The sequence below is a fragment of the Lissotriton vulgaris genome, chromosome 8 (assembly GCF_964263255.1).
Source record: "Lissotriton vulgaris chromosome 8, aLisVul1.2, whole genome shotgun sequence".
NCBI lineage: Eukaryota > Metazoa > Chordata > Amphibia > Caudata > Salamandridae > Lissotriton > Lissotriton vulgaris.
In genome coordinates, this window is record NC_141696.1 from 1,220,043,549 (window position 1) to 1,220,187,727 (window position 144,179).

Genomic DNA, 144,179 nt, shown 5'->3' on the forward strand with positions numbered 1-144,179 from the left:
TCTTGTACAGAGTTTGGTTGCTTTTAGGCTGACTGCATTATACCAGTAATCATGCATGTACTTATTCATGGAATGCTCTCAATTATACACCCCGCACCCCGCGATTTTTCGATTTCTTTTTTTTTTTGGCCTTGGGGGTCCCTGTGGGACCCCCTGAGCAGGCCTAGGGGGTCAGGGTGCTTCTACCCTGCCTCCTTTTTGAGTTCTACACGTTTGTTTTTCTGCTTTCTTGTGCCTCAGTCTACTGAGGCACTAGATGGCTGCCATCAATTTCTGTTTTGGAGTGTTGACAGCGAATCAGCATAAAGCTCGTGCACGGCAAGGTGCGCGCTATAGATATATAATTTCATTGATTTCAACTTTAATTTGGTGTAATTCCGTTCAGCGGTTCGGGCTGTAGACGTGTCTAATCGTCCTATGGAAATTAACATGGGGAAATCACGTTTTGGGACCCCCCTTTTTTCTAGGCCCCCACTTGACGAATCTTCTCTAGACTTTCAGGGAAGGAGCGGAGCGGAGCGGGCCATTTTCTTTGAGAAATACGCAGAGATTCATCAACCGGCGCCAAAGTTATTCTCAATAGAATGTTGCAGATTTCCTATGGAAACTAGGTCCTAACTAGTAATATATATATATGTATGTATGTATGTATGTATGTATGTATGTATATATATATATATATATATATTCACTGAAAAAACCATAGGTTTTAGCCCATATATAGTTAGGGATTAGCATTTACAAAACCTTAATTTACTCGCACAAAACCATAGAAATTCGCATATATAGTTAGATGCAATAACTATATATTGCGCAACCGCAACCCACTGCTGATGATGTCACATATTACATCATTCATGACATGGTCAGTGACATCACTGATGACATCACTGATGACATCTCAAATGACATCACTGATGACATCACTGATGACAACATCCAGTGACTATGTTTCTGTAAAGTTAAAATATGTCTTACATATTAAAGAATGAGTGTATGTATAAGTGTCTGGATGAAGCATTTAGTAGGTGCATGACTGACTGTATGAGAGAGTGATTAAATGAGTCTCACTGAGTGCATGGGTTAGTGACTAAACTGTCTTAATTTGTGCATCATTATATCTGTTGTTCTGTAAACTGCTGCATGTGTTGATCGGTAGCTATATGAGTAACTATATGGGTTATTGATTGGTTGCCCAAGTATTTGTATGGGAGAGTGTGTGTGTGTGTGGGTGGCTGGGAGGTGTGTGACTCTGTGCATAGATGTGTCAACAGTTGATTCACTAGATGTATGGATTCAAAACTGCATGTGGAAACAACTGTATGGGTTGTTGACTGTGTTCATGGGTGTATTGGTGAGTGAATGTATATCTCAGTGCTACATGTCAAAGTAAGTACATATGTAAAACACAGTACATGTGACAGTTGTCATATATAAATTACTGTGCATATGAGCCAGTGAATGTGTGAGTGGCTGTATGGATCATTGTAAACTTGTATCAGGGATTGTATAAGAGAGTAAATATGTGTTAGTATATGTTTGAATAAGTAAGGTGTGTATAACTGTATAGTTGAAGAAATGGAGGTGTGATTGATTTTCTACATGAGTGACTAGGTGTGTGAGTAACTCCATGGATGAGTGACAGTCTGTGAGTGTCTGTTTACACTGATTGTATCTAAGGTTATATTAGAATCTGAAGAGGTTCATCGTATTATCACATGAATGATATCATCAGTGATGTGATGAGTAATGTCAAATGAGATGTCATCAGTGATGTCATTTAAGATGTCATTTGAGATGTCATCAGTGATGTCATAAGTGATGTCATTTGAGGTGTCATCAGTGATGTCATCAGTGATGTCATTTGAGATGTCATCAGTGATGTCATCAGTGATGTCACTGACCATGTCATGAATGATGTAATATGTGACATCATCAGCAGTGGGTTGCGGTTGCGCGATATATAGTTATTGCATCTAACTATATATGCGAATTTCTATGGTTTTGTGCGAGTAAATTAAGGTTTTGTAAATGCTAATCCCTAACTATATATGGGCTAAAACCTATGGTTTTTTCAGTGAATTTCAATGGTTTTTTAATAGCAAATATCAAAAGCTGTCAAATGTCAAGTACGTGATAGGTAAAAACTTTTTCGTGTTTATGCACGCTGATGTGCTTTGAACGCTGCCCCCCCCCCCTCTTTTCTCTTAGTAGTACTCTCTCTTTGCAGATAGCGAAGAGTAGTTAACGCAGGCCTTTGCCCCCATTGTAATCCATCGTGCCTGCTTGTCTCTCCATTTGATTGATTGTTATCCAAGCATTTACTGTTTTAGAATTGATTCTCTTTGGTTCATTCTCTATTTACAAAGAAGCACAAAGTCGCAATACTCTGTTTAGTCTTTGTAGATAGTGAAAAATCGTGTAAAAAAACAAAAGTAATCGAGCAAAATCAGTAGGCCACTAATGAGATCTCTTTTTGACCTCGCTAAAATAGAAACATTAGGAACAACCCTTCATGAGAAATACGAAAATAGTGAGATGAACTGAGCTCCACACCATGATGGCTGCAAGACACCTCGGCTCCGCCACCCACCCCGCCCAAAATAACGATAAACTCTATGCAAATATTATAAATATATACAACACACCAGCAAAGTAACAGGGTAAAACATTTTATTAAATAACTATTTACATAACTATTTTATACTTTTTGTTGCCTGATCCGGCTAGCTCAATCGATCGAGCATGAAACTCATGCACTCCGATAGCAAGCGTTGCTGCTGATGCTATGCAGACAAAAACTGGTTTTCAGTTTGTACATTCTTCAAGATTTTTCCATCCAAGGCTGGTTGAGAGTTTGTAGAACGATGGCTTCAGATTTTCAACATACGGTGTGGTGGCGCGGACTGGGAGGGGGCGCTTGGCTCCTGCCCCCTCCCCAAGTCGTGTTGCCCTGGTGTGGCCCAAGATCGCCCCCGACATAGGCGGCCGGCTCCCGGGGTCTGGCGGAACTTTTTGCCTTTTGATGACTCTTCTATTCTGGACCTTGTCCCACAATCCGTTTGACCCGAAGACACGCTGTAGTGGGGCGCCCCTTTACCGTTTCAGTTGCCATTCCGCCCGCTTTTGCTACACTGTGCCTCTTCCGCCATTCAGCTGTTTACCGCCCGCTCTCGCGACTACAGCGTCTCGCTCACCATGTAGTTGAGTTGCTCCCACTCTTGCGATGCAGCGATAGGCGCCTGCCACAAGACTCTCAAAATGGCGGCCGGCTCTTCAGATTTGGGCGTGATCCACTAAAATGGCCCTGGGACACCTTGGAACTCGGACGCTTGTCTGCTAGGGCTTGGGCCCCATTCTCGAAAGCGTCCCCTGAGCCTTGAAGATTCTACAAAAGTCTTGGGGGCCCCCGACTCCCGCAGGCTTCTGGTGGGGAGCGGCTGCCATGATTGCTCGTGGAATGGCCACGACTGAGCTACGAGATGGTGGTGCTCTCATGCTGACGCCAGCTTCAGTCTGAAACATCCAGAAACACTGTAGGCTACCAATTCGATCAGTTCCGGTAGCGCCCCAACGTGACCCGGTAGGGAAGAACTTGCCCTCCCCTCTTTGACTGATGGTTCTTGTTGCCTGTCCCTTCTGTTGTCATTTAACAGAACTTTTTAGACTGCTGAAAGGGGTTGTGTTCCGACCGCTGGTTGGTGGAGACATTTTGAGTATATTCTGGACCTACGTTGTCGCGTAATGCGTTATATGACACGCCGCGTTAGCGCACCCAGAAGTGCTCCGGTGCGCGAAGCGCAGCTTCCCGGAAGCGATCCGGGGCGCGGCGCGTAACGTAAGCATAACAGGTCATGTGACTTGTTTCTAAAACTTTTCATTGGTTCATTTTACTTTTGTTATTCTAATGATGAAAGGCTTGGTCATATGACCTAAAAATTACGCTTTTTATTGCTTTCGAACATTATTTTTTCTTAAACATATATGTTATAATGTTCCAGGCTAATGTACTTTCCCGGAAAATTTACAACTGTCCTGCAAGTAAAATATATTCCTTTTTCTAGCAAAAGGGCGTTTCTTCGTCCCATGACGGAGCCGTTGAGCAAAAGATGCTCGGCCTGCTGTCTTAGTCGCCAATACGCCTGAATATCAGATTCTTATCGATCACTTTATGTTGCAGGAGTAAAAAACACAACAGCCCTTGACCATTTATCTTTACTGCGTTCCTGCGTATTATACCTTTTATCCGTCATGTAATTGGACTGCTTTATTTCACTTGCCTTTTACTGATTCGAAAACAGTGACTAAAATTAAAAACTTTACCAATGTAAATACTACTACCATGTTTTGTTTTAAAAACCTTTATTGTGAAAATGTCAGTATACAAATACGGGCCTATAACCACGTGGGCCGGCCACGGAGCAAACTGGAATTGTATATGATGAGGAGACATTTACACTGTAGAGGAACGTAACGAGCGGGCCATTAGGTTGCAAGAACTAAGGTGTCTAACAGTTGCGGAATCGGTGGACGTACATTTTGTAATTAAAATACGACAGGGCCACTTACAATAAAATTTTCTAGATATACATTTGCGGGCAAGTACCATGGGTGACGTTAATTCGAACTTTCAATAGTACAGTAATCAATAACACATCAGAACTTAATATCAATAAGGATGTCGAAATATTCAATCAATTCTCGTCCCCGCCCGCCATGTGCTTCAAAACTGAATACGTATCTCGTGATATCAAGGTTGTACAACCAGTACACAACAAGGAGTTACGAGTCCCATTTATACCGGCGCCATTTTGGGCGAGGCCGGGCAGGTCCAGGATATAGTCAAAATGTCTCCACCAACCAGCGGTCGGACCAGAACCCCTTTCGGCAGTCAAAAAAGGTTCAGTTAAATGACAACAGAAGAGATAGGCAACAAAAACCAACAGTCAAAAGAGGGGAGGGCAAGATCTGAAGCCATTGTTCTACAAACTCTCAACCAGCATTGGATGGAAAAATCCTGAAGAATGTACAAACTGAAAACCAGTTTTTGTCTGTATAGCATCACCAGCAACGCTTGAGTCAGCTTTGTGTGAAGCCGCCATTTTGATTCAATCAATAGCATCCCCCTGAACACATTCAGGGACCTGGTCGTGTCTTCAGGTCAAACGGATTGTGGGACAAGATGCAGAAAGGAAAAGGAAAAAAGTTCCGCCGGACCTCGGGAGCCGGCCGCCTATGTCATTGGCGATCTTTGGCCACACCAGGGCAATAGTGAAGCTGCAGCAGGTGCAAATAAGCTTCAGACAGTGTTACAAGCACTGCTCAGAACTCTCAACTATGGCACCCAACATCCAGGACTTGCCATCCGGATCTTGGCGCCTTGTGCTGGTTCCGACCTATTCACACATCAGTCCGCTACTGACACCACCTCATAAGCCAACGGGGCACCCCACGCCGACTTTCGGCGCAGCATTGTAGGATGGCCACACCAGTGCGGCAACTTGCTAGACACCACCTCGGTGCCATCCAGATCTCGGCGCGTTGTGCTGCCTTCGGCCTACTGTAGCCGCAAGTGCGGACGCAACTCAGCTGGATAGCGAGTGAAACACCAAGGGGCGCCCCACTGCAGCCGAGGAGCCTCCATCTTGGGGGCGACGCACAGCATCACATTGCTTTCCAATGCAGTCAGATCCTCAAACAGCCCCCACTGACTGACGCGACCTCACAGGCCAACGGGGCGCCCCACGCCGACTTTCGGCGCAGCATTGTAGGATGGCCACACCAGTGCGACAACTTGCTCAACACCACCTCTGTGCCATCCAGATCTTGGCGCGTTGTGCTGCCTTCGGCCTATTCGCACATCGGTCCGCTACTGACGCCGCCTCACGTGCCAAGCTCTGTGTCTTGTCTTCTCCTGTCAGATTCCTTCTGACAGTGGTGGGTTTTTGGATACCGAGGCAGTTGCCTCATTACTCCATATTCATTTAGAATTTTTTAGTCGCTGTTTAGGTTGCCTTATTGATGTGTGACCCTTTGTCACAGTTGAGGTTGTATCACATGGTCAGCTCAGTGATGGGTAGCGGTCAGTTGGGTTTGCAAAATTGTCAGCATGTTTCCTCAGAGAGTATCGTCTTTGTCTATCAAGTACCTTCGGATAGTTTTGATTTTCGGGTGCCTGCCGCGGCGATTATGCCATCTGACAGTGATCGGGTTTTGGTTGCTTGCCGAGGCGATTATGCCATCAGGCCAGCAGTGAGGTTTTGCATATCTGCCGGCGTTTGCCTTCAGGCAGTGATGAGTTTTTGGATGCTGCGTTGCCGTTTCAGTTTTGCAAGGTTAGCGCTTCAATGGGACGCGGGTAGCGGTCAAATGGGTTTGTAGAGATATCTGCAAGTTTCCGGATCAGTGGGTTTTCTTTTTGATCCAGTCCTTTGTAGAATGTCCTGTTGAGTTTGAGGAGATGGTCGTCCAACATCTCGACGCCTAGGTCTCTGTGGAGGTCTGCTATTCGTGTGAACATGGGAGCACCTGCTGCAATCCGTAAGGCCTTGCTCTGTAGTATTTGTAGGTCCTTCCGAAGCTGTGGACGGCAGCCACTCCAAACTGGTGAAGCGTATGTCATAGTTGGTCGAAATATTGCGGTGATTACTCGCACCTTGCTCTGCATGGGCATCGACTTAGACTTCAGGAGTGGGTATAATGCAGCCAGTTTGGATGCTGCTTTCTGGCAGGTCTTCTCTATGTGGTTTCTCCAGCTGAGTTTAGAGTCCAGAGTCACCCCCAGGTAGGAGCTGCTGTTTTCCCATTTGACCTCATCCCCATTGAGGAGGATCTGTGGGTGTTTCCTGTTCTGCTTCCTGGTAAATAAGGTTGCTGTGGTTTTGCTTGAGTTCAGGGTGATCTGCCAGTCGCTGTACCATTCGGAGAGTCTGCAAAGCGATGTCTCCAGGTTTTTCGCCACTTCTTTGTCGCTGAAGGATTGAGAGATGACTGCAACATCATATGCGTAAAGGGCAAGATCAGTCTTCTTTAGGTCAGTGGGTATGTCGTTTGTGAATATGTTGAAGAGGAATGGTCCTAGGATTGACCCCTGAGGCACTCCAGCTAGAATTGGGCGTGGAGATGAGCATTCTTCTCGCACTGCCACGTGAAAGGTCCGTTTTGTCAGGTAGCTGGTCAGCAACTTGACCAGGTAGCTGGGAAACTTGAGCTTGATAAGTTTGTAGAGCAGACCCTCATGCCATACTCGGTCAAATGCTTTGGCTACATCCAGAAAGACTATTCCAGTAGACTTGTTGATGTTGAATCCGTGGCTGATGATGTCCACCACTCTGAGGAGTTGGTGATTGGTTGAGTGGTCTTTCCGGAACCCAAACTGTTCTTTGGCAAGTAGGTTGTTGCTTGCCGCGAAGTCAACGAGACAGGCAAGGATAACTTTTTCGAAGAGTTTTGATAGGCCAGATAGCAGACTTATGGGGCGGTAGTTTGCAGGGTCTCGCAGTGGTTTCCCAGCCTTGGGGAATATGACGACTCTTGCTTCTTTCCAGGCGTTTGGGAAATACTGGTGCTGCATGCACGCGTTAAATATCTCAGCAAGGTGGTCTACTGCGGTATCTGGGAGCATCTTGATGGCTTGGTTGACTATTTCGTCCTTCCCTGGCACCTTGCCGTTTTTTAGTGTTTTTGCCAGGGCCAGTAATTCGCCCATTGAGCATTCCTCAATGTGTGCAGTTTCCGTTTCTGGTGGGTGCTCCTGGTGATGCTTGGCGACCTCTTGCTCGACTTCTGTTGTCAGCTTGCTTGCCTGGTTAGGCCTGAAGGATGCCTCCAGCGTGTCAGCGAAGACCTCAGCCTTGTCCCTGCTGCTGCATGCCAGGTGAGTCGTCCCCTGTATCGGTGGGTTGGCTTCCTTCTTTCCAGTTAGGCGTCGGGTCATTCTCCAGAGAGAGTTGTCTGAGTCCTTTAGGTTAGCTGTAGCTGCTTCCCATTTTTCACCTCTGTGCTGGCTTATTTGTATCTTCAGCTGCCTTGTCAGCTCATTATACTTCTTCAGCAGGTCGGGGGTGCGATTCCTTTGCCACTCTCTGCGAGCTCTGTTCTTTTCAGCTATTGACTGCTTGATGCCCTTTGGGAGATCGTAGATAGAGCATCGTTGGAGTTTCTGTTCTGGTGTGCTGCGCGCAATAGCTGTGTGGATTGAGGCTGTGAGGTGGTGGACTGCCTGGTCAATGTCTTCAATGCTGCGTAGGGGACCAGGGACCAGTGTCTCCTCCAGGCATCTCTTGTATAGGCACCAGTCCGCCTTCTTGAAGTTGTGCCTGGTGCCCTGTTGCTGGTCTTCAAGTACGTCTCCAACTGTGATCAACACTGGGTTGTGGTCGGATGTCAGCGCTGTTAGGGTTTCAAGCTCCATAGACTGGGAGAGATTCTTCAAGACCACAATATCCAGAACATCCGGTTTATGCAGTGCAGAGCCTGGATAGTGTGTTGGTTGAGTCGGGCCGGCCACTACGAAGTCCTCCTTCTTTGAGTGGGCAAGTAGGGCGTGTCCTTTGCTGTTTCCCGTCCGAGAGTTCCAGCATTTGTGCTTAGCGTTAAGGTCGCCTCCAATTAGTGTTGGGATGCTGGGGTCCAATAAAGCATCCAAGTCCTTGGGGGGCGTGGCTACGCGCGCAGCGAGACTGGCTGCTCCCTAACAGAGCTCCGGCGAGAGCCCGCACTTAGGGGGTCATTTATCCGTACAAAACATCACCTGGCCGGCCCAAACTCGCAGCGAGTGACCAGAGGGCACTGCCAAAGCATCGGACCGAAACTCAAGGTCCATCGAGCCCCGGGACCGCACCGGCACCAACGCGGCCACCATAGCCGGAGGAGTGAACAAGAGCTCGGCGAGACCCGGCAGGCGAGCCCGGCGTCGAAACCGGAAGTGAGGGCCGCGCGGAAGGGGCGCCCGGGAGAAGCGGACTGAGGCGGCGGCGCTGGGTCACACCACAGCGAATCGACCCTCGGCGGACCACGGAGGGCAGAGACGACCCGACTGCCCATGCCCAGAGAACAGTGAGGAGGCGCAGCGCTGGGGGACTGAGGCCGCCCGCTGGACTGCTGAGGCCGAGTTAGACACGAGGAGGTGCCCATCCCCCTCCCGGCCTGCAGCGGAGGGACGGAGCAGCACTGGGGGGAGCGGACCTGGGATCGGACCCCCGACGGCGCCTGCTGCGACCCTGGGCGGTAAGTGCTGCGAAGCGAGGAGCACAGGGTGCAACACCTGCCCGGCTCACCCGGCGCCGCGAACAACCAGGCAGCCAAGAGACACCTCCCAGGCGCCCAGTAGGCCACATCCAGAGACACAGGGTGGCAGAGGGGCAACGCCGGTGGGAGCCACTGCCCAGCTAAAAGTCCCGCTGCTGACCACGTGCGCAGGCCTGAGGTGATTGCCGGTTGGGGGGAGCGCCGAGGGGAAACACTGCCTGATACTCACGCCGCCAATGCCCACAGCTGGATACTGACGGACCCCGGCACCCTAGAGACCACGGCTTAGCCGGAAACCCGGCTCATCAGGAAGCACGAAACCCAGATCAAGTCCGACTGCTCAGGTCACCTGCCGCAGCCACGGAGGGCCACACGCACAGAACCATAGAGACTGCTGGGAGTGTAGGACACCGTGGGGTGACACTGCCAGCCACACGCAGCCCATAACTCGGGAGCCCTTGGAACCACGGTGCAACTGAACACCCGACGGAGCAGGGGGTAAACGAGGAGCCCAGAACACGACCAACAGCGGGAGGGGTACAGCATAACCCACTGCCAGAGTCCTGAACGGGATAACGGCTGCCACCGACGCATGCGGCGCTTTGGACGGCACGACCACACAGGAGGCTCTAAGGTGACAGTAACCTGCCCTGGAAACGCCGCAAGACCACGGACCACCACCCCACCCGGATGTCTGGAGGTGCCGGGAAGCGCACAGGAACGGGGAACACGTCCCAAAAGGGCAAAATGGACAAGTCGCAGAAGCAAACGGACGCAGATCCGGTAACGGCCAGACTGGACTCGGTGCTGGCGGCCATGGAGCGCCTGGAAAGTTCCATCCAATCCACCCGGACATCCCTGGAGGCGAAAATAGACGGAGTCGCCATAGATCTCACGCACTTGAAAGAGGACCATAAGAAACTGGCCGAGCGCACCAAAACACTGGAAACCGCAGTGACAGGCATAGACCCTCGTGTCGCCCAATCGGACAAACATATTAAGGACCTCCTCAACAGAGTGGAATTCCTAGAGGACAGGGCAGAAGATGCAGAAGGGAGGGCGAGACGCAACAACGTCCGGATAGTAGGTTTGCCAGAAAAATGGGAAGGCAAAGATCCGACCGCCCACGTAGAGGACTGGCTACGCACCCTGTTACCCGAAGGCACCCTCTCGCCATATTTTGTGGTGGAACGGGCGCACAGAGTCCCGACCAGGCCGCTCCACACTGGCTCAAACCCACGCCCTTTTCTGATCCGAATCCTGAACTATAGGGACCGGGACACTGTACTACGAGAAACCCGAAAACTGGGCACCATTCAAGTTGAAAACGCGAACATAATGTTTTTCCCAGACTATACAATCCAGGTGCAGCGCCAGAGGCAATCATTCCTGATGGTAAAACGGAGGCTACGCCAAATGGGGCTTACATATTCCCTCCTTTTCCCAGCGAAACTCAGGGTGATAGCGAATGAGAAGACACACTTCTTTGACTCCTCGGAAGACGTGGAGGCCTGGCTGGACAACGGGACGGACAAGAGCACGGGGAGGTCAGGAAATCCGGACAGGCCCAGGAGACACAGAAGACCCAAGAGGAGACGTGGCGCCAGGTCACCCTCCCCCGCGGCCAGCGGCACCCAACATAGCGCGAGCCCACCGGAAGAGGACATACGCAGAGAACAACAGGAAGCCCTGCGGATGGTCTCGGAGCTCAGCGGCTCCCCGACACGGCGTTCCCCGCCTGCCACCAGCCCTAGAACATCACCGAGTGACGATGAGGCGATATATGGTCTCCCGGATTCGCAACTCTCAGGTGGGCTGCCAGACATCACCCCACAAACGTCGGATCTGTACGGCTGAAGAAGTGCCGTAACACGGGGCTCTCAGCGAGGGAAGCATTGACAAGGCGCTGCCCGATGGCAACGGACACCGAACCCGCAGTAAGTCATGACGATGTCACACTTGCAATTATCCACTGCGGGGCAGACGCCCCAAGGAACCCACACCACGGGGGCCACCACCACTTTGCAGGGTCCCCATGGGAGGGCGAAGATTACCAACTACAAGCTTGACCAGAGCAGTGGCCCCGTGTCTTTACGAATACACTGTTCGATAGCCGGTGGGCCGGCCGGTTGGCCACTCAGACTAACGAACACACCCCCCTGGGAGGGCGCTCACGCCTTCATGCTCAACAGATGCACACTGGCTGCTTGGACTGCGTGATGTATAGCAACCCCCCAGAATGGATTGTTCGCACTTTTCGCAGAATGTTTGGACGGCTGCCCGTTTGGCAACCGACCCGATGGAGTTACCCCCAGTTAATGTTTACCCCCATTCTCCCTATTGTGAAACGCTGCATGCATGGCTCGCAGGGGTGCTCGCTGGACTATTCCAAGGGCTGCTCGGACAAAGGAGGAGATACTCTGACACTGAAAGCCGGAGGGCCTATTGGGAGGGTGCTTGGAGCGAGGGAGGGAACGGGTGTGACTGCCTTGCTGAATGCTGATGGCTGAAGTCAAAATGTGTACCTGGAATGTGCGCGGAATACACACACCCGCACGCAGGTACATGATTTATTCATATCTGAAGAGACACAAGGTGCAGATAGCACTCCTACAGGAGACGCACCTGACAACCCCAGAGGTACACACCCTGCGCACGCGATGGCGAGGTCAGATCTATGCGACTGGGTTCTCCTCTTACGCCAGGGGGGCACTGATATGGGTGCGACCAGGGCTCCCGTTTGAAGTTGAGGACTCACACATAGACAAGGAAGGGAGGCTGGTGGCAGTGAAGGGACGCCTGGATGGACGACCGCTGGTGGTGGCGTCGCTATATGCCCCTAACACAGACCAACAGAGGTTCCTGGAAATGGTGTCCACAACCCTGGCGCACTGGCACGGGATCCCCTGGGTATTGGGGGGGGATTACAATAGCGTATTGGATACCACACTGGACCGCTCATTCCCACCTCTACCCAACGCACCAGTGGTGGGTGCCATGAAAGCTCTTATAGCCTGGGCCTCACACTGGAACTTACATGATGTGTGGCGCCACCGGAACCCAACGACCAGGATATATTCGTACTACTCAGGAGCTCATACCCTGCACACCCGGTTAGACAGATTCATGCTCACAGATGATCTACTCCCACTGGCGACGGAGGCGCTATACATGGGTAGGACACACTCCGACCATAACCCACATATGTTGACGATCTCATGGGCACACACACGCCCCCCTGTCCCCAACTGGAGGCTGCAGCCGGACCTCCTGCTAGACGCACCCTTCCGGGACTCACTGTTCGCACACATTGTGCACTACTTCGAGGATAGTGCAGGTACAGCCACCTCTCTGCAGATGGAATGGGAGGCGTTCAAGGTGGTCATTAGGGGACAATGCTTGGGCACGCAGGGGAACCTCAAACGGCAGGTGGAGAGGGACTTACACAGGGTGGAGGAGGAATTGAGTCGACATGAGCGGGACTCGGTGGGAGGACACACCACTGGGCTTCACAAAGCGCAGGCGGCCCACGAAAAACTGCTGGAGAGGCTCAGATGTCTGAACTTCGCGGCTCACGCGGCGCGCACACACGACAGGGGGGACAAACCCGGCAAGCTGCTGTCGTGGCTCATCGCTAGAGAAGATCGGACACAGCCAGTCACAAAAGTACTAGGCGCGAATGAGGTGCCCTTACACACACAGTTCACCGCGCACTACAAAGCACTGTATCGCTCTTGCCTACCCACGCCCGCCCCGGACACGGAGGAGTATCTTAATCAGATACTGCTGCCGACACTCACCGATGCCCAACGTACCGTCCTAGCGGCACCCATAGCTCCCGAGGAGCTCCGGGAAGTTATAGCGGCGCTCTCCAACGGAAAGTCCCCCGGCCCAGACGGACTCCCAGCGGAGTTTTATAAAGCATACCAAGACCTCCTGATCCCTGAACTCGTAAAACTGTATGAGACAGCTCTGGACGACTCCTCCCTGCCCCCATCTCTGAGTGAGGCTACACTGGTCTCCCTCCTGAAACCGGGTAAGGACGGGGCACTTATGGGCTCATATAGGCCCCTTGCCCTCTTAAACACAGACTACAAAATACTAGCTTCTATGCTAGCGAGGAGACTGGCCCAATACACACCTACCCTGGTCCACCCTGACCAGAACGGGTTCGTACCCACACGCAGCACATCGCATAACATCCGCCGGCTATTTAGAGTGCAGGAGTACGCGAGAGGCCCTTGGCCACTATCAGGTTGCATAGTATTGGACCTGGAAAAGGCATTTGACTCGGTGGAGTGGCCGTTTCTTAGGGCGGTTATGCAAAAGTTTGGCCTGGGAGACGCTTTTCTGGACATGGTGGGTCTCCTATATCAAACGCCAACAGTTCGGGTCCGGATAGGGGGCCTGCTATCGGAGGCCATACAGGTGAGGCGGGGCACACGGCAAGGCTGCCCGTTATCACCTCTACTCTTCTCGTTGGCCATGGAACCGCTGGCGGAGATACTGCGGATGCAGGGCGCCGAGTGGGGCATCCCGTTGATAGATGGGGTACACGCAGTTTCCCTGTATGCCGACGACCTACTCCTCTACGTCAGGGACCTAACACGGATACCACCGGGACTAACCGGCGCCCTCCGCGACTTCACAACACACTCGGGACTGAGGGTCAACTGGGGTAAATCTGGGGTCTTCCCCTTTCACCCGGATATGCAGGAATACGCAGTGCAACTAGGGGACACGACACTGACATGGTATGCCGGCACTTTTAAGTATCTGGGCATCCACATATATAGAAATGCAGCAGATATACTGGATGGCAACCTGATTCGAGCCATAAATTCCTTGCGGGCCCAGATCCAATTCTGGGGCACGCTCCCGCTCAATGTCCCGGCCAGAATCACCCTGACTAAAATGATAGTCCTACCTAGACTCCTGTACTATTTTTCGAACATACCGGTGTATGTCCCGGCTCGGGTCTTTAGAGACTTGGAGACCCTAACACGAACACTGATCTGGAATGTGGGGGGACCAAGGGTGGCCCTGAAGAAATTGTATGCCCCGACGGCCTCGGGGGGACTTGCGGTCCCGAATCAAGAGCACTACTACCTTGCCGCGCAGCTCCAGTGGGTGGTGGCCTGGCTTGCGGGTAGGAACCTAAACGACACGGCCTCGACAGTCCCGGCCCTGACCCATGCAGGAGCCCTCGCACTATTCCACCCACTCAGAGGAGCGACACGCGAGACGCAGCTACACCTAGCAGTGGCACTGAGATGCTACAGGCGTGCACTGCGATTGACCAGGGAAATTGCCCCCTACGCACCAGCCCTGCCGCTAGAGGGACTGCCAAGGCCTGGGGGAGTGGTGACTGCAGCACACCTACAAGACTGGGCGCAGGTGGGGCTTGAGACACTGGCGGACTTGTATGACGACGGGGCCATGGTACGGTTCGAGGGGCTGGTGGAGAATCCGGGACTGCCAGCGGGACAATTCCTGATGCATGCATCAATGATGCGGGTCCTAATGGAACACTGGGGCGATATGTCCGTGGAACCCGAGACCCACCTCTTAATACAATACCTACACGTAATGGGGGCAGGGTCGCACGTTGTGCACTGGCTAACGCAGGCGCTGAGGTCCCACACAACGGCCTCCCTTCAGTCGCTCAGGGACAGATGGACCACTGACAGGGGGAGGGACTGGTCGGACAAAGAATGGGAAAGGATCCTAGAGGGGCCGCAACACGTTCCCCGCAACTCGAGATTCAGAATCATACAGTACTATATCATGCATAGAGCATACTTGTCCCCAGACAAGGTTAACCGCTACTTTGGTTTGAATACCTCCAAATGCCCGCGATGCGCGCTCCTAGATGCGGATCTCCTGCATATGCTGTGGGCATGTCCCAAGCTCCGGACGTACTGGCATGATGTTACCGCGCTGTTGACAAAAGGGACTGCGCTGGGCCAACGTCACGACTGGGACACCTGTGTACTGGGCCTCCTAACCAGGACCAAACATAACAAAGCACATATGAGGTTCTGGGATCTGGGGCTGATAACCGCCAAGAGACTCATAACCCACCACTGGAAAGCCGCGGAACCGCCCCTGACGAAACATTGGAGCGCCTCCCTCATCTATTGGGCGACCGCAGAAGGCACGGTGCTATGTAGGGAGGAGACGGCGGGGCGGAGGGCCATACCGATAGCTCAGGCATGGGAGGGCTTCCTGAGAGCATTCACCAGAGCCTGCCACGATAAAGGGATATTGTAAGGAGATGGTTCCTCCCCAGTGGACAGGGGGGGGGTCAGGTCCAAACCACAGACTGAGTGGTGAGAGAGGGGAGTATCGGGAGCCACACATATATGGACATGAAATACCACCCCAGCGATCCACCGCCCACCCACATGACCTACCCCCCCCCACCTCCCCCCCCCCCACTGATCAGCGGAGCCCACATATACCGTCGGCCCCGCAGGTGCGCCCACACCCAAGACCCAGAGCTACTGCACACCACCGATACCTCCTCCCCCGAACACACTCAGGGCCAGCACCCCGCAAGTCTACTACACCCGAAAATGCCTAGGCAGAACCAATACTGCAGCACCCCCCCCCCTCCCCCCCTTACTCCGAGATCGGACTCTTCACACCCTCACCTACTTTCCTGTTTTCCCCAGTTTGAATTGGTGGCGTTTACGGCACAGGACACCCCCCAGTTGTCCACGCCGGATCTACCTTTCCCACCTACACCTTTCACTTTCGACACACGGCGACGACACACAGGAGTGCAGCACACATGCAAACCACGGCCGCAACCTTCAGCCTCACGGAGGCGGACTACTGAACCTCCTAGCCGGCCACAGTACATATGCAGGTTGTCTGGAACCGGGCCCGGCTGGTTATTCACACTACCGAGAGACACCTTGCTACATCACCAACCAGTGGGTCGCGAGTACCGGGGGCGCGGCTGGCCATCAAGCTGCCCGCCCTGACGGGTGAGGTCTGGCACCATAGTAAGGCGAACAGAGCGCATTACACTGTATAGAAGCAATGAAGCGAATGATTTGGTGAATGCAGGGACCGCCCCAAGATAACGGATGGTACTTATTAACAGTGAATGCATTTATTGGCTTTCTATAGTCGCCAACGTTCGCATTGATTATGTAAGAACTATTCCAATTGTTGTTTCCCCTTTGAATTAAGCACACAAGAAATGTAATTGTATGCCACGTGTACCAATAAAACAGATTAAAAAAAAAAAAAAAAATAAAGCATCCAAGTCCTTTGGGCTTAGTTTGCCTGGGGGTGAGTAGGCGGCGATCAGCCGCAGCGGGCCTGCAGATGTCTGGATCTGTATGCCAGTTGCTTCAATGCTCCCAACTGGTGGTAGTACAATCTCGTGGTGCTTCACTTTTGTGTTGACAATGACGGCTGTTCCTCCGCCCCTGGCTCCATTGGGGCGATCTGTGCGGTACACCCTGTGGTTGGCTAGGTTAAGCTTCTGGCTTCCTTGGAGATGAGTCTCAGAGATAAGCGCAACGCTCACATCCTTAGTTTCCATCAGGTGTAGGAGTTCATCTGTTTTCTTCTGAATGCTGTTAGCATTCCACATCACGAAGAGAGAGTTTCTTTTAGTCTTTGCTGCCATGGGAGTTGCTTTCTTCACCTGGGAAAAGTCCGGCGATGATATTCGCCACCATTGTCACCATGGGGTGGATGTCCATGTCTGTGACGACTTTCGCAACCTTCACAATGAGTTCCTGCCAGTTGATGGTTGAGCCTAATCCACAGGATGGTCCCGGTGTGGCTGTTGGAGGTGGGCTGGCTTGTTTAGGTACCGTGACGTCCGCGTATGTCCTTCCATCCACGTGTGCATCACTACTGCTGTTGGTTGTAGTGGGGGTTGGGATCCTGTGGTCCAATGCAGGTCGGCGGTTGTAGGTCTTCCTTTGGTGCTGGTCTGTTGCCGTTGATTGTTGGGAAGACCTTTGTGGTTGTGGGGGTGGCTTGCGTTGTTCTACCTTCTTTGCATTCTGTAGGTAGGGACAGCCGCGATAGCTCGCTGGGTGGGGTCCTGCGCAGTTGGCGCATTTTGCTGGTTCAGTTTCCCGGTTCCTTGTGCATTGGTTAGAGGTGTGTTCTCCTCCACAGCGTACGCACTTTGGCTTCTGTTTGCAGAAGGCAGAGGTGTGCCCCAAGCGCTGGCAGTTGTAGCACATGACCGGTCCTCGTTTCCCTCTAGGTGCTTCTGTGGTTACGATGCAGCTGCAGAGACATGTGACTTCTGAGAGGTCTGCTGGCTTCCCATTCTGGCTTGGGGACAGGGTAACAACAAAGAGGGGAAATTCTTTGTTCTTGTCTGCTGGAGAGGCAATCTGTGCGACATTTTTGACTGGGAGACCAAGGTCAGCTAAGTCCCCTGCGATGTGCTCACGTGAAGCATTTGCTGGGAGCCCCCGTATTACAAATCGCTGGGCTTTTGCCGTGGTCATAGAGAAGGTATGGTACTCCATTTTCTGTTCCGTAAGCATGGTGGTCACGCTCCTGTAGTCATCTGGGGTGGTGAGCATAATCTTGGCTTGGTCTTGCCTGGGCTTGATTGTGTAGTCTGAGTTACAATGTTCATCCAGAAGTTCCACGAGGTCCTTGTGTGTGGCTAAATTCTTCAGGATGATGGGGGGGATCCGTGCTCTTTTTGTGGGACCTGAAGAGGTCCCTGGTTCGGCTGCCCCGTGATCCTGGGGGCTGGCGTCGCAGTCCTGGGCCTGTTGGAGAACCTGGTAGCGGTTTGAAGTCGCAACTGTGGGGCTAGTGAGAGGTGCGCGGGCAAGCTTTGCTTGTTTTTCTGGTGAGTTTGGAATGGAGTTGCGCCCTTTTCTCTTTGTCTGTATGCGCCATTCCATGTCGTCTTCGGTGTTGCTGGGTTGGACGCTGGCGTCTGCATCCATGGTTGATGCTGCTTGGTGGGGGGGCTGTGGATCTCCTTGGGCAGACATGGTGTAGCAGCTAGAGGGCTGTAGCAGGAGCTCACTGTTTATGTAGACCCCCGGTAATCCAGCGGCGACTCACAGGAAGGCTGCACCGGGCCACAGCAGGAGCAGTCAGTCCAGGAGGACGGGTCTGGGGGAGGGTCTGGGGAAGCCATTGGGATACTCAGGCAGCCAGCCTGCCCCCCTCTCTGGTGCGCAGCCTGGCCCCGGTCAAGCCAGGGAGACGCAGGCCCAGCACCCAAGAGGAGTTAGCTGGTTAGTGGGGATAGCCCTTCTCCTTCCCCTCCTTGGAGCGCAGCCTGGCCCCGGTCAAGCCAGGGAACGCAGGCCCAGCACCTCAGAGGAGTGGAGAGAGAGGGTGGAGCGAGGGAGGGAGAGAGAGCACTAATTCGGTGCTGCCATCCGCTGTAGCTTCCCCTCCTTAGCGCGCAGCCTGGCCCCGGTCAAGCCAGGGAACGCAGGCCCAGCACCTCAGAGGAATGAGCAGAGAGCGTGGAGCGAGGGCGGGAGGGAGAGCCCTAATTCGGTGCTGCCATCAGCTGTAGCTTCCCCTCCTTAGCGTGCAGCCTGGCCCCGGTCAAGCCAGGGAACGCAGGCCCAGCACCTCAGAGGAGTGAGCAGAGAGCGAGGAGCGAGGGCGGGAGGGAGAGCCCTAATCAGCTGCTCCCGTCGTCACAGCTATCTGACCTCACGTGCCAACGGATTTTCTACGCTTTTTATAGCAGCGCGTAACGTAAGCATAACAGGTCATGTGACTTGTTTATAAAACTTTTCATTGGTTCATTTTACTTTTGGTTTCCTAATGATAGAAGGCTTGATCATATGACCTAAAAATAACACTTTTCATTGGATTAAAACATTTTTTTTTTCCCAAACGATGAAAGCCCCACCTTGTTTCTGGATGTTTCAGACTGAAGCTGGCGTCAGCATGAGAGCACCACCATCTCGTGGCTCCGTCGTGGTCATTCCACGAGCAATCATGGCAGCCGCTCCCCACCGGAAGCCTGCAGGAGTCGGGGGCCCCCAAGACTTTTGTAAAATCTTCAAGGCTCAGGGGACATCCGAGTTCCAAGGTGTCCCAGGGCCATTTTAGTGGACCAGGCCCAAATCCGAAGAGCCGTCCGTCATTTTAAGAGTCCTGTGGCAGCCGCCTATCGCTGCACCGCAAGAGTGGGCGCAACTCAACTACATGGTGAGCGAGACGCTGTAGCCGCAAGAGCGGGCGATAAACAGCTGAATGGAGAATGAGGCACAGTGTAGCAAAAGCGAGCAGAATGGCAACTGAAACGGTAAAGGGGCGCCCCAGTACAGCAGACGAGCCTCCACCTGGGGAGGCCGGTTCACGCCGCCTCCCCCCCCCCCCCCCGGGGCGCCCCACGCCGTTTTTCGGAGCAGCATTGTAGGATGCCAAAACCAGTGCGGCAACTTACTGGACATCACCTGGTTGCCATCCACATCTCAGCGCGTTCTGCTGCCTTGGGACAGTTCGCACAACAGACCGCTACTGACGAGGCCTCCCCCCGCACCACCCGGGACGCCCCACGCCGTTTTTCGGAGCTGCATTGTAGGATACCAAAAACCAGTGCGGCACCCAGGTAACATCACCTGGGTGCCGTCCAGAACTCAGCACGTTGTGCTGCCTTGGGACTATTCGCACAAAACACAGCTACTGACCATTGTTGCTTCTTTTTTAAAAAAATGTTTAAATGTATTTACTGTTTTTGTTGCGTTGTATATATTTATAAGTTATTAAAATGTTATAATCCTACAACTTTGTTGGAGTGCTATATATTTATAATGTGACACATAATTGTAAAAACTTTGATGTACAAAGAGGCATTCCTGGAATCTTCCGCTTCAGGCTCGGACCCACACACCCTCACAGTGAGAATCCCCTCCCCAAGCACAATACAGGATGGTTATCAGATAGTAGGAACGCGTGTGGTGTGACGGATCTCATCGGGTGGGGGCCTTGATCAACTGTAACTCCTTTGAAGAGGGGTGATTCTCTACAGCTGGGGCCATAAACTACATCTGCAGGGCTAGGTGATAGCCTGGGACCGGCCTGGACAATCGAACACAGAGGAAGAGGAGTGTCAGAGGGTGCGGTAGTGAATAGGGTGAAAGGGAGGTGTCGGGCGGGCACAGGGTGTGATTCTCAGAGAAGAACAGCGCAGATGGGAGGAGGTTTCTGGCCCATGCATGAGAGAGAGAGCGGAGGTGACCAGTGCGTGGGGGAGATGCTTGCGAGGGTGGGGAGCCATGCTGAGGATCAGCGGCGTGCAGAGAGTGGGTCTGGTCAAGGCATCTAAAATGGCTGCCGTGCTCAACAAAAGTGTGGCATTGCAAAAATGGCAAGATGGCGCAGACAATGTTTATCAATAAGGATTAATTTATAACAATTATTTTTAACAAAATATTTAATCGCAGTGACAAAATGGCGGTCAACAGTTCCTGATTTCCATCGAATCGAACGTTAACAGACGTCACACAGCAAAAAAAAAAAAAGCTCACGAACAGCGCAGATGGGAGGAGGTTTCTGGCCCATGCATGAGAGAGAGAGCGGGGGTGACCAGTGCGTGGGGGAGATGCTTGCGAGGGTGGGGGGCCATGCTGAGAATCGGCGGCGTGCAGAGAGTGGGTCTGGTCAAGGCATCTAAAATGGCTGCCGTGCTCGACAAAAGTGTGGCATTGCAAAAAAGGCAAGATGGCGCAGACAATGTTTATCAATAAGGATTAATTTATAACAATTATTTTTAACAAAATATTTACTCGCAGTGACAAAATGGCGGTCAACAGTTCCTGATTTCCATCGAATCGAACGTTAACAGACGTCGCGCAGCAAAAAAAAAAAAACGCTCACGCACATCCGCTGGAAGACATGTATCAACATATATGAGCCTCCTCAGCCACCCTCAGAAAACATAAGGGGTCAGGATACGTCTCCCGTACCCCCTTATACCTAGTAATTTAATTAAATCAAAACACAAAATGGCGAATTCACATTTCGCTACCAGTTTGCGACCCGGTTCGCGAACCGAGAAGCGCTTCTACCGCGAAAAATCAAATTTTTATTATTTGCCCCACGGGACCCTTTAATAACCCCAACATCATTCCTAGGGGGTCAAGAAGGATCTACCTTGCCCCCTTTCATTAAATTCCCCCTTCGTTTTTCTCCTCCTCTTGTCTCTCGATCCTACCGAGAGACAAGATGGCGGCCGCACCGGACTGTTTAGAATGTTGACAGACACCGGAGAGCCAATCAGCTTCGCTACGCAAAGCTCCGTTACGCGAAAAGTATGCGATCTGGTGCGCTATCTGGGACGCTGTCACAGATATATCTGTTTTTTTAAACGTTAATTTCTCAAAATCCACCGGAGCACATACATTGAGACCCAGCAAAGGCACATCGGGCAAACAGTCCCTACAATTTTGCCAAGTTTCGTGTAAATCCATTCAGCCGTTCGAGCTAAAAGTGAGGCCAAAGGCCCTAGGGAAAAATGAATGGGAAAAACGCGTTTTGGGACCCCCCTTTTTTCTCGGCCCCCCCTTGACGGAACCCCCCCAAATTTTCAGGGGCTGCTCAGAAACAAAATGTGCCATTTTCCTGAAAATTTCACCCGATTCCGTCCACAAACGCCAAAGTTATTAGACATAGAAATTTCCAAAGTTCCATAGAGAAAAAATCCTAACTATATATACCTACTGGCGACCTCCAGTAGGTAATATATATATATATATATATATATATATATATATATATATATATATATATATATATATATATATATATATATATATATATATATATATATATATATCCAACCCACAGTTCAATCCGCGAACTGTTCCGCAAATAAGGACACTCCAGCCGGATTTATCGGTCTCTGCGCTTAGTTTATTTTCAGCGCATACACTTCAGTCAACAAACAAACGCGTTTCGGCGTTGCCGCCTATACAATGAGGTAATGCTAGAATTGAAATAAGAGTTTGAAAAAGCCGATTTTGAACACTCTAAGATGGCTGCCAAAAGTGAATGAACTTATGTGCCTCTTTTATGTTTATTTTTAACATGTGATGTTTTGATTGAAACTTTATTTAAATGCAAAAAATGTCTCTGTTAGCCAGCACTGACGAAGGCGGCAACGCCGAAACGTGTTTGTTTGTTGACTGAAGTGTATGCGCTGAAAATAAACTAAGCGCAGAGACCGATAAATCCGGCTGGAGTGTCCTTATTTGCGGAACAGTTCGCGGATTGAACTGTGGGTTGGAGAAATGTTACGCGCTCCACCGTGCGTTAAGGAGGCACCCGGGGTAAAGGTTATATATATATATATATATATATATATATATATATATATATATATATATATATATATATATATATGTCATGTGATTCCAGAATTGACAGATTTGAAGTGTATGCCAATGCATTAATGGCAAATGGGAGGGAGGATGCAGAATTTGAAGCTGCTGGAATGGAATCAGAGACACCAGCGACATGTTCAATTAATTGGTTTGTTTGCTGATCAAACCCCTCCCAGGTGGCGAGTTACCTCCCCCTGCCCTAGCCCTTTCCCAACTGCACCCTTTTGATCTTTGAACACGTCATGGCCAACTTTCTTGGTGCCAAAAATGGTTGCAGTTTAATAAACTGAATTGTAATGGGGCGAATGGATGTCAGCAGCAGCCATTCTATAATGTTACTAGGTCGCCCGTACTCAAAGCACCTCAGTAGATAAGATGTTGTGGTGTTATCGCCCCATTAGAATTCACGGCACCTAAGAGGGCGACACCACGTACAATTAAGGCGGGACTTGGTTGTATTTTAAATAGGTCACGGGAGATTGAACCGGGTGTTTGACTACGATACCGGAGGTTGATTGACGTTCGACTCTATGGAGGTGAGCAGCAAGCGTAATAGCGTTTTTTAATGTTAGAATTGCTAGGTATTTGTAAACTAACTATGACTCAGGGTGGTTGGTGGCGTGCAGTTTAATAGCAATACTGCTGTCACGCCTTTGAGACGCTATGAAGAGAGGATGATATGTACGCCTGGGCTTGTTTATACTTACGGTCTCGTTTTCTTTCATTTCTACTGTTCTACAGGCTTATTAAGGTCTCCTTGCTCGTACGCTTTAATACTAAGAGGGACCCTTACCCAGCAGAGACGTATTATACATTAAGTGAGTTGATCGAGATTTTACTGTTTGCCTAGAGGGACTTTGTTTTGTGAGGAATGATTTGTATAAATATCTTAATACATACTTTTTCACTTATAGAATGGACGTATCTTTCCCTACTGTTCGCTGTGGATAGGTGTCCCTATATTCGGATAAAAGCGTTTTTAGCCTTGGTAAGTGTGATAGGGGTATGCATTTATATCCGTATACTTACCGGTTGGTGTATCTGTAAAATGTACCCAGCCATTGTAGTGTGTTGAGATGAAGTCATAATAGGACTTACGATATAAAGTTGGTGAACGTATAATATGGACATTAGTGAGACATTTATTAACAAGATTACCGTCATGCTGCTTTATTAAATATGGAAACAGAGCTGCTGTTCAACCCCTTTTTCGTCACTGTGTTCTTTCTCATTGATGGATACTGAGAGTTTTCTTTGAAGTAATTTTATATGCCCTCCTATCGCTGGTAGGGTATAATTGTATATATTTTTAACAATTATGAGTTACACGTTTTCTTGGGGGGTGTTTTCATTATGTTTGCGTATTGTCATTTATCCTCAGACATTATTGACCTGTCAATCGCGAATTACAACGAACAATAGAAGACTCTCTTCACATCTTTATTCGTGAGGGGAGGTGAGTGTAGTGCCCTTTATAGGATTTGGGCCTTGTGCTATTACGGAATACACCTTATTGTAGCCAATAAGTGATCAGAGATATAGGTCTGTATGGATATAAGGACAGAGATCTAACTATACCATTTTCACGCCCTAACATAATACAAGGTTACTTAGTTTTGGAATGTTTCTTTCTGTTTATCTACAGTAAGTACGGACATTTATCACTTGTCTATATCTCTATTGAGGATCCTCATGGGTGTACATATCTTGGCCTACTAATAACGGACCGTGGACAGCATTTCTGCTGGTATACCTTTATTCTTTGGTAGGTCTTATTTATATATATATGGCCAGTTTACCCCTGTACTACGTGTTATCTCACTTTTGAGTCCACATAAGCATTGTTATGTCTATACACACTAGATGGTACTTCTCCCAGTATCAGGTTCCTTTAACTATACTGCATTGTTTGCATTGTGTATGGACATGACTCAGGTATTAGTGTTTGATGAACTGTTTTAGGCGTGTTCCACTGGGGACACCTTCAATAATAGGGGCATATATAGAATCATCAACTGTTAAATAATGTTTCTTTGTACATATATTTAAGTGTCTATATGGATAATTGTTGTTTTTGGTGTGTGGTTTTTCCTTAAAAATGTATATATAATGTGTTGAATTTCTTTTTTTTTTAAAGTGTAAATATGAGATGATTAATTGAATAGGTTTTATATAGTATATTTATTGTGTTTTTGTTTAAATTGCTTCCAGCCTTGAAAAAGTCTCTGTGAGACGAAACACGTGTCGTCGGTGTGAGCTGTGAAGTTGTTATATAAATATAGATTTACATTAAAAAAAATTGGAAGAATACGACTTGGATTGGATCTTTGAACTTGGAGTATTGTGGAAATTTAATGGACATTACAGACTTATGAACTTGGAGCTTTGTGGAAAATCTATGGACATTACATACCTATGATTGTGGACCAACATATGACTGATTAATTGGTTTTGAAAGAATCTGAATACATATCTAGGACTTCCTAGAATAGATATATTAATTTAACAGTAGGTGGAGTGCTGTGTGACCTGCTCTCATTTTCTTTTATATACATATATATATATATATATGTCCAAACAAAGAAACTCCTTCTGGACCCCTCACGACCCTCGAAGAGTGGAGTACACGTCTGCGGAGTCAACCGGCAATCCAATATCCACAAATACTACAGTAAAGCACGCTCTCAGGAAATAGAGACACAGCAGCCCAATATGAGTTGCGTTGTTTAATTCACAACGCGTTTAGCCATAACGATGGCTTGATCACGTGAAAGTGCAACGTACCAATCACTGGGCCCGATTCACAGAATGAACTTAAGACTCAATCCTAAACTTACTACTATTTGGGTATTCACAGAATGCACTTACTACTTTTGGCATTCACAGAATGAACTTAAGACTCAATCCTAAACTTACTACTATTTTGGTATTCACAGAATGCACTTACTACTTTTGGTATTCACAGAAGTTAGGATTTTGTCTTAAGTTTGTCTTAAGACAAACTTAAGACAGACTTAAGACAGACTTAAGTTAGGATTTAGTCTTAAGTCTGTCTTAAGTCTGTCTTTAGTTTGTCTTAAGTCTGTCTTAAGTCTGTCTTAAGTCTGTCTTAAGTCTGTCTTAAGACAAACTTAAGACAAAATCCTAACTTCTGTGAATACCAAAAGTAGTAAGTTCATTCTGTGAATGCCAAAAGTAGTAAGTGCATTCTGTGAATACCAAAATAGTAGTAAGTTTAGGATTGAGTCTTAAGTTCATTCTGTGAATCGGGCCCACAGTCTTAATCTTCCAGGGAAATCATGAACACAAACATAGGACTTCACACATGTGCGTCTAGTAAGTACTACAAACTTAGTATATACCCGATTGATTGAAATTAAATCACAATAAAATGCATGTAATAATTATCTGATGAAATAATCCAAAAAGCAATATTTTGAAACTATAAAATATATATACATGCTGCAAGTACATTCTGCTTCCCCACATCACTTTGCACAATAACGCTACCCATAGACAAGAATGACAGTGTCAGTACTCAATGCCAAAGCATGGGGCAAGCGTAAATTAGTAATGAATAAGTCCCCCCTGTGAGTGTCAATCACGGCTGCGCAATAAAGATAGATTGAGACAGTACGATCACTCCCCAAATGCACACTGAAAAGTGACGCCCTGGCGTGAATGTCGATCGCGGTACCTCAATAAAGTTACATTGAGGCCGCAGGATCACCCGCATTGCACAATGGAAAATAAGACTCGAACTGTGCATACACGTGCAGTAAATAAATAAATAACAACCTTCAATCGGCAGTGCCCAATAATAACTTGCAATAGCAATTAATGTATACTCAAATAATAAGCAATTGCTATGCCTTTAATATACAAAGACATTGCATATATGCAATAATATCAACGGTATCGGCAAGTGCCCGACCGTGCCGATTGGCACAAAAAGGTTGAACAAAAGTATGGGGGAGGAGGGGGGTGGGAAAAATGGGGGGGTTGCATGAAAAGGGGGGAAAAAGGAGGAAAAGGGGGAAGCAGAATGGAAAACATCTAGTAATAATAATAATGGCATATGTCAGTCCAAATGAAAGTGTTACCCCTGGCGAGAAAAAGATCAGTAGGTACAAGAACGTTCTGGTGCTCGTGAAAAAGAAGAAAAAGAAGGGGAGAGATCATGTGCACAGTGAGTGTTAATGACGTGGGGTCCATCTCGTCCTCCTAAAAAAGTAAAAAAAGACATAAGATTTAAAAACAGAATGCAAATGATCTGTCACTCAAAGATGACGATACATTATAAACAGTACAATTACTAGAACACAGAACTAGAAATACAAAGGCATAGAGGATCCTAAAGAACGTGTATGGACAGGAAAAAACTAATATGGGTTATTGATTGGTTGCCTGAGTATTTGTATGGGAGACTGAGTGTGTGTGTGGGTGGGTGGGTGGGAAGTGTGTGACTGTGCAAAGATGTGTGAGTGATTGATTCACTGGGTGTATGGGTTCAAGAGTGCATGTGGAAACAGCTGTATGGGGGGGTGAGTGTGTTTATGGGTGTGTTGGTGAGAGATTGGATGTCTCAGTGATACATGTCCAAGTAACTACATATGTAAAAGGCAGTGTATGTGAGACTTGGAGTATATAAATGACTATACATGAGAGTCAGTGTTTGTGAGTGTGGCTGTATGGATAAGTGGGTACTTGTATCAGTGATTGTATAAGAGAGTAAGTATGTGTTAGTATATGTTTGAATAAGTGAGGTGGTGTGTGTATAACTGTATAGGTGAGGAAATGGGAGTCTGATTGATTCTTTGCATGACTGACTAGGTGTGTGAGTAACTCCATGGAGGAGTGGCGGTGTGTGAGTGTCTGTATAGGTGTATGAGTGCGTATAATAGTGTTGTATTGATGAGTGACTGTATGAATGAGTGATTTTATGGGTGAATGAGTGTGTGTAGACCTAGGAATCAGTGAGTGTGTATGTAGTAACTGGTATTGGTGTGTTGATGGTTTCGAAAATGGTAGTCTGTATTTTACAGTGGGTGTATCAAAGATTATATTAGAGTGTGAGGAGGTGCATCAGATTTTGACGTGGATGATGTCATCAGTGACATCATTTGTGATGTCATCATTGAAGTCATCAGTGATGTCACTGACCATGTCATGAATGATGTAATATGTGACATTATCAGCAGTGCATTGGGGAGGCACGAGTTATAGTTAGCTGAACTAACTATAACTGGGGAATTTCTATGGTTTTGTACGAGTGAAATGTCCAACTAACTATAACGTCCATGAAACCTATGGTTTTTTCAGTGACTTTCTAAGGTTTTTTAAATGCTAATTTCTAACTATAACTTTCATGAAACCTATGTTTTTTCAGTGAATTTCAATGGTTTTTAAAATGCTAATTTCTAACTATAACGTGCCTGAAACCTATGTTTTTGTCAGTGAATTTCAATGTTTTTTGACATGCAAATTTTAACTATGCCTACAAAGTTAGGACATGTGAAGAAAGAGGAAGAAAAGTGGAAGAAGAAGCAAGAGATGTGCAGAAAGAACCAACAGAGTAGCAGAAAGTCCTCCTGTGCCCCCAACTTTTTACTGACGGTTACTGGTGGTAAATGACTCTGACTAACCAGGACCGGAGTGAGTGTTATGCTAAAAGACACTTAGAATACAGTGAAAACACCTACATACACTAGGGAGCACTTTGCGTTGGGGTACCCCTGTGATTACCATGACCTCCTCTGTATTTGCCATGAGTTAGTGCCTGGGTAATTGCATGAGCACATGGGTAGTGACTGGATGATTAGAGTGCTGCAAGGACAGTGCATGGTGATTTTATAACTGCGTGGGTTTTAGCAGAGTGATTGGATAAGTACATGATGCTGGATGGGTGATTTGAGGAGTGCATGGGTAGTGACAGAGGGATTTCTGGAGTGCATTGGTACAACCTGGGTAATTGGAGGAGTGAATCAGTACTGTGTAGGTGGTTAGAGGTCTGCATGGGTAGTGCACAGGGGATTGTAGCAATGCATGTGTTAGTGCCTGGGTCATTCCATGAGAACATGGGTACTGACTGGAAGATTAAAGTACTGCAAGGAGAGTACATGGTGAATTTACAGGTGCTTGGGTTTTGGTGGGGTGATTGGATAAGTACATGGTGCTGGCTGGGTGATTGAAAGAGTGCATGGGTACTGACAGGGCGCTGGCTGGACTGCATGGTTAGTGCTCAGAGGATTGTAGCAGTGCATGTGTTAGTACCCGGGTCATTGCATAAGTACATGGGTACTGATTGGATGATTAGAGTACTGCAAGGACAGTGCATGGTGAATTTATAAGTGCTTGGGTTTTTGCGGAGTGATTGGATAAGTACATGGTGCTCACTGGGTGATTGGAGGAGTGCATGGGTAGTGACAGGGCAATGGCTGGACTGCATGGCTACTGCTCATGTTATTGTAGCAGTGCACAAGTTAGTGCATGGGTCATTACATGAGTGCATGGGTAGTGACTGGATGATTAGAGTGTTGCAAGGAAAGGTGCATGGTGAATTTATAAGTGCTTGGGTTTTAGCGGAGTGATTGCATAAGTACACACATGTGACATCAGGCCCCACCCCCTCTCTTCACCACTGTGCAAACGCACCCCCTCATGGGTTTTAATGTGGGGGATCAATTCCCCTTGAATCCTGAGGGTCCTTGGGGGCCAACTAGCCCACCAGGTACTTTCAGTAAGAGCCACAGAGCTGTGTTGCAATGAGGTGGTTCAAGGCCACGCCCCTTTTTACACCTCTCTGCAACACAGCTCTGTGGCGCTCACTGGAGGTAGCTGGTGGGCTAGTTGGCCCAAAGGGACCCTACGGACTCAAGGGGACTTTATTTCGCAACTTAAAACGAGCCACAGGGCGCGTTTGTAGACTTGTCACATAAGGCCATGCCTCTTCCCTGCACCACTGTGCAAACGCACCCCCTGGTGCATTGTAAATGGGGGGATTAAGTCCCCTTGAGTCCTGGGTGTCCCTGGGGCCAACTAGCCCACCAGCTACCTCCAGTAAGCGCCACAGAGCTGCGTTGCAGAGTGGTGTAAAAACAGGGCATGGCCTTGGACCACTTCTCTGCAACGCAGCTTCCTGCCGCTTACTGGAGGTACCTGGTGGGCTAGTTGACTCCCAGGGACCCTCAGGATTTAAAGGTACTTAATTCCCCAACTTAAAACGCACCACAGGGTGCATTTGCACACTTGTCACATCAGGCCATGCCCCCTCCCTGCACTACTGTGCAAATGCGCCCCCTGGAGCAATGTAAATTGGGGGATTAAATCCCCTTGAGTCCTAAAGGTACCTGGGGGCCAACTAGCCCACCAGCTTCCTCCAGTAAGCTCCACAGCTCTGCGTTGCAGAGAGGTTTACAATGGTATGTGCCCTCGAACACCTCTGCAATGCAGCTCCCTGGCGCATACTGGAGGTACCTGGTGGGCTAGTTCACCCCAGGGACCCTCAGTATTGAAGGGGACCTAATTCCCCAATTTGCAATGTGCCAGGAGGTGCATTTGCACACTTGCCACCTCCCTGCACCACTGTACGAACGCACCACCTGGTGCGTTGTAAATCATGGGCTTAATTCCCCTTGAGTCCTGAGAGTGCCTCTGGGCCAACTAGCCCACCAGGTACTTCTAGTAAGTGTCACAGAGCTGCGTTGCAGAGAGGTGTAAAGAGGGGCATGGCCTCTGAACACCGCTCTGCAATGCAGCTCCCTGCCGCATACTGGAGGTACCTGGTGGGTTAGATGGCCCCCAGGAACCCTCAGCATTCAAGAGAAATCAATTCCCCAACTTACAACGCGCCAGGGGGCCCGTTTGCTGAGTGCTGTAGGGAGCGGCGGGGCCTCGCTGCGATGCCGGCCATTTAAAAAAAAAAGACATTTTAAGAAGGGGAGCTGTTTGGCCCACCTTCTCTTTCCTTTTTTTGGGCCCTGGGGACCACATCCCGTAGGGCCTGACCCCTTTTTAAAAAAAGAATGTAAACGAGAAGGGGGCCGCGTGGTCCCCCTGCTGAGGCCAATTTTGGCCCCTGGGACCCCATCCCCCGGGGCAAGGCCATACATATGTGAAAAATGTAGGAGGGGGGGCTTCATGGCCCCCCTCCTGAGGCCTCTATTAGACCTGGGGACCCCATCCCCCGGGGCTGTGTCTCTTTTTTTTCTCTTTTTTCTTTTAATTGAGGGAGGGGGGGCGCGTGGCCCCCTCCTAGGCCACTCATGGCCCCGGGGACCCTCTCCCCCAGGGCCTGGCCTTTCCGTTGGGGACCATGGGGTAACCCCAATTCCCCCACGGTCCCGCCGGCTCCCCGCCTCCTGCGGGAGCCGGCATTGCTTTTCCACGTGGGGAGCTGCTGACATGCAGCTCCCCTTGTGGATATGCAATCTGGTTTGGATTTTGTAAGTGAGAGCAGGAAACCTGCTCTCGCTTACAAAATCCAAAGCAGTGTTTGCTGTGACGGGGAGGGAGACGCACGGCTCCCGCCCTGCCATAGCAAACAGCAGTGTCCCAGGGGTGGGCACACCGGGACACTGCAGGAGCCGAACCTGGGGGGTGGCGGTCCCCAGGGCCATTAAGGGCTCTATGAGCCACGCGGCCCCCTCCCTAGAAATGCAAAGCCCCGGGGAGGTGGTGTTCCCCGGGGCTTGGGGGCCGGTAACGGACCCCTAAATTTACATTTACAGTACTCTGGGGAGGTGGTGAACCCCGGGGCATGTGGGGAGGCTCGTGCCCTCCCCAAACATTTTTTTAATATTTAAACTAAGCCCCGGGAGGTAGCAGTCCCCGGGGCAGCGTTAAAATCTTTTTTTTATATTGAAACTTTGTACTGATGATATAGTGTGTTGAGGCAGGGACACTAGTTATAGAGCATTGCGTTCGATTATAGATTCCGAATGAATTTCCTGATTCATGCCCTTACATAGGTATAATTCACATTGCCCTTATATAGGCATAGAAATCCAGTCCTTATTTAGGCATAGCCCATGCTACCCAAATACAGGCATGGCTACTTCCCTCCCTTCATCTACGTCACAATGAGTTCTTGGAAAACCAGACTCTTAAGCCATTAGGAACTTCCCCTTGCCTGGATATTGATTTCTCCAAGAAGCTCATTATTATGCATGAACAACTATTCCCTAGGGGTTCATTCATGACGTTTGTATGCCCGACTTTTACGTCAATACTGGCATTCCTAAACACCTTCAAGGTATAAATATAACTTCACTTGCTATGGCAAAGCACAGTGTGGTTCGGTGCAGTTCGACTACCTACTTGCACAATGCAGCTTGCTACAGCAAGTGCCGAAGGAAGCCAACTCTCCAGCTGACGCACTGATCAGACGCTGACATCCTCCTGCCGAGAATCCAGCTCCAGTGCTGCTTCTGACTCCCCTTGCGGGGTGTTGTGAAATCAAGTCCCATGAAAGAGATGCCAACCTCTCTCATTCTAAGGTATGGAGCTGATTAGAACCTAGAGAAACCTTTGGCAATTCTTGGCAAAACTAAACCTATGGTAAAGACAGCACCTACTTCTTCCCTGGTATTAGACCTAGGTTAGGTACATTGGGGTCGGCATATTTTAGAAGCACCAGTAGAGTATTTTAGCCTGTGTTATTTATGTATGTATTTTTATATGTCATAGCAACAGACAATGCTATTGCAGTATTATTTTATATTACTGTTCACGCTGTACGCATTATACTTCACAATCTGTCTAACGATTGTAGCAGTTCATATCTTTTGCATGAGAAATAAGACTGTTCAATAAACCTTTTTATTGAAACGCCCGTCTCTCTATTTCTCTGCAACTCTGTAGAAACGAAGCATGCATGATTGAGTGAAATAGTTATCTATTGTTTCCACGACTGTGAAGATATTGTTCCGGTTCTAGGGGAAACAAAGTTGTCATGTTTATGCGGTTGTCAGAGACTAATCCCTTCTTGTTTATTCGAGAAAGTTTCTAGTGACCTCTGAGTTAGCTGGCACACACACAATTAAGTTTAGTGTACTCGATAGAGACATACTGACCTCAGTCCTATGTCAAATCTATAGTGTATATTATTCCAATGCGCAGAGCTTATTGGGAATATAGGAACTACACTACATGGCGCCCAAAATATGGTAAGGCACTAATTTAACGCTAGATACTGAAGTAACTCAGTTGTGCTTTTCTCAGAGACCCTTTACTCATAATACTCCAATAGACGTCTGGAGTGGGTAAAGGATAATATCCGCTTTAGCTGAGTAGGATGAAAAATACTTTGTATTAGTGTTTGGTTTGTTCAACGATGAAGGATACAGTGTTCCAAAATATTGTGCACCTTATCTTTATTCCCTTGAAACTTGCTCTGCAACTTTCACTAAACAATGACCGAAAACAGCAACAACACTGAAACCGGTGGAGCTGCGGCTAATCCAGCCGATGCAGCTTTTAACTATACGGGTTTCCTAGAAACCGATGAGAATGCTATAATCATTCCTCCTAATTTTAGGAAAGCCATCACTATAAAACTTATAAAACATGGCCTAACATCGAGAGTAGGGCAGGGCGTAGTGTACGAAGTAGCGCTACGCGAAGCTACGCAAAGTGCACTTCGCACTACGCGAGCTATGCATAGCACTACGTGAATTGCGTAGTACCCTGTTCGCACTGTGCAAGATGCCATTTTCAATGATTGCACAGTGCGGACAAGCATCTGGCACTGTACAATCATTGAAAACGGCATCTTGCACAGTGCGAGCTGTAGTTTTCTGCTGCTCGAGTAGATTTTTCCTCGAGCGACAGCTTTCTCAAGTCGGACTGGTAGTTTCTCATTGCGAGCGGCCGTGAGTATACGCGACCACTCGCAATGAGAAACCTGACCTCCGCGCGCTAAGAATCTCGCCAGGAGGTTTATTTTCCACGCTCGCGATCGGCAACTTGATGTTGCTGATCGCGAACGATGAAAACGTTTTGCCGGGATATCATTTTGCTTGCTCGCGGTTGGCAACTTGACATTGCAAGCAAGAAAAAAATTACCGCTGCACTATGCTACGCGTGTTTGCTCTGTGCTACGTGCAGTTCGCATAGTTCGAAGTAACGCAAACTTTGCAAACTTCACGTCTAAAATTGCCCATCTCAATGTCCTATTTCTGGGTTATGAGTTATCAAGTGAAGGCAAGAGCCAGGCAGCCAACTTTCTAGAGAAATGTGCCCTGCTCCATCCTCCAAAAACGCTGAAAAACTTACAGTCGATTTTAGGATTCTTAAATTTCGGAAGAACTTACATTCAAAACTACGCAGAAAGGGTTAAACCTCTCTACAAATTAATCAGACTTGTTTTTGAAACAGTAAATTGGACACAAAAACACACAGAAATTTTGCGTTTATTGCAAACAGACATGTTAGCAACTAAACATTTACAAACCCACGTAAACATAGGCAACTTAGTGATCCGAATCATTCCGAATCAATGCGGATTCAACTACTTAACTTTTAACGAAGGTGAAAAAGTACCAATAGCTTACATATCACATTTGTATACACAAGCAGAAATGAAATTCACTTCAACAGAAAACATTCTGACAGCTGTTCAGACTGCTGTAGAAAAAGAAAGAGCCCTGGCACAGAGGAAACGCATTATGGTCGTAACTCCTGTACCTAACTTAGAGGCAGTGACAAAAGCGAGCATAACAAATGCCAAAGCTTTACATCCGAGATGGATACATTGGGTTAATTCTCTTACTGAAACAGATGTTAAATACATTTTAGATCGATATTTAAAGACACCAGAATTTCTACAGTACGTACATGAATGTCCTATGCCTACTGAAATTCTGCCTCTAGACCAGTATGAATGTATAATTTATACTGACGGATCAGCTCAACCCGCTACGGGGGGTAAACAAGCCTATAGTGCAGCCTGCATGATCGTTAAAGGTCGCTGGCGCGATGGCAAATTTAGACCAATGATCACTAAAACGCAATCTCTAGGAGATTGTACAGCTCAGCGAGCTGAACTAGGAGCATTCAAGATGGCACTTGAAAAACGGATTGCGAATTCCCCACACTCATAGTGTGCGATTCATTTTATTGTGTTCAATCTTACAATGAATACTTGCAAAATTGGCTTCAAAATGGTTTCAAAGATACAAAAGGTGGCACAATTAAGCATAAAACGCTTTGGGAACAAGTAGTTCAATTACGAGAAGGACTACAAAACACTCACGTGATACATACGCTGAGTCATCAACGTGATGGCGTTCACGTTGAAGGGAATTCATTGGCTGATGAAGCCGCGAAGGCAACTTTGCAAACGGCTTCCGTAGCTGCAATCACTCATTCAAAAATGAAAACAGACAGTGAAATAATGCTGACTGTCGATGCAACATGCAAAGGCAGTGGTGCAGCGTTACCTCAAAACTTTCAACTCAAATACTCATATATAATTGATGCAAACAGTGTTCCTTTTGCTCGAATCCCTGGAGTGGGGAATGAGTAATTCCAAACAGAAAAGGCATGGTAGCTTTGATTCCCGAAGCACATTTGGGAGAGGGTCTGATACATCAGGGATCTCTAAGACTATATTAGAATTAAAGGAGATGTACTGGTGGCCAGGAATGAATGCACACATTCACACATTTGCAATTAACTGCAATGACCGCAATAGAGATCACAGCACCGAACGCCGCCATATTACTGACTCAATCAGAATCAATCAGAGGACTTGTATAGCGCGCTACTTACCCGTGAGGGTCTCAAGGCGCTGGGGGGGGGGGGGGGTGGCACCGTTACTGCTCGACTATACCTGGCTACCTGGCTGACTGCTCGACTGTACTGAACGACTGTACCTGGCTGACTATAGCATAGCCAGCCAGGTACAGACACCATTGTTAGACAGCGTTAGACTTTCTACTGACAGACGTCCCTATGGACAAATGCGGACCCACAAATGTTAAAAAAGGTTCCTTTGGATGTGGCCTTAGTGCTCGGCTGACGCTCGAACTGTTATAAAAGATTTGCGAGTCTTTATCTGTACATACGCAATTGACACGCTAGATTCTGACCAGGGTTCTGCGTTTAGCTCTCGAGCTTACAAAGAAGCCATTGCCAGTTTGGGAATTGCATTGCGGTATTCTAGTCCATTCAATCCGGAGGGAAATTCGGTTGTGGAGAGAAAAAAACGGGACGTAAAGCAATCTATAACAACTAGGATATTAGGTTTGGGTGACGGGTGGGTAAAACATCTAATAAGTGTTCAACGTAGTCTTAACAACTTGCCAAGAAGTTCTCTAGAAGGTTTCCCTCCATATGAGGTCGTTTTTGGGACACGAATGTTGGTCGCGGACCTTGATTGTCAGACATCAGTGGTGGAACAAAAGCATTTTGATATTAAAGATCGTTTCGAAACAAAGCAACGTGCTCCTTAAGCCAACTAACACTGAAGAAAAACCAACCATCCCAGCAAGGCCTGTCTGGATCCCAAAGCTTGGGGATCTAGTCAGAGAAGAAGATTGCGGACAAGAAGGAATTTGGGCCTTCTTACAGACAACCAGTACCTGTCCTAGCAATCCACAGATCATGAACAGTTTACTATCCAAGAGGATCAAACTGAGAGTCTCATCACCTTTGAGAAATCTGCAGTGCGAAAAGAAGGACTATGCAACAAAGCCATGGAACTTGAACCACTTGAGCCCAAATAACAGTTCTTCAAGAAACACCTGTCTACAACAAAGTAACAAGTGATCAAGTGGTTCCAGCGATTTCAATGAATCCTGATGCAATCCCAACAATTAACAGAACTGCCTCTGGCTATTTCATTAACTTTGATACATTTTCTGAGAATCCCAGCGAATCTGAAACGACGCTAGCAAAAAGAACTTTCAAAGAACAAGCAAATTACTTTTTTCATCACCTGGAAAATACTTATCTGGTTTCACCATGGATTGAACTTTGGATTGTGTTGGGAATATTTCTTCTTCTACTTTGGTTAGCTCTGGTGATAACTCTGGGTATGGTCATAAATGGAAGATATGTCAAAATGGACACAGCAAGTAAGAACATCAACTTACTAAGAGACTTGTCAGCAGTGAACATCGCAGCCGTTCCTGTACCTGATGGTATAGCTTGGGACCAAACACAATATTACATTTTTGGCCCGTCGGAGTTGTTGAAGATTCCACACCAGTTCAGGATTTCACTAAATGACTTTGTTTCATCTAGTACCTTTTCTGTTGATTGGGACTTCGAGACTGTTAATAATATGATGTCAAACTTAGAAATGTCTGCAGTGTTCACTAATCATGAATATTTAGAAGGTTCTTCAGACTATGAACAAATGTATTGTTATAACCAATATGGTCATCATTTCTTGCACAAATCAACAATGCCTAGAAATGTATATATGTATAACCAGTAGGAACATTGTCCTACGCCACCAAAGGGTAGCTCAAAAACTTTCGCCAATAAGTTTCCATACTTTTCAGGGTTCAATGTATCCAATCCAGAATCGTTTTACTTTAGAAATGTAAACAAAACGGGACTGAAAACTATGTTAACAGACACAAAACAGATTTACTCTGCAGCCTTTTATGAACAACTGTCTGGACTAGGTTTTGACTTTTGGAAAGACAACATTGAGACAAAAACTGTCTGTGGTACAAATGATTGGCAAGTGCTGGGGATAGAAGCTTTATTTAGAGCCTGTAAAATACCTGAGCAAATTATGTTTTTGAATGACACTCCCAACAGACATCTTACCTTGGCTTAACCAGGATTAAAGACATGAACAATCCGTCTATACCTACAACTGATAGTGAGGACACTTTATAGAAGGAGGTCGACGTACATACTATTTTGCATCACAACAGATTAGATCCAGATTGGAAAAAAATGGTTGATCTGGCCCACAGACACAAACAACTGTCAAGATAGATTCCTGAACAAAACACAGGGTTTGACATTCAATAGGCCAGACCCAAGATATGTTTAAAGACAGCATCCTGGAATAGTAACAACATACAGTGTAGGGAAGTTATGCCTTTAATAATAATATGGAAACTTATAAAGCGCCTGGTTACGCTCTCCGGCGTGTCCCCACGCTGTGGTAAGTGGAAATAGCATGCCCTCAACTGTGCTCACTGTGCCTCAGCCACCACACAAACAGATGAGTCTTGAGTTTTCCCCTAAACCTTGCCTCTGATGGTTCCAGGCGAAGCTCCAGTGGGAGTTTATTCCAGCTCCTTGCAGCAAGGAGCCGGAAAGACCTGCCCCCCATACGGGCCTTTTCAATTTTATGAATCACTAACAGGCAAGTACCTGTGGATCTAAGGGACCGAGCCGGTCTGTACTGTGTAATAAGACTCTGTAGAGGCCCCGGTGCCCTGCCCCGAATAATACGGTGACACATGCACAGGGCCTTAAACTCAATTCTTCTCCTGACTGGGAGCCAGTGCAGAGCCTGCAGCGCGGCCTTCGAGGCAGCTCTCCTTGGGAGCCTCAGGACCAACCGGGCTGCGGCATTTTGCCTAGACCTGCATACGGTCTAGGCTCCTAACCGTTGCACCCAGATAAAGGAGGTTGCCATAGTCCAGTCGTGAGGTGACAAGGGCGTGCACCAGCGTCCGTCTAGCATCCGTCGGGAGGAGGCCCAAAACGTTCCATAGACCTTTCATGACCCCAAAGCACACCCCCACCACACAACTAATCTGTGGTGCAAATGACTGCCTGACTGACTGAATGACTGAAATATTTATAAAGCGCTCGAATGCCGCAGCGTCTTGGCGTCTTGGTGAAATGACAGATCAGAGTCGAACCATACGCCCAGATTCTTAGCTTGCTGGCACGGCGTGGGAGCTGGACCCAAACAAGAGGGCCACCATGCCGAGGACCACACAGACAGACCGCCCCCCACCACGAGCACCTCAGTCTTGCTACCATTCAACTTCAGGCAGTTGGTAGACATCCATGAGGCCAGCTCTTGCATGTATGCTCTGAAGTTAGGTGCAGCCAGGTCGGGTGCCCGCGACAGGAAGATGACCAGCTGCGTGTCATCGGCATAGGACACAATACGCATACCGTAGCCCTCAACCATAGTTGCTACAGGAGAGACATAAAGATTAAATTGAGTTGGGCTCAGGGCCGAACCCTGCGGTACACCCTGATCCAGGTTGATCACTCTAGAATAGTGATCACCCTGCCTAACCTGGTATCCCCGATTAGTCAGGAAGGACTGAATCCATTTCAGCGCTGCCCCTGAGATCCCACCCTTATTCAGACACTGTAGCAAGGTGAAGTGTGCTACAGTGTCAAAGGCTGCACTCAGCTCTAGGAGGATAAGGGCCATGGTCTGACCCTCATCCACCCCCTGTCTGATGGTCTCGACAGCCATTAGCAGAGCTGAATCCGTTGAAAGGCGGGGTCTAAACCCAAATTGCGTCGAGTGGATCAGATTAACTTCCTCCACGTAAGTCATAAGTTGGGAATTCACGACCTTCTGTGCCACTTTGGCCAGATAGGGTAGCAGCGAGATTGGGCGGAGGTTCTCTATTTTCTCATAGCTAATATTGGGCTTTTTCTGGAGGGGAAGAACTACTGCCTGGTTCCACCCTTCAGGCACAGTATGCGTCCTGAAAGATAAATCTAACAGATGTCTAATATAGGGCTCCAGGACCTCAAGGCTTTCTGTGAGCAGTTTCGGTGAGGCAGGATCCCTGGGGGAACCCGACTTGATCGAGCCACAGATCTGTCGTAGTGCCTCGGGGGAGGGGTGGTAAAATTCTCCAGCATGTACGATCCCCCATCCTCTCGCTCAGCCTCAACGAACTCTGATCCCTTTTTTATTTCTCCCGAAAAGGAGGAGTAGATTGTGGACACTTTCTCAGAGAAGAATCCTGCAATACGATTGCAGGATTCCGCTGAGCTTTCCATGTGCATAGCAGATGGTTTAGTCGAGGAAATTTCCCTATAGATCTTAAACAGTTCCTTCGTAGAATTTTCTGCATCGCCAATTCTCCCTGCATAGTAAGCTGTCTTGGCCCTTCTAATTAGTCCATGGTAGACCCTCCGCTTAGCTTTGTATTCAGCTTGGCTTGATTCAGAAAGGCTATCCTCCACTGCCTCTCAAGATGTTTACATTCTGCCTTTGCCCGATGCAAATCATCATTGTACCACGGAGCCGATTTCTGTGACCTCTTCCGTGTGTTGTTCAGGCATAGCGGGGCTGTGCTATCCAGGGCCTCTGTTATATGTCTATCTAAATTGCTGCGCGCAGATTCTACATCCATACCGCCTGGCCTCCCTCCTTTAGCCAATGCTACATTGAACTTGGCCTGTGAGAATTTGGCCCATTTACGACTGGGGTAATTTGAGAGAGGCTGTTCCTGAACTCTAACTTCAGGAGTGCTCATCACAAAGGGAACAAAAAAGTGGTCCAACCACGGGATGGGTATAGGGGAGTTAACTTCCACTTCCCTCCAATTGGGTCCAGTAAATGAACCTGCTGATGGGTGGGGACCTTAACTTTTAGGTTGAGCTGGAGTGACTGCAATTCCTGACAAAAGCCTGCCACCCCCTTGTCGAGTGAGTTCTCTAAATGTATGTTAAAATCTGCTAACACAAGGAATTTATCTCTCCGAAGAGCAACCTCCGTAATTCCTTCCACCAGACTGTCAACGAATCTGGTGTAGGGGCCCGGAGGTCTGTAGATCAGGAGTCCTTTTACGGTATTGCATGGGTTCACTTTGATAGTAAAGGCGCCCGTCTCACTATCAGCTACAGTTAGCTGCTCCAATTGACAGCATAGCGGTTGTTTAAAAACAATTGCTATTCCCCCCCTCTACCCGAGGCCCGGTCCAACCTGACCATCATATACCCCATAGGGAGCGCCTCACTATTGTCTGGCTCTGAGTCAGCATCCAGCCACGTTTCTGTGAGGAACAGGAGGTCAAGATTGTTATCAGTGAGTAGGTCGAATATATCCAGCATGTGCTTACGCATAGATCTGACATTTAATAGCCCACATGCCAGCCTAGTCCCCTCCAACTTTCCCTCATCTGCCACACAGAGCGTGTACTGGCAGTTTTTGCAGCACACATCCTCCTGCACCTTCATGCTATGATAGCATAGGTTAGGGATTTTAGGACGAAGTTCCCAGGGTTGCTCGGCACTCCATTGTGTTCTTGTCACATTTTGTCCAGGGGTTGTGGCACCGGTCCCCGCACGGCCGCGGACGGGCGCAGACGGGCTTGCCTTTGGCTTTCCTTCAGCATGTCCGCTGCGCGGCCGAGTGAGCATCCGGCTTTTATCTGTCTCAGCGTCTAGGTCAGAGGAACACTAGACCGCTACCCGGCCCCCCGCGCACCGGAAGTGCTGTCTCTACCTTCCTCGCCCTCCGCGCAACGGTGCTAGTCACCGCGTCGGACCGGGGCGGAAAGGAGGTAGGACAAGAACAGCCCCCGGTAAATGCCCTTACATCAAGTGAGCCCGCAACAATGTTTTAAAACTCTATCAAGTTAAGTTAAAAGGGAAGCCTGAATCGCTATCCCGCAAATCACTACACAGAGGAATAAAAACTCAGCAGGTAAAAGTGTAACAGCGCCGAACACACAGTGGCTGAAGGCACTGCCACTGCCTCACTCACCACAGCGTGGCCCAGACTCTCAGTGGCTTTTATCTGTCTCAGCGTCTAGGTCAGAGGAACACTAGACCGCTATCTGGCCCCCCGCGCCTCGGAAGTGCTGTCTCTACCTTCCTCGCCCTCCGCGCAACAGTGCTAGTAACCACGTTGGACCAGGGCGGGAAGGAGGTAGGACGAGACCTTTATTGGCTTTATTGGCTACAAAGATCTACACTTAAGGATGTAAAACAACACTTATCTTTACTTAAAGATGGCTCAGATTTTAGGGAATTATTGCTAGGACCAAGGAAAACGCGTCATAAACGTTTTATATATGCCGGTATATATGCTGCTTATAATGAAGCATGGAAGATAACGCAAGCAGAGACTGCTGAAAGAATACGATAAATTGATCGTATTAATTTAGAGAAAACTCTTTCTGTAGTTGACAATGGGTTAACGACTCTGTCGTCCAGGATACATTCATTGGACAGCATAGTGTCTTCTGCCAAAGACATCATGGAACTGGACTTGGTCATGTTGCAACATGGTCAGTCGTAATTACTTTCTATCATGCTATTAGGCTGGACGTCGCAAAACCTTCATTCAGGCTATGTGCCGTGGCGTTTAATCAATACCACATCACTGGTTTCAGAATTCAATCTCACTGATAAACAGATCAAACTGGCACAAAGAAGAGCAGACCATACGGTGCTGAGCATTGAAAAACTAGAAAGATTGCCATTTACGGTAGCAGAGAAACCAGCTACTGAATGGATTATATATGGAACAACCACTCTGCTTGTTACAATTTTCCATTTTCAGTATTGCCTAAAACACATACGAGCAGGCACATATGAAAGTTTGGGTAAAGAATACATCAAGACATTCTGGGACTTACCATACACACACAGATGTTGGAGTAGGGGAAGGGAAGTGTTTCTTAGTGGTGTTTCTTAGTGGTGAAAACCTTAAAAACGCACTAAGCGGTTCTCTCCTTTGTCAGGGTATAAACTTACACGGGGCCTGCAATGGATTCTCTAACAATTTATCCTGCCACCAGCAAGGTTCACCAGCTGCAGTGATTGATCCAATATTTGGACAACTTTCAAATGGGAGTTACCTCATGTTGAACAATCACAGCTGCTGTGGCATGTTTGCCAGGCATACCATATCTAGTAACTGTGTCAGTCAGGGTCACTTGCTGTATGCAAATATTGTTTCCTAAAACCAAGACCGACAGGGAGTCGCCGTTATGGCCTTCACTAAACATCTCTTCTATACAAATTGATACTTTAAGCAGAATGAAAGCCATTCTTTTGAAAAAAAAAATGCCACTGACCTCGGCCAAAGAGACCTATGATCTACAAGTCGCAAGGACTTCTGGCGAGATACATGCCCTTTTAACTACAAATTGCCCTATACATTTCTCAGAAATGTTAAGTTGTATTTTAAACATGTCTGATACGAGCGGTATTGTACATCTATTTAAGAACGTATATTCCGGGCTGTTAGCACCTTTGCAAGCAGTCCTAGGAATATTTCCAAACTTCGTGCACTCTGTGTTTGGCGGACTGCCCTCCTTTTGGGACTCGTTGCAGGGATACTATTTTTGCTCCTCCTGATACGATATGGCAAGCCAAATCACCAGCGCCACTTCAAGCACCATAGAGAGAGCCCTATTGGAGATGAAGTGTCGTGAGCGCAACGTCCAGATTTTGGGATTAACTTGTTTACGAGAATTAAATACCACATGGTTTCTGTCATTCAGACCAATCTTGCAAGATTGCATGTTACCTGTTCTACGCTGCCTGCTATGCGGAGAAGAATGCCTGTGAGACGTCTGTCTAACACTCCCATCAGTCATGCCAACGGATGTTGATACTTTGCTGGACCGGGTAACGGCCCATGCACAGTGTTGTCCCCAGCGGCTACCAATTCTGATGACGGCATTCATTGAGATCTTACAGATGCTGATGCTGAGGTACGAGAGGAAACTACAGGCACGCAGGTAACAACCGATTCCAAAATTGCTAATGCGACCAATGCTGAAGGCGATGCTTCACATCTATGTGCGGTTTTAAACGAGGTAATCCAACTGTCACCAACAATGATAGACAACTTTTTTACAGACTTAGAAGATTTCATGTTTTCTCCAAGCACTAACACTGACTTTTGAGCACACACTGTCCTGAGAGACTTTGAATTTGACCTTCATTTTTTGAAAACAAAGAACTTTTTTCTATGATTATTTTTTATTTTCCAAATTTGCATTTTTTTAATTTTTTGGCCCAAAGTAATCTGTTTAAAGTAGAACTATTCATAGAGAACTGGAATTATTTGAATACTTTCAAGAGACAATATTTTACCTTGTCCACAAACATACAGTTTTATGTAATCTGACATGAAATGGTTTCAGCCTTTTTTCTTCTGTATTTACAAGCTATTTCATAAATGAATATTTTCATGCTTCATTAATGGAGCATTCGAATGTAAATATATGCTTAGAATGAAACATTGATTAAATGCGTACAGCACCAATACATCTTCTATGTGTACAACCAGTTAAAATGCATTCTTTTGTATTTCGGGTGGGTTTTTCACACTTCATGTGAAGATATGTTTTAGAATTTAATAACGTTGTACATAAGAAAGTGGAGTGGGTGTTGTGTTTGATTATAGATTCCGAATGAATTTCCTGATTCATGCCCTTATATAGGTATAATTCACATTGCCCTTATAAAGGCATAGAAATCCAGTCCTTATTTAGGCATATCCCATGCTACCCAAATACAGGCATGGCTACTTCCATCCGTTCATCTACATCACAACAATTTCCTTGAAAACCAGACTCTTAAGCCGTTAGGGACTTCCCCTTGCCTGGATATTGATGTCTCCAAGAAACTCAATATTGTGCATGAACAATTATTCCTTAGGGATTTATTCATGACGTTCGTATGCCCGACTTTTACGTCAATACTGGCATTCCTAAACACCTTCAAGGTATAAATATACCTTCACTTGCTATGGCAAAGCAAGGTGTGGTTCGGTGCAGTTCGAATACCTACTTGCACGACTCACCTCGCTACAGCAAGTGCCGAAGGAAGCCAACTCTCCAGCTGACACACTGATCAGACGCTGACATCCTCCTGCTGAGAATCCAGCTCCAGTGTTTCTGACTCCCCTTGCGGGGTGTTAGGAAATCGAGTACCGTGAAAGAGATACCAACTTCCCTCATTCGAAGGTATGGAGCTGATTAGAACCTAGAGAAACGTTTGGCAATTCTTGGCAAAACTAAACCTATGCTAAAGACAGCACCTACTTCTTCCCTGGACCTAGGTTAGGTACATTGGGGTAGGCGTATTTTAGAAGCACCAATTGAGTATTTTAGCCTGCGTTATTTATGTATGTATTTTTATATGTGTTATAGCAACAGACAATGCTATTACAGTATTATTTTGTATTACTGTTCACGCTGTACGCATTATACTTCGCAATCCTGTCTAACGATTGTAGCAGTTCATACCTCTTGCATGAGAAATAAGACTTTTCAATAAGCTCTTTTATTGAAACGCCTGTCTCTCTATTTCTCTGCAACTCTGTAGAAACAAAGCATGAACGATTGACTGAGTGAAATAGTTATCTATTGTTTCCACAACTCTGAAGATATTGTTCCGGTTCTTGGGGAAACAAAGTTGTCATGTTTATGTGGTTGTCAGAGACTAATCCCTTCTTGTTTATTCGAGAAAGTTTCTAATGACCTCTGAGTTAGCTGGCACACACACAATTAAGTTAAGTATACTCAATAGAGACATACTGACCTCAGTCCTATGTCAAATCTATAGTGTATATTATTCCAATGCGCAGAGCCTATTGGGAATATAGGAACTACGCTACACTGAGACTGTATCCAACCTGCATTGCCTTGCTGCTTTGCCTTTTCTACTTACAGATTATTCTACATGTTGCAAGGTTCACAATCATAAGAAATTTCAATACAGTAGAGCTTTGCAAACATTCAAACTTTCTACTGATGATATAGTGTGTTGAGGCACGGACACTAGTTATAGAACATTATTGTATTTACAACTGAGTTTTGGGTTCAGTGCTCACTCTAAAGATTGCCATTCTCAAGGTGAGAGTACTAATTCAATGCACAATTATGTATTTTGAGTAATATGTTTGGTATTTTGTAATATAGTGTAGTGGATAGTTTCTATTTTGCCTGTCCTGTCTATAAGAAAATATATTCTGTCTTCCCTTTAACTGCTCTTTTGATGCAAAATGTGTCATATACTGCATAGAAATGCATAGCAACCCAAGCAGTGAAAGGGTTACAAGTGTTGCTTACACACAATCCTTGGATAGACATGTATGCTTTATTGTTTCCTTGATTCCTTGTTTCGTGGTATATAGACTCACGCACACCCTCTCTTGAGTTAGCTGTAGACAGCTTAGCATGTCTACTCGGAAAATCAAGGATGCTTAAGTGACTTGCAAACTATGTATCAGTAGTGTTGTTTTCAGGGGGCCCTGATCATTCTCCCATTTAGAGAACTGTGAGCTTCTAAATTTAATCATTCTTACAAATATGGACTGACACCCTGTCCTTGTTCCTTTTTACGTGAATGGTTTTATAACTAAGTGTGAGATAGTCACAAGGTAATACTAAATCAAGTTTCTGTCATGCCAATTAAATAGAATTCAATATTGACGATCAGGTCACGCATACCAGTGCTGAGGTTTTCAAGCTAAGTCAATAATATTTAGTTCATTATTCAGATATTGATATGTTTTGATTGAGGTAGACTTTTGTGTGTAGCATATTCAGATACATCAGCAGTTTAACTTTATTTTTTCAGGCCTCAGTGTTGGCAGTCATAGATGTAGTTTACCTCCTTGTATATTGAGTTGATGAGTAACATGCTAAGGGGTTGGATGGCTTGTGACTCAGTAGTGTGTGGGAGATGTGATCTTTCCAACATGTCCAGATAGAATAAGGCTTACATTGGTAACAAAATGAATGATCGCTTTATTTTTTTTTATTTTGTGTGAGTTAAGTACAAATGCTCTTAGATTTCCGTTGCTGACTTTCTTGATTACAGTATATTGGAACAGACATTCTTTTTTAATTTTTCTATGAAGGATTGAGGCTGGTGCTGCGTCCACCAGAACCACTATTTGGATCCCATGCTGCCTAACAATGGAGGTTCTTTTGTAAATGTTACTTTCCAGTATTCAGGGTAATGACCTATGAAAAAAGACTGTCTTTGTGGCATCTGTGTTGGGGTGTGTGTAGATGTAAATGGGGAGAGTTTTACAGATAGTTTTCAAGGTGACATTCTTGAGTATCTTGCAAGGATTAGCCTCATAAACAGTGGCGGCTTGCAGAGGGAGCGCTGCAGGCGGTGAGGCGAGGTGGGGGAGGTGCTAGGTGGGAGTTAGTGGAGTCAGACATACGATGGGCAGGAGTAAAGTAAGTAAATAAATAAATAAAACTATTTACCTTGCGCTAGGTGCATCTGTGGAAATAAAGGTTCAGTAATACAAGGACAATACATTAACACCAGTGCTAAAAAGAATCAAACACAGGCTTCAAAACAGCTCACTAATGGTTACATGCCTTCAGTGTTATCATGCTAGCACCAGCCAGCCACAGGTGTGCAGATTGCAAGACTGAAGTCAAAGCAGTGAGCAGCTGAATCTAGGAAACACAGGGGCAGATTTACAAGAAGTGACGCATCGCTGCCGCAATGCAGCGATGCGTCAAAAATATTGCTTTGCTGCTGCGACAACGCAATTTGCCTAGGATGTGGCAAATCTACAACATGACGGACCTTGGCACAACAGGGGCGCCTGGATCAGAAAAACTGATGTAGGTGCCGCAAAGCTGCTGCAAGTCAGTCTGACACAACTGCAGAAAAAGTCACGTAAGACCGATTTGCGACATGCAACGCTATCCTGACCACCCTATGACAGTTCACACTGCGTGAAGCAGCAAAAGGCACCCGGGAATCCAGGCAAATCTCTAAAAATACATTTGTGGACCACAGAGAACCTAACAATGGACAAGGAAGGTAACCCAAGTAGCCAGGACCCTCTGGCAAACAGCTGTAGCAGAAGCCCAGATGCACAATGCTGAGACTGGGACACAGAGGAAACGGAAGTCAAATTTCAGTTGTGAGGAAAATGAGCTACTGGTGACTGAGGTCACCAACTACCAGCATCAACTCTTTGTCACTTCAAAGCTGCCTCTCACAAAAAAAGAGGCCATATGGCAGAGAATCATACAAAAGATTAACAGCGTAGGACAATCCAAGAGGACTGTCATGGACTGCAAAAAATGGTGGCATGACTGCAAACGCAGGACAAAAGAAAGCTTGTGGCAAATGGTAAGGCAGCCTCACAAACTGGAGGAGGCAGCCCAGCAGACCAGGAGGTCCTGGGTGACCTGGAGGAGCAGGTGGCAGCTGTCATCCCAGAGGAAATCGTAACTGGAATATCTGGACAGGACAGTGCAGACCAGGAAAACTGAAAAGCAGACGAGTAAGTCACAATAAGTGCACATATGTCAATGATGTGTCATGGTGGCGATTGCAGCTAGAAATGTCCCTATGCCACAGTCTGATGTGTGCATTTTGTTGTCCTTATACTTGTCCACAATCACAAATATTCTCAATGTAAGTCAATAACATATGACAATCACATATTGAAAATGCCAAAACAGCACTGGTATGCCCATCTCTGATGGAGCAGATATACTGGACCTCATTTATGAAGGGCCTTGCACCACCGGTACGTCACTTTTGTGAATGTCCAAAGTGAGGACCCATTGGCGCAAGGACTACATAAATGACGTTCACAAGGTCAAGCATATGCCTACATGCGTAACTTTGCTAATACGGTGCAACGTGGTGCTACATCTTGCATGGTCTTTCTTGAGGTGTGCCAGTGTGTTGGTGCAGTTTGAGATCAATTGGTGGAGGACGTGTGCAGCGGTGTAATTGTATGTGAGCGTTGGCGGAGTGGTGGTGCCAAGGGACTCAATTATAACTGATCAGATAGCCTGAATCCATTTGTGCTGTGAATACATGATGGTGGGGGTGTCTGGTGGGCATGGTGAATATGTGACATTTACAATGATGGTTGGTCCATTTGATTCCGGTGTTGTGGCTGTATTTGAATCTGTTTTCTGGTGTGCTTGACTGTGTCTCCTGCAATGTGGTTTAGTGTGCTGAATAGCTGCTTCAGTCTGATGTCAGCGAGTTCACCCAGGAGGCTGTGGTGTTCCGGTCACTAGGGTTGTCCAGGTGGAACTAGAGTTCTCAAAGTAGGATGGCGTTGGTGGATGGGAGAGCCTGGTGTGCAATGTCCAAATGAAGGTGCCAACGCGGATGTTGTTGTGCTTGGTCCAGATTTGAAAGTTGTGTAGTACCATGGTCACTGCTGGGTCATTAGAGTGTGTGGTTAGTTGGAAGTTGAAGTAGGTGACATATGAAGAGGTTGCAGCAAGGTGGTGCCACATTTCTGTAGTGTGTATGTATAGGGACTGCACGTTGTGGAGGATGCAGTTGAGCTGGCTGTGTGGAGTGTGGTTTGGCTGGGTGGCATGAGGCACTGGTGTGTTGATGTGGCAGAAGGTGCTTTTGGAGTTTCAACTGACGCAGGGTGCAAAATAAGCACACAGTCTTGCAAGATGTCAGGTGGTGTTGCGTCCAGGGTAGATGGCGAGGAGGGTGCTTGTGTTGCAGCGGAGGAGTGTCCGAGAGGAATGGTCCTTGCTGCTAAGTGCGGTCCAGGGGCAAATGGATGCAGACGTCCTCATCCATGGCTTGCCTTTGTCAAGCAAGACGTACATTACAACACAGTTATTACAATGGAATGTCATTACAAAATAACTTCAGGCACGCAGTTGCCTTCACATTGCATGTCATATCAACGCATTGTGATGTAAGTAATAGAGATTCATCAGTTTCAGGTTTGGTAATCCTTTCTGGTGTCAGATAAAAATTTAAGAGAGTTTCTTGGTGAGCAAATATCAAATTTAGGATGTCTTGTGGGGACAATTATGAAATATAGTGTGTATTTGTTTGTCTAAAAAAAATTAGATTCATTTTGGGGTCAAAAATGAAAATTATGTGTATTTGTGGGTCAAAAATGGAAATTAGGGTGTCTTTTGAGGTGTAAAATAAAAATGAGGGTATCTTTTGGGTCAAAAAAGGAAATTAGGGTGTCTATTTGGGGTCAAAGTTGAAAATTAGGGTGTCTTTTTGGGTCAAAAATTAAAATTAGGGTGTCTTTTGGGGTAAAAATAAAATTTGGAGTGTCTTTTTGGGTCAAAAATGAAAATGAGGGTGCCTTTTGGGGTGAAAATTTAAATTAGGGTGTCTTCTGGGGTCAAATTTGACATTTAAGGTGGTTTTGGAGTCTGAGATGAATTTAAGGGATCAGGCGTTGTTATGTTTTACAAGTTTTTCTTTTAGGGTTGCACTCACTGTAGTGGGAAGAGTAATTTACAGTGCTACCCTATCCAGCTCTTTTTCCACTGTTGCAATATGAGAACTATTGGTATGCATTGTATTGGAATGCAATGTAATGGTATGCGTTACAACTAAAGATATTCCATTTGCATACCATTGTCTGCCTGCTGCGTATGGCCACACAGCATCTGGCATTGAGAAGTGATGCAGGGGGCACTGGACAGCAGTGACATGGAAAGAGCCAAAAAGGACACTGGAGGGGGCATGTTTGTCGGGGGTGAGCGGGGGTTGGTATCATATTACAAAAGAAAAAATGCAACAAGGCTTGGTCCTGCGTATTCTGTGCTCCTCTGAGTCTGCTTCAAGGAGCAGGAAGCATCCAGACAGGCTCCCTCGCCTAAGCTGTTGTATTTTGACGATGGCTGGGTTAGCGCTTAGCTTTGCTACACGTTTCCCGCTTAAATTAGCTATACGTAGAAACGCCATTTTGTATGTATTGGCGGCCATCTTAGATCATGAGCGGCCTCGTGGCCAGCGTGCTCTTTAGTCCTTTGTCCGTTCCACTGACCACTCGAGTCTGCCCAGCAACAGGCTATTTTTAGTATTGGTCAAGCTCACACATGCGCAGTTCACACTGACCAGTCACTCCTTAAGGAATGTGCCGCAAACTGACCAGTGGGTTTGAAACCCTCCAATGAGCTGGCAGTATTCCAAAACATGCCCTTATATGTACACAATGTTTTGTAACTTTGTGCCGCGTGTTCGTTTTATTACCTGTAGAATTGTATAAAAGAAGGGGTCACACCGATGTTCGGTGTGATACCTCTTGCATTACCGAAGGGTGCTGTATGAGTGTACCACCACCCCATGGGGTCTTAATAAACTTGTTCTTTGACTTTTACAGTTTCCGTGCCAACAGTTCTTCCAATGTATGTGGGTTATCTTCGGAACATGTAGGCCTTGGGAACCCGATACAACAAATTGGCGACCACGAAGGGACTCATCGGCGACTCGGATGCCCGAAGGAGAGGTCGTGACGAAGGTTGGGACACTCGCCATGGACGCGCGCTGCCACTAAGTGACCCGAGTCTTGGCTCCCACAGTGTTTTTTCCTTTCCTTCCGATCTGACCTTCCAGGTGGCGCCGGTCCCCGACTGAGTTTCGATCGTCTGTGTTGCTGGATAAAGTGCCGTTTGGCTGATTCGATTAAAAGACCTTGGCAGTTGGAATCTGGACCTTTGAGATTTTGGGTAAGATTTGTGATCGGTAAGGTAGTCTGCGGACGCTTACTGGAGTTCTATGATTTGTGATCGGTGAGGTAGTCCTCGGACGCTTGCCGAAATTTTGTGACCTATGACTTTGATTTGAGTTAGCTAACATTTGTGAATTTGTGAATTTGTGAACTTTGAATCTATATGTGTAGTGCACTTCACATAGGCAGGCATGTAGAGATGTTTCTCTAACTTTGTTTTTTTCCTTTGAGCGGCACATTTGTGTGAAGTACTGTAAGTGCCTTTTATACGGTGTCACGCTTTCGTGGTACTCTTTGAACATGCCTGTTTTTAGCACGCTTCGAGGGATGTGCTGTCTTGGAAATGGTACCACAATTAGGTTAGCGGAATCACAGCCGGCTCCCCCAGAGGGAACACCAAATCGCGAAATGTATATTAAACATGGCCTTCCCCCTATAATGTACAGTAAACTCTGGCACAAGTACACCAAGTCGGATCCTGAATTGCAATGGCCACTACATGGGTCGTTCGATTTGCAAAAAGTACAGTTTGTGGAGCAATGTCTGTTTCAACGCAGGTCTAGACAAAACATGTTTGATTGTGTGCGAATGTGGGAGAAAGCGGTGCGTGAGCGAATGAAATGTGAAGTTGCCTTGGCGGACAAAGAGCAGCGCAAGGCTGCTCGGGATAAGGCTTTACAGCTTGAGGAAAAAGAGGCTCAGGAGAAAAGAGAGAGGGAGGAACGGGAACGTAAATTGCAAACGACGGGTCAATTCCCTATTCGTCGACCGCTTTATCCTGTCCTTAATAATGAAATTGATGATTTTTCGTTGCTAGATCGGTCACCACCACCGTATGTTTCGCCGACGGCCCCAGCTGAAGATTTGGGTGATGATGGGCAGGATAAGTCGGAAAAGAAGGGTGTAACTGCTCTCAGGTTTACTGCGGAGAGGTCCGCGCAGTTACGTAGTTGGGCCCGTAAAGTGAATAAGAATTGTGTTTCTCAGGCTGAAGTGGTTGCGGAGAGGAGTAGGTGGACGGATCATGAATTACTGTATTTTCTGTCTAATTTGGCGGATGAAGTTGTTGCCGCGTATCGTCAACTTTCAGATATGTTTGAACCTAAAGCTGTGTCAGTATATCGTGAGAATTTGGATAAAGGTGTATTTGATCTTACAGATGTTGATGACCTTTTCAAGCAACTGCTCCAGCTGCGAGATGAAACAACCAGATTACGGGAAGAGCGGAAAAAGAAGCAAAAGGAGTCTGAGTCGGAGAATAACGAGCAGATTAAGGAGTGTTCTCTCCGGGGTTCAGATAAGAATTCTGTAATGCATGTTATGCCTATGCGTGAAGCTGCGCCTTTGTATGTTCCACCGAAAGGGGAAGGTACAGATGATGATAGAAGATCGAAAGATGCGAAGGGGTATTTTGTATATAATTGGGTGTATACACCTTGGAACAGAGCGGATGTTATGGCACTGAAAAATTCTTTACCTGATCTCCGTAAGAATCCGGCAGCATTCTACGAGGGGGTGGAAGGGGCTATTTCATCTTGTGTGATGACTCTGGTCGATATAGATTTGTTCTTTGGGTTAATACTTCCGCCTGATATGTGGAGACAAATTCGTAAGAATAATGATGAAACAGTGCTAGGGGGTACATGGAAAGAGATTAATGAAGCTGATTTAGAAAGGAAACCAGCATGTAAACCTTAAACCTTGTCAGTTGATTTTAGACCTTCCAGCGGCTATTTTGACTAAATTAAAAACGCTCGTTCCTTCTAAAAAGATCGATTGGACTATGTTAGCTTCGTGCAAACAAAAGCCTGATGAAACGGTTTCAGATTTCTTTACACGCTTCGAGGAGGCATTCCATGATTACAGTGGTCAATCTTTAACAGACGATACAGGTCGGCATTTGTTTGTAGATAAGTATGTAACTAATCTCCTACCGGAGATTGCAAAACGATTGAAAACGAGTGAAAGTTCCTGGGCCACGGCAACCCCTGCGTCTTTGTTAACGATGGCTCAGTATTATGAGCGGCAGGAGATAGAGGCTAAAGAAAGTGTTGATAAGAAAGCGAAAGAATTGAAGACGAAGGTGATGTTGGCACAGGTCCGTGGGACTCAGTATAGAGGGAGTGATAGAGGAGGACGAGGTGGAGGTACTACTTCGTATGGTCGTACGGATATAGCGGAGGATCAGTGTGCCTACTGTAAGGAGTTTGGGCATTGGGCTGATGATTGTCCGGTACTTCGTGAGCAGCGTAGTCAGCGTGGTCGAGGAAGTGGTAGGTCGAGAGGAGGTTATATGGGAGCAAGAGGTGGCGGAAGTGATCGTGGAAGGGTTGAGGGCAGGGGCCGTGGCCAGGATGAACGAAATACTTTCGATAGACGAAACCAATATCAGATATCGGAAAGCGAGAATGTGGAACACCAGGATTATGTACATGCATAGGACTGCGTAGGATGGGGTGCGGAACCAATTGAAGTGCCTGTAGATCAGGAGGGTCCATATGTAACAGCGGGTATTTTGGGTTCTACTGATCAATTCCTAGTTGACACCGGAGCTACCCGTAGCGCTTTGTCTAAAAGGTTGGTTCCGAGGGCTCCCCTGTCTGGCGAAATGATTACATGTGTAGGGTTTGATGGCACACCCTCCCCTAGCCCATTGTCAAAACCCTTAGCGCTTTGTCTCGACAAATTTTTTAGTTTTGGCCAATTTTTGTTATCGCCCTATACCCCAGATAATATCCTGGGCATTGATTTGCTTAAATATTTTCGAGCAACGATACGGTGCGCTCCGGAAGGAGTGCGTGTCATTCTCAATGACAACTATCCTGACCCAAATAGGTTCTATACCATACAAGATATTTCAGCTTTGGCCTCTCTCCCGCACACGTTATGGGCGACCTCAGACACGGATGTGGGGGAGATGCGTATTCCACCTATTCACATTACTGTTAAGGAAGGGGCTTCTCTGCCACGTGTGCCACAGTACAAGATTTCGAAGGAAGGAGAAATTGCCCTGACACACATTGTCCAAGATCTGATTGCGGCTGGGGTGGTAGAAGAGGTTTCTTACAATGTTTGTAATAGTCCTATTCTGCCAATTCTGAAAAGAGATACTGACGACAAAATTTATCGGTTTATTATTGACTTGAGAGAGATCAACAAAATTGTCGTTCCCCAATACCCGGTGGTGTCCGATATTACGACTTTGCTTACGATGGTACCACCAACGGCTACGACCTTTAGTGTAATTGATTTGAAGAATGCTTTCTTTTCCATTCCTGTCCATCCCGATAGTAGATACCTATTTGGCTTTACGTTAAATAATAAATCGTATAGATTTTGTCGTGTTCCTCAAGGGTACACTGAGAGTCCGAGTATCTACAGCCAGGCCTTGAAAAGACAGCTTGATTCTTTTGTGTTGCAGTCGGGGGTTGTCCTTATCCAATATGTGGATGACCTCCTGCTTGCCGCTGACTCTTATGCACAATGTGAAGAAAGTACGATTGCGCTGCTTTCTTTTCTGGCACAGAACAATCATAAAGTTTCCAAGAAAAAGCTTCAATATTGTAGACCCAAGGTGACCTACCTCGGTCATCTTTTGTCTAAGGAGGGGCGTGCATTGACATCAGATCGAATCCAAGCAATTTTAGACACACCAGTCCCCCGCACACAGAGAGATGTACGTGCCTTCATAGGGTTGACGTCCTTTTGTAGACAATGGATCATGGGGTTTTCGCACATTATAAAGCCCTTGCTAGCGTTACTGTCCAAAACTACACCAATGCCCCTTGAATAGACAGATGAATTTCAGAATGCTTTTGAACAGTTGAGACAGGCCCTTTGTTCTGCACCTGTGTTAGGCACACCAGACTACACGAAACTTTTTACATTGTACGTGCATGAGAATGATGGGTGCGCGTTGTCAGTGTTAGTACAATTACACGAGGATAAGCAGAGACCATGTGCGTATTTCTCTGCCATTCTTGATCCTGTAGCACGAGGATTGCCTGGGTGTTTCCGAGCGGTAGCAGCTACAGCAGTAGCCATACGACAGAGTGAGGGAATAGTGTTATCACATAAACTGTTGGTGTTAGTTCCTCACGCAGTAGATGCCCTGTTAAACCAAACAAAAACCCAATATCTCACGAGTGCACGGTTAACAGGATATGAGCTTACACTGTTGGCGCCACATATTACACTGAAAAGATGTGCTACTTCGAACCCTGCCACTTTATTGCCCTATCCGGTCGAGGAGGGTCAGGAAGAAAAACATCACGACTGTGTTTTCCTGACCGAGGAACAGACAAAGGGTCGTATCGACTTACAGGATTTGCCACTTCCAGATGTGGATGGGGAACTGTGGGTTGATGGATCGTGTTTGAGGCTGCCAGATGGCACGACTTCCGCAGCTTATGCGATCACGACACTTAAGACAGTGGTGGAAACAGCTAGAATACCACAGAAATCGGCTCAGGCAGCAGAGCTGATAGCCCTAACAAGAGCCTGCGAATTGAGCGCTGGTTTATGAGTGAACATATACACAGACAGCCGGTATGCCTTCGGAGTAGCGCATGACTTTGGGCTACTCTGGAGAGAACGTGGGTTTCTGACTTCTCATGGAGAACACATTATGCACGGAGACCTGGTGCGTGATCTCCTAAATGCGTTGCTTTGTCCGAAGAAGGTAGCGATCATAAAATGCAGTGCCCATAAGAAGATCACTGATAAAGTGGGTCAGGGAAATGCCTTTGCGGATAGCATAGCAAGACAAACGGCTATGTTTCGAACTGACTCCCCCATGTACGTGACAAAGTCTCAAGCTGAACGATGGAATGATGCTAGAGCTGAGATATTAGATATTCAAAAGTCAGCTACTGAAGCTGAACTTGCGGCATGGGCAGTAGATGGGGTGTTAGATGATGAAGGGTGTTGGAGAAGCAAAGATATGGAGAAATGGAAATTGCCTGCAGCTTACTTGCAGGTGATGGTCCAAATGGCACATGGGTTGGCACACGTGGGGGCTCTTGCAATCACTCGACTGTTGACACGAGTTTGGGAGCATCCCGAGATTGCCAATACTGCTAAGAGAGTAGTGCAGACCTGTCTGATATGCTTGCAGCACAACCCTGGAAAGGGGACCCATACTCCGAAAGCAGGGTTCGTTCCACCTTCTGCACCATTCGAGGTACTCCAAATGGATTATATCCAGCTTGAGCGCTGTAATAACCTGAAGTAGGTTTTAGTGGTGGTATGTGCTTTTAGAAAATGGGTTGAGGCTTTCCCCACGAAAGACAATACTGCTTTGACAACAGCTAAGGTTTTGCTCAAGGAGTACTTCCCTCGATTTGGAATTTGCAAATATCTGTGGAGCGACAATGGGCCTCATTTTGTCGGGAAAATTGTGGAATATGTGTTGAAGGGGTTAGGGATTCAGCAGAAGTTCCATGCTGTGTTCCACCCTCAGTCGGCAGGTCTTGTTGAGCGGTACAATGCCACGTTGAAATTAAAACTGGCTAAGATTGTGGCGTCCACGTCATTAAAATGGCCGGATGCCTTACCGCTAGCATTACTCTCCCTCAGATCAATACCCCATTCTCGAACGGGCCTCACACCATATGAAGTGGTGTTCAGAAGGCCGATGAATATCTGGGGGGTGCCTAAGCCGCGATTGATACATGATGTGCCTTGTGTAATGATGAACGACTATTTGGCACGATTAACAAATGATTTGCTTTCTATTCATCAACAGGTTCGAGAAGCGCTCCCTGACAACTCTACTGGAGAGGGCCATGATCTTCGTCCTGGGGATTTCGTGATGATTCGGTCGTTCGAGAGGACGAATAGCTTGGAACCGAGGTGGCGTGGCCCTGAACAAGTCCTTCTCGCCACTCGGACAGCTGTACGAGTGACCAACAGGAAGCGGTGGATACATTCAACCCACTGCCGTCGTGTTTCTTCTGATCTGGCAAATCCTGTTGTGTTGACCGATTACAAAGAAATTTTGGAAAAAGAGAAGAGCCCAGCTGTGACGTCGGCCGAAGTTGAGGGAGCCTTCCCGGACCACACTGCTTCTGGACGAGAGCGTTATAATCTACGGCCACGATAAGAAGAGTTCTTTTTGTTTTTTTATTATGACTGGTTGGTTACCGCTCCAGGTTTGTGAAACGGAAACCGGGAATTCCAAGGGGGGGGGGTCAGTTCTGCCAGTGTAGCGACACCCGTCTTGGCCCGGAGAAGAAAACAACGGCTACCTCGGAGTTCAGCACCATATTTTTCTTTTTTTAGGTATACACGCATGTGTATGTGAGACTTTGTGACCAATTCGAACTATTTGAGACTCTGCAAAAACTTTTCAGAACTATGGCATCATCAGCATCACGAGATAATAGACTCTTGGGTGCCATTCTCTTTGTCTTGACTATTGTGGTGATTGCTGTAATAGCCTGGGTAGTTGAACTTGTGGTGCCTGCACGCGAACATTTGCTGCCGACTACCCCGGCTCCATCTGAACATTTTCATTTCACCCTGCCTTATCACGAAGAACGGCACCGACAGACTTATCTGAACAATAGCTTTATTCAGATCCTACATCATACACACAATATGACAAATACCTCAAATTGCTGGGTGTGTGGGATGTTGCCTGGGCACCAGAAGAAAGGGGGTACTCCACTCGTTCCTCTCCCGTTTTCGCATAATGGATCCTGCAATGCATTTTATACTCTCCTCTTTACTTTGAGATGGCCCACAAAAGGGGGAGTGCTTTTTCGTTTGAATAAATTGTGTCATCATGACCGGGATGGGTATCCACAAGCTGAGGGTACTCGATTTGAATATGAGGAATACCGCCCTGATAATGTGTCTACTTCACGAATTTACAGCAACCAGCCAAATGTCAATGTATCGAATGCACATGTTATTAATGTTATTGCTACTAAAGCAGACCTATGTATACGTAATAAAGGTGTAATTTCTGTTGGGAAAAGTGAATGTAACACCACACTCACGTTTGATAGCCCTACTGGCATATCGTTTGTGACATCCCGAAATACTTACTTCATCTGTGGAACGAAGGGTTATCACCAGCTTCCTTTGGGATGGTCAGGCACTTGCTACGTGTCTTTTGTATTACCGCCTGTATTCATTGCCCCACCAATGTATCACAATAATTACATCCTATATCATGACTTTGTTTTAAACCGTGACAAACGCTCTGTTGTTTTGGATGAGATAGATCAAACGGACACTACTTTGCAGCAGTATGTGGACTTTAATTTGGGTCTGTTCTCCTTCGTTGGGGCAGCTTTGAACAGTCGAAAGATCCGACGACTAACTCGTGTTGTTGAGGCTGTGGCTAATGATACTGCAATAGCACTTGGAAATATCACTGAAGAAGTACAGATTTCTAGAATTGTTGCGCTTCAGAACCGGATGGTTCTGGATGTAGTGTTAGCTGACCGTGGGGGGGCATGTAGAATTATCGGAAGTAGCTGTTGTGTCTTTATACCTGACAATTCACCGTCTGTATATGATGCTATCATTAAACTACATAAGATAGCAGCTGAAATACATCCAGATAATGGTACTTGGACTCTGTCAGGATTGTTCTGGTCAATACTCACCACCTGGGGATGGAAACTGTTAACGATTCTATGTATCATTGTGGGAATTCTGTTCTTCATTTGCTTATGTATCCAATGTGGCCCAGTTTTATGTTCTATGTGTTTATCAGTTTGTGTACCATCGAGACGAGCTCTTTCTCATGATAAAATGATGCTTCATAAAGAAGTAACACAAATAATGCTAATTGATATAGAAGATGAACACCCCGATTATGTCCACTATGAGGTAGCTTCAGCTAAACGCTAAAAGGGTCGTCTGTCGTATTTTGACGATGGCTGGGTTAGCGCTTAGCTTTGCTACACGTTTCCCGCTTAAATTAGCTATACGTAGAAACGCCATTTTGTATGTATTGGCGGCCATCTTAGATCATGAGCGGCCTCGTGGCCAGCGTGCTCTTTAGTCCTTTGTCCGTTCCACTGACCACTCGAGTCTGCCCAGCAACAGGCTATTTTTAGTATTGGTCAAGCTCACACATGCGCAGTTCACACTGACCAGTCACTCCTTAAGGAATGTGCCGCAAACTGACCAGTGGGTTTGAAACCCTCCAATGAGCTGGCAGTATTCCAAAACATGCCCTTATATGTACACAATGTTCTGTAACTTTGTGCCGCGTGTTCGTTTTATTACCTGTAGAATTGTATAAAAGAAGGGGTCACACCGATGTTCGGTGTGATACCTCTTGCATTACCGAAGGGTGCTGTATGAGTGTACCACCACCCCATGGGGTCTTAATAAACTTGTTCTTTGACTTTTACAGTTTCCGTGCCAACAGTTCTTCCAATGTATGTGGGTTATCTTCGGAACATGTAGGCCTTGGGAACCCGATACAACAAAGCCACTTACAAGGCTGCAATGTGGCATTGTGACTGCTCATGCGCGCAGGGACAATGCATTCAGACAGAGGCTTGAGGGGTGGGCATGTTCTCCATGCAGGCTGTAATGCTTCCTGCATTGCAAACAGGGAAGTGCACATGACTGTTTTGTGCAGAGTGAGAAAGCCAAAGAAACAGTCATTGTGCACTTTAGTGGGCATACCACTCAGCCCTGGGCCTACTCGTGATATGATAGAGCAGCCCCAATCACCCTCCCACCCATGAAGAAAATATAGCATAAGTACCTCAAAAAGTAACCTTCATGGTATTTGTTTCACCATCTTGCAATGCTCAAAATCATTGGCCCAATGCTCCACCACCATGGCGGATTATTCGCCACTGGGGGTCCCTCACCCACAGGTGCTACCCCTGGGCCCCACTATACACTGGGCATCCTCTGCTACACGTCACACCTTCCACTAATGTGTACAATGACACAGTGGTGTTATCCGCTGCACTCTCTCAAAGTCTGTGACACAGCCAACATGAGCCTCAGCCAGCTGGGCTTACACAAGCCTGGGTAAAGCATTCACTGCTAAGACAGCTGGGTAAGCTCACGATGAAGGTGATGCACCACGCCTCCATCAGGCGTGAAGTTTCAGTGCTTGTGCAACATAAGTTTGGCTCATCTCAGGGTCCTCACCCTCCACAGCGTATGGCCAGTGACCCATCCTCCGGACTCTGATGCAGATATGCGTTGGCAACCGTTGGCAATATCCTCTGTGCAGCGTGGTATGCAATGTGTACCTCCCTAGGTAGTTACTCAGGAGGGCATGTGCCATTCACAGCTACAAGGGGGATCAGGGTGTCTTCTCACACAAGTCAACAACATGCCTCCATGTGACCTGGCTGACTACACCATTAGGTTAGGGTGATCACCAATGCCTCGATTCCTACCACCACACCTCTACTGCACTTCCACATCCCAGTTAGGGTCACAAACGGCGGGCCCCCGATGCCACCATGACCCGGGGACTCATTGGTGCATCCAAGGGTTTGTATGCCATTGTGTTGCAGGAGTGCCCAATGACAAGTGATGCACACCGATATTGCTCAGCAAAGCGCTTTTACTCATTATTGTAGCCCAGATTTTCATATTCCCATGGGTCTCTGGGTGGTCATCATGGTTGTTGGGGGTCTTGGGAGAGTTGATGATTTTTGAGGTACTGGGGCTAGGCAAATCCATTCTGCATGCTAAATATTTTTTAGTATCCTAGTTCTCATTGTAGGTTGACTCATAGGCTTGTTTTCACTGTTGATGCCATAAAAAATGGGGCTGACTAATATGATTTCCTTTGACGCTAATGTGCCTTTTGTCAGTAATTGCTTGCTAACATCAGAATGACTATTGCATTCACAACAGTGTTTCTGGCAGTCATCTTTGCAGCCAACAGCAAATCTCGCCATGTTCCAACATATTGTAATAACTTCACTAACAGTGCGATTTTTTTGCCGATAGCCCGGCACACAGCAAACATCCGCTAACTAGTGTTGGTGGTAGTTTGAGGGAGTACTTGTACATATGGGCCATAATGTCTCCAAAATGTGCATGCAATCATCTCTTTAGGTTGGCAGTATGTTGTGCTGGAAACGAGGCCAACACACTGATATCACACACTAATTTACAATTGCAATTGCAGTGTTACCAGAAAAGTGCACCTACCACTTACAGCAACAATTGTCATGCAGTGTATGTCCACAGGTCAGTAACAATAAATACCAATGACCAGCACCACTACTGTAACAAGAAGTGGTGCAATGTCCATGCAAGTGGGTATGAGTCTTGAGCATCAGTCTGCATCAGGACATAGATCGCTTGACTGTGACACAGAGATCAGCTTTGATAACCCATATGTGATGCTTCTTACTAAACATCACTACAATTGAACATGCAACCACTAGTAACACATTTCTTTTTCAGAGGATGCCCCTTTCACATCACAACATGTGGATGAAACCAATCTTGTTGGCGAAATTGATGACACCTTGCCCTGAATTGGCAGTGACTCACTAGATGGCCTCATAACCACCATGCGGTCACCTACAGCACCTCCTGAGAGTAACAACAATGTGTTAGCTGCTCCAGCCAAAACCCAACAAACTCCAATGTCAGAATCTGCCACTACACATATAAGCCCTGACTTGGATGACACACAGCTGGCGTTCCAAAGAACCGCTGTATCTCTACAACGGGAACCACTCAGACAGGTTCACATAGCTGTGGAGGGTGTGGGTGGCATCTTGCAAGCAATACTCTGAAGCCTAAACTCATAATCGGGGAACATTGGTATGGAGCAAGCCAGCAACAACCAAACACCAGGACTTGCACAATATCTGGCCAACATATCAGCCATTATGAGTCAGAGGCATGTAAAAATGCCACCACAAAGTGGCACCAGGGATGTTTCTCAACATCTCCAAAATATCGATGACACAATGAGATACATGCAGCAAAAGCAAGACAGTTACATGGCAACTATGTCTGCCCTTCATGGTGAATTGCTGACTGTTTTTAAAAATCAGCAATTAATGTTGAATGCCCTAATGGTAAACTTCATGACTCCAGATTACCTGGTACCTCACACGTCCTCTGCCACTGCTGGTGGTATCACTGATACAACACACCCTGCAGCTACAGACCCAACGAAGGGCCAATCCGAAAACTCTGATGAGGAGAGGACGAGTCAGCAACACAGTTCAAGAGGAAGGCTGGACACTAAATTGATACGAAGTCACAGGTGTCGTATATCAACAGAAACAATTTGCCTTTGATGATGAATATGTCCAAAAGACCATATCATTCTAAAATGGTAACAACTGTACCACACTTCATTTGTTTCTCACTCACTAAAGTAGAATACATCGTGACAAGAACAATGTATTCCTCACAGAGCAAAGTACAAATAAAATCTTTTTGTTTCAATACTCACAAACATGAGTGATGTTTCACTACTTGTGTGTCAATGTGCGCTTCTTTCATGTTTGTTCCATTTCACAATGTCACTGGGATTTTTGTTTTTGGAAAAATTAGGACACACATGAAAGAGTGTGTAAATGCTTGATCAATGTCTGGTTAGTATGACAATGCCAATGTAAAAATACATGTTCTCATATTGAAATTTAAGGGGCAGATTTACATGGAAATGCCGCTGCGCAGCACCACAAGCCCTTTGTCTTTGCCACACTGTGTAACTTTCTGAGCACAGGAATGCCACAAATGTACAATGATATGTCGCATTCCTGTGCTCTTCCCTGCGCTGGTGCACAAAAAGCTTCCATGCGCCTGCACAGGCACCCTTGCATCATGGTTCAAGGATGCCTGTGTCATGGGGAGATTATTTTTGGAGCATGAAGGGACACCTTCCTGGACAAAAACTGTCACAACAGGCATTTGTCAATCTCAATGCATGCTGTAGAATGCAGCACGCATTGAAAAAGAAAAAAACGTGGAGAAATGAAAACCTTGCTCCTCATTTAGCCTCGCTATGCCACCCCTAGGCTGGTGTTGCATACTGACGCATTGCCAGGTTTACGATTCCTCTGAAAGCGGGAAATGTGTCTGGTTCCATCGCTGTTAGGTGGGAAAACCCACAGCAACACCCATGGAATGCTACTTTCCCAAGAAAAGCTACATGTAAAGGGGCAGTATTTACAAGGACAGAAAAGGACAGGCAGGGTGGCTATTCACGTCCTTGTAAATATGGGGGAGAGAAAAGTTCTGCCAGTGCGTCACAAAAAGTGATGTACTTGCAGCGCAAGGGGATTATAAAACTGCACATAAAGCATTAATGATGTAGTGTTAAAATAATGAACTTGTACAGCAAATGTAATCATTCATACAAGCAAACAAGATGTGGGCAAAGTTTTACCTGGATTCTTCATACACCAGCGGTGCCACTCAATTCCACCTGTATACAGACATTGTGTAATCCAGTAGTTTGAATTAGACATTCGTAACACAATGACTACTTGTCAATTAACATGTAATAGCTATAACAACACCTAGAGAGATAATGTGTGGTGTGTACGTTCTGTCCATCTGTGTAAAAGACAACCCATATTTCACTTACATATAACAACGTCATATATAGAGGAAACAGATTCGTGATAGATACACATGCAGAGGTTGCCTGCAGACTCATGATTTGAATCAGACCCATATGTATGTGAAGACCCAAGAGTGTGTAAACCAAAAATTCGAAGCACAGCGGATGGATTAAAATGTACAAATATTCCTACATGGAGCACCAACTTGCTAGAATTTAAAAATATGATGCACTCAAACAGTAATCTGTGTTCACATTCCATGTGACCAGTTACTCACACATACAACATACTAAATGCTGACCATCAATAAATACTGTCAAAGGTTGTTAAATAACATTAGTTCAATAACAAGAAAATATGAAAGGTATATCAGTAATTAACTATTTATAACACTAATACTAAAATATCTTATAAACTAATTAAAAATCTAAAAACCTATCTATACTAGCTATGCCTAACCTACCTAACTTAACTTAAATCATCCTAAGCTTAACAAGAATCATGTGAGACCACTAAACATCAGCCCCCACCCCCTAACACATCAATGCACAATATACATACACATACTTATCCTATACATAAACCAAGTAGTAGAGTATTAAAACACGTATAGATTTTTTTTCTGATAAAAAACACGCAAACAAACACACTAAAGGACCCATCCCTAAATATTATAAAAATACGCTATGAATGAAAAAATAAAGTTATTAAGAAGATGAACCTAACTAACCTAACTACACTAACTATTAGTACCTATAGTAACAATGCTAAATTTACAATAAAATAATTCCTAATTATCAACATAACACAATATATTAAAATACATACAAAGAGCCCATCATATCAGGCTCATAAGATGATCTACACACTGCTGCATTTTGTCCATTGTGTCTGACATTGCAGCCATCTGTTTTTCAAGTCTAACAATCTTATTCTCAAAAAAGTCCAAATCGTTGGTGTCATTCCATGTCCACAGCACTGTCCCGAGGTCAAGGGGGATGCGTTGATTGGTCCTTGATGTGGGGCTGAAAGAATGCTTGCCATTGCCTTTCTTGTCATAATTGGCTAGGACGTTGCTAAAACATGTTTTAGCAGCCTTCTGTTTCTCATACAGGCAAGAGGTCCATTAAAACCCCTTGGCTACCTCACATATGTGGGAGTATCATGTTTTTCGGATGAGGAAACGCCTTTCCTCCTCTACACTCATGTTAGCTGCATGAAAAGAAGTACACATGTGTCAGCCAATCTGTACATAACTGACAAATGTAGTAAGGAAACGCATGCCATCATGTGCGATGATTCCAACATTAGGGCCAATCATCTGGTCACTGTGTGGGCCACACACCCCAAAAAAGTTCCACTCAGTTGGTTTATCACATACTGTACAGTTTGCTGAACGTCATGATTCTACGTAAATCATTTTCACACTCAAAAATAAAAGATTTATGAAGAACCTCAGAAATGAGAAACCAGTTAACATACATCATGGCCTTTGATCATTTCCACAATAATGTCATTATCTGGCTCACCATGTAAAAATCATGTAGTCAAGTGATCCTTAATCTGCAACAACTGCTGAGATCAGACAGTGTCACAGTGTGTCCTGGATAAAGTTAATCTTTCCTAGATTTCTTTGCCACTGGACCATTTATTTCACACATTCACAGAGGAATGCACTGAAGTTGCAAGTTCCATTTCTGGAAGCAGATATGTGGTTGCTGTCTCAACAACGATGCATCTCAGAATTGATGACACTCCTTATGTTGACTGGCATGCAGCATGCCATGTACTATCAGGGTGAACTACACCTGGGCTTATTTATCAAGCATACATGCACCTACCTTCAAAACTTTGAGTCATGGGGTCATGTAAATTGTTCATTCTATGACACACAAATTATTAGCTACAGTTTGATTACAGCTACTTAGTCCTCATGACAATGGACCAAGGATTCATTAGAGCATCATGAATTAAGTCTCATGCAGTTAGGACTGAGAAGGCAATTTTTGAGTACAAGATGTGCCCCACTTGTGTGATGAAACAATTAAATATTGTTCTTAACACAGCACAAGGATTACCCCATCCAAATACATAAGGTAGACTCTCAATCCTATAGCTCAGTTGCATACAAATGAGTATGGTTCATGGATTTCATTTGAAACTGCGGCATTGATCAGTTATTCCTAGTACGAAACATCAGACATTTAATGCTTGGATGACGAATACCAGTCAGATAACTAAACATGTTAACACTTTAAATGTCAAAATCATGAAGAGACATAGGAAAATGATGGATACTGAGCATGGCCATATTGTGCTTGGTTGTTCTCTGGATTATTACATTGACTCTCAGCGAAAAAGCATTGCAACCCATGTACTTCCCTAGCCCAGCTGACTCCGACCTGCACCCACACTGCAGCCCAGGAACATCATCCTGTTCAATGATTGGGCACAACACCACCACCCACATGTAGTGAGGAATGTGGTAAGCATGCCTTCCTCTCCAAACATCATTCATCTGATGCTGCTGTCTCCACTTGGCTACTGCTACTACAGTCAAAGTGGCAAAGGGCACTTCATTGTGCATTGTGGAATGAGGGAAGGCCTGTCTGGCACTTTCATGGTTTTTAATATGTCCAGGCATGTCTTCACGCAGTACAACATTCACAATGTATTTCCTCATGGTCTTTGAACTTTGATAGCATTCGACAAGTTGAGACTGCAGCTGGATGTAGTGATCTTCCTATGGTTGCCCACATTCAGAGTCAAGCTTCCAGCCTTGCACATCACCAACACCACAATCAATGAAGAATGGTATTCACTGGTAGTGTTGGGGTCATCAAATGTGTCTACCTCCCCTTGTGTATATAGCTGTGGTCCACCTAAGAAACATGAACAGGTGTACAATAATGTTGTAATTCCGGACATATGTACATTCTATGCAAAGTTATTGTGACACATGCAGGTAGTTACCAGACCATGTAACTCCTTTCACATTAAGTACAGCAATGTTGTGCCACCTACACATGGACATTGTAAATGCTGGGTCACTTCCACATCACAGTTCACTGAGTGTGAAACAATTATGTGGAGCATCCCTGGGAGTATGCCTGTGCTTCGAAAGAATCATCAGACACGCCCTTACGCAGACGCTATTGCACAATAATGTAAGGATGCCTGGTTCTCAAAATTGGTTTGTACATGCAAATGTGAACATATTTTTGAATGTGACATCTCCCAATAGTTGTTTGACTCTCTACATGCTTGCAGCATGTCAAACTCTATCTTGTTGCCTGATTGCACACTGATTAGACCTTGCTTGTCACTTTTTTTGCATTGTCTATTGGCCATGTTTTGCTGTTCTTTTGGCTGCCCACTTCCCCCTCCGTTCCTGTTGCTGATGCACCAGCGGTGCCTCTACCCTGACGATTCCTGACTTCCAGCTGCACATCCATCCCCCCTTCCCTATTTGATGGTGTTCGATGCATGTACACACAGCAGGCATGCACAGTATTTTCTCAACAGCCAAACTCCTCTGCAGCCATCAACAACCCCGAACACACCCAGCGCCAGAGATCATGGATCTCCCAAATCACTCCGCTATGACTCAGCAAATGTCCTTCACTGTACCAGTGATGAATTTCACAACTGCAAGCTGTACACACAGAGCACCAACCATAGACCGTAATCCTGACTACACTTCCCCCAGACCTTCACCACCAACCACACACAAACAACGCACACACCAAACTGCACCAACTCGGGATCCCTGAAATGCATCCTCCTCAACGTGTGCTCCCTGCACAGACTAGCCTTGCAGATCTGGATCATCATCAACACCCTTGGACCAGATGTTGACTTGCTCACAGTACCAGGGAAAATGCCACTGTTGCCAACAATATTGCCAAAGCCATCACCGACCAATGCAAGAATCTGAGGAAGGAGCTGCAACAACCGCCCTGGATGAGACCTTCCCATTGAACCTAGGAGTTACCTCTGACTCACGAGCTCAAGCTCATGCAATAGCCCGCTCAACACCAAACACCTACACTTACAGATCCAGACATCTCAAGGACAACCCTGCGGGAGTCCCTTGCCTACAGACCATCCAGACCTCGAACTGTGTACACCACCTACATCGCCAACATAATCGCACAAAACGCAGTCGCATACATGTACTACATACTTATAACATACCTCAACTCACAGCTCGACAACCTCAGTGACACCAAGTTTGCCACCTGCATGGATAGCCTTGCAGACCTCTGATAGAAATAACTTGTCACCTCCCTCACCCACAAGCCAGGGCAGAACATCACCACATCCATCACAGCCAGTCCACGTAACCCCCATGGACTGACAAGCACGGCATACACCTCCACATCGACAAAGCATCTGCAAAGAAAACTCCTAACTGCACTTCACAAAGGAACAGACACAAGATGAACATAGAACAACTCAAATCAGCCCAAACTAAAATGCCACCAACACCTTGAACAACACAAACTTTGCAGACAATGAACCCCACAGATGGATCTCAAAATGTGTAGATGAACTTGCACCCATACGTAACCCCAACACACAGCAGTACAGGAAGCCAACATGGTTCAAGGCCAACCCACATCAATCCTGACTCACATGCAGACACCTTGTGGAGAACCAGAGTAACAGCAAATCCCTGTGAAGATGGATCCACCTACAAGAACACCATATCTGAATTCCACCCACACATCAGACTTACAAAAAGGAACTTAATCCCACAGCAGATCCTCACAAACTCAAAAAATGCAAAGGAGCTATTCTGCATCAACAGTAACTTTGCCAAACACACACATTGATAATACAGACATCTCCCCCTCCCAGGACCACTACAACAAGCTCTGCTCCTACTTCCACATGGATGTCATGTGCCTCTAAGACAAATTCAAAGACAAGACACAGGTCTCTGAAACCACACAATCTTCAAACAACACCAGCCACTCCTCCATCTCATCCCTGACAACAATCAGTACCCAAGGCAACGCATCTACCATTAGAGGCATCCACTCATGATCACAAACGGATCCCTGTCCCACTCCTCTTTCACAAAGCTTCTGCAGTCATCACTCCAGCATTAAAAGCTGACGATCAACACCACCGTCAAAACTTGCATTTTCCACGTCAAGTGGAAGTGCGCATAACTCAGACCCCCATTCAAGAAGCCTTTCACACACCACATGGGCCTCATTGACTAGCCACTCAACTCCCTCCTCCCATTTCTGAGATCCAGTCACAAATGAGACTTTAAACGTCCAACTAAGGGAATAAAATTTGTATAAACAACATCCATTGGCACTCACAATCTGGATTAGTTGGCAAACACAGCACAGATACCGCTCTACCTGCCGCAAAAGTCTACACCCTCACACTCATTGTACAGGGACACATCGCAGACATGGGCATACCAGATGTCTGTGCAGCCTTTAACACCATCTTCCACCACACAGTCACCGCCAGACTCTGCAAATCCGTCTTTCAGTGAACCATCCTTGAAGGACTCCACTCCTTCCTTGCCATGAGAAGACCAAGATTCACACTCCCAGATTTAAATCCAAGTAACACAACTGTTGAGTACACAAAGTATAGTAACTCAGTCACACACTCTTCAACATTTTCATGTTACACATCGCGCCATCACCAGACATGACAGACTCAGCATAGAATCCTAGGCCAATGACACCCAGATCATCCTCTACCTCACCAAGAACACCATCACCAACAGACTGAAGTTCCAAGTAGCTATGGGAGACGTTGTATCCTGGATGTGCCACAGCAGCCTGACTTTGGTCTCAGAGAAGACAGATCTCTTCACCCTTGGACACTCCACCGCTGCATGGGACAACTTCTGGTGGGCCACCACACTCAAAGCACCCCCCAGAACCACATCATCATTCTCGACTCATCCCTCTCCATGGGCCCACAGGTATACTCTGTAACATCCACATGCTTCAACACCCTCTGTGTCCTCGGAAACACCATCCAATGGATCCATCACTCATAGAATGTAGCACATCACCCACACACTTATTACCAGCATGATAGAGTACAGAAACACCCTCTACGCTGGGATCCACAAATCTCGTTCTGCAATTTCAATCTCATACTGAACACCGCAGCCAGGCCCGTCTTCGCCATCCCCAGATACATACACACCACCCAACACCTGAGAGACATCCTCTGGCTCCTTGTAGCAAACAGAGTCACATTAAATATACTCACCCAACCCAGCAAAAGTCTCTAAAACAGCCTAGACCAATACCTCAACTATAGACTCTCCTTCAACACCCCCAAGAGGTACCTCCGATCCTCCGAGCACACACTTCCCAAACCCCCGCCCATCACAGAGAAATGACAGTCATGAGATCCTTCGACTACATCACAGGCAAGCCATTCAATGAGCTACCAATCAACAGCCGGCGCACACCCCACCCTGCACATCTTCATTACAACTTTAAAGACCTGACTCTTCAACTGCATGCAGCTGCTGCCCCATGCACTCAGACCCTCACATGTGAGTAGCACAATTATAATTTCCATGATTAGTTGGTTGATTGATGCCTTATGGTTACATAGACATCCTGTTAGACCCGGGACCCCGGCTGGCCAAGGCTCACGCCAAAGTCAGTCATAGATCACCATGTCTAAGGTCAGGGCAAGTGAGTTACACACCAAGATAACCCCTGCTCACCCTCTAGGTAACGTGGCGCGAGCAGCAAGGCTAATCTCAGAGGCGATGTGTAAAGCGTTTGCGCGCGCACCCAGCAACAACACCCAAGGCCCACCGCAAAGGAAACTCCACACAAGGTTATATAAAAAAATAGCCTTTGTATTATAGTAAAAACACATTAGATAACACACATACTTTACAATGTGCCAACAGGCACGGGCAGAATTTACAAGGGATTATGTACAGGACAGGGCCACATGGACCACTGTCAGGGGTAGGCACTTGTTAGAAATAATACTTGTAGGTATAACACTTAGCACATAAACATATAATGACTGTAGCACTAAAATAGTAAATGTAGCACACAACCAGTAATTACTGGTAAAGGGAAAATATCTCCTACGCAACCCTAAACACTGTAGGAAAATCACTCAGGGAACTAGGACCTTATCATCAGGACCTATAGAAGGAAAACCATCACCTAAGCAGGTCACTTTTAGCAAAGAGAAGGAAACTTAAACAATCACCTAAGCAGGTCACATTTAGCAAAGGTAATAACATAAACAATCCTCTAAGCAGGTCACTTTTAGCAAAGGGGATAAAACATAAAATACCTAAGCAGGTCACTTTTAGCAAAGGTAACGGGACATAAACAATCCTCTAAGCAGGTCACTTTTAGCAAAGGGGATAAAACATAAAATACCTAAGCAGGTCACTTTTAGCAAAGGTAATGGGACATCAACAATCCTCTAAGCAGGTCACTTTTAGCAAAGGGGATAAAACATAAAACACATGATTGCACATGAGGCATTAAAACACATTCAGAGGTGCACGTAGAACATTTGCGCAGGAATAAAATAAGCAAGTAAATCACAATGCGCAGGGTGCATGTAGCACAACACTAGAACTGTCCCCCAGGCCAACTGGCCTCGCAAGGGCTGAAATGCCCTGAGTCCAAATTGTCAGGGAAGGCTGCGCAGGCAGCCAGGAACACCAACCTAAACGTAGCAACTGTCCTCTAAGTGCTGGACAGTTGTAAATTACAGATGGCCAACGTTGGAGCCTCGTGGGCTCAAGAACACAGGTGAGGGCAACACAGCGTGGAAGCGTCGGGGCTCTGACCAACTGCCTGTGCCCCTCAAGAGCCTCTCTCTAGGCTCTAAACAAATATGGCACTTAAGAGCCGCTCAGGCTCGCACAACAAATAGGAGGGCACTTAAGGGCTTAGCGCTCTGAAACAATGAGGGGCTGTGAGCCACGGGGCTCTGACAAAGAATGCCCCAGGTCGTGGGAGCCGCTCGGGCTCGTGGACAAATGCGGGCGATGAGCCTCTCTGGGCTCTAGAACACGAACTGGCCCTCCGGAGCCTCTCGGGGCTCGTCACAAATGTAGGCGGGAGCCTCTCTGCAGCTCGCCAAACAAGAAATGCCTAGAGTCGTTGGAGCGGAATCAATAATGGGGGCCGCCCCGGAGAACCAACAAGGCCCGCCCACACTCACCGGCTGCTCGGGGACGCTGGTCGGGAGCTCCCTCTCCTCGGGGCTCCGGCGGCGTCCTGGCGCTCGGTCGGCTCTCCTCCTGGCTGCGGCAGAGGTCCGGGGCTCTCCCCTTACTCGGGAGCCCCGGCAGGACACGGCAGACTGCTTCCTTCGTCTCCCGCCTGGCCCCATCACGCTGCACTCCGCCTGACTTTCGCTTCAGGGCCGCCAATGGCAGCGCGGCCCTGGGGGTATGGAGGCGGGACTTCCGGGTCGCCGTAGGCAGCGCGGCGGCCCGGGAGGGTCTCCTGGGCTGCGGCGGTGAAGTTGCTATTCACAATTCCTCGGGGGCAATGCCGGGTGGGCACCGGCCTCTAATTAAATATAAGGCGAGGTAGGCACTCGCTCGGCCGCAATTTCGGGCAAATGCCGGGTGGGCACCGGCTCGGTAACAAGAGTGCTCGTAATTTAAGAAGCGAGCACAGTAAATCCAGCAAATGCCGGGTGGGCACCGGCTGGGCAACCAAAGCGCTCCCAAGCGCTCTAAAGGCAAAGTTAAGTGCTCCCAGCGCCAGAGGCCAGAATACAGCGTTCACAGCGCTAAGGGCAAGAGAGCAGCGCTCTCAGAACTATAGGCACAGCAAAAGCTCCAGCAAAGTCCTTAGGCAGGCAGGGGGGCAAGGCTGGGCCCAGAGCCAGCTCACTGGGTCTCCAGGCAGGGAGACAAGCCAAGTGGCGGTCCTCCTAGCCCCAGCAACAGCAGCAGCCCCCTCTGGCAAGGATCCACAAGCAGAACACATTTCTGGAGGCACAGCCCAAATTTTATACAGTAAATTCCTTTGTCTGTAGGTGCAGGGTGGGGGGAAACCAGTCGCAGCTGGTTTTGGAGTACCCTTGATAGCTCACCCACCCATTTCATTCACTGGCAGGGCTAGGGTCATCAGTCGCACTACAGGGGGTGGAGCCAGCATTGTGTGGGGAAAGTCCAGCCCCATCAGGGACCAGGTGCACTGCTCCCAAGCCATCAACATGCTAATCTCACACTCACCACCGGGCAGACCCATCCAGCCTTCATGGAGCCAGGCTCACTAGCCAGCTCCAGCCAATCACACGCCAGGCATATTTTACATTAATATGCCAAGTCCTAGAAGTGGCATTTCTACACAAGACACACTCATGCCACATACATCATTGCGAAGCATTCATTCTCACGAGTTCGCACATACCAAATTCGAGTCTGCACTCCCCACGCATCAGGAACTACCAGGGACACAGACATTCCCCATGCATTCCTATGGGAGAGCAGGCCAGCCTAACTACATGCACGCACTTTACTCTGGGACACAGGGAAAAAGTGTGCAGAGACCAGAAATCATCAACACAGATCATTTATTAAAAGCAAAAAGATTAGGGGTGAGCCTGCCAGAAAGGCCAAGTCCAACACATCCTGAGATATGCATATCATGAGATTTACAGAGGATAGAGCCAGATTTCCAAGAGAGGGCCACAGTGAGGCACCACAAGCTCTTTGTCTGCGCCACACTGTGCAACTTTCAGAGCCCTTGAATGCAACGGGGGATATTTCCAAGCCCCCTGCGCCACCAGTCTGTCACTTTTGTTGACGTACGGATGGTGTCTTGTTCTGCTCAATGTTTACAAGGACTTGAAAAGCCACCCTGCGTGACTTTTCCTGCCCTTGTAAATATGCTCCCTTTACATGTAGCAGTTTGCATGAAAGATATTTTCCATGGATGTTGCTGTGGGTGATACCACGCAACACCCATGTAACCAAACATATTTTCAGATTTCCAAGGAATTGTGAACCTGGTAAGTATGGGTGAATTTTGCGGATTTGCGGTCCGCGAAATCTCGCGAAATGGAAAAAAAATCCACGAGTTTGTAATTGTAGGGGATAGATATGGGGAGGAAGCAAACCTGCCTAGTCTCGACCATGCTCACTAGTTGTTTGGGCTGGTCACAGGAAGTACACAGGGATTGCGCTCGAGAAACTCGTGGATGCAAAAACCTCCTTCAAGGATTACATCTAATTGTAGGCGGTAGATATGGGGAGGAAGCACACCTGCCTAGCCTAGACCGTGCTCACTAGTTGTTTCGGCTGATTATAATGCGTTACTGAATTTGAGCTTCAACTCGGGCACCTGTTTTATTTATATCTGTAAGTGCTTCCTGTTGAGGTTTAATTTTTTTGACAGGAGCATCGTGCCAGAATGAATCCTGCCTGCATATTTATCCACGAAGATGCCACCGCGTAACAAACACCCCCGCAGCCCCTGCGGTGCGGGGAGGCCCCAGTTTTCAGTGGGTCAAGGGGGCCCCGTCAGGCAGCTCATCTGTAGAGAGCTGTGACAGCGAGACATGCTCTAAAGCAGCTGCCGTCTGCAGCTTGCACTGAGTTCCTCCTGTGACCCAGGACTGAAGAGAAACAAAGTAGCTACAATGTTTCTCATCAGTCAGAGCCGGGTCCAGAACAAGGATGGGGGCCCCAGTGAGAGCATTCACCAGGGTACTGCTCCTCTGAGGCAGCACAGAGCTGACTTGGGAGAAAGGTTGCAGTTCCAGAAACAGGTTTTGCTGTGAGGTAACTCACACAGAAGAGGCACCCTCTCCATGAAGGTCCTGAAGGAGGTCTCAGTAGTATCAGAGGGTCTTTGCGGTCATCAGAAGGGGATAGTGCACTATTGGGATATTTGGGTGATGAGTGTAAATCCCTCCTTTCACTTTTCACTAGGGAATGTAGCCATCTCGTATGGAGGATACACATACTGTATGAATGTAGGTCATACGTACTACTCTCTCAGTTGACTGGGTGAGTAATCACTGTGGTGGAAAAGGAAACACACGTTCACATGTTAAAGCATATGTTCATTATTCACAAGTGAAAAGACTCTATGGCATGCACAACATGGAAGAACAGTTGCCGCACTTAATGATGGCCAGTATATTGAGGTCTGAAGCCTATGCATCGCCCCTCTTTGTGTCATTATATGTGCATACAACACACTACAGGGTATGTGTCACAGCTGGGGATGATGCAAGGATGTATTTGTATCACTCCTCCTTTGCATCATTGCACATGAATACAACACACAATACATGGCAGTGCTTCCGGGGGTGACCTAGAAATGTATTTGTATCCCCCCTCCTTTTTGTCATTGTACGTGCACACAACACACTACAGGGTACATGTCCGTGCTGCTGAGGATGACGTAGGGATGTATTTGTGTTGCCTCTCTTTTGTGTCGTTTTACGTGCACACAAGACACTACAGGGTACATGTCAGTGCTACCAGGATGACATAGGCAGATCAGCTCCACACCCTTAGTGAGCCCCTGCCCTGATAGTTGTTTGGGCGAGGAGGCTCATTTATCTTCTAGTGTAAGCATCAGCGTCATGGATTGGGGTCAATTATTTATGTGATTCATTAATGCGACTCTTACCAGGGCTACAAAAAGTTTTGTTCTCCCTCAAACCCCCACCTGCCACACCTGTCCCTCCCTCTTCCTTCTTCATCCTTCTTCCACTTATTTTTGGAACAACTCGTTCCTCTCCCCTCCTCTCGCTCTCAAGGTGGAAAAGTAATTGCTCAACCCGGTTTGTGTGAGAGAGGCCAAGCAGAGGTGAGAGACTCAGTGCTGGTGCTGCTGCTAGTTCCTCTCAAAGCCTGCGTGTAATTTATAGCCATCCTGTGCCCTCCTGTAAGCAAGGAGCTGGTGATAGCACCTATGGCAGAGGCCCGTGTATCCTGCTGGCGGCTGTGGTGTTAGCTGAGGCCTGCGGGCCGGGGAGGCCGAGGGCTCATTTAGCTGCTGTAAGCATCAGCTGCATTGAGGCCAAATCACGCTTCTCAAGGCTTCAAATAGTGTTTTCCCCTCCAACCTCACCTGTCACTCCTGACCCTCCCTCACCCTTGTTTCACTTATTGTTGGGACAACTCTCCATCAACCAAACAACAGCCCTCTTCCCTCCTCCCGTCTGCACTGTGGAGAAGTCATCACTGCCCGGCCTGTATGAGAGAGGCCGAGCAGAGGTGCGAGGCACCGCGCCCAGTGCAGCTGCTGGCTCCTTATATGGCCTGGGAGTAATACAGAGCAATCCTGTGCCCTCCTGCGAGCAAGGAGCTGGTGATGGGACTTATGGCAGAGGTCGGTGCATCTTGCAGGTGGCTTTGGTGTTAGATGCGTCCTGCAGGGCTGGGAAGGCTAAGGGAGTGGATGAGAAGACCACTGCTGGACTGGGAAAAGAGATTCACAGGGACACCAACCCTACTTAAATACAGGCCTGTGACATGGCAGCCCCTGAGGCCTAGCAGCCTTTAGCCAGAAGAGGTGGTCCACAGTGAGCCAAGTGAGCCAAGTGACCAGCACCCCTAAGGGACACGAAGCCCTGAGCCTCTCAGGCACTGTCAAACTCCAGTAAACAACCACAGACCCGGGCTCAGCAGGGTGTGAAAACAAGCTGATTCTGTTTTGTAATGCTTGGAAGCAGTGTTACAAATGTATGTGAACTTGAGCCAGTAGACTTATCTTCTTGTGTCTGGCTTCTGCTGCTCGGTAGTTCCATCAGTAGTACTTGAAATACAGAAATTATTAGCTGGGTCTCACTTACCGTCAAAGAAAGCACTGGGTGTTGCCAACATATTTTTTTCTAAGGCTACACTCTATTCTTCACATTCTGTCACCAGTGCCCTCCAACCTCCAAAATGCCCCAACTGCTTTCATACTGCATGTACACCATGCCACCTTTCTTTTGCAGGAGCATCAATCCTTTCTGGCAAACGGGGCCATAGAGGGGGCCACAGAGGTGGAAAAAGGCAAGGGGTGTTACTGGTACTGCTACTATTTGTTGGACCCCAAAAAGGGTGAAGCACTTCATCCTCTTAACTCCTCCTTGTTTGAGAGAAGATTGAAAATGCTGACTTTAACCCAGATCCTCTCTGCCATGTATCTGGGGGATTGAATTGAGTCTTTGGAATTGCAGGACACCTACATTCATGTGTCAGTCATGCAGTCTCACAGACGCTATGTTCGGTTCATGGGGTTTTGGTAGCATTTGCAGTACATAGTTATGTCAGTACACCTCACCTTTGCCCTTTGGGTGCCTGCGAAGCTGATGACTGTTACAGAGCTCCATTTTTGCAGACCTCCATTAGGTCACCCAGCAGGGTGTGAGGCACTAGTAAGAAATCACATGCCCTGAACACTGCAGTGTCAACCATTGATAGGAAACCACAGGCCTGGGCACTTCTGGAAGCCAAAATAAGCAATCAGATCATCCAATGGAGTCATGTCAATGTATTAACTAGAACACATTTAAAAGTGCTTTCTGTTTATATTTGCTGTTTGAAGTATGTACAAAGGGCTCTCTAAAAATACCTGCTTTAGGTGATCTTACTTTATTTTTGTACCGGCTTGGACATTAAATTACAGGTGGCAAACGGGTCAGGTGGCAATGCTAAGTGAAAACAATGCCAATTATATACAAAACATAAAAGTATGATGTTATTATTAGCTCATAGTCAGTGAACCTGGGGTTGGGAGGTTTCTCGGAAAAATGTGTGAGTTGCTAAGCCTTTAGTAGCTCAAAACGATTTTCACTGAGCAGAAGTAGCTCTCACAATAGGATGGAGACCCCTGCTCCAAAGTGTACTGCTCATCTGAAAAGGGCTGAGGCAGCACCGAGCTGACTTGGGCAGGAAATGGTTTGCAGCTCCGAGAACAGGATCTGCTGGGAAGCATTGGAAGGTAAACAAGCATTTGCAATGCAATTGGTCTCGCATTTGTGAGAGTTAGAGCTATTGATGCTGTAAAGGACTATGGGGCAAATGCATCATTGGAAACTTCGGTCGCAAACGGGCAGATTCGCAAATGCAAAATTCACTATTTATGTCATTGCTAAATTTACGATTACTTAAATTGCGATTGCATTTAGGGAATCACAAATTGTGATTCGTTAAATGCTATGCAACAAAAACAAATTGTGATTTCTCATTTAAGAAATGCAAATTACCATCAACTCAAAGTTGATGGTAATTTGCAATTACTTTGAAAAATGCACAAATGTGCATTTTTCAAAGTTCTATGTTGTACACATACATGCCCTTGGGGAACGTGTGTGCAACATTTAAAAAAAAAATAATTTCAGGGTGCATCAGGGTGTCCTTTTGGCACCCTTGTACCCTTGAAATAGCATGTGTAATTTGCGAGTACCTATTTGGTACTCGCAAATTGCGGATGCAGTTCCCATTGATTCCTATAGGTCTCTAGGCCTCTAGCAATGAATTGGAAGCTATTTGCGATTCGCAATTTGCAAGTCGTAAATAAGGAATGTGTAGGAATCTCAATTTCTTTTGCTGTTCCTACATGCAATAGGAATTGCAATTTCTAAATTGCGATTTATTAAACTCACAATTTAGGAATTACAATTCCTAACTTTGATGCATGTGGCTCACTGTATTTTATCTATTCGTTTTCTGTTTGGAGTGGAGTGAATGTGTGTGGTGCCAAGTGGACATATTTGGTTTGGATTGGAATTGTAGTTGTGGAATTGTGTTGTGTGGATTGGATCTGTGTAGTGAAATAATGTGGCATAGTGAGCAGTGTAATTATGTGGATAGTAATTATGTGGTAGTGAGTATACTGGAATTATGTGGAGTTGGTTTGTGTGTCATGGAGTGGGATTGTGTGACTTGGAGTGAGATTATCTGGAATGGTATTTTGTGTTGTGGAGTGGTATGTAGTGGAGTATACTTCTGTGGTGTGCTGTTAAATATTGTAGCATAATGTGGAATTTTGTGGTGTAGATTGGAGGTATGTGGTGTGTTGTGCAATTGTGATGTTGGTTTGAATTATGAGTTTGAGTTTAAGGAATTTCTTAAGCGCACATACACCTAGCGGTTTCATGGCGCTAATTGAGCTGAACCCCCGAAGCTTTAAGATGGGAGGATGGAAGGGGGGATTTAGGAGGGAAAAGCTTGTGTGAAAAGGAAAGTTTTCAAAGCTTTACGAAAGAGAGTGTATTGGGGACAAAATCTCAGGTGGGACGGAGGGAGTTCCAGAAGGTGGGTGCGAGAGGGGAAAATTTGGATCCGCCCCACTTTTTACGTTTGAATTGGGGTACTAGAAGCAGTTGTTGAGTGGAGCAATGCAGCTCCCTGGGGGGGACATAGGAGTGAATTTCGGAAGTGATAAAGGCAGGGGCTGAGCCAGAGCGGGCGTTGAAAATGATGCAACCCAGTTTGAACTGGGCTCGTTCACGAATGGAGAGCCAGTGAAGAGTCTTGAGGAGGGGAGTAACATGGTGAGACTTGGATAAATTAAAGACCAGGCGAGCCGCCTGGTTTTGGACTAATTGGAGGCGTTGCAAGCTGTACGCGGGCATGCCAAAATAAAGGGCATTGCCGTAATCCAGGCGGGAGATCACCATTGCAAGGACTATGAGTTTAAGAGCCGGGTAGGAGAAAAAACGAGAGACTTCACGGATGGTACGAAGGGAGTGAAAAGAAGAGGACACCACAGAACTAACTTGGGAGTGAAGTGTGAGTTGATGGTCTAGTTTGAAGCCAAGGGTTTTTACAGAAGAAGAGGGGGTGGGGGGAGACCATGCAGTTTGTTGTTGAATTATGTGGTGTGGAATGGAAATGTGTAGAGTTGAATTGTGAGACGTGGAAGTGTGCGCTGTTGAATGAAAATTATGTGGAGCGGTATTCTGAGGCATTGTGTGAAGTGTAGTTATGTGGAATGTTGCTACATGGCACAAGCTGGATTTATGTGGAGTGTATTTATTAGGGGTGGGCGGACATCTCCGTTCCGCCAACGGAATGTGCGTAGATTTGTCCCTTATGCCTTTCGTAATGAAGGTGGAGAAAGGAGGCAAATCTCTGCACACTCGGGGGCAGACCGGAAGTTGCCCGCCCGCCTCCCGCCTAGCTCCTCCCTTCCTCCCACCCGCAATATTAAATGACATTAAGCCTAAAATAAGATTTAAATAAGAACTTACCTTATCGCGGGGTCATCTTCCTTGTCCAGCTAGGCGTCTTCTTGGAACTGCGCATGTGTGGGAGCCTGTGCATGGGCATTCCTCGCCAGGAATGCGCATGTGCAGGCTCCCGTGCATGCGCAGTTCCAAGAAGATGGCTAGCTGGATAAGGAGGATGACCCTGCAATAAGGTAAGTTCTTATTTAAATCTTATTTTAGGCTAAAAGTCATTTAATATTGCGGCCGGGAGGTGGACGGGATGTGGGCTGTGGGCGGGCGTCGCGTAACGGAAATATGCAGAGAGGCACAGAGATTGGTTTAATCTCCGTTCCTCTACGCGTAAGTCCCTTATGCGACTTCTGCCCACCCCTAGTATTTATGCAATATGGAGTAGAGAATAATTTTGTGGAGGTCAATTATGTGGTGCTGAGTGGTATTATATGGCGTGTAATTATGTTGTTTTACGAATTGTGTGGGGATGAATTGTGGAATTGTGTGACATGTGAAATTATGTGGCATGGTGTGGTGTATAATTGTGCGCAGTGGAAATATGCAGCATCTTGCAGAGTCGTATTTTGTGGAGGGTAATTATGTGTTTTGGAGTTGAGTGTAAATATGTTGTGTGAGGTATAATAAATAGGTTGAAGTGTAATTATGTGTAGTTGAATTGTGTTGTGTGAAGTGTAATTATGTGGTTTGGAGTGGTATTAAGTTTTGTGGAATGTTATTATGTGATGTGGAAGTATGTGGTATAGAGTGAAGTAGAAATATGTGTTTAATTTTTAGGATTTTAATTATGTGTTATGGAATGTTGTAGGGTTAAGTTAGTAATAGTTGAATTGTGCGGCATAGAATTATGAGATGTTCAAATGTGCTGTGTGTGGTAGAATTAGGTGGCGTGGCTTTGGGCAAGCTGTGCACACCAAGGCTTTTCGGTCATGGGGTATAAAGTTGAGGATTGTCTATTTTTCTTTGTAAAAATAATATGGTCTGTTTCTTTACCTTCCAGTACATTGCTGAACAATTTGTTAAGCTAAATTGTATTGTTGCATTGTGTGCACATGCAGGGAAGAACACGTCTCAGTATTAACTTCTACACTTCTAAGCAATAATTCCAGTCCTAGAATGAGTTACCTCTTTGCTTTACAACAACAGTTAGAAAAACAAGTAAGTGCTTTGCCAGCCTGTGTAAGTAGCAAAAGTTTTAAAGGGACTTGTTTCTGTGCAAGGTATTGCTTTTCCCAGTTCACGGAAGGGTTAAAAAACATCTCCAGTTAATAATAGGGCTGACAGGTTGGTGAGATAGCAGAATATTCATACGTGCGGATCTGGTGAGGACTGCGGGCAGCAGGTGCTTGATAGGCTATTTGCATAAGAAGATACTATATATTTTTTTCATTATCCTCCATTAGTTATTAGTAAGAAAGGGGGAAGAGAAGCATTCACCAACAGCATTCGATTAGTCTTAGGGAGACAAAGAATGCTGTGGTCTGTGGTAGATGCCGCCCAGAAGTCATAGCTATATGTATAGTGAGCTGCCAATAAAATGAAGTGAAAATGCACTTTAGACGTTGCTGGTATTGATGACTACTGTGCGGTTGCAGACTTCTCTTAGCTGACAGTGGGTGGGGAAATGCCACGTTGTCACTATAGGTTTATTACATGAATAGGGCGTACTCTCTAGTGTTTGTCCTTGGGATACTTGCTGACTGGTGCTACATATGGGATCAGGTTTGCCTTTGACAGGAGGTATGGTTTAGTGGGGTACATAGTGTAAATTGATGTTGGCGTGAGGAAACAAAAATTGGACCATTTAATTTTATTGTGTGCATCAAGCAGAGGATGAATGTAGCAGGACCGGCTTAGACATGTTAGAGGTTAGCAGGCAGAACTGTTTTGGGGTGGTCAGTTGAAGAGATTTTTTAACATGTTTTCAACTACCACAGTGGCATTTTGGAGGGCAGCAGCTAAAAGGCTCTCCTTATTGGTAGGCAGTGGTTAGGTGGGGACTGGCCACCATTCTTTCTGTCGGTGGTGGACAGGGGAGCAGTGGGTGGCGGTCACACATTTGAAGTGACATCCGAGGGATGGTTTTAAAGGCGGGTGGAAAAGCATAACTGCGGGTTTCGTAGGGGTGAGAGTAGAGTTAATGGATGCATTAGTAGCAGGCATGAAGGCAGTGGTCTGTGTTTGAAGGTTGTTAACTGAGCGGGCTTCGCTTACCGGGCCTCCGAGTGACGGTAGGCTTCTGGAAGACCTTACCACTGGCGCCCATCGGACGCGTAGCCATAGCCAAAATGATCATGGTCCCTGGAATGCTATAATATTTCACAAACCTCCCCGTGATCCCGCCACAAGCCTTTTTACAGGAATTGAACACACTGCTAGCAGCGTTGATCTGGGGGGACGGCCGCCACAGAGTTTCCCTACACACGCTGTATCTGCCCACGATGAGCGGAGGGCTGGGAACCCCGTCCTTTGAATCATATTTTTTAGCAGCTCAACTCCAATGGCTGTCCCACTGGACAGCAGGGAAACACATAGGGGAAACGATAACGGAGATCGGCAGATTACCTCTCCCTGCTATTAAAAGACTGTTGCTGCCGGGGACTAAACCAGACTGCACACACTCGCTGCAAGTTGCCATAGCCCGCAAATGTATGATGCAAATTCATCGCATGTCAAAGGGACGACCACTGTATTCCCTGCTGCTGTCCCTAGTGGGGTTCCCCCGAGGAGACGGCAATTACACCGAAGGGGCACTCCGGGTCTGGACCGAACTCGAAGTTACAGAAATAAAAGCACTCTTTCACGAGGGACAGTTGAAGACATACGCCCAGATGGTCGAATGGTATGACCTCCCGCATGAACAAATCCTGACGCACAGACAGTGGCCGTCAATACTGGGACCTCCGAGACGGAGAACCCCCGACACATCCGGTTCTACACACGATACTGCGAATGGGAACGGGCAGACATTTAGTAGCCTGGCACTACAAAGCGATCTGGGAGCTCACTGACCCACCCCTCGACGGACTGCGACAGGAGTGGGAGACTGATGTAGGCCGGGCATTTCATGATAAAGAATGGGCCCAGGCACTGGAATATCCCAAAAAGGTCTCTAGTAATGCCAGATTCAAAAACGTACAGTTCAATAATCTGCACCACGCATATCTCACGTCTGATAAATTGCACCAGTATTATCCTGACATGCACTTCGCATGCCCCTGCTGTCAAACACCTGGAGCGACCTTTAGGCACATTTTCTGGGACTGTCCCAACTTACAACAGTACTGGAAGAGGATACACCAAACGCTCCAAGCACTCGTCAGTCTCCCTAACAACAACATATGGGAGACGTGCGTCCTGGGTGTGCACCGGAAAAAGAAGGGGAAAAAATTACAATGGCGCTTCGCATCATTGCCCATCCTCCTAGTGAAGAAAAGTATAGCCATGCACTGGATGGCCCAGGCGTGGGCCCCGGAGGCCGATTGGATAGGTGCAATGAACAAATGGGGGTCGGCGGAGGAGGAGACCCTGAGGGAGGAAGAAGCAAAGGGTACAAGGAAGCACCCGATCTCTATGGAGTGGGCACGATTACTGATTCACTTCAAACAGGAGACGGCAGCGGGAGGAACACCCAAAGCAATGCAACCCCCATCTCAGGCCCCCAAACCCCTGTGACACAGACCCCTGATGTAGCGGTGTGGTGCCTCGGTGGGAGAATGGTCTGGACAAGCTGGACGGAACTCCCGATATCCAGGGCCACCCCCACGTGCGCTCTTCCCCCCCCGGACACTACGGGACCCAGCCGTTGATTTGTACTTAGTCCATCCATGACCCATCACAGCAAGTCACAGTAACCCGCCCTACAGATTTCTCCCCCTGCCCAAAGTTTCTTACCCAAAGTTCACAGTTACAGACTCCCACCGGCAGTTTCAAGCCGGCTCGACAGATAGAAATGAATGATCTGGCTCTCCACAATTAGCCGGAACACAAATATGGAGAACGGGCCATGACACCAACCCTCACCATGACATAACACAGTAGAACAGTCACAGCAGATCACAATACTACGCAGCAAAACGAATCAGCATTGATACGTTGGGTTATGTTTTGATGATATGTTCTGTGAACTAGACAATATTTGTCGCTTCATCTCGTTATTACTGGGGGTTTTCGCAACGTACATGAATGATCATTAAGTAATGTTATGTCACACTGGTGAAGTGTAATCTGAAAACTCCAATAAAAAAAGTAAACAAAAAAAACGAGCGGGCTTCACTTGAAGGTGGGTAATCAAGTAGGAGGATGTGTTGGGTGGGTCGGCTGGACGCAGTGTTATGTAACTTTGCTGGAGGGTGCAGCAGCAGTAATTACCGATGAGAGGGGGGATGTTACCAATGGAGGAACCAGAATCCTTTTTTTATGACGGGAGTGAGCCCCTGCAGAAGGGCGGGTTGCTGGCCTGAGAGCTCTTGACTGGTGTGGAGAATGGGGGGCCCCCTCCATGTACTTTGCAGGGGGGCCCGCTCACGTTTTGTTACGCCACTGTATAGAAGTGCCTTCCCAATGAGTTCTTGTGGTTTGAGAGTATGCCATTTATTGCAGTATTATACTTCTACTTGTATTGTGTACTCCTTTGTAACATGTAACTCTAAACAAAACGAAAATTCCCTTTTCTTAAATTTTGTGGAGGTTGAGACCCCCCCGGGATTCTTAATCCCCAATATCAAGGATAAACCGTATGATGTATTCAGGGTTGCACAAAGATTAACAAATTTACAAATCCACCATTTTTTCAAAAACAGTTAATCAAAAACACTTTGGACCCAAAACCACAAATACTGCATTCATAGTTCTTTCACAGTGTTGAACTAGTGAGAATATCCACATACACAGGAGAAGTTTTTTTTTAAAAATAGAATAATTTCTTTATTTGATGGTATAACCAACCATATGGGATTAAAAACCAAGCACTTTACATTTATTCAATAATCACATTAAAAACACACAAAACATGAAATATGTCGACGCGGCGTTTCGGTGATGTGGGTTGTCACCTTCTTCAGGACAAGATTTCAATTTAAAATCACTATGAAATTAAAAATACAAAATTTACAATTACTATATGTCTCCAGTGCAAATAGATTAATAAAAACAATTTAAAAAAAAACATTATTCAAGATGAATGGTACGGCAATTCCTGTGTCTATTTTGCATGATCTATAAATTTATTAAACATATGCATCCTGATCGCTCTTTTGGTGGTTACTCAAAAAATGGTTTTGGTCTCTAACAACAAATAATTTGCGGTCAGAAAAACGAATATTTTGGTCTCACATTACATTACATCAGAAACATTTGTAAATCTTGCAACCTGCTACGGTGTCACCTTGTTGGGTATCCCTCTGCAAAAAACCATTTATGCAGACTTGACACCTATTAATGGTTGTCTGTTAGAAAAAAGAGAACCCTGTTTTAATTGGGTTACCTTTGTGGGACTATTGGGTTTTACTGCTTAAGATGAACCTCCTGCCCACTCCGTTTATCAATTGACACTTTCAATTGTGATGGTTCTCAAAATTACTTGAATATGTTTTTTACCTACCTACTGAGTAGGTCCGTTATCGCTAATATTTCATGTTTTGTGTGTTTTTAATGTGATTATTGAATAAATGTAAAGTGCTTGGTTTTTAATCCCATATGGTTGGTTATACCATCAAATAAAGAAATTATTCTATTTGTTTAAAAAAACTTCTCCTGTGTATGTGGATATTCTCACTAGTTCAACACTGTGAAAGAACTATGAATGCAGTATTTGTGGTTTTGGGTCCAAAGTGTTTTTGATTAACTGTTTTTGAAAAAATGGTGGATTTGTAAATTTGTTAATCTTTGTGCAACCCTGAATACATCATACGGTTTATCCTTGATATTGGGGATTAAGAATCCCGGGGGGGTCTCAACCTCCACAAAATTTAAGAAAAGGGAATTTTCGTTTTGTTTAGAGTTCCTCAAACCCTATCCCTTTTCTCTGAAAGGGTTTCTCCTTAAAATTCTTTAACTCCTTTGTAACATGCACATGTCACTTTCCCTCTTGTAATGTATCGTTTGCTACCTCTTGTATTTTATTTGCTTTTGATACATGCACAATTGCCATCATTGCCTCAAATAACGTAACGTTTGTTCTTGTGTTTTGAGTATCTGCCATTTAGTGCAGTATTATACCTCTATTTATACTATGTACGCTTTGTAACATACACACGTCACTTTTTTTCCTCTTGTAACGTATCATTTGCTACCTCTTGTATTTTGTTTGCTCGATACATGTACAATTGTCACTATTGCCTTATGTAATCGTTTACTTTTGTAACATGCTCACTTGTAATTTTTCCTCATGTTTCACTACTGTTCCTATTGTGAAGCGCTCTGACACTTTCGGGTAAAGTCTGCGCTATATAAAAACACATAAAATAAATAAATAAAATAAAACATGGCTGCAGTCTGTTTACCAGTGCTTGGGGAAGCACAGAGCTGCAAATATGTTGCATCCCTGTGCTTTGAAACTCACTCAGTGCAGCACAGCAAAATGTCTTGCAGAATGCACTGAGTCACTTTATGTGTAAAGCGGGCCCAAAATTATTACAATGATAATGATACATTCTTGTACTGACCACTGCGCAGGAACAATAACATGTGGTATGCGCAGGCGCTCGCATCCTTGCACCATGGTGCAAGGATGCCTTCATCATGGGGAGTTTCCTTTGGCACTGGAAGGGTCACCTTCATGCACAAAAATCAATCACTACAGATATAATCCTCTTTCAATGTGTGCTGTGGAATGTACCACAAATTGAAAGAGAAAAATAATATTTGGATAATTGGGACATTCATCCACATTGTGCCTTTTTATGCCACCCCTAGGGTGGTGTAGCATACAGACGCTTTACCATGTTTACGATTCCTTGTCAATCTGGAAATGTGTCTAGTTCCATGGGTGTTGTGTGGGGACAACCACAGCCACACAAATGCAACATGGCTATAGGAGTACCACACACAAGTGTGACATTTTTAAATGGCCATTGGATGTCACACACATTCGCTTCATACATCACTACTGATGTGATGACAGTGAAAAGATAGTTAATGGCCTCACAGAAAGTTTTCTAAATTTGGCTCTGGTGCTTGTGTGTGTGTGCAAAGATACCATTTGAAACTCAACATCATAAAAATTGTTTACAACATATGGGACTGTGACCGCTCAAAATGTAATTTGTTCCTTGAGGTCAGATGGATTTTATCATACACCATTGCAACACCACTGAATCTATCTGAAAATAAGGACAGTGCAATGTATTGCATTGCTGTGCACCTCTTACTAAACCAATATGATTCATATTATACATTTACTTACCAGTTGGCCCATTGACTTCCACTTACACTGATATGTTGGGAACACTTTGCTTGACAGGCATATTTATGAGAGCATGCCCCAAATATTCCATTGTGAGGATTTAAATAGCCATACACTTTTCACCCTGCTTAAAGTACTTATTTTAATGCAGTTTGGCTAGTTCTACTGCCATCTGACAGGCAAAATCACACCAGTATAAGGTATGAGAGACATGTTTAATGCTTTACTGATTGTTACCATCTTTAGCAAAAGCAAACTGCATCTAGAAAAGCACCAGTGGCATAGAAGTTAATGTCACATGGTGACTGCAGCATAGATTTACACCACACACATGAATGACTTTAAAAAGAAGGCTTTACGCCTGCCACTGTAGTCTGCATTGAAGGGGACTAAGATCTAGACCTGCTCTCTCGTTTATCCAAGTTCTTGGTCTGCTTCTCATGGTTCAGATCAGCTGCAGCCTCCAACATGTAGACGGCAAAGAAACACATATTGGAAGAACAACTAGAAGGCCAGTTTAGAGTGGAACCTACTGTGGACGTCTTGGCAGCAGAGAGAGGTTCAGCCTGTCTCCCACTGCGATTTCTGCCCTGTTGCCCCAGACACCTCTCTCAAGTGTGTGGAAATTTTAAGAGTGACCAGGAGAAAGTAATCTAGCAACCATAAATGTTGGCACTGGACATTTGACTGTGGACTGGGAGCAGTAGCAGAGGTGTCTGTTTCCCCCTATAACTAGCAGTGCCTCGCTTCCTGGAAGGGCTCCTTGAGATTGGGAGCATTCAGATATATCAGAGCACAAAGAAACATTTGAATTACAGGCAGCGAGGGACAGCACAGTTTTTTGTTAGATTATTTTCACTTATATTGCAATACTTTTTGTAATGCAAAAAGACTGACGGTGACTTTATCAGTTACACCCCAATTTTTTCCATGGTCGTTATTTTCGTATTTAGGTCACACATCATATCTTCTGCTCTTCTTATCCAAGTTTCTTTTTCTTTGATGATGAGTTCTTTGTTACAAATTTTGGGTTTTCACTAATGTGGTTATGGGACATTCTCTAATTGGTTTTCTGACTTTGGCGTCATCTTGGTGCTGCTTAAATACTTACACTGCTTTAAGAAAAGCTTTTTGTTCTGTACCATTGCTTTCAGGAGTAACGGCAGATTTTTCTTTTAAAACTGCATTTACTTAATAGGCTTCTGTTTTACTAACTTTTTGGGGGTTTATACATTGTTCTCCTCTCAGTTAATATTCCACAATGTCACACACAAATTATGTTTTTGTTTAAACACACAAACCTGTAACTTTACAGGTGGTACAATTGCCCACCTACCAAAATACAGAAAATGGTAAAATGCTATGAGACAATGATACAAAAACAGATTTTTATACTATGTACATCAAATAAAAATCTTCCTTAAAATAATAAGGAATAATCCAAAGAACCCATTTTGATTTTTTTTACAGACTGGTTGTGCCTGAAGAGTGGGAAATCTGATTTACCTATTCCAGGAATGATCAATCCTGCTCAGCTACCTTTCAGATTGCCTATGACCTAGGTTTGTTGTTCAACAGTAAGATTTCCTTCATGTGCCATCTTCAACATGCATTTGCAATGTAATTGGTCTCACCTTTGTGACCTTATATGTATTTAGCTATGCAGCACGTTAGCCTGGGTGCTGAAACATCTACTGTTCTTTAACATGGAGGGAAAGTAAGCACCAAACTGTGTGACACGCCAGGTATGGGGAAACATGGAAAGAAATATTGCCTTGCAACGGGAAATGGTATAGCCCAAAGTTCTGTTTTTAATATAAAATCAAGACATTCGGTAGTCATATCACTGAAAAAACAAGATTTGAAAAAAATATTATTGTCTATGGGTGCTCGTGGAAGACAACTTCTATGGACTGGAATCTAGAGAATGCTAAAGTGATTCTGGTATTTTACTGATCTCTGCTGGTCGTTTTCTATCAAGAAAGTTAAGTGCAGGCAGTTGCCAGAAAAATGAAAAAAAAAGAAAGTCCTTCAGCTGAAAACAATTCAGGTACTTTACTGACCTATACTGGTCGTTTTCTATCAAGACAGTTAAATTAAATAGAGGCAGTTGAACAAGCAGAAAGCTTGCCTTTATACTGTGATGCACCACATTCAAAGCCTTAACGGGCGAATGGCCCTGCCTTTCTCTCTTCCAGGATTCCCCTCTCGAGAACTGCGCTCCTCCAATCTTAATTTGCTAACTACCCCCGTATTTAAACCTAAGAAACACGGAGGGATCAGATTCGCAGTATTAGCTCCACAGCTCTGGAATTTGCTTCCTGTGGAAATGAGGCGCACAGCCTTATACATATTATTTATTTATTTATTTAGTGTATTTTGTTATAGCGCACAGATACCCCAACGGGGTGTCCCGGCGCTCCTGTGCGATCTTATGCTGAATTAGGTTGTTCTTTAAAAAGGGGATAATTAACAGAACAGGTAGGTTTTTAAGGCTTTCTGGAAGGGTAGTTCTTCTTGGATCATCCGGATGGAATTTGATAACTTGTTCCAGAGGGCAGAGGTACATACTTGGAAGGTTTTTCCGCCTGAGCGGGTTTTTTTGAATCTGGGAGTGGTGAGGAGGTTTTTTAAAGAAGAACGAAGAGTCCTGGTGTTGCTGTAGGGGGTGAGGCAGGTGGATAGGTAGGCAGAGCCCTTGCCTCTCAATGCATGGTGAGCTAGTACCAGTGCTTTGAATTCTGCCCTTTTTTGTATGGGCAGCCAATGAAGTCTGCGACGGTGGGGTGAGATATGCTCACGTAGGGGAATGCCACCAACCAGTCGTACTGCAGCATTCTGGACTGTCTGGAGTCGATGGCAGAGACCAGCAGACAGTCTGGTGTACAGGCCATTGGCGTAGTCCAGATGCGAGGTGATCAACGCCTGGACTACAGTCTTCCTGGTGTTATTAGGTAAGAAATTGATGAGCTTTTTCACCATCCTGATCTTGGCAAAACATGCTGCAGAGACTGTGTGAACTTGATCTTGCAATGAGAGGTTAGAATCCCATCTAACCCCTAAGTTTTTCACCGAGTCTTTGGGCTGGGGTGGTGCACTCAAATCAAGAGGCCACCAGATGTTGGGATCTAGTGGGGACGGCTGATGAAAGAATAATACCTCAGTTTTTCCTGCGTTTAGCCTGAGGAAGTTATTGTCCATCCACTGGGCGATTGTGTGAAGGCAGTTTTTTAGTGGGTCGAAAGTTGTTTGGGTAATGCTGTTGAACGAAAACAAAAGTTGAATGTCATCGGCGTAGGAGGTGGCCTTTATTCCAGTTTGGGCGATGATGTCAGCGAGAGGTGAGAAATAAACATTAAATAGGAGGGGACTCAGCGAGGAGCCTTGGGGGACTCCCCCCGCAGAAGTGGGCGGCTGTCTGAGGTATATGAGGGGGTGAAGTTCAGGAAACTACTTAAAACCTTTCTCTTCACTCAAGCATATCTGTAATCAAATGCATCACTGTCGCAGACCCTCTCTTGCTCATGAGCACCATGATACCGCCTGGTATACGTGGACTGTATAAATTAATTTAACATACCATAACATAACAAAGCAATTCTGGTATTTTACTGACCTCCACATGTTGTTTTCTATCAAGTGAACTTAATAAAGGCAGTTGAACGGAACAAAAGTCCCCAAGCGGAAGCAGACAAGTCTTGGGATTGATCTTCAGAGCCCACAAAGTACATACAAATATAATTATATACTAATGTATACACAAAAGGTCTCGAATGCTTGACCTAAAAATGCACCATTTAGATCATCTAAAATGGGGTCCCTCTGATCCTTTAACTTTCTCAGAAATTTGTGCTGATTTTGAAAAGCGTAAACTTTAATAGTCTTTAAACAGGGATCCCCAACAAACCTATCATCAAACTTCATAGAGTGCAGAACCATGCTTTTTAAATTTGGTGAGTTCTGAATCATTAAGCCCATATCCTGCTTGACCTGAAAGAATTCCACTGGTCTTCAGTAATGGAAAGAGCAAATTCAGTTGTCCAGAATGTGTTACCTGGACAATCACTGGTTTACTTGCATTAGATGTTTATCCTATACTTTGCATCTACAAGACAAACTTTGGCAAATCAGAACTTAATGTATATTGAGCTATCCCACTTAACAAAATGTGCAGGAAAGACCCTTTATGTGCAAGTTTCAGTGCCCACCTTTTAAAATAAGATCCGCTGTTGTACAGTTAGGGTAAGAGACTCTGGGCTGGTTGCCAATGACCACATGCATTCACCCATTTGCACACATGTGTAGGCTCAACGAATTAGGCTACTACCTAACTCAGCCACGCATGGGCCTAGTCTATCTGAGAACCCAGCAGAACCAATGCATCTCATCTGCTGTGGGCACAACCCCAAGGAGGATGATGCATTGCCTCTGCTGATAGGAGTCTTCTAGCTTAAAGACTCCACCTTGACCTTGCAGCTTCCATCATAAATGCCTCAGCGAAACACAACCCAGACACAGGCCTTCACATCGCAATTCTCTCATTGACACCTGCCTCAACAATGATGCAGGTTTTTGCATTTCAGCTCCTGGGAAACGACGCATTGCCTCGGATGCATGAAGCATCCTTGATCAGTGGCAGCTCGCACAGGTAATGCTGTAGGGCTGAGGCGGGGTGGTGGGTAGTGCAGTTAGACATACGATGGGAAACATTAAAGTAAATAAATAAATAAAATCACTTACCTTGTGCTCGCAGCATTGCGAAGTCGGCGATGCGGCGAGCACAAGGTAAGTGATTTTATTTATTTACTTTCACCTTTTCCGTCGTATGTCAAACTCCATTACCTCCCCACCCCGCCATGCCCCCGCCCCTCAGCGTTACCTGTGTGAGCTGCTACTGCCCTTGACGCTGGACTTCACATCACAAACCCTCGTTGATGGGATCCTCATCGACAATGCAGGACAGCACATTGCAGCTTTGTAGATCCTCATAACCGATGCATAGCTCCGGATGTGCTACGCATCCTCGGTGCAGGACCTCGCAGGGTTCTGAAACTAGATAAAGTACTCCTAACTGGATCCCTTCAACCGGGCTGCTCCCCATCCCAGTCGGCCTGAACCTGTGCCTTTATCTTTATCTGATGAGACCGGATATTCATAGTTGATGCTTGGTGCTATTTGGAGCCACTATTTTGACTAAATTCTTTAAAATTGCATATCTGTGGTTCTACAGATCGGATTGTTGTCATTTTGGTTTTTTAAAGCCCACTTTAGGTTTCTAAAAATGGTGTGGGATCCTTTTGTGGTGTGGTGTCACTTTGTCACTGTTTGGAGTGTTGCACACATACTTAACACATTGCTTCTATATTAAGCCTGACTGCTTTGTGCCAAACTACCAGATGGTTGGTCACAAGTTAATTTAGGGTTGCTTGTGACTTCACCCAGACAGGAATGGTGGTTGCTGCTTGAGAAGGGTTTCACCCCTCTCAACAAGTAACTCAATTTCTTACAGGACCTTTAATACATTGTTTATGGCATGTGCAGGTTTTATAATTTATTCGTGTCATCAATAAGAAATTACTATAGTGTGGGTCTGTAGTGCTTCACTGTCAGTCTGAAGTGCTTTATTATGCTCATACTGTATAAAAAATCAGCACCAAAATGCCCACTTCTCTTTGGCTGGACTTAGAGAGAGGTTTAACATGCACTTAACTATTAAACAAAGGACCTGAGTACAAATATATAACAATTTGGCTTTATCTGAAATTTGAGTTTTATCATATTTCTCTTAATTTTATTCAGGCTTTTAACTACCATGCTGGGCCAAGCTGGATAGGTAATTGACCTTCTGGGATAGGTAGATCAAAGTCTTCCCCACACAGTAGGCCCATGTGAAAGGGCTAAATCCTGGGGATGAGGACTGTGTCAGCGTATGGGAGTGGAAGAGGGTGGGCAGAATCTACATAGATTAATTAAATTCACACTGTGTAACAAGCCTGGGCATGCCCTTCCTGGAGAAACAGTAAGGGAGCAGGCGGATCTCTGTCTCCGCTCTCTCCAGGAGGCTCTTCTGAGACTTTAGTGGAAAAGAACCAGTGTTATAATGGTTAGGGTTGGGGCTTAGAGCTCTCAGAAAGCTGTGACCATTGACAACTTTAAGCTGCCATCTTTAAAACTGTTAAGACTCTGTACAGGAGGGATGGGGCATGGGTGAGGTGATGGTGTGTCATTTTTGTGGTGGGCAAAGGTGCCCACTTTCTGGAATTCTATACCCCGACTTAAGATTCCTGCACAAGGGAGAGACCTTAGAAAACAAAGATTGTGCAATACACAAGATGGATAACCCCTTTGTGGATTTACCCCTTTCAGGGGTAATGTGACACTCTGGACTTGTACTGACTTGAACTCTGTGAATCTGTGTTTCCAGGTTAGGGGTTTGAGGTAAACTCGTGGAGTTTTGACATTCTGCGCTCCACTTGGAGCACGAAGTTCAGCAAAAAGTCTCAGTCAACCAACAACAGAGTGGATTTCAGTTTATGGGCCTGCTCACCCCTACTAAACCGTCAAAAAATATCTAAGCAACCGGAGGTCTCGCAAGCGTACTCGTGGACTCACGGATGCGCCTTGATGACAAATAGGGCTGTATCACTGAAAACAGTGCCGTGGCTAAGTGCACACCGAACAAAAGACTTCCCTTCACATGAATCCAAAATGTACCCGACCTGAAAAACTGCTAAAGCTATTTTTGGTAGGGTGTTCCATGACTTGCCTGTTCCGCCTACTGTAGCAAGGTATTTTCAGATATAAAGAGAAAATAAAAACGAATGCTGCTGAACCAAGTTCTCATTACATAAAGTATAAAACAATATATTTAAAACATCTAAATAACATTTACGTGCATCAGCTATGTTCCGAGGACACAGAAAAGAAATGACAGGGAGTTGTGCAGTATTCCTTCCTTTTCTATGGATTGCTGAGTAATAGCAGCCATGTTCGAAGGATTTTCAGTTCAGCTTGGATGACTGAAACGAAAAAAAACAAGGCTGCCAAGCCTTCGTAAACCTGCTAATACTATCAGTGTATATCCACAAGGGGCAATGCGTGCGAGGCAGACACAGTGGTCCCGATTCACAGAACTAACTTAAGACAAAATCCTAAACTTACTAGTTTTGGTATTCACAGACGTTAGGATTTTGTCTTAAGTCTGTCTTAAGACAAAATCCTAACTTCTGTGAATACCAAAAGTAGTAAGTTTAGGATATTGTCTTAAGTTAGTTCTGTGAATCGGGCCCAGTGATCGCTGCTTTTTAAGGAAATGTATCAGGTGTTTTGTTATTTTTTCATTTACATCTGCTTGAGGTTGAACAGAAAGGGTGAGGTAGCAGAGCTACTGGAAGGTCACTTCGATGAACATGGGCATTTTTATAAAATACACACGAGAGAGTCTTTTCTATTTGCTGTGTGTGCCCCTCCTTGTTTGCCTCGATCATGGCGACAGACCTCTACTACCTCTCACCAGGCTGTCTCTCTCATTGGACTAATGGTCAAAAATGAAATCACTGAAATACCATAAACTCCGGTGTTTGATGCATGATTTATTTTCTGATTTAAAATCCATGCTTTCAAGACGCATGAGTGAAGGAAGGGGGGAATGGCGTTTCCCAGAATGACCGGGAGAAGAATGGCACTGGTAGAGGAGATGCTCCACAGAATGCTGACAGGAGAGAATGCTGTCTGTGTGTGAGGGGCAGAGCAGCCCTGATTTCCAGAACGCTGCAGTACGACAGGTTGGTGGCATTCCCCTACGTGAGTGTGGTGTACCCATGAGCTTCACTCCAATCATGTGGGCCAAGACACTTCTGGTAGTGGTGGGATGTGTTGTGATCTTGGATTACTTGAGAGAACTCAGGTGCATATTATCAAGGACCGACGTTAAAATTATCGCCGTTTTATCGGCAGGAAACTGCCGATAAAACGGCGATAATGGGCTTGATAATACGCCCTTGTTAATTCTCATAGAAGCCCATGTTAACACCAGAACATGGGCTTCTATGGGAATTAACAAGGGCGTATTATCAAGCCAATTATCGCCCGTTTTATCGGCAATTTCCTGCTGATAAAAAGGCGATAATTTTAAAACCGGTCCTAGATAATATGCCCTACGTCCTATCATGCGATTAGGGGAGGGAGATCAGTCAGTTACAGCGACTCCATTTGTATCGTTGGTTGTTGTGATTCCCAACTATTTGTGTTTCGAGTATCAGAAAGCACGTGATTTTCCGAACAATATTAAGCTGCCGCACATCACCACACTGATAGCAGGTGGGTTTCAGTGGCCTACCGGTTCCAGAGGTACTGGATGTTTACTATGTGAACAGCACATGTACCCTGAATGCTGAGGTATGACTTGACCCTTAGTTAGCCGGAACATGCCAGTGACGGCATTGGCTTGACTTTTCTGCAGATTGCGTTTACAATACATCTGTAATGTGGTGCCATCTGCTGCCGAGAGCCACCCTGCCTGCATTGTATCACAGGTTACTTATGGCTTAACCCCCTTGCCTGACTCTAGTCTGTGTCAGCTTCCAGAGACGTAAGTTTGTAATGTTTAATTTTGTATACTTATTATTTACTGGAGACAGGGTATCTCTCTACTGGTTTAGGACCTAACTAGCCAAAGTGAAAGTTACTTGTCTCTACCCCCAGAGTAATACAGTTTACTTTCATTTGTGTGGGTGGGTGAGTTCCGTCCATAAATCGATCCCTGACCCTCACTAAGACCATCTTATTCCGCCCTGATACAATTTGTTTCAGTCGCAAGTCTACCAATTTTTCCCATCTACTTTGTGTTCTTTAGGCCTCACGGCGTCAGCAACGTTTTTCACACTTTGCATAGCATGCAGAGTGTTTTCCACTGGAAAAAACCATTACAATGCAGTCATTACATCGCACTGCTTTTACAACGCAGTCATTACAACACAACTGCCTTTACATCACATGCCATTACAACGCAGTCATTACAACGCAGTCATTACAACGCATGTCACTACAACGCATACCATTACAATGCATACCATTGCAGTGCATGCCATTACAACACATACCATTACATTGCATGCCATTACAATGCATTATAAGATAAGCAATAGAGATTTGTTACTTTTCGGGTGGTTATGGGTTTTGGGTTACATGGGAATAGTAATTTTTATTCCTACACTATCCACCATTTTCCCTACTGTTGCACTCACAGGAGTGAGAGTGGGAATAGTAATTTTTACCTCTACACTTAACCTACTGTTGCCCTGACATGATTATACATTGTAATGGTATGCGTTGTAATGGGATGCGTTGTAATGGTAGTTTCTAAAAATGCGTTGTAATGGCAAGCAATGTAAAATCCTCCGATCTAATGGTAGTTGCGATGTAAAAATCACATTGTAAAAGCATGTGTTCTAATTGTTTGCATTGTAACATCAGATATTAATTTTCCACCCTCGTGCTCGCCAACGTTAAGTTGGTTGGCGCGAGTAAGGATAACCTTACTCCAGGTCACCTCAAGACGAGATTTCTCAACAAGGGTGGTCACGGATCATTGCTACCGCTCAGTTTGGGAAACCCTCTATTTACGTTGAGGAAGCTGCAGTCTGAGTAGAAAATGTACTCAAGCGTCAGAAAGAAGCAGCGCTTCTTTTGGTGACATTCGTGCTGATTTTACAACGCGGGACAAACACCTTGTGCTAGAAAGAGGTGCAACATAATACACTCTGCAGGTTGTTGAACTCTGTGTAGTGCAGCACAGTTCTTTGGTCACTTCTGACTAGTGTCCTTCTAATTATTGCTACTAATATTTTTACATACATGTGCTAAGACTCCGCAGTCAGGGTGGAGACCTCCAAACACGTAAGTGGAGGCAAAACTTACATTTTGTAGTTTGCTTTATAGCATGTTTTGCAGTACTACAAAAGTACTACAAAAAGTTCTACACAGTGCAGTTTGTGAATCAGGTCCATAGTTATTAACAATCTACTCCATTCAATAAAAATAAAACGTGTGAGTGGGATTTTGTTTTACTTAATGTTTAACCCCTTCCACACGGGGCTAATTCCCCGGCAGCGCAGGGGGGCAGGGGGCCGCGTGCAGTGCAGCGGTACTCATGACGAGTCCAGCTCGTCATGCTGCACAGTGGAGCTGTGCTCATGGCGAGCTGGACTCATTATGACTCCCCCCTACTTCCATAGAACGCTCGCACAGGTGGGGAATCAGCCACGCGTGGGCTGGCCACGGCAGTTAGGACGAGCTCCACGGTGCCTCATAACGAGCTGAGCTTGTCATAAGCATGCAAGAGGTTAAAAAGATAACATATAAATGACATGTATATTTTTAATGAATTTATTATTCACAGCACAAATATTTTTTTTAATTAATGTACTGTAACATTTTATTTTGTTAGCTCTACATTAATAATAAGTAGATAAAATTAATTTACTTTTCTATTTTTCATGAAAATATATTTTAAAGAATAATAAGCTTTATTAATTTTAGCTATACTTTCCCAAAGTGAGAGCTCAATCAACTGAGGGAAATCTCCACCTATGTGTGCAAAATACTGATAGTAACTTGAGTCTTGTACAGCCTTTTATAGAATGCTTGAGCCCCTCATGCAAAAGAGTGGAGACATGTGAGTCTCCACCTAGGAGTAACTCTACTATTGCAAATGGTGAAATTCAAAACAGAGTGAGTTCCACCTAGCTTCATACACTCATGAGCGAATATACACATGTATATTTGCTTTTGTTAACAGGCCCCTTGGTTGGTTTATCACTGCCTCCTCATCAAGACGGTAGTGGTCATAATAGTTTAGCTTTTATCACCAACACTGGTTAGGCTTGACACATACTTTATAAGGATTTTTCAGGGCAGCATATAAATGCAATATTCCTAAAAGAGCCTCACATGGAATAGGCAAGATGGGAATTCTGGATTAATAAAAATGAAAGGCTCAATGGTAGGCTTCATAAACATCTCCTACATAATGATGGTGTAAAATATACCTCTTTTCAATCGGTTACAGAACCATTTATATAATGGAATTGGACTCACCAGGTCAGCAATAGCCCTAGGCTGTGCTCCATAGTGGAGGAGGACCTACATCACGAAATCCACGTGGGTCTGGCAGGGTTGTCACTGCCTAGAGTACAACCAAAGTTCAAAGGGCAGAGCCACCTGAAGCTCCTACGTTGTAAATCCTGCTCTAAATAAGGCAGAACAATTGTGAGTTTACATTAGCACTGCTAACGTAAGGCAATACTTCTGTACTCTCAAACTCTAAATGAGCTTCAGAGTGAATCCCTGCTGTGGCCATGATCCTCACATCAGGTACAAATTTCTTTGTGTACTCTTATCACTTTTTGCTCAAGAGCTGAACCTTAGTCATCCTCCACATTTCCACTGGTAATCTTGTGCCCTTTTTAAATGCCACATATTTAGCATTTAGGGGCTCAGGTTATTACTCTGTCGGTCGGATTTGCCTCCGAACGACACTGTCTCAGACTCGTGACCAACTGAGCTCATGTCAGTGGTTTTGACCACTTCATTACAATGCGACCTAACACTGTTCAGTCAGGTTCCCACTGTTCCCTATGGAGCCTGTGTTACGGCCATACAACGCCAGTAATAAGGCTCCTATTGAGAAATGGGTGTGTGTGTAAAGCCCTGCACCCTGTTGCAGGCACCTCATGGTGCCAGCCACACAGTGCAAGGTTTCACAGGTGGGTACCCTAGGTACTCCCTCGACCAACAACCGTAAGCCGTAGAGGCAAGGGGTACCTGCTAGGGGACCCCAAATTCACTTTTCAACAGCCTTTCTGTGCTGGAAAGGCCGGCACGGAAAGGCTTTGGAAACCAACATCGTAATCCTTACAGCAGGATGCCATCCATAGGGGATTGTGGTGTGGTTTCGACCAACAAGAATGACCGGCCGTTTACTCTCCAACCATCCGATGGTCAGACCGTAAACCGATTGAGTCTGTCGGAAAGTCTTGATGCGGTCGGAAAGTTTCTAACTAGGGGTCGGGGGCTTTCCGACTTACATCGTAATCAGCACCTTAATGGTAATGACTTATTCTAAATCCATGTCTTTGCCTCAAGTCCTCTCTTAATTCATGTTGGTGGGGCTTGTGCTTGTACTATCATATATACTTTTATCTTCTAGCCAACTTTCATTAGAAGCGTATTAAGTGCTGACTGTCAATTGCCAACCTACATGTGTAAAAGGGAGCAGGATGGGCAGTTGGACAATAGAGACATGGGCTCTGGAAGTCAACGAAGGGCTGTTGACATCACCAACACTGGTGAGTCAAAGACGATGGGAGCTGGTATCCATGTCTTGAAGCAAAGAACTCTGGGAGGTAATCTTCATGATTGCTCTTCCATACATTTAAGGTACAGAAGGATAGTATCAATTTCATATAGTAGATACGCTATGTCAAATTGTTTAAGCAGTAGTATCACAATGATTTTACTGCTCAGTTAAGAAAACCCCCAAAAAATAATTGAAGTATTAGTTTTGTGGGATGAGACTCCCACCTCAATTAATAATCACAATCCATGTCAGAGTAAATAAAAAAGTCCCTGAATAAACCTGTGCTCAAGCCCTGTTAGTTAAAGCACAAAGCAGCCAGGCTTACTTTAGAGGCAATGGGCCCAATTCACAAAGGTAAACTGAGACGAAAGTCTAACTTTACGACTTTCAGTATTCACAAAAGGCATTTAAGAGCTGTAAAGTTAGAATTTGTCTAAGTTAAACTTAAGTTTTGGTCTTAAGTTTAAATGAGGCCAAAACTGAGACAAATTCTAAACTTACTACTCATAAATGCCCTTTGTGAATGCCAAAAGTTGTAAAGTTAGACTTTCATCTCAGTTTACCTTTGTGAATCGGGCCTAAAAAGTAAAGTATTTATGTAGTACTCAAACAGTTAGAAAGCTTTCTGGAGTCAAATTCATCATGGACGAGTAGTTGGTGGGAAAAGCTGGACCAGAGGAATGAATGGAATTAATGAATGAATGAATGAATGGTGGGATTTGTTAAGCGCGCGGCTACTTCAAGAGTGTCCCGGTGTCAGGCAGTATATCGCGTATGGAGAATGACATCTAATCCTTGAAAAGGTAGGTTTTTTTGTTTGAGGAACATTTTTTTATCCTCAATGCATTTGAGGAAGATAGTTCCAGTACCTAGCCACCAAGACTGAGCAGGCAGATCCGCCCCACCCTTTCCTTTTTGTGGCAGGGAATCAGATGTTCTGATAGGCAGCTAGGCAGTAGCTGACAACTATATTTTAGAGGTAGTAAGTGACGTGAGCTATTTTAAGTGCCTTACGAATATCTATTTTTTTCACTGATAACCAGTGAAGTTGTTTGTGGTATTGAATGAGGGAAGTGTGTTTGGGAAGACTGAAAAGGAAACGATGACCATGTGTTTTTTTTTGTGTAGTCTATGAGTCATATAATCTGGGATTCCTATATACAGGCCATGGTGTGGGGTCAGTGGGTCACTGGTCCCATCCTTGTGGGCACACTGTTGTTCCTCTATGGGTAATAGAGGTTTCCAAAAATAATTTTAAAGCAAAGTTCCGTTTGATTTTTTATTCATAGGTTTCTTTATAGTACGTCATTAGTATTGTTCATTATTCATTTCAATTCAGCATAACGTAGTACCATCCTTATATATCCAATGCATTTCGGGGTTAACATACACCCCTTCATCAGGGAAAGGACACTGTGAACAAAAACATTGCAATCAAAAAATGTCTAAATGTATCACGAAATCACAAAAATAAATTCATTCATGCACTTTGTGGTGGCCTGGGTGGGGAGTGGGAGGGATGTGGGGGAAAAAAAAAAAAAAACTATGAGGTACACCCATTATTATTCCAAAGTGGTTCCTTGTGATAGGGAATGATAAACATGCTCAGCGCGCATCGGCTTACGTGCGTCTTGCAGTATGTGAACTGAATTTCCTGGAATGAGAAAGGGTAGGAGCGCATCAGTAACCGGGTGACGGTACTGCGAAAATCTTATTTTGGGCGCGGTGCAGTGGGGAGTTGAGGGCTCGTACTAACCTGGTTAAGGTGAATAAGGTCCTGCTTTTTTCCACGCTGGTTCAGGCGGAACGCCATTAACCGCGTTTCGTAACCTTAAAGGAACATCGTCACGTGGGACAGTTGGGGGGCGTATCCGAGGGAGTATTAAGGGACCGTGTGAAAATTCTAGTAAACAGGGGGTATCGGGGGCATGATGCAGGCTGGGACTTGTAGTGACCTAACGGTACGTGGTAACCTGGCTAAGGGGTAGGGTCGAACGTGGCGAGGATAAAGTAACAGAAAAATGGGAAAAGTGAACGAGGAAAAGTGAAATATCAACAGTGCACGAACATGTAACAAATAATAAATAAATAATAACGAAGTTGAAACAATAATTAGCCAGTGTTCCTTGAATCGTTCAGGAATCACTGCCACAGTCCGTGAGCAACTTTACAAATAGCAAGAGAGTTCAATTCGTTCATTAAGCCCCAGTGGCTTCTGTGTCGACAATTTTTGGATCCATTCATTTTCTCTTTGGAGGAGAAATTTAGTATTGTCTCTGCCCTCCTGTTTTGGAATGGTTTCCAATATCGTGAACTTCAATTGAGAAATGTTATGCTTCGCTTCATGGAAATGTACTGCTAGTGTTGACTTGGTGCTTTTCAAACGGATGTTGGACTTGTGTTCTATAAGCCTGGTCTTAATCTTGCGTTCTGTCTTCCCAATATAAAGTTTTCCACAAGGGCATTTTAGGGCATAGATGACATTACTAGTGTCGCATGTAGCGTTAACTTGGAGCTTGATCTTGTTACCCTTCATTGGATGATCAATTGTATTGCCTCGAATGATAGAATTACAGTTCCCACAGTTGAAGCATGGTTTAGTTCCCAAGTAGCTGACTGGTTTGGTGGGTTTGTGTCGTACTATTTCACCTAGGTTGCGTGCTCTGGTATGTGCGAATAGAGGGGGTTCCCGAAAGATCTGGTTGAAGTCTGGTTCAAGATTCAAGAGTGGCCAATGTTGATAAATGATCTTTTTGAATTTACTGGTGCTGGTAGAAAACTTAGAGACGACTACTATGCGTGTCTGTTCTTTTTTTACCCTGGGTTGTAGAAGTTTCTGTCTATCGGTGTTGTTGATTTTCTGTATTGCACTTTCGATGATGTTTTCAGGGTACCCTCTGTTGCGAAATTTGCATGCAATTTCTTTGATCCGTTGTGTAGCCTTCTCCGGGTTGGATGTGATCCTTTTGGCCCGTGCCATTTGTGAGTATGGTAAATATGTTTTTAAGTTGGATTCATGAAAGCTGCTGTAGTGAAGCATGTTGTTTCTATCAGTGGGCTTGGTGTACAGATCTGTCTCAATTGTTTGTCCACTAATGGATACTTTCACATCCAGGAAGTTAACACTTGTGTTTGAAATTTCCCAGGTTAGTTGTATTCTTTGATCAATATTATTGAATTCCAACAGTCTGTCTTGTAATTCCTCTTGTGTACTTTTCCAGACGATGAAGATATCGTCTATGTATCTTGTGAAAAGCATAAGGTGATCAGTCCATTGTCTATTGCTGAGTATATGGTTTTCCTCGTAGTGTTCCATGAAAATGTTCGCATACGCGGGAGCCGCTGAATTGCCCATAGCCATTCCCACGAGTTGCTGGTACCATGTTTCTTGATGTTTAAAATAGCTTTGGTACAGCGTGAATAGCATAAGTTCCATTAGGAACGTTTGAAATGGTCTTTCCAAATCCGATTTAAGCAAGGATTGTTCAATTGCTTCAATCCCCAAGGAGTGGGGTATTGACGTGTACAGGGACCGTACATCGGCTGTACATAGGATCAGTTCCTGGTTGGTTTCTAGTTGTAGGTTCCTTAATTTTGAGATGAAATGTGTAGTATCTTTGGTGTATGTCCTCATTGTTTGTACCATTGGTTGTAGATATTTATCTAATAGTTGTCCAACGGGTTCTTGTAGGCTCCCGCATGTCGAGACGATGGGTCTCATGGGGGGGTCCTTTACGTTTTTGTGAATCTTGGGGAGCATTCTCAAAGTCGGACTCTTAGGATTAGATTTAGTGAGGAAATTCTTAGTTTTCATGTTGATTATTCCCATTTCCAATGCTTTATCCAGTATATTGGTGAGGGTTTTCATGTATTCCGTTGTGGGGTTTCCATCCAGTTTCATATATGTCGTCGTGTCACTGATGTGTTCCAACACTTTCGCTTCATACATGACTGTGTTCATAATTATAAGGGCACCGCCCTTATCTGCTTTGACGCATGTTATGGTTTCATTACTAGATATTGTCTTCAACGTGGTTAAATCCTTTTGTGTAATGTTCTTGGTCTTCTTGTGTTTGTGTTGAATTTTGATTAGATCCTGTTTGACTCTGTTTTCAAACAAGTCCAGTGTTTTGTGACTTACAGGTGATTGAAATGTACTGTGTGGTCTCAATCCAAGAAGCTGATCTGGTTCTGCTGAAGGGTTGGGGGGTAGCACATTATCGAAAAAATGACGGAGTCGGAGTTTGCGCATCAGCTTAAAGAAACTAACTTCGAGTTCCAGGTTGTTTGTATTGGTTGTAGGTACAAACGAAGTTCCTTTCTGTAGGAGATGGACTTCATGTTGGGTGAGTTGGTAGTCGCTGATATTGATAACTAGTTGTTCTGTGTTTTCTTGGTTAGTTTGTCCTTGGTGGTTCCCGTTGTACTCCTCGTGGTTGGTGGGTCTTTCCTTGTGTCTTTTTCTTTCTCTTTTGTTTTGTCCTCTCCGGGGTCTCCTTTTTGTGTTTGGCCCTGTTCTAAAAAAGGACTTGCATCTATCTGTTGGCTAGTCGTAGGTTGTTGTGCCTTGGTTGTGTCAGGCTGAGATGGTATCGGTGGAGTTCTCCTGGTTCTTTGAGTATTGTCACTGTCCGATGAGGAGGTGTCTGTTTGTGATGTATACGGCTTGTTACGTCTTTTTTGGGCATACACCTCCGCCCAAGTATAGACCTCTCCAAGTTTATAGTCAAGAGTATCCCTCTTGTATTTGCGGATCTTGCGTTCATTAATATCACTTGTATGTTTTTCCATCTGTGATTGAATGTCTTCCAGTATGTTTTTGAGTTCCTCCTCTGTGAGCATTTTAGACAATTCCGTTGATGTTTCCTCTATTTCTTTCGTGAGCTCGCCTAATATTCCAGATAGTTCTTCAATGATGAGGAGAATAAGGTCGAGAGAGCACTTATTAAGGATTTCGAACCACCTTTCTTGGAAATTCTTGGAATTTTTACAAAGTGATGGTCTAAGTGCGATTCTGAGTCCCCTTGGTATGCGAAGGTTACGGTGGTATTTAACCAGTGTACTTGCGTGTAGTTGTTGATTAATGCGTCTCTTGCTTAGATATATTAGCTGTTTAATATGTTGCTCTTTGGAGCGGGTGGTGGTTTCCTGAGCATTCTCTTCCCTAATGAGCGCGTAAATGCGGTTCGCTGCCTCTTGTTCAAATGCAAAGGTCGAGGCTCGGGCCTCCGTGCTCTTAGATATATCATCAAAGTTACTCATGTTGTGCAATGGGCGTGCTGCCGGTCCAGGGTGGACGCGAAAATGTAAAACTGTGAAACGGCTAGGGCTGGCGCACAGCTGTTTTCAAATGAGGTTATTCAACTGTTTGAGGTGCTCCACAAGTGATGTCAGGCGTCCCTCGACATCAAAATTTTAACAGGCCATGGTGTGGGGTCAGTGGGTCACTGGTCCCATCCTTGTGGGCACACTGTTGTTCCTCTATGGGTAATAGAGGTTTCCAAAAATAATTTTAAAGCAAAGTTCCGTTTGATTTTTTATTCATAGGTTTCTTTATAGTACGTCATTAGTATTGTTCATTATTCATTTCAATTCAGCATAACGTAGTACCATCCTTATATATCCAATGCATTTCGGGGTTAACATACACCCCTTCATCAGGGAAAGGACACTGTGAACAAAAACATTGCAATCAAAAAATGTCTAAATGTATCACGAAATCACAAAAATAAATTCATTCATGCACTTTGTGGTGGCCTGGGTGGGGAGTGGGAGGGATGTGGGGGAAAAAAAAAAAAACTATGAGGTACACCCATTATTATTCCAAAGTGGTTCCTTGTGATAGGGAATGATAAACATGCTCAGCGCGCATCGGCTTACGTGCGTCTTGCAGTATGTGAACTGAATTTCCTGGAATGAGAAAGGGTAGGAGCGCATCAGTAACCGGGTGACGGTACTGCGAAAATCTTATTTTGGGCGCGGTGCAGTGGGGAGTTGAGGGCTCGTACTAACCTGGTTAAGGTGAATAAGGTCCTGCTTTTTTCCACGCTGGTTCAGGCGGAACGCCATTAACCGCGTTTCGTAACCTTAAAGGAACATCGTCACGTGGGACAGTTGGGGGGCGTATCCGAGGGAGTATTAAGGGACCGTGTGAAAATTCTAGTAAACAGGGGGTATCGGGGGCATGATGCAGGCTGGGACTTGTAGTGACCTAACGGTACGTGGTAACCTGGCTAAGGGGTAGGGTCGAACGTGGCGAGGATAAAGTAACAGAAAAATGGGAAAAGTGAACGAGGAAAAGTGAAATATCAACAGTGCACGAACATGTAACAAATAATAAATAAATAATAACGAAGTTGAAACAATAATTAGCCAGTGTTCCTTGAATCGTTCAGGAATCACTGCCACAGTCCGTGAGCAACTTTACAAATAGCAAGAGAGTTCAATTCGTTCATTAAGCCCCAGTGGCTTCTGTGTCGACAATTTTTGGATCCATTCATTTTCTCTTTGGAGGAGAAATTTAGTATTGTCTCTGCCCTCCTGTTTTGGAATGGTTTCCAATATCGTGAACTTCAATTGAGAAATGTTATGCTTCGCTTCATGGAAATGTACTGCTAGTGTTGACTTGGTGCTTTTCAAACGGATGTTGGACTTGTGTTCTATAAGCCTGGTCTTAATCTTGCGTTCTGTCTTCCCAATATAAAGTTTTCCACAAGGGCATTTTAGGGCATAGATGACATTACTAGTGTCGCATGTAGCGTTAACTTGGAGCTTGATCTTGTTACCCTTCATTGGATGATCAATTGTATTGCCTCGAATGATAGAATTACAGTTCCCACAGTTGAAGCATGGTTTAGTTCCCAAGTAGCTGACTGGTTTGGTGGGTTTGTGTCGTACTATTTCACCTAGGTTGCGTGCTCTGGTATGTGCGAATAGAGGGGGTTCCCGAAAGATCTGGTTGAAGTCTGGTTCAAGATTCAAGAGTGGCCAATGTTGATAAATGATCTTTTTGAATTTACTGGTGCTGGTAGAAAACTTAGAGACGACTACTATGCGTGTCTGTTCTTTTTTTACCCTGGGTTGTAGAAGTTTCTGTCTATCGGTGTTGTTGATTTTCTGTATTGCACTTTCGATGATGTTTTCAGGGTACCCTCTGTTGCGAAATTTGCATGCAATTTCTTTGATCCGTTGTGTAGCCTTCTCCGGGTTGGATGTGATCCTTTTGGCCCGTGCCATTTGTGAGTATGGTAAATATGTTTTTAAGTTGGATTCATGAAAGCTGCTGTAGTGAAGCATGTTGTTTCTATCAGTGGGCTTGGTGTACAGATCTGTCTCAATTGTTTGTCCACTAATGGATACTTTCACATCCAGGAAGTTAACACTTGTGTTTGAAATTTCCCAGGTTAGTTGTATTCTTTGATCAATATTATTGAATTCCAACAGTCTGTCTTGTAATTCCTCTTGTGTACTTTTCCAGACGATGAAGATATCGTCTATGTATCTTGTGAAAAGCATAAGGTGATCAGTCCATTGTCTATTGCTGAGTATATGGTTTTCCTCGTAGTGTTCCATGAAAATGTTCGCATACGCGGGAGCCGCTGAATTGCCCATAGCCATTCCCACGAGTTGCTGGTACCATGTTTCTTGATGTTTAAAATAGCTTTGGTACAGCGTGAATAGCATAAGTTCCATTAGGAACGTTTGAAATGGTCTTTCCAAATCCGATTTAAGCAAGGATTGTTCAATTGCTTCAATCCCCAAGGAGTGGGGTATTGACGTGTACAGGGACCGTACATCGGCTGTACATAGGATCAGTTCCTGGTTGGTTTCTAGTTGTAGGTTCCTTAATTTTGAGATGAAATGTGTAGTATCTTTGGTGTATGTCCTCATTGTTTGTACCATTGGTTGTAGATATTTATCTAATAGTTGTCCAACGGGTTCTTGTAGGCTCCCGCATGTCGAGACGATGGGTCTCATGGGGGGGTCCTTTACGTTTTTGTGAATCTTGGGGAGCATTCTCAAAGTCGGACTCTTAGGATTAGATTTAGTGAGGAAATTCTTAGTTTTCATGTTGATTATTCCCATTTCCAATGCTTTATCCAGTATATTGGTGAGGGTTTTCATGTATTCCGTTGTGGGGTTTCCATCCAGTTTCATATATGTCGTCGTGTCACTGATGTGTTCCAACACTTTCGCTTCATACATGACTGTGTTCATAATTATAAGGGCACCGCCCTTATCTGCTTTGACGCATGTTATGGTTTCATTACTAGATATTGTCTTCAACGTGGTTAAATCCTTTTGTGTAATGTTCTTGGTCTTCTTGTGTTTGTGTTGAATTTTGATTAGATCCTGTTTGACTCTGTTTTCAAACAAGTCCAGTGTTTTGTGACTTACAGGTGATTGAAATGTACTGTGTGGTCTCAATCCAAGAAGCTGATCTGGTTCTGCTGAAGGGTTGGGGGGTAGCACATTATCGAAAAAATGACGGAGTCGGAGTTTGCGCATCAGCTTAAAGAAACTAACTTCGAGTTCCAGGTTGTTTGTATTGGTTGTAGGTACAAACGAAGTTCCTTTCTGTAGGAGATGGACTTCATGTTGGGTGAGTTGGTAGTCGCTGATATTGATAACTAGTTGTTCTGTGTTTTCTTGGTTAGTTTGTCCTTGGTGGTTCCCGTTGTACTCCTCGTGGTTGGTGGGTCTTTCCTTGTGTCTTTTTCTTTCTCTTTTGTTTTGTCCTCTCCGGGGTCTCCTTTTTGTGTTTGGCCCTGTTCTAAAAAAGGACTTGCATCTATCTGTTGGCTAGTCGTAGGTTGTTGTGCCTTGGTTGTGTCAGGCTGAGATGGTATCGGTGGAGTTCTCCTGGTTCTTTGAGTATTGTCACTGTCCGATGAGGAGGTGTCTGTTTGTGATGTATACGGCTTGTTACGTCTTTTTTGGGCATACACCTCCGCCCAAGTATAGACCTCTCCAAGTTTATAGTCAAGAGTATCCCTCTTGTATTTGCGGATCTTGCGTTCATTAATATCACTTGTATGTTTTTCCATCTGTGATTGAATGTCTTCCAGTATGTTTTTGAGTTCCTCCTCTGTGAGCATTTTAGACAATTCCGTTGATGTTTCCTCTATTTCTTTCGTGAGCTCGCCTAATATTCCAGATAGTTCTTCAATGATGAGGAGAATAAGGTCGAGAGAGCACTTATTAAGGATTTCGAACCACCTTTCTTGGAAATTCTTGGAATTTTTACAAAGTGATGGTCTAAGTGCGATTCTGAGTCCCCTTGGTATGCGAAGGTTACGGTGGTATTTAACCAGTGTACTTGCGTGTAGTTGTTGATTAATGCGTCTCTTGCTTAGATATATTAGCTGTTTAATATGTTGCTCTTTGGAGCGGGTGGTGGTTTCCTGAGCATTCTCTTCCCTAATGAGCGCGTAAATGCGGTTCGCTGCCTCTTGTTCAAATGCAAAGGTCGAGGCTCGGGCCTCCGTGCTCTTAGATATATCATCAAAGTTACTCATGTTGTGCAATGGGCGTGCTGCCGGTCCAGGGTGGACGCGAAAATGTAAAACTGTGAAACGGCTAGGGCTGGCGCACAGCTGTTTTCAAATGAGGTTATTCAACTGTTTGAGGTGCTCCACAAGTGATGTCAGGCGTCCCTCGACATCAAAATTTTAACAGGCCATGGTGTGGGGTCAGTGGGTCACTGGTCCCATCCTTGTGGGCACACTGTTGTTCCTCTATGGGTAATAGAGGTTTCCAAAAATAATTTTAAAGCAAAGTTCCGTTTGATTTTTTATTCATAGGTTTCTTTATAGTACGTCATTAGTATTGTTCATTATTCATTTCAATTCAGCATAACGTAGTACCATCCTTATATATCCAATGCATTTCGGGGTTAACATACACCCCTTCATCAGGGAAAGACATTCAATCACAGATGGAAAAACATACAAGTGATATTAATGAACGCAAGATCCGCAAATACAAGAGGGATACTCTTGACTATAAACTTGGAGAGGTCTATACTTGGGCGGAGGTGTATGCCCAAAAAAGACGTAACAAGCCGTATACATCACAAACAGACACCTCCTCATCGGACAGTGACAATACTCAAAGAACCAGGAGAACTCCACCGATACCATCTCAGCCTGACACAACCAAGGCACAACAACCTACGACTAGCCAACAGATAGATGCAAGTCCTTTTTTAGAACAGGGCCAAACACAAAAAGGAGACCCCGGAGAGGACAAAACAAAAGAGAAAGAAAAAGACACAAGGAAAGACCCACCAACCACGAGGAGTACAACGGGAACCACCAAGGACAAACTAACCAAGAAAACACAGAACAACTAGTTATCAATATCAGCGACTACCAACTCACCCAACATGAAGTCCATCTCCTACAGAAAGGAACTTCGTTTGTACCTACAACCAATACAAACAACCTGGAACTCGAAGTTAGTTTCTTTAAGCTGATGCGCAAACTCCGACTCCGTCATTTTTTCGATAATGTGCTACCCCCCAACCCTTCAGCAGAACCAGATCAGCTTCTTGGATTGAGACCACACAGTACATTTCAATCACCTGTAAGTCACAAAACACTGGACTTGTTTGAAAACAGAGTCAAACAGGATCTAATCAAAATTCAACACAAACACAAGAAGACCAAGAACATTACACAAAAGGATTTAACCACGTTGAAGACAATATCTAGTAATGAAACCATAACATGCGTCAAAGCAGATAAGGGCGGTGCCCTTATAATTATGAACACAGTCATGTATGAAGCGAAAGTGTTGGAACACATCAGTGACACGACGACATATATGAAACTGGATGGAAACCCCACAACGGAATACATGAAAACCCTCACCAATATACTGGATAAAGCATTGGAAATGGGAATAATCAACATGAAAACTAAGAATTTCCTCACTAAATCTAATCCTAAGAGTCCGACTTTGAGAATGCTCCCCAAGATTCACAAAAACGTAAAGGACCCCCCCATGAGACCCATCGTCTCGACATGCGGGAGCCTACAAGAACCCGTTGGACAACTATTAGATAAATATCTACAACCAATGGTACAAACAATGAGGACATACACCAAAGATACTACACATTTCATCTCAAAATTAAGGAACCTACAACTAGAAACCAACCAGGAACTGATCCTATGTACAGCCGATGTACGGTCCCTGTACACGTCAATACCCCACTCCTTGGGGATTGAAGCAATTGAACAATCCTTGCTTAAATCGGATTTGGAAAGACCATTTCAAACGTTCCTAATGGAACTTATGCTATTCACGCTGTACCAAAGCTATTTTAAACATCAAGAAACATGGTACCAGCAACTCGTGGGAATGGCTATGGGCAATTCAGCGGCTCCCGCGTATGCGAACATTTTCATGGAACACTACGAGGAAAACCATATACTCAGCAATAGACAATGGACTGATCACCTTATGCTTTTCACAAGATACATAGACGATATCTTCATCGTCTGGAAAAGTACACAAGAGGAATTACAAGACAGACTGTTGGAATTCAATAATATTGATCAAAGAATACAACTAACCTGGGAAATTTCAAACACAAGTGTTAACTTCCTGGATGTGAAAGTATCCATTAGTGGACAAACAATTGAGACAGATCTGTACACCAAGCCCACTGATAGAAACAACATGCTTCACTACAGCAGCTTTCATGAATCCAACTTAAAAACATATTTACCATACTCACAAATGGCACGGGCCAAAAGGATCACATCCAACCCGGAGAAGGCTACACAACGGATCAAAGAAATTGCATGCAAATTTCGCAACAGAGGGTACCCTGAAAACATCATCGAAAGTGCAATACAGAAAATCAACAACACCGATAGACAGAAACTTCTACAACCCAGGGTAAAAAAAGAACAGACACGCATAGTAGTCGTCTCTAAGTTTTCTACCAGCACCAGTAAATTCAAAAAGATCATTTATCAACATTGGCCACTCTTGAATCTTGAACCAGACTTCAACCAGATCTTTCGGGAACCCCCTCTATTCGCACATACCAGAGCACGCAACCTAGGTGAAATAGTACGACACAAACCCACCAAACCAGTCAGCTACTTGGGAACTAAACCATGCTTCAACTGTGGGAACTGTAATTCTATCATTCGAGGCAATACAATTGATCATCCAATGAAGGGTAACAAGATCAAGCTCCAAGTTAACGCTACATGCGACACTAGTAATGTCATCTATGCCCTAAAATGCCCTTGTGGAAAACTTTATATTGGGAAGACAGAACGCAAGATTAAGACCAGGCTTATAGAACACAAGTCCAACATCCGTTTGAAAAGCACCAAGTCAACACTAGCAGTACATTTCCATGAAGCGAAGCATAACATTTCTCAATTGAAGTTCACGATATTGGAAACCATTCCAAAACAGGAGGGCAGAGACAATACTAAATTTCTCCTCCAAAGAGAAAATGAATGGATCCAAAAATTGTCGACACAGAAGCCACTGGGGCTTAATGAACGAATTGAACTCTCTTGCTATTTGTAAAGTTGCTCACGGACTGTGGCAGTGATTCCTGAACGATTCAAGGAACACTGGCTAATTATTGTTTCAACTTCGTTATTATTTATTTATTATTTGTTACATGTTCGTGCACTGTTGATATTTCACTTTTCCTCGTTCACTTTTCCCATTTTTCTGTTACTTTATCCTCGCCACGTTCGACCCTACCCCTTAGCCAGGTTACCACGTACCGTTAGGTCACTACAAGTCCCAGCCTGCATCATGCCCCCGATACCCCCTGTTTACTAGAATTTTCACACGGTCCCTTAATACTCCCTCGGATACGCCCCCCAACTGTCCCACGTGACGATGTTCCTTTAAGGTTACGAAACGCGGTTAATGGCGTTCCGCCTGAACCAGCGTGGAAAAAAGCAGGACCTTATTCACCTTAACCAGGTTAGTACGAGCCCTCAACTCCCCACTGCACCGCGCCCAAAATAAGATTTTCGCAGTACCGTCACCCGGTTACTGATGCGCTCCTACCCTTTCTCATTCCAGGAAATTCAGTTCACATACTGCAAGACGCACGTAAGCCGATGCGCGCTGAGCATGTTTATCATTCCCTATCACAAGGAACCACTTTGGAATAATAATGGGTGTACCTCATAGTTTTTTTTTTTTCCCCCACATCCCTCCCACTCCCCACCCAGGCCACCACAAAGTGCATGAATGAATTTATTTTTGTGATTTCGTGATACATTTAGACATTTTTTGATTGCAATGTTTTTGTTCACAGTGTCCTTTCCCTGATGAAGGGGTGTATGTTAACCCCGAAATGCATTGGATATATAAGGATGGTACTACGTTATGCTGAATTGAAATGAATAATGAACAATACTAATGACGTACTATAAAGAAACCTATGAATAAAAAATCAAACGGAACTTTGCTTTAAAATTATTTTTGGAAACCTCTATTACCCATAGAGGAACAACAGTGTGCCCACAAGGATGGGACCAGTGACCCACTGACCCCACACCATGGCCTGTTAAAATTTTGATGTCGAGGGACGCCTGACATCACTTGTGGAGCACCTCAAACAGTTGAATAACCTCATTTGAAAACAGCTGTGCGCCAGCCCTAGCCGTTTCACAGTTTTACATTTTCGCGTCCACCCTGGACCGGCAGCACGCCCATTGCACAACATGAGTAACTTTGATGATATATCTAAGAGCACGGAGGCCCGAGCCTCGACCTTTGCATTTGAACAAGAGGCAGCGAACCGCATTTACGCGCTCATTAGGGAAGAGAATGCTCAGGAAACCACCACCCGCTCCAAAGAGCAACATATTAAACAGCTAATATATCTAAGCAAGAGACGCATTAATCAACAACTACACGCAAGTACACTGGTTAAATACCACCGTAACCTTCGCATACCAAGGGGACTCAGAATCGCACTTAGACCATCACTTTGTAAAAATTCCAAGAATTTCCAAGAAAGGTGGTTCGAAATCCTTAATAAGTGCTCTCTCGACCTTATTCTCCTCATCATTGAAGAACTATCTGGAATATTAGGCGAGCTCACGAAAGAAATAGAGGAAACATCAACGGAATTGTCTAAAATGCTCACAGAGGAGGAACTCAAAAACATACTGGAAGACATTCAATCACAGATGGAAAAACATACAAGTGATATTAATGAACGCAAGATCCGCAAATACAAGAGGGATACTCTTGACTATAAACTTGGAGAGGTCTATACTTGGGCGGAGGTGTATGCCCAAAAAAGACGTAACAAGCCGTATACATCACAAACAGACACCTCCTCATCGGACAGTGACAATACTCAAAGAACCAGGAGAACTCCACCGATACCATCTCAGCCTGACACAACCAAGGCACAACAACCTACGACTAGCCAACAGATAGATGCAAGTCCTTTTTTAGAACAGGGCCAAACACAAAAAGGAGACCCCGGAGAGGACAAAACAAAAGAGAAAGAAAAAGACACAAGGAAAGACCCACCAACCACGAGGAGTACAACGGGAACCACCAAGGACAAACTAACCAAGAAAACACAGAACAACTAGTTATCAATATCAGCGACTACCAACTCACCCAACATGAAGTCCATCTCCTACAGAAAGGAACTTCGTTTGTACCTACAACCAATACAAACAACCTGGAACTCGAAGTTAGTTTCTTTAAGCTGATGCGCAAACTCCGACTCCGTCATTTTTTCGATAATGTGCTACCCCCCAACCCTTCAGCAGAACCAGATCAGCTTCTTGGATTGAGACCACACAGTACATTTCAATCACCTGTAAGTCACAAAACACTGGACTTGTTTGAAAACAGAGTCAAACAGGATCTAATCAAAATTCAACACAAACACAAGAAGACCAAGAACATTACACAAAAGGATTTAACCACGTTGAAGACAATATCTAGTAATGAAACCATAACATGCGTCAAAGCAGATAAGGGCGGTGCCCTTATAATTATGAACACAGTCATGTATGAAGCGAAAGTGTTGGAACACATCAGTGACACGACGACATATATGAAACTGGATGGAAACCCCACAACGGAATACATGAAAACCCTCACCAATATACTGGATAAAGCATTGGAAATGGGAATAATCAACATGAAAACTAAGAATTTCCTCACTAAATCTAATCCTAAGAGTCCGACTTTGAGAATGCTCCCCAAGATTCACAAAAACGTAAAGGACCCCCCCATGAGACCCATCGTCTCGACATGCGGGAGCCTACAAGAACCCGTTGGACAACTATTAGATAAATATCTACAACCAATGGTACAAACAATGAGGACATACACCAAAGATACTACACATTTCATCTCAAAATTAAGGAACCTACAACTAGAAACCAACCAGGAACTGATCCTATGTACAGCCGATGTACGGTCCCTGTACACGTCAATACCCCACTCCTTGGGGATTGAAGCAATTGAACAATCCTTGCTTAAATCGGATTTGGAAAGACCATTTCAAACGTTCCTAATGGAACTTATGCTATTCACGCTGTACCAAAGCTATTTTAAACATCAAGAAACATGGTACCAGCAACTCGTGGGAATGGCTATGGGCAATTCAGCGGCTCCCGCGTATGCGAACATTTTCATGGAACACTACGAGGAAAACCATATACTCAGCAATAGACAATGGACTGATCACCTTATGCTTTTCACAAGATACATAGACGATATCTTCATCGTCTGGAAAAGTACACAAGAGGAATTACAAGACAGACTGTTGGAATTCAATAATATTGATCAAAGAATACAACTAACCTGGGAAATTTCAAACACAAGTGTTAACTTCCTGGATGTGAAAGTATCCATTAGTGGACAAACAATTGAGACAGATCTGTACACCAAGCCCACTGATAGAAACAACATGCTTCACTACAGCAGCTTTCATGAATCCAACTTAAAAACATATTTACCATACTCACAAATGGCACGGGCCAAAAGGATCACATCCAACCCGGAGAAGGCTACACAACGGATCAAAGAAATTGCATGCAAATTTCGCAACAGAGGGTACCCTGAAAACATCATCGAAAGTGCAATACAGAAAATCAACAACACCGATAGACAGAAACTTCTACAACCCAGGGTAAAAAAAGAACAGACACGCATAGTAGTCGTCTCTAAGTTTTCTACCAGCACCAGTAAATTCAAAAAGATCATTTATCAACATTGGCCACTCTTGAATCTTGAACCAGACTTCAACCAGATCTTTCGGGAACCCCCTCTATTCGCACATACCAGAGCACGCAACCTAGGTGAAATAGTACGACACAAACCCACCAAACCAGTCAGCTACTTGGGAACTAAACCATGCTTCAACTGTGGGAACTGTAATTCTATCATTCGAGGCAATACAATTGATCATCCAATGAAGGGTAACAAGATCAAGCTCCAAGTTAACGCTACATGCGACACTAGTAATGTCATCTATGCCCTAAAATGCCCTTGTGGAAAACTTTATATTGGGAAGACAGAACGCAAGATTAAGACCAGGCTTATAGAACACAAGTCCAACATCCGTTTGAAAAGCACCAAGTCAACACTAGCAGTACATTTCCATGAAGCGAAGCATAACATTTCTCAATTGAAGTTCACGATATTGGAAACCATTCCAAAACAGGAGGGCAGAGACAATACTAAATTTCTCCTCCAAAGAGAAAATGAATGGATCCAAAAATTGTCGACACAGAAGCCACTGGGGCTTAATGAACGAATTGAACTCTCTTGCTATTTGTAAAGTTGCTCACGGACTGTGGCAGTGATTCCTGAACGATTCAAGGAACACTGGCTAATTATTGTTTCAACTTCGTTATTATTTATTTATTATTTGTTACATGTTCGTGCACTGTTGATATTTCACTTTTCCTCGTTCACTTTTCCCATTTTTCTGTTACTTTATCCTCGCCACGTTCGACCCTACCCCTTAGCCAGGTTACCACGTACCGTTAGGTCACTACAAGTCCCAGCCTGCATCATGCCCCCGATACCCCCTGTTTACTAGAATTTTCACACGGTCCCTTAATACTCCCTCGGATACGCCCCCCAACTGTCCCACGTGACGATGTTCCTTTAAGGTTACGAAACGCGGTTAATGGCGTTCCGCCTGAACCAGCGTGGAAAAAAGCAGGACCTTATTCACCTTAACCAGGTTAGTACGAGCCCTCAACTCCCCACTGCACCGCGCCCAAAATAAGATTTTCGCAGTACCGTCACCCGGTTACTGATGCGCTCCTACCCTTTCTCATTCCAGGAAATTCAGTTCACATACTGCAAGACGCACGTAAGCCGATGCGCGCTGAGCATGTTTATCATTCCCTATCACAAGGAACCACTTTGGAATAATAATGGGTGTACCTCATAGTTTTTTTTTTTTTCCCCCACATCCCTCCCACTCCCCACCCAGGCCACCACAAAGTGCATGAATGAATTTATTTTTGTGATTTCGTGATACATTTAGACATTTTTTGATTGCAATGTTTTTGTTCACAGTGTCCTTTCCCTGATGAAGGGGTGTATGTTAACCCCGAAATGCATTGGATATATAAGGATGGTACTACGTTATGCTGAATTGAAATGAATAATGAACAATACTAATGACGTACTATAAAGAAACCTATGAATAAAAAATCAAACGGAACTTTGCTTTAAAATTATTTTTGGAAACCTCTATTACCCATAGAGGAACAACAGTGTGCCCACAAGGATGGGACCAGTGACCCACTGACCCCACACCATGGCCTGTTAAAATTTTGATGTCGAGGGACGCCTGACATCACTTGTGGAGCACCTCAAACAGTTGAATAACCTCATTTGAAAACAGCTGTGCGCCAGCCCTAGCCGTTTCACATTCCTATATACAGGACATTTGGATAATCTAATCTGGACAAGATAAGGCTCGATGTTGATGGGGAGCCACATTTGGAGGTTTTGGAGTGGATTGGTGACTTCTCCTCATTGGCCTGGTGAAGTCGTCGAAGAAGGCTGTCAGGATCACTTGGGTGCTGCTCGGCGTCAAGACTGGTTAAGTATTCGATCGGTTACTTCTCAACTTAAAATCCAGTGAAGCCATTGAAAAAGTTTGTCCGCATCAATGCTCACTGTCAAATATGATGACGCTTGCAGGTAGGTAGGGAGGAGTATACGCTGAGCATAAGCTTTTGTCTAGGACATTGGTACATACTTGGGGTAAGGAATCCCACAGATTCGCAGAGAAAAACAGGTCAGTTCCAGTTGGGGCTGGCCAGCTAGAAAGCTGCATAAGGCCTCCAGAAGCTAGTTCTGGCCCTATATCTCAAACAAGAGGTCAGCTAACTGACGCCTTGGAGACACTTCTGGGATCCTGAAATCAAGGTAAGCAGGTCCAATTTTCCTTCAGGTTCTTTAGACAGCTGGACAGTCCTCCCTATTTTTATCAGGTCCAGGAGGTTTCAGAGGAGAGTGCTGGGGATGCTATTTTTATGTCCAGTGCCAGACAGTGGGTGCAGAGCAATCCTATGTCCACCCTCTAAACCAGTTCTGAGCAGCTCCTCTCCAAGGGGTTTGGAACCAACCTGACTAGAAAGAAAAATGTGAGGCAGGCCTAGGTGCTAGCTTCATCTGCCAGTGACAGAATAGGTATTCACTGTAGGTCAGGAAGGAGCTGGGCACAACCCCCCTTGACATACTATAAATGAGAAAAACTTCCCTCCTCACACCCAGGGTCTATTGTCCACTGTCTGGGAACAAGTCACATTGTGCCACAGGGTAACCATCAGTAGCCATAGAGCTGGAGATTGACAGAAAGGCCTTTTGGTGGAAGACAGAAAAGAGGCTACTTTAAAAAAAAATCTGTAATAGAAATACAAAATCTGACTGGACCATTTGATTGGATTTTAAATCACTATTAAAATGAGTGCTGGAATTCTTTTTCTATCTGCTGCCAAACTGAATTTGGAACGAATTGAATATAATAATGTAAATCAATATTTGCAAATGGGAGAGCCAATCTTGCTGCAGTGAAAAACGGCTTTCGGGGGTTTTCACTGCCAAGACATTTAAAACATTAGTTTGCACATGTCCTAACTTTAAATATCATGCACCATATCCCTACTGGGCATAAGGACTATATCCCTTGTGACTTATAGGTATTTAAAAGGAAGGTTTGAGCCTGCCAAAAGCATGATTTGAATAGGTTAAAAATGCAGTGTAAAACTGCACACCCAAGCTGCAGTGGCAGGTCTTGAGTCAGATGTTTACAGGACTACTTAAGTGGGAGGCACAATGAGTGCCGCATTCCACTGACAGTATGTATTTGCAGGCCTTGGGTGACTGTGATATCATATACTAAGGACTTGCAAGCAAATGAAATGTGCTGAACAGGCGCATACCAATTTTAACATGTTTGAAAGGGAGGGCACATGTACTTTAAAACTGGTTAGCATTAATAAAGTAAGCTGGGTGCAGGATACAGCACAAGAGGGTAAACACCTGGGAAAATGCAATGTAAAAAATTGTAATTTCTAACAATCATCTTAGTGTGAGCATAGTTATTGTGGAGGAGCAGGATGTTAATGGGAAATTGAAACAGTAAGCTGTACTATGCAGCACTGAGCCTCACATTAATACAGAGCATAGATTTGAATTTGAATTTGAATTTAAAATATTTGTATAGCGCATCATTCACCAGGCGGTTTCTTGGCGCTGTGGAAGCCACTTTAGCAGTAGGGACGAGAACTGGCAAAAAGAAAGAAAAAAAAGGGGTGTCAGTTTACATTGCAGAAAGCCTGAGTGAATAGAAAGGTCTTGAGATCTTTTCTAAAAGTGGAATATTGTGTGGCCAGACGTAAGTGGTCGGGGAGGGAATTCCAGAAGGATGTGCTAGGAATGAAAAATTGGTTCCACCCCATTTCTTACGTCTGTACCGGGGAACCTGAAGAAGAGCTTGAGTAGATGAGCGAAGCTCACGAGCAGGGGTATATTCTTTTAACAATGAAGAGATGAAAGCAGGGGCAGTGCCCTGGCGGGCCTGAAAGACCATGCAGCCTGTTTTAAAAAGGGATCGCTCCCTAACAGGTAGCCAGTGTAGTGCCTTCAATAGAGGGGTAGAGTGGTGGGACCGAGAGAGGCCATGCACCAATCTGGCCGCCTGGTTTTGAACCAGCTGGACCTTCCGCAGACTATACGCTGGGATGCCGTTGTAGAGGGCGTTGGCATAGTCCAGCCGGGAAACAACCAGAGCGGACATGATTAGCTTAAGTGCAGGAGGAGAGAAAAAACGAGAGACAGAGCGAATAGTTCGAAGAACAAGAAAGCAGGAAGAAACAACAGAACTGATTTGTGAGTGAAGGTTGAGATGATGGTTGAGTTTGATGCCCAGAGTCTTAACTGAGGGAGAGGGTGTGGGAGAGGATCCAAGAGAAGAAGGCCAGAAGGAAGAATTCCAGGGACTGGAGGAACCACCCGTAAGGACCAATTCTGTTTTGTCAGGATTCAACTTCAGATGGTTGTGGTTCATCCAGTCCCTGATAAAAATCATAATAGACTGAAAATTGGAGATAGAGTGAGAGGAAGAGGACAGATTGAAGATGAGCTGGAGGTCGTCTGCATAATTGTAGACAGTGACCTCCAGTTGCTGAAGTGCGAAAATCAGAGGATAGATATAAAGATTGAACAAAAGAGGGGAAAGAGAAGAACCCTGGGGGACACCACATGTGACTTTGAGTTGGGTAGCTGAGAAATCCCCTAACCGGACCGCTTGGGTGCGGTCCCTCAGGAAGGACGATAGCCAGACCAGGGCTGAGCCCCCGACCCCCGCCGCTCCGACACGGGAAAGTAAGATGGAATGATCCACCGTATCGAAAGCGGCGGAAAGATCGAGGAGCACCAGAGCCTGGCGGCAGTTTTGGTTCATGCCCTCCCTGAGGTTATTAAGGACCGACACCACGACAGACTCGGTGGAGTGCCTAGGCCGAAAGCCTGCCTGGCGGGACGCTAGGCCCCCATTGGCTTCCACATGGGCACTGAGGACCGATGTTACGTGTCGCTCCAGCACCTTGCCCAGGTAGGGCAGGAGAGAGATGGGACGATAGTTGGCTGGAGCTGAGGGGTCCGCGCCAGGCTTTTTAAGAATGGGCACTATGGTGGCGGTTTTAAGTGCTGGAATTACCACCCCCTGGGCCAATGAGTTGTTAAGAAGGGAGATTGGCGGTTTAGGGCAAACAGAGTAAATCTGTTGCAAAATATGGGCTGGACAGATATCCGCCGGGGAGCCAGACTTAACTTTGGGGAGTATTGTGAGAAACATTTCTTCAGTAAGCGGGGGGATAGAGGAAAGACAACAGTGAACAGAAGGGGGAGAAGGCTCGGAGAAGGTGGGGGAGGGAAGTGGGATATTAGCTTTGATATTACTAATTTTTTCTAAAAAATAAACATTCCAAGAATCACAGAGGGATTGAGTGGGGGGGGGCTTAAGGGTGGCCCTGTCAGAATAGGCCAAGTCCTGAACGATGGAGAAGATCTCCCTAGATTTGTTCTCTGCCATAAGAATTTTTGTTGAGAGATATTCAGATTTAGCCTTTAGTATGGCCCTTTTGTAATCGCTCAGCACCGTCATATAATGAGCTTTTAATAGAGAGCAATAGTCTTTTCTCCATTGCCTCTCGGCCCGCCGGAGAGTCAACTTCTTGGTCTTCAAGTCATCACCAAACCACCGATTCGACTCCTAGGATCTTCTGGTTGATATCCGTCGTAATGGGGCTACCGCGTCGCAGCCTTCGGCAAGCCAGGTGTCGATAGCAGCGGCTTGAGAGATAGAGGATAAGCCCTCTAAGTTAGGTGCGGAGTTTAAAAGGGAGGATGACAATGCAGGGAGGTCTACCCTGTTCCAGTTCCGCGCCCAGGTGTTTTTGACAGGCGGGATCTTTGTGGCCAACTTGAGGCAGAGGGAGAATGAAATCAGGGCATGGTCTGACCAGGGGCAAGGGGACACGGACATGGAAGAGACCGAGGTGTTGAGAGACCAGACCTGGTCTAGTACATGACCGTGAGTGTGTGTAGGGGTCAGGAGGTGAGAAACAAAATTCAGGGATGTAAGAGAGTCAGAAAATTGCTTCGAAGCGGTGCATTCGTTGGGGTCCGAGGGCCAATAATTGAAGTCCCCCAATACCAGCACTGAGGTGTGATTAATCGCTAAGGTGGCTAATAAGTCTTGGAATGCTGGCAAGAACAGGTGAGAGGGCTGGGGAGGGCGATACATTAATAGACAGGTGAGCGGAGGAGAGAAGGCAAGAGAACGTGCCACAAGGTGCTCGGTAGGATTGATAGGGGAGGAGGGAAGGAGTTGGAAGTTGTGCTCTGATCGAGAGATGAGGGCCACACCTCCCCCTGCCTTGCCTGCTGATCGATCAGCACGGAGGGCCACATAAGAAGGGGAAAGAGCGGCCAATAGAGAGGGTAGGGAAGACTCACAGAACCATGTTTCTGTTAACAATAACATGTCAGGCTGGTGAGTGTCGAGCAGCACAAAAAGCTCCTGATGGTGCTTTACTGCCGACCTGGTATTAAGTAAAATAATGGACAATGAAGGTGAGAGGGGTGAAGAGCCTGAATGGGGAGCATGGGACAAAGGAGAAGCTGGGTTAGTAGGTATAGGATGACGGGAGGTGGGATCAAGGCCAAGAGCAGAAATGCGCTTGATGACGGGGACATCCAGGGGCCAGTGACCCTGCATAGCCAGTAACTCATCAGATGTATATGGAGGGACATGAGGACGCGCCCCTAGCCCCGTCTGGCCACGGACGGGCGCAGACGGGCTTGACTTAGGCTCGACTTCGGCGCGCCTTTGTCGCGCCCGCTGCGCTCGTCCGCTGCGCTGCCTCATTGGGGGACGTCTAAAATAGGGGCGGAGCGCGGGGGTGTGACGCCGAGCTAGGTTGCCTGACCAGCCCAACCAAAGATGGCGCCCACACTCCACCGAGCCCAGACAAGGTAGAATTAAAATTAGTCTCCAGTTGACTTTGTGATGATAAAAACAGCTTCTCTAGTCCAGCGCCGCTGCTAACGTTCAGCAGGGCGCCTAACAAGGCACAGTCTCGTTTCCTGAGTGCAGGCGCGAACCCACTGCCACTGGGGTCGCCTGCTTCCAATCACGAGTGAAGAGATCAGCCCCTCCTAGATAATGCATGACCTGCATCAGAAAACAGCATTATGTTTGTTAAAAAGTGACAAAGCTTTTTAAGTGTCGTCTTTCACAGTTGCAATAAATGGATGCTTCCCTTTGTTAGCACTGGAATGTTAGAACTCTATAGGTGGACGTTTTGGTCTGCTGCATCAGTGAGAGGTCTCATTGAGCTTCTTTAGAAAAGGGAACCGATTTGTAGTAATTGAGCGCTAAAAAAAGTGTTAATTACATTGAAGGATGCTTATTGGTCTGTGAAGTGTGTTCTTCACTGTACCCGACAATCTTCACTCTTCTGCTTTTAACAATTACAAAACTCGAAGAGGAGACCATCCCAACTCAGTCAACAATAATTTTCAGCCATGGATTAGGGGCATTTGCTAGTGTGCTAGAGGAGTAACAGCTCCTTGAGGATTAGTGAGAAGATATGCAGACACCTGTACATTTCTCACTTATGTATGTGGTCGTAGAAAAGGCAAGAGAAAAAAAAGGCAGGAGAGAGGTGGAAATATTTCACTGACCGTAGGCTCTCAGAGGAGAGCCTTTATCTACGAGTAAAGCTCAAAATAAATGATTCTTTTGTATTTTTGATCTAGCTATCTCATTTTGCTTTGATGGAGCTTTGGTGTGTTCTCAGTACCCCGACCTGTCTTTACAGATCAGGCGAAGCTAATTTTAGGTTACTTTTCACTAGTTGAGAATGTGTGTGTTTAGAGTTGCTGTTGTTAGATTAGGTAAGAGTTTTGAGGTTGGTTAGTTGTGAGACGTCAGGTTGTAGTTTTAGTGTAGCACAATCTGCCTTAACGTATTGTATATATTTTAATGTAATGTTTTTTAGAAATGTGTTACTAGAATGTGTTTTTAGAGTTATTGTTGTTTGATTTGTTATGTTTAAGAGGATATTTGTGTTGTGTGGGTGGGTAATTTTGCATTTTTTTCAGGTGTCTTCTCTCTTTATTGAATACTTTTTATTTTTAAATTAGATTGTTGATATATTAATCAATCATTATTTTTTTTTTTTCTTGGATTTCCTGTAGCATTTTTTTGATATTTTTATTGAGTTTTGGATGGTTCTCATGGCTTATTACTTTTGGGATTTAATTTGCTGAATTTTTGCATTTTTGGGGGGGATTCATATGTATCTATTTTTGTTGATTTTTTTATTATTACTTTGACATCATGGATTTCAGCTACAAAAGTTGAAATTATATTTTATTTTTATTTTATGTGTGTGGGAAATGTTTATATGTTTTAAAGTTCCTTATGTTATATATTGTTGTATACTGTGTTATGCATTGTATTTTTGATACTTTGAATCAGATATCATTATTTGAAAAAGTGTTATTTGTTTGCTTTGCTCTTCATAAATGTATTCACAAATTTTTATTTTAGGAACTTTTACTTTTTGATCTGACATTATTTCTTTTCCAGTAAAATATATATTTTCTACCGATAAGTAAAAGTGAATTTATTATTATTTTCAAATGAATTATTTTGATTTATTTGTGTAGAGCTTTATTTTATCGAAGTTTGTGAATTTTGATTTTTTGAAGTAGTGCGGGCTATGGAGTTTAGGTGTGGAAGGCCTTGCTTTTTAGCAAATAATTGACTTTCCATTGTAGTATTTCTTACATTCCTTTGGTTTGATATTTTAGGTTTTAGTTGGGTTATAGATTGTTTTATTTTTGTGATGTTAGAAGGTTAGTTCCTTTTTCAATATTTGTCAACATTGTAAGGTGGCTTTGGCTTCAGCCTAGTGCCCCTTCAATGACATAATTTGCTTTTGTTTGCTGTGCCATGGTGCTGTCATATACATCCAACCATTATATATGAGACTTGGGTTGGCATGTGTGACCCAGATGGAGCAGTCTGCCAGCCAAGTATCTTCAAAATAGTCCATTAGGGTGCTGAAGTTGCCTTTGTGTCTTTTGGTAAAAAGGTAGCTCTACTAAAATGTTGTAATGTTTTTCTACTTTAGGTACTGGGGCATATGCTAGGGCTATACATTTTTTTTATTTCTAAATGGAATATTTTGCGTTTGTTGAGTATTCAACACTTAGTGCCTGATGTCTGACCGACAGCTCACTGCTGCAGCAGGGGGGAGATCGCCGCTCTAGAAGAGAGCTGATGACAATGCCAGCCATGTTGTGATGCATCTGGGCGGTCCAGCACACTGTTTCCCTGCAGCACTGTCAGCATGAGAAACAGTGCATGTAAAAATGCAAGTGGCATGGGGGCACACATAGATGTCACCATGAACATGTCTCCAGGCCCACTCGCACTATGAATGTGTGGCCCTGTATTTCAGTAAGGTGATGTGGACCACCACACTAAAATGCGTTAATCTAACGCTTGATGCATGGTACTTGGCAGGGCTGGGTACATGTAGCACTATTTACTAGAGACTTACAAGTAAATTAAATGTATCAATCACCAATAAATCAATCAGGTGTAGGCCATTTGTATCATATTTTAAAGTGAGAGCACAAGCACTTTAACACCGTTTAAGAGGAATCTAAGTGTAAAATCCTAAAAGCCAAAAAACTACTTCAGTAAAGGAAGGCAAGGTATGGGAACATTTGGAGTGACTCTACCAGGCCCAACACTGACTTACTATCATGCGACCATTCCAGCATGTCCTTTTTTTTTCCCTGCGTTACTCATGACACGCTCACATATGCAACTTTGATGAACCTCATATGCAATGATCTAATGCAAGCAGTATTATTTGACACATACAGACAACTCTTCAATAAGCTGACCTACTATTCGCATTGGCATATGACCGCTTTTAAATTTTTTATTTTACAAAGTTTTATATTGCACAAACTTGACCCGAATCGGGTATCAGAGCGCTTTACATAACACCAGTTGCATTACAGGAGGACACATTCATTTTTGGCAAGGGGGAATTAAGTGATTTGTCCAGACTCACAGGATCTTCAGCATCATTGCAGAGACTCAAACTCAGTTCACCAGATACGAGGTCGACTGCCCTAGCCGTTAGGCCAACTCCTCTCCTCATTGCAATATTTACATTTTTGTTTCCCCGGGTGACACATGATTTACGTTGTTGAGGATTCCAAATGCATGCACATTCAGAAGTAAGGGGTTTTTGCCTACAACCTTTCTAAATGCCTTTTTGTTTCCTGTATGCTAAACTTCAAAACTTTCAGGTATATTTACAGATCAGTTGAATGCTGTTTTCATAAGCAGAGCAGAGCGGCAATCTACTTGCCGAGAGCCCAGCTGATGCGAGTGCCCCGCGGAAGCCGCCCCTCCTGTTTGACACACTGAGAGAGACGCTGCCTTTTTCTCCAGCCGAGAAAATCCAGCTCCGGTGTTTCCAGCCTACCCTTGCAGGTTGCTGGGATATCGAGTCCTGAGGAAAGAGATACCAGACCTCCCACATTATATTACCAAGGTACGGAGCTGACTAAACCCTTGAGAGAATTCTTGATGCAGATTGTTGGCAAAATTATCTTAACCAAATTAACTTAAACATCGCTACTTACTTGTCCCTTCCCGAGTATTAGGCTTAGGTCAGGTACACCGGGGTAGGCTTAGTTAGACGCACCAGTTGACCCTTTTAGCCAATGTATATATGTATGTATATATTTTATCCATTTTAAAGTATCATATGGCTAAGAAACCGTATCAATGCTTTTACAGTATAATTTCTAAATACTACTTTTACTGTACGCACTTTACTTTAAGTATTGCAATTGTGGCAATTAATTTCTCTTGCATGAGAAGGAAGACTGCTCAATAAATAGCACCTTTTTATTGAAAACGCCCGTCTCTCCATTTCTCTGCATTCTGGTGAAACTAAGTATGCACTGTTGACTGAGTGAAATAATTGTCTATTGTTTTCACACGACTCTAGAGATATACTCTTATTCTGAGGGAGCAAAGTTGTCATGTTTATGCGGTTGTCGGAAACTGAATCCCTTCTTGTCTGAGCCAGGGAAGGTTATCCATCCCTCTTCATTCGAGAAAGTTTCCAGTGACCTCTGAGCTAGCTGGCGCAAACCTAAATTAAGTTTAACATAGTCACTAGAGACCTAGATGACCTCAGTCCTACGTCTACACTGCTGTTTATGTTATTCCAATGCCCAGAGCCTATCGGGAAAATAGGACCTACACTACATGGCGCCCGCATTTGGTAAGGCGATAATCTAACTCAAGAAAATAGAGTAACTCAGTTGTGCTTTTTCACAGAGAACCCTTTCCCCGTAAAAACTCCAATAGACGTCTGGAGTGGGTGAAAGGTTAATATCCGCCGGAACTTAGTAGGATGAGAATCCTATGTATTAGTTTCTGGATTTTATCAATATTGAAGGATACAGTGTTCCAAAATATTGTGCACCTAATCTTTGTTTCCTTGAAACTAAATCTGCAACAGAAAACTTTCAGTCAGTAAAATGACAGAAAGTGATGAAGAAAGGGAGCGAGTAAGACTAGCAGCTCGACTCTTAGAGGAAGACACAAGTCTTCATGAAACCGAACCGGATGCAATACTCATTCCGGTCAATCTAAGAAGAACTATAACTCTAAAATTTATAGAAAATGGCCTGACACCGCGAGGTGGTACAGTCATATTCGTGATAGAGGCACACGAATATCGGCAGACAGAGGTATTCTATTCATGGATACAATTTCCAGCAGCACACGCTACGACAAAAGACTTCCACTATTACAAAATACAGGAACCTCCAGATGAATACACTCCTTTCGAGGATATTAAAATTCCACTAAAATACCAAGAGCACCTGCTCTGGTTTAAAGGCGCCCTAAAACATAATAATCACATCACCAGGCTCGGTCCACTAGGTAGACCAGAGGAATCGGGGCCGGTCCTATGCAACTATGCAACACACCCAGACTACGAAATATTGTCAAGCGAACAACTCCTAGTAAAACTAAAAGAATTAACAAAGGCATATAGAGAATTAGTTCAATTGGCAAGGGGTGATATAAAGAACCTCCAGAAACTGAAGGAAACAGATATAGCAGCCCAACCATTGGAACTTGCCAGAATTATAGAAAAATCCTATGAAGAGCTAGGAAGAGATAGTTTGGGTGGGAAACCGATAAAACCCTAACTAACTGAAAATCCTGAAAAAACGTTTATTAAAAATAATTTAAAGACTCCAAAAAAGAGCTGGGATCTTAATAAACAATCCACTCCCAGGGAAAAACGTTTCCAGTCCAGAGGAAGGTCTCCTCAGCGTAGAGAGAGATCTCCAGGCCGAGAAGACAAGTCTCCCCAAAGGGAACCCTCTGAAAAAAGATACAACCTTAGAGATAGGGATAAAATAAGAAAACCAGACAGATATCAAGATGTTGATACATGTCCCTCTAGATCATTCTCACTGAATCCTTCTCGAATTTCCTCACAGAAATCAAAAAGAAGAGGATGATCAGAACACAGAGAAGAGCATGCCAAGTCCAAAGACAAGGAACCTGCTCATCAAAGTAAAAAATTACAATTTCCCAGAAAGAAGGTGTCAAGTATTAAGATTAAACATGCCGAGAATTCTGAGGACACAGCTGAAAAACGGAGAGTGGGCACAGACAATGCTAGACAGCGGAGCAGAAGTGACCATAGCTCACAAGACCCTGACGAATCTTCTGGAGACAGTGGACACGAATGAGTACATTCAAGTGGAAACTGCAGACACACGAGTTAGTGTGCCCCATAAGCTATATGAAATAACATTATGTATAGAGGGAGATAAAACCAGGAAAATAAAAAGTCTCTTTTGGGAAAAACTTTCAAAAGGCTATGACATTCTGTTAGCTGAGAAAGACTGGCCACCAGTGTTTGTCAGGGAGTGCCCTCTTGGCAAACAAATGATTATGCCTGCCTTCTCGAATTATATCCCGATTCATAAAAAATACACATATGCAAGAAAATGGGCTGTAGCCCAAGCTCCTGCTTTGTACAAAAATCATGTAGGATGGGATGAGGACTCACCTCACCACAAGATCCAGTTCAAAAATCAGCCCACTGCACAAAGGCAGTATCCAGTTAAACAAGAAGTTAAAAACAAGTCAGGGAGATCTTAGATCAACTTGAGTACCAAGGGGTGATTGAAACATGCACCTCTCAAATGAACAATCCTTTGTTTCCTGTCTCCAAGCCAGACGATTCGTATCGTCTAGTTTTGGACTACAGACACCTAAACTCCTGTTGTAAAACATTTGTAGTGCAAAACTCACATAGTACAGCACTAATATATAACATTGTGCGCAAAAAGTATAAAACGACACTAGACATCTCTAATGGATTCTTCTGTCAAAACATGGCACCAGAAAGCAGGTATTTGACCGCTTTCTCAATATTTGGATCGCAAAAACAATTTTGCCGATACCCACAGGGATTCAAGAATAGCCCAGGATTATTCTCAGCAAGGGTAACAGAGTTACTACAAATATATGATGATGAAGCATTATCATATGTCGATGACATCTATCTCACAGATGATGACCTGGAGACTCACTTAAAAAGGGTGAACACCATAATACTTGGACTCGCCTCAGAGAGTTACAAATTCAACTTTAAAAAGTCCCGAATTGCCCATCTAACTGTCCTACTTTTAGGTTATGAATTGTCAAGTGAAGGCAAAAGCCTAGCAAACAATTTCTTAGAGAAATGTGCTGTACTCCCAGCACCAAAAACGCTGAAAAATTTACAATCACTACTAGGTTTCCTGAATTTCGGAAGAACATATATTCTAAATTATGCTGAAAGAGTTAAACCTCTCTATGAATTAATGAAACTAGATTTCAAACACACCAATTGGACTCAGAAACACACAGAAAGTTTGAGAGCACTACAAACAGACATGTTAACTAAAACAAAATTGCAAACACGTGAGAACACACGCAATCATGTAATCCGAGTCTTCCCAGGAAGATGCGGATTCACATACCTGACCTCTAATGAGGGAGAAACCGTACCTATAGCTTACAAATCACATTTGTACACTGAAGCTGAAATGAAATTCAGAACCACAGAATTTTTTTTAACTGCGGTTAGAACCGCTGTTGCTAAAGAAAGAGCCCTAGCCCAAGGCAAGAGAATAACTGTTTTTTCAGCAGAATCAGCCCTTGAGGCGTTGACAAGTCCATGTAACCTGGTGAAAGGAGTATTAGATCCAGAATGGATAGAATGGGAAACTTCTTTTGCTACAGATGTTAAATACTATTTTGACCCAAAACTGAAAAAAACTAGATGATCTAGTATATGAACAGGAATATCCTCTGCCAGCTGAAATTCTGCCTCTAGAAAAATATACCTGCGTAATCTATATGGACAGATTCGTACAACATTTTGATGTAGAAAAGAAATCCTATGATGCAGCGTGTGCGATTGTTAAAGGTCGCTGGCACTCTGGTAGATTCAAACCAATGATTACCAAAACCGAATCACTCAGGAAATGTTCAGCTCAATGAGCTGAAATAAGAACCTTAAAGATGGCGCTTGAAAATGCTGATCGCGAATTCCCCACACTAATAGTGTGGGTTTTGTATTTCTGCGTCAAATCCTATAACAGTGACATGCAGACATGGATCAAAAATGGTTACAAAGATGACACAGGTGCCACAATAAAGCATAAAAGGCTTTTGGAACAGGTAGGTCTTTTACAAAAAGAACTACGAAAGACTCACGTGATACACGCATTGAGTCATCGACGTGATGGCGTTCACGTTGTAGGGAATTCATTGGCTAACACAGCCATCGCGGAAGCGGCTCACCCGGCTTCCGTAGCCACTGAAAAGTGTTCAGAAAAACCCATAGATGGGGAAACCATGCTAGAAGTAAAAGCCTCATTGAAAGGCGATTATTCAGCATTACCTCTCAACTATCCACTCAGTAATACATACATAATTGACGCAAACTCCGTTCCATTTGCCCGAATCCCTGGAGTGGGGGATAGGGTAACTCCAAACACGAACAGGAGAATCTTCTTACTACAAGAAGCACATATGGGGTTGGGTCTGAGGCACCAAGAAATCCTGAAATCTTTGATGGACCTACAATTAGAATATTGGTGGCCGGGAATAAGCGTAGATATCTACTATTTTGCAAAAAATTGCAAGAACTTTAACAGAGATCGCAGTTGTGAACCAGTCAAGCCTGTAGCCCAGATACCATTACTAGAAAAATCCAGGCTATCTTTAACGCAGAAATCCAGTAGGAGAAATGCGTCCTCATAATAATTAAGACAGAATTCACTTAAAATGTAGACCACCAACACTAGGCTGACGCCAGAACTGTTATAAAAGATTTGTGAGTCTTTATCGGCACATATGCAATTGGCATGATACATTCTGATCAGGGCCCCGCGTTTAGCTCTCGAGCTTACAAAGAGGGCATGAACAGTATGGGCATCGCATTGCGGTATTCTAGTCCCTTCCATCCTGAGGGAAATGCGGTTGTGGAAAAAAAAAATAGCACATAAAACAATCTATAACTGCGAGGGTATTAGGTTCAGGTGATGGGTGGGTCAAACATTTAACAAGTGCCCAACGTAGTCTTAATAATCTGCCAAGAAACTCTCTAAAAGGTCTCACTCCATGCGAACTATTGTTTGGAACTAGAATGCATATTCAGGACTTAGATAGTCATACTTCAGTGGTAGAAGAAAAAAGCTTTGATATCAAAGATCGCTTGGCTGTTTTAAAGGATCTAAATGAAAAAAGAAAAAACCTGAGTAACATAGAGTTGAAACAACAGTCGACATCCACTGAAGAAAAACCACCTGTCCCTGCAAGACCTGTCTGGATTCCAAAAGCGGGGGATCTGGTCAGAGAAAAGATCGCGATAAAGAAGGAATTTGGGCCTTCTTACAGAAAAGCAGTACCTGTCTTAGCTATCAACGGAACAAGATCAGTAGTACTACCGCCCCTTGCTGGAAAAAAGGAGAACCGAGTTGTATCCATCGACCTGGTAAAACCACAATCATGTGGCCAATAATAAGTAGTAGCCCCAGTGGACTCCCAAGAAATAGCAGAATACCAAAGTTTGCTACAATCCAAGAGGCTCATGCTGAGAGACTAATCAAAATTGAAAAATCTGCAATGACTAAAAAAGAACTATGCAATAATGCCATGAAACTTGTGCCTCTTGAAACCCAAATAATAACAGTTCGTCAAGAAACACCAATCTACAATGATGTAGCTTCAGACTATACTAATGAAACAAAGAAAAATGCAAAATCAAATGAAAATCCGGAAGCAATTCCAACAATTGACAGAACTGCATCAGGCTACTTCATCAACTTCGACAATTTTTCTGAAGACCCAAGCGAACATGAAGAAACGCCTCCAACACAGAATTTTAAAAACAAAGTAATTGAACTTTTCCACCAACTGAAAAAGACTTACCTAATTTCACCATGGATTGACTTTTGGATTGTGTTAGGTGTACTTTTCCTCCTGCTTTGGCTCATCACCCCTAGTGCCCTCTTCCTAACAGAAACCTGGCTACACGAGAGCTCCGGACCAGATGTAGCTATGGCTCTCCCTGATAACTATGCTATTGCACGACAAGATAGACAAGGCCAAGTGGGTGGAGGGATTGCAATCATATATCTCAAAGAATTTACTTGCAACTTGCTCCCAGCCAATATCCCAGACTGTGAAGCCGCCTCCTTCCAAATTACCCTCAACCCGAATTTTACTCTGTCCGGTCTTCTTATATACAGACCACCAGGGAATGCTAACTCCTGGACAGTCAACTTAGCAAACCACATTGCCCCATTGCTGTTAAATTCTAAAAATTTCACACTTTTAGGGGACCTAAACCTGCACCTTGAGGACCAAACAAATGTGGCCTGTTGTAATCTTATAGAAGATTTCACTGCTTTAAATTTAACTCTGCTCAATACTGGTTCTACACACAAAGCAGGTCACCTATTGGACCCTATTTTTTCTAATACCCCTGACCTACAATGGACTCAAACCAGCCCTGTATGCTGGTCAGATCATCACCTTGTAAGTTTTAGCCTAGCCAGACCGGCTCCTTCCAGGAGTCGCATCTGGCCTGCGCAATCCATGAGAAATTGGAAACTATTAGATATGAGTAGACTGAATAACGCACTTATAAATAGCGCCCCCTCCTATGACCAAAATATGGAAAATATCGCGAAAACTACTAACCAGTGGCTAGAAACAGCAACAATCCAATGCCTTCCTTTAACGGAGGCAAAGAGAAATTTCCACCGCCCCCCTGCCCCTTGGTTTAATGAACTACTCAAAGCTGAGAAATCCAAATGCAAAGTTTTAGAAAGGAACTGGCGCAAAGACTACAAACACGAAAACAAAATAAAATACAATAACGCAAGGAATGTGTACCATACATCCTGCAGGAGAGCCAGAGCCCTTTATGTGGCTAATACCGTCAACAATGCCACAAACAAAACAAAGACCTTATTTAATATAGTAAAGGATCTAGCAGGTGCCCAAACATCAGCCACTGCCCATCCGTTAACAAAAAAACAATGTCAAGACCTGGCGACATTCTTCAATGACAAAATTGAAATTATTGTCTCAAACTTTACTACTAGTCCCCAGGTTAATGCTACTGAGCAGCATATCTTAAGAACCCCGGAAGAAACAAACTCCCTTGAGAGATGGCCCCCCATAACTCTGGACTCCCTAAAAATATCTTTGAAATCTATTTCGTCAGGCTCTCCCTGCGATCCCCTCCCAGTTCGTTTCCTGAAACACCTTGACAACGCCCCCTTAATTACTATTGCAAACATGCTAAATTCCTCTCTTTTAACTTCCACTGTCCCGGCAAGCTGGAAACACGCCATTGTAACCCCATTACTGAAAAAACCTTCAGCCGACCCTACGGTCCTATCAAACTATCGGCCTATATCATTACTTCCTGCCTTTTCTAAACTAATGGAGAGACATATCCATGCCGCCCTCACTTCCTTCACGCAGAATAACAACCTCCTCCACCCATCGCAATCAGGTTTCCGTACAGGACACTCAACGGAGACCGCTTTACTGGGTGTGACCGAAAAAATTCGAAAGCTCCTGGATAAGGGTCAAACTGTCGCACTCATTCTTTTAGATTTGAGTGCGGCGTTTGATACCATTTCACATAAAACTCTCTTGACTACACTAGAGAGAATTGGCATTCGAAATGAGGCCCTTCAGTGGATAAAGTCTTTTCTAACCAATAGATCTTTCCAGATCAAATCCAGCATTGCATGCTCGGACACGTTCCTCACCCCCCATGGAGTTCCACAGGGCTCCATCTTGAGCCCGCTGCTTTTTAATTTATACTTGCGACCACTGGCCGATTTAGCCGACAGCGTGGGCCTCGCGTTAATGTCATACGCTGACGACTCGCAGATCATTTTTTCCCTATCTGACTCAAACCCCTCAACCCCCTCTGTTCTGAAAAATGGTCTTCAGGAAATCTTCAACTGGATGTCAACTAACCAGTTGAAGCTAAACGGGGATAAAACGGAGGTTCTTCTTCTTGGAAGAAATAAAGAGCTCTGGAGCCCCTTACACTGGCCAGCAGAGATGGGTAATCTTCCCATCCCAGCCACTCAAGTAAGGAACCTAGGAGTCATTATCGACAATACTTTGTCGATGAAGCAGCAGGCAAATAAAGTCGCTGGCCTCTGCTTCACCATAATAAAATGGCTAAAGAAAATTATTTGGATGTTGCCCCAAAACACCCAAAAGACCGTAGTCAATGCACTAATAACATCACGCATTGACTACGGTAACATTCTTTACTTGGGCTCAAATCTTGCAGTGATAAAACGACTCCAAATGATCCAAAACGCGGCTGCACGACTCCTGTGTCAGATCCCAAAGTTTGAGAGAATATCTAAACATCTGAATGACCTACATTGGCTCAGGATAGAACATCGGATCAGCTTTAAAACCCTGACATATATGTTTAAAATTAAAACCAGAACTGCACCCGCCTACCTACAAACCCTGGCTTGTCCCTACCTTCCAACAAGAAATCTCCGATCTCTAACAGCAGCAAATTTTGCTATTCCTAGATTTAAACTCCAAAAAACGGGAGGGCGTTCTTTTGCTGTGAGAGGGCCCACTCTATGGAACTCACTTCCCCCTCAGATCCGGAAAGAAGAGAGCTATACGAAATTCCGGAAATATGTAAAAACCTGGCTGTTCCAGAAACAACTGCAGTAATACTACAATTTGGCAACTTTCCTTCTATCTAATCAAATGACTCAGGCGCCGGGAAACCCTTTTTGGGTAGCTGTAGCGCCATACAAATTTAAAAAATAAATAAAATAAATAAAATCATGGTTATATGTTTGGGAAGATTCATTGAAGGAAAATATAGTACAATGGACACAGCAAGTCAGAACATCAACTTGGTCTTAAAGCCACACACATCTTCTCACATCGAGAAAAGAGAACTGTCATCAGTGAACATCACAGCCATTCCAATACCCGGTGGGGTAGCATGGGACAGAACTGATTATGACATTTTGGGCCTGGTTGAGCTTTAAAGTATCTCCACCAGCTCAAGATTTCATTAAGTGACTTTGTAACACCTAGTACCTTCTCTGATGACTGGGACTTTGAAAACATTAATAATATGATGTCAGATTTAGTAATGTCAGCAAAATTTACAGAACAAAGATTACTTGCAGGGTTCGTCCAATTATGAGGAGCTTTACTGCTACAACCATTATGGTGATCACTATTTGCATAAAAGTGCTCAACCTAGAAATGTTTTTTCTTTTAACCAGTGGGAACACTGTCCGACTCCACCAAAAGGCAGTTCAAAAAAGTTTTCTGATAAATTCCAATACTTCTCAGGACTTAATAACAGTGACCCAAGAAAGTTTTATTTTAAAATGTCAAACAGAACAGGAATGAAAAAAAAATGTTGACAAATACTAAATTGACTTAATCAGAAAGATTTTATGACAAAATGTCTACATTAGGTTTCGATATTTGGAAAAACACTATTGAAACAAAAACAATCTGGGGTTCCAAAGATTGGCAAGTACAAGGCCTAGAAGCACTTTTTAGGGCCTGCATGATCCCAGAACAAATTATTTTCTTGAATGACACAATTCAACAAACTACTTGTCTTGGCCTTGCTAAGATAAAAGGCATGAACACACCGTCTATTCCAAAACCCATGCCTGATAGTGATAGTACTACTGATGTGGAGATAGACGTTTCAAATATTTTATACCAAAACAGAACACATACTGATTGGAAAAAGTGGTTGATCTGGCCAACAGACAGGAATAACTGTCAAGATAGATTCCTGAATAAAACACAGGGGTTCAAAATGACTAGACCAGACCCTAGATATTCCCAGAGACAACATCCAGGGATAGTTACAACATACAGTGTAGGGAAACAATGCCTTGAGTGGCTACAGAAAGCCAGCCTGGCTGAAATTAAGCAACACTTGACTTTACTTAAAGATGGTGCTGACTTGCGTGATTTCTTAATGGGACCACGCAAACAGCGTCAAAAACGTTTCATAGCGGCCGGTATATATGCTGCGTACAACGAAGCATGGAAAGTAATGCAAATTGAAACTGCTGAGAAAATACAAGAAATTGATCGTATTAATTTGGAAAAATCACTTTCTGTTGGGGACAATGGGTTAACGACTCTGTCTTCCAGAATATATTCACTGGACAGTATTGTATTATCTGCCTTTGACATAATAGATGAGGGATTACTAATGCTACAGCATGGTCAGTCTCAATTACGTTCTATTGTACAGCTTGGATGGATGTTGCAAAATCTGCGTTCAGGCTACGTACCATGGCATTTAATCAACACAACGTCATTTTTCGGTAACTTTAACCTTACTGATAAACAAATCAGTTTGGCACAAAAAGGAGCAGATTATACAATCATGAGCATTGAAAAACTCGAGAGATTACCATTGACAATGTCAGAAAGACCTGTCATTGAATGGATAATACATGGAACAATTACAATTCCAATAACAACTTTCCAGTTTGATTACTGTCAAGAGTATATACCAGCAGGCCAGTATGAAAGATTGGGTAAGGAATACATCAAATCAACCTGGGATTTACCTTATACACACAGATGTTACAGTGAAGGAAACAGAGAGGTATTTCTTAGTGGTAAAAAATTTTAAAAATCACTAAGCGGTACACTTCTGTATCAAGGAATTAATTTGCATGGAGCCTGAGAAGGGTCTTCAAATAACCTTTCATGTCACCTGCATGGCACGCCTTCAAAACGGATAGAGTCATTTTTTAGACCACTTTCGAATGGTAGTTACATTTTAATAAGTGACCACAGCTGTTGTGGCATGCTGCCAGGAAAAGCCTATCTGACAACTGTAACTTCCAGGGCCATTTGCAGTATGCAAGTATTGTATCCACAAGGCAATCCAGATATGGGGGCTGCGTTATGGCCTCGGTTGAATATCTCTTCTATTCGAATTGATACTTTAAGCAGAATGAAGTCTATTCTTTTACAAACAACTGTGCCTCTAACGTCATCAAAAGAAACGTATGAACTGCAGGTTGCAAGGACAACAGCAGAGATACATACCCTTTTATCAACAAATTGCCCCGTACATTTCGTAGAAGTGTTAAGCCAAATCTTAAACATGTCTGATACCAGTTGCATCGCACATGTATTTAAGACAATTTTTTCGGGACTGTTAACACCATTTGAAACAGTTCTGGGCATCTTTCCGAATTTTGTCCATTCTGTCTTTGGCGGCCTACCCTTGATCTTGGGACTCATGGCAGGAATTTTATTTTTGCTTCTTCTGCACCGATATGGCAAGCCAATCCACAGGCAAAACTCTAGCAACAATGGAAGAAACGATCCTAGCAATACGATACCGAGAACGTATCACTAAGGTCCTCGGATTGGCCCGGCTAAGAGATCTAAGTACAACTTGGTTTCTTTCATTCAGACCGATCTGGAAAGATTGCATCATACCTGTGCTTCGATGTCTGCTATGCGGAGAAGAATGCGTGTTGGACATCTGTCTTACACTACAATCGATGATGCAAACAAAGTGGTCCCAGAAAGTAAAACAAATAAAACAAGGTCACTTGAATGAATACAAGAAAAATTATAACAACATTGTTTTTGATCACAACGTGTCCTGTAGAAAATTATTCATACAATGGATACACAGTTAAACACATACAATGCCCCTAGAGGGTAGGACAGGGAAGGGTAGTGATGGGATAGTGAAGGTGCAGGAATTATAATACTAATCAATTAGACCTGAGTACACCAGAAATAATAATCAGTAAACACAATGGAGAAAAATTCATCAATCAATTAAACAATCATGCCTCAAAAACAGGTAACATCACAAATGATATATCTGGGAAGAGGCTGAACACAGGAGGGAGTGTCGACGTTTCGACCCAAGTAGGTGCAGGGGTGGTTTAGACCTTGCTAGAGGGTCTTCATCAGGACAGGGGAGCGTGGACGTTGGGGCAAAGAATCTTTAGTTGTTAAAAACGGTAGGACACATAGGAATAGGTGGCAAAAACTCTCGGTAGAATTCAAATATAGCTGCGTCTGATTGACATATATAATCGTACTCTAGACAACGTGTGTAGATGGTAGGTCATAAGCCGTGTAGAAAAACGGGAGGTTGAATCTTAAAGTGAAGCTGTATCGCTGGATATAAAGGAGACGTCCAGCGTTTCATTAAACACTGTGATCACAAGGAGAGACGCCTTGAAAAAGGAGGTTCCAATTGAAATGTAATTGGTAGCAGAGATGAAACGCCAATAAGGAGAGTGGCTTTGAATAAATCAGCAGGCGCGATACATGCGACGCGTCCAGCAACAGGGTCTATACGCGACGTGGTTCAAGGGATACCGGGAAGTAGCAGTATAGACCACTACCACTTACACTACAATCAGCAGTACCAATGGATATCGATACTTTGCTAGGTCTGGTAACGACTCATGCATCGTGTTGTCCCCAGCGGCTACCGATTCTGATGACGGCATTCATTGAGACTTCACCACTACGAGTATGTGGCGGTGAGGTAAGAGAGGAAAGCAGCACCGAACAGGTACAGCCTTCTGTGAGCATTGCTGATCCAACCATCGATGATAACACTCACAGAGAAAATTGCACTGTTGCAGTATTTTCGAACTTGGTCGAATTTTCACCTGATATGGTAGACCTATTTTTTGCGAGTATGTCTGAAACAATGTTCTCTCCAACCAACGAGAATAACTCTTAAGAAAAACAATGAGCACACAGCGTTCCCTGAACTCTGAATTATGCCTTCAGTTTTTGATAAACAAAACTACAGAAAACATTTGAAACTTTTCCCCTGAAAGCGGAATTAATTTTGCCTCATTTCCAAAATATTTACCCTTTTTGGCACATGGTACTCTGCTTAAAGTAGAACTATTCTTAGACAACAGAGCATCTATTTTAGGATACTAGAGACAATATTTTACCTCAGCCTCTAGCACATATAACAGAAATTTGTATAAATATGTGATGAAATGGTCTCGACCTTCTTTTTGTATTTAGAGCCATTTCATATGTAATTTTTACAATTCGTTCAGTTGATATATATATGCATTTCTCTGAATGATAACACTGCTTGAAGAGTGTACAGTACAAATACTAATTTCCGTGTATTTACCGTATACCATTTCAAATGTGATATGTATTTTGGGGTGGGTCGGAAAAAAACATATGCACCTTTGAATGTTTAATATTGCTTAGTTTTAGTAATGATGGACATCAATTCGTGGAGTGGGTGTTGTGTTCTTATCTAGGACCCTAATTCGATATTCCCGATTTATGCCCTTGTGAGGTTATAATCAATAGTGTCCTGACAAAGGCATAAGAATCAGATTCATATTCAGTAATAGCCTATGCAATTCAAAGCACAGCATGGCTACTCCCATCGACTCCTAGAAAGCACAACGCGTTCTTTAAACAAACCAAGCCTCCAGCAGCCCGGGAAAACCCCCCCTGCTTTTGTTTTGATTTGAGCAAGAACTCCTGAAGTCCTGCAAGAACTGTTAGTTCTTAGCGACGTCTTATGTCCAACCTTACGTCAAACCCGGCACCTTTCAGGTATAAAATACCAACAGTTGCCTTAAGCAAACACACAGTGGATCGGAGCAGAGCGGCCATCTACTTGCCCGAGAGCCCAGCTGATGCGAGTGCCCGCGGAAGCCGCCCCTCCTGTTTGACGCACTGAGAGAGACGCTGTCTTTTTCTCCAGCCGAGAAAATCCAGGTCCGGTGTTTCCAGCCTACCCTTGCAGGTTGCTGGGATATGGAGTCCTGAGGAAAGAGATACCAGACCTCCCACATTCTATTACCAAGGTACGGTGCTGACTAAACCCTTCAGAGAATTCTTGATGCAGATTCTTGGCAAAATTATCTTAACCAAATTAACTTAAACATCGCTACTTACTTGTCCCTTCCCGAGTATTAGGCTTAGGTTAGGTACACCGGGGTAGGCTTAGTTAGAAGCACCAGTTGAGCCTTTTAGCCAATGTATATATGTATGTATATATTTTATCCATTTTAAAGTATCATATGGCCGTATCAATGCTTTTACAGTATTATTTCATAATACTACTTTTACTGTATGCACTTTACTTTACTTTAAGTATTGCAATTGTGGCAATTCATTTCTCTTGCATATGAAGGAAGACTGCTCAATAAATAACACCTTTTTATTGAAAACGCCCATCTCTCCATTTCTCTGCATTCTGGTGAAACTAAGTATGCACTGTTGACTTAGTGAAATAATTGTCTATTGTTTTCACACGACTCTAGAGATATACTCTTATTGTGAGGGAGCAAATGTTGTCATGTTTATGCGGTTGTCGGAAACTGAATCCCTTCTTGTCTGAGCCAGGGAACGTTATCCATCCCTCTTCATTCGAGAAAGTTTCCAGTGACCTCTGAGCTAGCTGGCGCAAACCTAAATTAAGTTTAACATAGTCAGTAGAGACCTAGAGGACCTCAGTCCTACGTCTACACTGCTATTTATGTTATTCCAATGCGCAGAGCCTATTGGGAAAATAGGAACTACACTACAGTCCCACCGAACTATCAGATTATGAGTCAGGACAGATTTGGAGGAAGGGGTCGAGGTATTGCACGCATTCACAGATCAAACACCTCCATCACAGAAATTCATACTGTACCGTTAGAATCCTGTAAATACATGGGCATGTCAATTAGATCAGTTGACAACCAAAATTATAAATTTCACGCTCTTTACCACCCCCCAGGTACAAAGTCCAAATTCATAGAAGAACTAATAGACATCAATACCACCAACTCCAACCTACAATCGAACGATATCTTCTTAGGAGACTTTAATATCCATTGGAAAGATCAGGAAGATAGTCAAACTAACATCCTTAAAACCTTCTTGGTAGAACAATCGCTAGTCCAAGAATGTAATCTCCCTACCCACTCTAAAGGCTCCACCTTAGACTGGATCCTAGCTAGAGAGAAAGCGATAGAGAATGTTGTAATCACACCATGTGACTGGTCTGACACCATAAAATCACATTCAAAATTCCCTTCAAGAAAACCAAAGCGTCCTCGCAAGCTACCAAAACAAAAAAATGGATGAGGGACACACGAGGATCAAATATGGAAATGATAACCGCACGCTGTTCATTAGATTTACAAATACCCAAAAACATGGTTGACGTCAATGACCTCACCCTGCACTATAACAAGACAATGTCAAATATCATCGAGGACATAGCACCTCTAAAACTGAAAAGGGTCACCGACAAAATCAAAAACCCATGGTTCAACGATGCCCTTAATGAAGAAAGAAGATCAATGAGACTAAAAGAACGCAAATGGCGACAACATCCTTCCTCACCCCACTTAACCATACTAAGACAATCGAGGAAGGCTTACAATAAAAGCATCATTAAATCTAAAAAATACTTTTTCAAGAAAGAATTTGACAGCGCAGTTAATAGACCCAAGAAACTCTTTGATCTCCTTAAAGAACAATCCAATAAATCTGTTAAAGCAGCACCAGCCATCAACATTAACAGCCTAAATAGTGAGGTTTTCTCAACCTTCTTTACAGATAAAGCTGACTCATTGGAAAAGGAATTGGAAAAGGAATTAAAAAAAGCAGCCAAAGACACTGAAAATACGGCGGATTCGAAGGACCACAGCATTGGTCTATTGGGGTGCCTTGGTAGTTTCTCGAAGCCTAAAGCGCCTGACATGAAAATTGGTGGTGATTGGCAGCCAAACGGCAGGCCGAGCAGAGCGGAACCGGACACCTCGAGCAAGGTGAGGGGTGGGGGTGTGGGAGAGCGGGGAAGCAGTAAGCAGGAAGCGGTGTGGTGTGCAAGAGTAACTCAGGCTTGGAATTGTTCCCTTGACCCCCGCTCCAACTCCCACCATCGCCCCTGACCCTACCCCTTAGCTGGATGTGCCTCATATTGTGGACAGTGGTTTCTCTTGCCTGCCCTTCTGAAAGCTCAGGTGTCTTCTGTCCTGTGAACCAATCTCAGGCCTCGGGCTCTGGGCTTGCGGGCTTGCTTGCTTCTCAGTGCGGCGTGCAGAGTGTGCGAACGAGGAGGAAGACGCCTTCTCGCTGCATCTCTCGGTCACAGCATCCTCATTCGGCGGGGATAGAGTAAAGTCTCTTTGAAACTCCTGCAGAGGTCTCCCGCGGCTACCCTTCGATTTGGTCTGTAATCGACACAGCTTTCAGCCCACTTCAGCTGTGATAGAGCAGCAACAGGGGAGCTGAACGCAGTAGGAGCCAGACGAGGATTTAGTCAGTGGTGGCAAGGAGGCTCGGTGAAGGGGTCACACCAACATCATACCAACGTCACAGAGAAACAAACAAACCAGATCTAACAACTGTCTCCAGACCTAGAACCTCCAAAACATTTAAAAAACCTAAACATCTCAACAAAAAAAAGAGAGAAGAGCAAGTAACGAAGAGCAATACATCAATTATCAGTATAAATCCAAGTCATGGCTTTGAGTGCATGGTTAAGTTCATCGCTATTATCGACAAAAACAACAACAAATCTCATTGTTAATGGTCCTTATCAACAATATACCCAATCATACATGAACATACATACCTGAACATACATAACACATTTAAACTCACCAGCCAAACAGGCCTAAACCGGAATCAATGAGATTAACTTGGCAATCAGGGCAGACTGGACAGCGTGAGCAGCCCACGCCTGCCCAAATAGGAACCCATCATAGCCACAGTCATAGTCAAAGGAGGCAACAGAAATCACAAGAGCAGGTCGAAGACTGGGCTCATAGGGTAAGGCTACAGGCCCCAGCATTCCTCACCAATTGGAAGCTCTCACATAAAGTATTCACAGCACGCAGGGATTGGACAACCATCGAGATCTCGTCAAGAAAAATGAGAGTACCGGAGCTGCCAATAAGGAAACAAGAGCAAGGCAGCAACAGGGAACTACAAAATGTCTGAAGAACACGCTAAACTCAGGCAATCCCCCAATAGGGAGCGCACCGATACACAAATACTTCACAAGGCTAAAGTCAGAATCTAAAACCGATTATATGGAGGAAAAGGAGATCACCATTGGCTCAGGGCTCAGCCAGGAAGCAGCAAATCTGGGGGAAGACCCCACCCCCTTGTCTCAAATTAAACAGCCAAGGACAGCCTGGGTAAATCAATATTTATAGAGATGGAGGGACTCTCAGAGTCAGTAAATCTGCCATTGTCAGGAACGACTCCTCAAATACCAACCACCAATACAAAGATTATAAAAAAAATCACAACAAAGTAGAACATTGGTTTGAGCAAACTGAGATCATCGAGATTTTATCGACTCTAAACAATGGCGAAGCATCAACCAATTTACACCGGCAGACAACCGTAACAATAACACGATTGAAATAGATGCCCTTATTCACCACACGAATGAACAGCACCGGGAAATATTGGAAGGTGATACAAATCTACATGGCCAGGGGACAAACCAGAACTGCTCCACGCCGGCTATCAACATTGAACGAGTAAATATAACACAAAAATCAGTCGACCACTGTACTACAGATGCACCTTAAACCGAGCCATTAAAAACAAATCTAAACCCACCAAGTAATTCGCAAATTATAATAGAGGAACTCATGAGATTTGACTCGGGCCAACACCCTGGAATACAGTACGACCTGCAAGACTCAATAAATAAAGACGGCTCAGAATTAATCCTAAATACAATAAATACATCACTTCTGGCAGCAGTTAAGGCCCTCACATGGCAATTGCGCAAATTAGAGATACAGGTGGACTTAATACATATGCTTGCTCAAAGTGTATTGACAATCAACAAAAATGTGGATACGATAAATTCAAAAATAGACCAGTGGTCTACCAGAGACATAGGCCAAGGGGGGAACCACAAGCCCAACAAAAAATCTCAATGAAGCAGTAGTGGAAAAA